General features: G+C 32.7%; 5 protein-coding genes across 8 annotated transcripts; 1 reads left to right on the top strand and 4 right to left on the bottom strand.

Moving 5' to 3' along the window:
* Positions 1-5,986: 5,986 nt before the first annotated feature.
* On the top strand, positions 5,987-93,801 carry LOC146531055 (xanthine dehydrogenase-like). 2 transcript variants are annotated; one of them, XM_085199717.1, is made up of 18 exons: positions 5,987-6,119; positions 22,326-22,346; positions 82,377-82,534; positions 83,074-83,234; positions 83,834-84,207; positions 84,456-84,676; positions 85,013-85,115; positions 85,576-85,703; positions 85,888-86,175; positions 86,998-87,159; positions 87,613-87,741; positions 87,901-88,388; positions 90,437-90,620; positions 91,081-91,276; positions 91,500-92,266; positions 92,492-92,684; positions 93,184-93,297; positions 93,666-93,801. In XM_085199717.1, the coding sequence occupies exons 3-18, from the start codon at positions 82,454-82,456 to the stop codon at positions 93,734-93,736; spliced, it is 3,660 nt and encodes a 1,219-aa protein (XP_085055843.1). In that variant the 5' UTR covers positions 5,987-6,119; positions 22,326-22,346; positions 82,377-82,453; the 3' UTR covers positions 93,737-93,801. The 2 variants fall into 2 exon arrangements, with proteins under 2 accessions (XP_085055843.1, XP_085055842.1); XM_085199716.1 differs by lacking the exons at positions 5,987-6,119; positions 22,326-22,346 and adding an exon at positions 81,324-81,434.
* Positions 12,249-20,306, bottom strand: LOC146531056 (uncharacterized). Of its 2 annotated transcripts, none has more exons than XM_085199210.1 (4): positions 20,173-20,306; positions 17,608-17,788; positions 13,013-13,120; positions 12,249-12,654 (listed from the first exon to the last, which is right to left on the bottom strand). In XM_085199210.1, the coding sequence occupies exons 1-4, from the start codon at positions 20,287-20,289 to the stop codon at positions 12,476-12,478; spliced, it is 585 nt and encodes a 194-aa protein (XP_085055336.1). In that variant the 5' UTR covers positions 20,290-20,306; the 3' UTR covers positions 12,249-12,475. The 2 variants fall into 2 exon arrangements, with proteins under 2 accessions (XP_085055336.1, XP_085055335.1); XM_085199209.1 differs by having other exon boundaries at positions 13,013-13,123.
* LOC146531057 (uncharacterized) lies at positions 43,471-54,208 on the bottom strand. Of its 2 annotated transcripts, XM_085199721.1 has the most exons (17): positions 54,074-54,208; positions 53,355-53,512; positions 53,093-53,253; positions 52,483-52,859; positions 52,154-52,374; positions 51,652-51,754; positions 51,103-51,230; positions 50,482-50,769; positions 48,226-48,387; positions 47,628-47,756; positions 47,044-47,537; positions 46,378-46,561; positions 45,771-45,966; positions 44,883-45,649; positions 44,538-44,730; positions 44,079-44,192; positions 43,471-43,689 (listed from the first exon to the last, which is right to left on the bottom strand). In XM_085199721.1, the coding sequence occupies exons 1-17, from the start codon at positions 54,114-54,116 to the stop codon at positions 43,619-43,621; spliced, it is 3,789 nt and encodes a 1,262-aa protein (XP_085055847.1). In that variant the 5' UTR covers positions 54,117-54,208; the 3' UTR covers positions 43,471-43,618. The 2 variants fall into 2 exon arrangements, with proteins under 2 accessions (XP_085055847.1, XP_085055846.1); XM_085199720.1 differs by lacking the exons at positions 48,226-48,387; positions 53,355-53,512; positions 54,074-54,208 and having other exon boundaries at positions 53,093-53,266.
* LOC146531058 (uncharacterized) lies at positions 60,338-69,925 on the bottom strand. Its single transcript, XM_085199714.1, has 17 exons — positions 69,801-69,925; positions 69,119-69,276; positions 67,877-68,037; positions 67,266-67,642; positions 66,937-67,157; positions 66,637-66,739; positions 66,058-66,185; positions 65,328-65,615; positions 64,658-64,819; positions 64,451-64,579; positions 63,850-64,343; positions 63,543-63,726; positions 62,615-62,810; positions 61,672-62,438; positions 61,277-61,469; positions 60,971-61,084; positions 60,338-60,697 (listed from the first exon to the last, which is right to left on the bottom strand). The coding sequence occupies exons 1-17, from the start codon at positions 69,841-69,843 to the stop codon at positions 60,627-60,629; spliced, it is 3,789 nt and encodes a 1,262-aa protein (XP_085055840.1). The 5' UTR covers positions 69,844-69,925; the 3' UTR covers positions 60,338-60,626.
* A 4,082-nt stretch (positions 93,802-97,883) lies between the features above and the next one.
* Positions 97,884-115,493, bottom strand: LOC146531059 (aldehyde oxidase 1-like). Its single transcript, XM_085199715.1, has 17 exons — positions 115,396-115,493; positions 112,071-112,228; positions 111,320-111,480; positions 110,167-110,543; positions 109,719-109,939; positions 108,860-108,962; positions 106,655-106,782; positions 106,077-106,364; positions 105,135-105,296; positions 104,731-104,859; positions 103,981-104,465; positions 102,673-102,856; positions 101,834-102,029; positions 100,551-101,317; positions 99,709-99,901; positions 98,992-99,105; positions 97,884-98,475 (listed from the first exon to the last, which is right to left on the bottom strand). The coding sequence occupies exons 1-17, from the start codon at positions 115,436-115,438 to the stop codon at positions 98,405-98,407; spliced, it is 3,780 nt and encodes a 1,259-aa protein (XP_085055841.1). The 5' UTR covers positions 115,439-115,493; the 3' UTR covers positions 97,884-98,404.
* Between the last annotated feature and the right edge of the window lie 6,403 nt (positions 115,494-121,896).

The raw sequence follows: 121,896 nt of genomic DNA on the forward strand, positions 1-121,896 counted from the left end.
ACCAATCCACATTAAATTGGCAACAGTAACGAGTGTTTTAATAAATGTAACCGCGCTCCCGATAATTACATTCGTCGACCCGATATAAAATTAATCAAAAAATATCCAATTGTGGATACTGATTTTATTTATTATGCATAATTTTGCAATACAAATAAATGTGAATATTTTTTTTTGTATTGCAAAAAATTTATTATAATTCTCTATTCTCGCTATTTGAAATGAATTATAAAGAAGGTGTTCATTCCCACCCTTTCTGAGCGAGAATGAGCGCCTTCTTTATACTTACTCAATTGTGGCACAGGACCACAACTGAAAACGTGCCAGATAGTGGGTTTGATTCCAACTCGGTATAATGAAGTATCCAATATTTTCATTTCCTCGTTCTGGTAACTAGATAAAGGGTGTTTTTCAGATTAACACTATATCCTGCACGTAGCATGGTAGGCAGAGGAGCCTTGGGAGTCTAGAATTAAGACACTTCGTGAGTTTTGCCTGAGGCATTGCCGCCAGAATAAGGCGGAAAAGTGGGAAACGGAGTGCGTTAACACTAGGTTCCCTCTGTGCGGGATGTGTGCCCTGTGTGCGGGATACAGCGTGAAGTTGACAATCTGACAATTTTTGTTTGAATATTTATCGTTGCACAATAATTATAATTTGATTTATGTTTATTTATAAATATTGTAAGTAAAAAATTAAAAGTAAAATTTTAAGCCGACAATACTCTCTCTGTATTCAAAGCCAAACGTGTAAATAAGCTTCAACAATTTGAACAGAAAGCGGAAAGCTGCGTCGAGCTTAGCCTTATCTAGCGACAACACTCTACACCGTTAAATTTAAACAAGAAAATTAGCTGAGAAAGTCTTTATGTTTCTTCGAAGAAAATGGCGAGTGCACCTACAGTAGTTTTTTTGGACATTCAAATAAGTTTTTTTTGAAAACCCGTCAGATTATAACCTTTTTTTAAAATTGTGGGAATTATACTCGTATATATAATTTGAAAAACTTATTTATTTTATCATCTAGTGTAGTAGGCAAAGCAGCCTCGTGTTATGACTCTCCTTACTCCACGCACCGCCTAATTCAAAAATATTTTTTTATAGCAGTTCTTACAACTGCAAAACGGCAAAAGTAAAAGCTTAATATGGAAAATTTCTAAATTCTATTCAAATTATGATTGAAAATTACTTTGGATTTGTTATATGAAAACATGAAGATTCCGTTTATTCCTCATAAGGTACGGATTCCTAAAATCCTCTTTGAGTTGGATAATCTATTTATAGAGGAAGGCCTGTTGGTTATAGACTGTAACGTCACAAATATAAATTTAAATAAATATTTCATTTCCCCGAGTGGGGATCGAACTCAAAACCAGTCGCGTTTACAATCACACACTTGTATCCTACGCCACGATTGGAATTAGTGTTGTATAAAATATATAACAATTAATCCATTATCTACAATTCTATTGAATGACGTGAACGCCTAAATCATAGACCTTGATAGAAAGATAGAACTAATAGGTTAATAGCAAATCAGTGTACCAGTACTCTGTTTAGCTATGGTCTGGTCATGTCTTGAAAAGTGTAACAGATTTGAATAATTTAATTAATAAAATAAAATTGAAGTTTTAAGTAAAATGTTATTATAAGAAAGGAATTCTGTAAGGTCAAGCAGAAGGGAACTAGTTTTTTAAACATTGCGTGGTAACTATTGGAGATTAATGCCATCTTTATCTTCGAAAGCGGAAAAGTGTAGGGGCCGAGCCGAGCACACACTCTACAGTGAAGATGCTGAAAATAAATATTAAGTTATAATGAAAATATTAGACTTATTTGTGTGTATATACAAAGTCACATCGAATCTTGTCTAGGATTCGTAGAAACTTTCTTTCATGCGTCACATCTGAATGGAATGATGCCATTCCATTCAGATGTGCACCAGGTATGCACCTGCAGCAGTTTTTCCAGCTCGATAGTAAATGGGTACTTTCAAAAAGCAAGTCTATTTCAATCTCTAAAAAATAAGAAAAATATAATAAATAAGCAAAAAAATCCTCTTAATGTAGTTATGCAGACAACCCAGAGAGTGTTCTAGAGTAGAGTGCATGAATGTGAAATATTATTCAAATTTTATTTAAAATTCCTCGACCAGCTCATTTACATCAGCTTATTTCTTGGAACTAGTTTCCCTTCTAAGCTGGGGCGTTTTTCTCTTGAAACTTTCGCGACTATTTCAACACTTTTATACTGTAGTATAAACGTTACGCTAGTCTTTTAGCGTTGAGAACTTTTAAATTAATACTTTAGAGGCTTGACAATTGAATAAATGATTTTATAAAAGTCTTTTTCATTGATGCCAGTCGTGGCACAGGGGCACAAAGTGTGACTGTAAAACCGACTGGTTGTGGGTTCGATTTCTACTCGAGAAGATGAAATATTTATTTAAATTTATACTTCCATTTCTTCGCTCTGGATCGAGGTGAAGCGTTGAGTTTTCCCACTCAACACGCAATGCCTCCAGAATTCGGCTGGAAGTGGAGAACAAATTGTCTTAACACTACGTTCCCTCTGCTGTGTGCGGGATACAGTGTCAAGCTGATTTATTTATTTCTTATACAATTTTAAAATACAGGATTTTCTGTTCTGTTCTGTTCTTTTTATTATGGCGTTCCGAGCGTGCCAGTTGAGCACAAAATCACTTCGCCAAATACAAGATCTTACTGCAAGCGCGACGGTTGTCATAACTTTAGGTTCCCTCTACCTTTTCTGCCATATTTGATTTGTGGGACACGGATACAATGAAATTGAGAGCAAGCAAGCGGTGTACCGTATATAATATTTATGTATGAATATTTAATGTTACTATGACGTAGTTGATATACAAGTATATTATATCACTATACTATATTATATGTACGGCCGTAGTGGCATAGGGGCACAAGCGTGAGTCTGTAAACGCTACGGTTATGGGTTCGATTTTCATTCAGGGCTATTAAAAGGTCTCATTTCATTCATGACATTTTGAGCTAAAAGTATAACTTAAATTAGCTCCACGCTATATCTCTATTTATTTAAATTTATATTTTCATTTTTCGCTCTGGTGTCGAAGTAAAGCGCGGCGTTGAGTTCTACCACTCAACGCGCAACACCTCCAGAATTCAACTTAAATTGGGGACAGGAGTGTCTTAACACAAGTTTCTCTCTGTATACCCTGCTGTGTGCGGGATACAGCGTGAAGCAGATTTAATTTTAATGTTTTTTTTTATTATTCTTATAAAACCATAATAAGTAATAACATTGTCCTAATATTAGTAAGCATTTAATTTCCATTGTTCATCTCGTCTTTTTACCTTATATTTATTTTCTTCTCACGCCCTTATGTACTTCAGTTCCGCCCTCCACAGCACTTGAAAGTTGGGCAAAGTTTATACTTACTATTAAAGCATAACGTTATCAGAATCTTCAAGAAAATAACGAAATGTCTTCATCTGAATGATTGAGATCTGAAAACTACGAAAAATGATTATTGTTTCTTTATTATTATGTCGCAGGTTTGATTCTTGTGTGCAGTATTAAAACGAGGGTGAACTTAATTAACATCAGTGTAGATATTTTTGTAAAAAAAAAATAAACAATCGTCCTCCCTTTTATAGTAAAGCGGAAGGGGCCTAAAAATAGCGTATCTTGGCCGAATCTTAATTGCTTGGGTAGAATTAATTGTTTAATTTTTATACAAGAAATGCCTTTGTTTTCGTACCAATATTTTGTTTATTCGACCTCGAAGTGAACGCTTAGTAAAGCTCATTAAAAAGCTCGTTCTATTTTTGACATTAAAAACAATATATATATGTAAAGAGAATTTACTCTCTTTAAAAATAGTGTTCCCTTTTTATGACACCCGTCAGATGTCTATAATTAATTAACAGCCACGTCAAAGGAATAAAAAAAGTAATATAAGCAATATAGATTAATAACTATAAACCAAAGCAGATTGGATAAAAATAATATATAAAAGAGAGTGAGGAATAATTAACTTTAATTGTCGTTCTCTTATTTACAGGTTATTTGCTACATTTGTACATAATATTGTAATTCTGCTTTTAATAATATTTATTGTAATATAAACTCTAATTTACAGAAAAACAAATTTAGTTAATTTAATCCAATACCAAACACTGATATAAATCACCTTATATATATGTTTTTTATAATTTATCAATATTATAGAATATTCCTATATAAGTATATAGTCATACAATATATTTCAGCAAATTGGGACCCATAGCATGGACTCCAGTGTGATAAGTGAGTGTTGCCATTAGCGCGCGTTGAGTTCGCGGTGTCGGCGCTTCTGAATGGAGATTGCATCGTCCATTGCGGTGCCTTGCACTGTTTAGTAATGTGACATCTTATGTCGATATAATATACTTTTAAGACATTTAAACTGAGGATCAAGGAGGATTTAATGTGGAAACCATCGTGGCGCAGCGGTAAGCATCTAATGGTTTGCGCGACGCCGTTGAGTTCACTCATCACGCAATGTCTGAAAAATGGGGCACGGAGTGTCTTAATTCCAGATTCCCTTTGCCTATCCTACTATATATAAGATACAGCGTAATGCTAAATTAGATTCACGTACGTAGAGATACGCAGATGTAGGCAGAGGGAACCTGGGAACCTAATGTTCAGAAACTCTTTTCCCCATTATCCGCTGAAAGATAAGATTTAATGCTTAATTAATAAATTCTTATTATTTATTTTAGCTAAATATCGATTCAGCAAGTTCACATCACGCACAATAAATACTCGTCAGGCGCATCGTATTCACAATATGTAGGGCACTCCGTGTTATACATCTGGTTATCTATCTTGCTAGTTTCAATATGCAATTAGAATGTCAAGGAAACTATTAAATTTTGACAAGTTAAGTTAAATCTGTACATTTTGAAATCAGCTTCACGTTGTGTCTCGCACACAGCGGGGTAGGCAGAGGGAACCTAATTAAGACACTCTGTTCCCCACTTTCCGCCAAATTTTTGAGGAATCGCGTGGTGAGAAGCGGAACTGAACGCCGGGCTTTTGGCTTGGTGACAGAGCGAAGAAATGAAAATATTAATAAATCATAATTCATTCTCTCGAGTGAGGATCGAACCTACAACCGACGCCTTACAGTCTCACCCTTGTGCTCCTGCGCCACGATGGCCTCAAATCTGTACATTTGATTTGTGGATTAAAAGTAATTTAATAAATTTAAAGCCCGGTTTCCATTAGGAAAGAGAAATGAAAGGATTAGGCTTAGTCGGGACTTCTTGTAAATAGAATAGGTTCAGATTTCCACCAACAGAGAGTCTCGTATTTTGTAATTACTTCGCCCCGCTCCCTGGAGCTGAACGATTTCATTTCAACTGTTTTTGTTCTCTCTGTCTTTTCCACCATTCCACCACTATTTATTGGTGAAAATACAAATGTGTAGTGTACCTACTCTTTCGAGTTTAACGTAGTTTGTAACGGGCCCGCTCCCCTTTCGCTGGTGATCGGGCTTAAAACTGAAATACGTAGATATCTCAAAATGTTTTAACCGATTTAGTTAAAACTTCGACTTTTCCTTACATTGGAATATTTTTGTATTTGGTCATCGAACAGATAAACATTTTTTAAAGTCGGTTAAAAAATATTATACCAAATAATATGATAATGGTGACTGATTTATTATATTCTGATGAGAGATGTATCTACATGTAGGCAGACTATGGTTATAGATTTAAATAAAAATAAAGGAAATATTTAAATTTAGTTAATTTTCTTTTCATACATATGTGTGGGTGGTATGTTAATTATCATGGAAGAGCGTATATAAAATTTTAACATTTATAATATTAATAGGAGTACAATATATAAAAGAAACACACAAAGAATTTTTCTTAACAAACAAACTTCACTCAGGCTAAACGGTAAAAGCGTACTCTTTTATCTTTTCAGCAGCAGGAATAGCAATCTTGAGAATATTGTGGGGTAAGACGTCACGTCGAGGGCACAACGAGATACCAATTTAAGTTGCTCCTCTAAATGCCATCTACATTTTTGAGGGTTGCGGCAAATTTGACGTTGGAGCCGGGCGTAAGTTTAAAGTTTTTAAGTCTTAATATTATTTTTCAAATATGCCAAAATAGATTTATTCTAAGTATGGTTAATAAGTATTTTTAACCGAAACCGAACCCCTCGAGGAGGGTTATGTCTTTGACGGTTATGTATGTATGTCTGTTCCTTTGTTCCCTTGTACCTAATTATTAAATTAGTGAACTGATTTTGATAAATGTTACGAAACGAAATAAATCCAACGAGGATTTATTTTGATAGCGCGAGTGTTACTGGATATATTAATTTTATTTATGCACTCTGTTATATCAACACTATTTGGATTTTTTTGTATTAAAACATTACAATGAAAATAATGTATTAAGGTAAATAATCAATTTCTCGAGTTGGGATCGAACCTTATGACTCTGCGCCATAATGACCTTAAAATTATAAGTAATTATGTACCATTAAAGGCGCGCGGCGTTGAGTGCCGCCACTCAACGCGCAATGCCTCGAGAATTCGACAGAAAATGTTGAACGGAAGTGTCATAATGGCAACAGAGTGTCCTAACACTAGGTTCCCAGGTTCCACCTGCCTATGTATGTGTGAAGCAAAAAAAAATGCATTATAGTCATTGGGTCAGTCGAAGCTTAGGGGAACAGCGCCTGACGTTTGTGAGTTTGCTCCGTACTCGGAGAGTCTGGTAAGCCGACATAGTACGGCGTTGAGTACCGCTACTCATACTTTAACATAGCATTTGTAAAAGCCACCGTTGCATTTGATATTTTTAATAAGTACCGTTTTGACCTAAGATTCGCAAAGTGGTACTGCTTCAGAAACTTTATTTATAAGAGCTTCGTTTGCTTCGTCTACTTCTTTCGTCGGAAGCAAAATTGACTTTAAGTTATTTAATAAATTTAATATTTTTCCAAGAAAATATCACTATGAATTCTTGATCAAATTTCAGTATGTTAAATATTTATATTACTGGTAAGTACAAATAGTTTTTAACCGACTTCTGTAAGAAAAGGAGGTTATCAATTCGACTGTATTTTTTTTTGGGCATAATTAAACAAAGCACAGTTTCTTGTTTACCTTTAGGTGATGAATTCGAAGAACTGAGTGATTTGATACCAGATCCTCTCTGTGTTTCTATCTCTAATATGTGAAACTAAAACAAAATTGAAGTAGAATTTGATAAAGGAAATGGTAAGCAGACTGTCCCCGGGAGTGAATAGTTTTAAGGCACTATGATGACATTAAGGCACTTAAGTTTTCTAGTTTCCGCCGAATCCTAGAGTCATTGCGTGTTGAGTGGCGGAACTTAACACTGTTCTTTGCCTCCTTACCGAGGAAATAAAAATAAAATAAAATAAAAAAATAAAAAATAAAATAAAATAAAATAAAGGAAATAAAAATAAAAATAAAAGTATTTTATGTCCTGGTTCTCTTTATCAAGATTGAAATAAATAATAATGAAATAATAAGCAAAAATATAACAATAAAAAGTACTTAACAGTATGTTTTCTTCTTACAATATTGAATATCAAACACGATTAAACTGAGAGAAGTATAAATATACTAGTTTATGAGGAAACATGTCTGATTCTAATATTTGCTGCGGTGCAGGTTGTAGCGATTCCCCTTGTGGGCTACGAAGAAAGTTTTTAAATGATGAAAATTGCATTTTGTAGTATTTTTAAGGGCAAGGCAAAGGAAATATAAAGATAAGTCACTTTGCTTACTATTTTCCATAACGTTTTTTAATGACCTTGGAAACTGGGGTTTCTTGTCTGGTAGATTATAAAAAGTATGAAGACTGACTTGATAATAATGAAGACATTACTTTACGTAATGAAGACTGTAGTGTTTGGCCACTCCGTTCTCTATGGAAAAAACAAAATACTTGAAAAACAAATACACATTTGTCTTGACTGGACATTCGTTTAAGTTAGATTTGAATATACAATCAATCACTATTTAAGCAAGTTCATGCTCATTCTAAATGGGATCAAGATGGAGTACGTAAGAAAACGTTTCGTTTGCTCCAATATTTTATGCTTCACGCAGGAACCTAGTAAAGACGTGTGTCGGGAAACAGTTATGATTCCACTTGTCTTTTCTGGTCCCCACTTTCTGGCATTACGTATTGAGGGCTCAAACTCCACGCCTTTACCATACTTTTACCATAGCCAGAAAATAAAAATTAAAAACAATTTCATCAACCGAATGAGAATCGAACCCACAACCTGTCGCGTTTTACAGTTGGACCCTCGTGACCCTGTGCCACGACTGGCCTCAACTTTAATCTATAGTCGTTTTTTTTATATTTACAAAAAAAATCACAACCATATTACTATTAACGCTGGTTTAGTAGCTCTAAAGCGTAGTCTATATCGCATTGCAGCGGGTGCCGCGGTAAACACCAGCACTGATTGCAGGAAATTTTATTATCACTACTGAATATAACTTTATATTTGTTGATAAAACAATATTTATGTTACTAATATTTTTTTAGTTCACGCTGTATCCCGCATATAGTAGGGTAGACGAAGGGAACCTAGTGTTAGGTCATCTTTTTCCCTACTTTTTGCCAAATTTTCGACATTGCGTGTTTGGTCTTGTTACTAGAGCGAGAAAACATTTTTTTTTCCCCGATTTGGAATTTACTTCAATTTTTGCGTAGACTGGAAAATGAATATATTAATTAAATACAAATACGACCCGACTGAGCTTAGACACAAACCTTGTACAATTAAGAAGTAGGTAGATACTTCATTTAAGCCTATTAAAATAATATAACAAGTGACCGCCCGTAACTTTCTTTTCGGGAATTATAAGGCTCCAAGGAACGCTACCCGCCAAATGTCGGCGTTATACGCCGTATAAGTGCTATATATAGTTAATTGTCAATAGAATTGAATTTTTAATACAAAATTTCAGCGCAATCGGACACTGTAAAGGGTCAAATTGATCAATTTAGTATAACAAGGCAATTTAAATAAAGCTTGTAAAAAATCATATAAGGATATTTATGAGTATTATAATTATATGAAAAAAAAACTTCTTAATTCTGTTTATTTCATAAACAAGAAGTCATAAATAGGCAACTATAGCTTATTACCAAAGACTTCAGTCTGGCACCCCTATGGCCTAAACAAATTGTCGCCATATATTTTAAACAGAATAAATACCGTGACCGTAATTTATCAACCCTTTACTTAGCACAACCTCTCAAGCTCTTGAAATTTAATTAAGCAATAAAGATTGAAGTATATTTATATAAATAAAACATACTTACGATATATAGAATAACTTCCTTTTTTCAGCTTTACGCTGTACGCAGAGGGAGTCTAGTGTCAGACATGTCGCTCTTCACTTTTCCTCTAAGTTCAGGTCGCATTGCGTGTTGAGTGGTGGAATTCAACGCCACGAAGAAATGAGAAGTAAAAATTTAAAATAATTTCCTCAAGTGGGAATCGAATCCACCACATCATGTTTACAGTCATACGCATGTACACCTGCGTTATGACTAACCTCCAAAGAATAATTTTGTAGATGAAAATGGGTAAATTTATTCTCCATGTCTATAACCTGGTTCTCCATTCTCTACTAGTTTTAATAAAAATTACAATAATTTTACCTGACATTTGATTTAAACGAAAACTCACGTTCCATTACTCACATTTAAGTAAAACAACTATGTTAGGATGAACAGAGGGTACTCTAAAAAAGTGGACCACAACGAATAATGAATGTATATTTCACGTTATTTTAACGAGCTTTATGAAAAATGGGCGACACCAGCTGTACCTATTTATAAAGCGCAACCCTCTATATGGATGCTTGGCTAGAATTAAAAGGAAATTACTTTTGGCAAACATCCAACGTCACATGGTAATTACCATGTATTTCGTATTCGCCACGTATGCACGACGTTGCAGATTTTTCATAATATTTGTTTATCATATTAAATTATAATTACAAGCGCCTGCGTGTATTTTTAGGCAATATATGCGTAAAATGAAGTGCTATGTTTTTTTTCAGGCGCTAAACATTATTTTTATACTTATAGACTCAATTTGTTTCTTTAATTTACCATCCATTAAACTAATTTCAAGTTCTAAAATACTTAAGAACAGCAAAATTCAACTCTTCACTTGGAACAAACAGACCGGTAAATATATTTTTAAGGCATTGTGTGTCGATCGGCGAAACTCAACTCTTTGCCTCGTGGCCAGAGCAAAATATTAAATATTTCATTCCCCGAGGGGGAATCAAACCCATAACCGCCGTTTTTGCCAAATGTCAAATGTCAACAAATGTTTCTATATATACATTTGTAAGATTCTTTGATTCTTTTAAAGATACCCAGTCACAGTTTCACTATATTTGTGGCACCTAAAGTTCGGGTGTTTCTGAATTATACATGTTTCGTGCCGTTATTTTGCATGCTCAATAATTCATTTATGCTAATACCCCTTATGGCGTTGGTTTTTGAAGTGGAAAGTGTTGTAGGATAAATAGTTTAGACGATGAAAGGATTGTTCTGTATATTTCTTTAGTTTAAATTGTATTGACTTAAGTTGTTATTTTTTAGATTTACACTGTACGGGTGTGTCACATAGAGTATACAAATAGAACCTAATGTCAAGACACTCCGTTCTCCACAAAATGGTTTGCTGAATTTTGGTGAACTTAATTCGGCACTTAGTTGAACGAGAGCAGGGAAATAAAAATAATTTATTCCCTCAAGTTTAAATCAAACCCACAATCCATGATATTATTTTACACATCACTAATAAAAGGTGAAAAGTTTCAACTTTTCATTTCATTTGACTGTAAAATACTCTATTTTAATAAAAAAAACAGAGTAGCAGTTTTTTTTTTCATAGATAGGACTTTGAAATATTCTACATATGTATATCTATATTTATTTGAGGATTATTTTTTAACACAAAATTCAAATTCTATTTTAAAACACACCTTCAATAAACTTCGATTTAATTCATTTGTGAAATAAAATATAGATATAAAATATTTTAAGAAATAATAACGAAATGCGAAGAAGAAAGCCGTAAATGTGAGACTAAGAAGCAATATTTCATGGCTCCGTAATGGCGTGTAAATGTTTCCGCCATCGCAGCTGAGATGCTTTAAGCCCACTTAATGTTGAAAATAGATAACTGATTTATATAGTTTTGTGTTTATTATTATTATTTTATATATTATTTTTCGATCTGGTAACGTAAAGAGCGGTGTTGAGTTTCGCCACTCAACACTCAATGCTTCAAGAATTCGGCGGGATGTGGGAAACGGTAAGTCACTTCCGTTTCCCACATCCCGAGAGGAGAGAGGTGAGATTAGAGGACTAGTGTTTCTGAGCCTAGTGGTTCTGAGCTTCCCTCTGCCAACCCTGGTATGTACGGGATACAGCGCTTACTGCATGCCAAATTTCAACTTACTAAGGCAGTTGCGAATCAAATTTTAAAACATATGATCAAAGCTGTTACAAAAAAAAATCTTCACATTTTTCCAACATAGCAGGGTAGGAAAATAGGAAACATAATATTAAGACATTTCCTTTCCCGCATTTCGCCCAATTTTCCTGCCGCCATGTTAAATGGCTAAACAGAAGCCGAATTGCGTCTACCAGTGGGCATCGAACTTACAACCATAGCGACAGGCTTAATAGTATTATATTAGTTAAGAAATAAACTAATACATTTCCTATATATAGCGTTAAATAATATTCTCCATTAATCTTGAACACTTATAACATAATGTTTCTAAGAGAAGCGAAGAAAGCAGTAAATGTAACTAAGGAACAATATTTCATACTCGTAACCGTGCCTTTGGGAACTAACGCCCCCACTTTACTTTAGTATCAAACACTTTTCCTCTTTTCCTAAAGATTTAGTAAATATGAAAGATTATATGATAAATATAGGATAGAGATGATTGTGCCGTAGTGGCGCAGCGTTGGACTGTAAGCGCGACGGTTGTGAGTTCTATTCTCGCTCGTTTCCCATCTTTGGTAATATAAAGTACGTATACGTACATACTTACCTACGTCGTGTCTTATCACTACATTTCCTCTGGCTATTTATTCTGTGTGTGTGTTCTGTTCCTTCTGAGGGTGTGTGTATAGTAGAAAAACACAAAAATAAGTAATATAATATAACTTTTATTACATATTTACAAAATGTTGACAAAAAATTCGTTGTAAAAATATCACATAAATATGTAATTAGGAGAAGGTACAAGGTGTTATGCAATTACAAAATACATTGTCATGGGACGCTCCTAACATCAATATATCAATATCAACGGCCTATTATTATAGAGTATTAGTGAAAATGAACACAATTTTGAGAACAGAGGCAGAGGTAGCTTAGTGATGTCCATAGTATCCGAGTCCACCGTATCCGCCATGTCCGTATCCTCCGTAACCGCCAAGTCCGTATCCTCCGTATCCGCCAAGTCCGTAACCACCATATCCGGCGTAACCACCATGGCCGCTGACTAAAGGTGCGCTAACGTAACCACCATGGCCGTAACCTCCATAACCGCCTGTAAGAAGAACGTTATTAGAAAATATAAGTAGACTGTATATAAATATAGAATATAAATATAGATAAAGCTAAGTTTATCAAATTATCAATTTCTATAGTAAAAATATAGTTGGGTTTCGATATTTTTCATTTAGACAAAGTCAAAAAAGAAAATATACTTTCAAATTACTACTACTTTTTCTAATTATATATATTTTTAAAAATAACAAAATGAATATCAATCAATATCGATATGAAATAATATTTCATGAGGTAAAAAATATATAGGAAAAAATATATAAAGTAATAATAAATTGTTTTAACATAATGAGCTACACAAGTAAGACTAGTATTTATAATTTCATCATGACAATTACCAAGGCCGGAGTATCCGCCGTAGCCGCCGTATCCGCCAAGACCGCCGTATCCGCCGTAACCTCCATGGGCAGTGGTGTATGACACCTTGCTGACAGCTACTGGGGCGGCTGTTGACAGTTGTAAATAATTAAAATGTTTGCTTTTTTTTCGCTTTTTCTATTTAAACCTGCAGATAAGTTACTCCCCAGACACTAACAATTATTATATGTAATACAGCTTCTCACTATATCCCGCACACGGCAGGGTAGGCAGAGGGAACTTAGTGTTAAAACACTCTGATCCCTATTTTCTGGAGTGGCTAGCCTTCACAACTTGCCACAATTATTATAAGTCGGTCAAATTCAATTTAAGGATTTTATTCCATTGTTACAAAGTAACAAGTCGAGCTAATGAAAGTGTATTACAATATAATTATATTTAATGTACTAGAATTTGAAACATTGCTTCTCTATATATATACAGCAATGGCAAGCTAATAGTAATTTAAACTTAATAATTCTGCTAAATAATTTGTTACCTAATTTGTAAAAAAGACGATCAACACGAATAAGTTCTTAAATGTTTCAAGTAAAATTTTTCGATTATAAAAAAATCTGGTCAGTCATTCATAGCCCAATGATTCTGTTAACCGATTTAGATCGTAATCGAAACCGAACGAGCGTGTCGGATCCGAGATCGAATTCAATGTTAAGGTCACTTTTTACCAAAAAAAGTATTACTTGCGTTCACATCGCGTGACTATTGTTGTTTTGTTGGAAAAATCCTTCAGTTAATATTTTTATTTCCTATAATAATAAGTACTAAATATTAATTATAATTTTTTATTAAATTTAATTAATAATAAGTAATAATTAATATTTATTTTGCATTGTTCTTTTTTTTCCTCAAGGGGGTATCGAACTCACAATCTTTATAGTTAACATTTTCTCGTAAAAATGTATTAAAAATAAATATAACACTAACTCAAAAACCTAATATTGTTGACAATTTTTAGTCAAACCCACGCCTTGGCTATAAGGAAATTCATTATTACAATAATTATGCTTGTCCGTATGTGTGTCAAGTATTTTCATATTCCCACGTTCGCCGTATTTGTATAATGCCCTGTGACACTGACTGGCAATCGACAAGATAAACACATCAAATTATATACGTACTTGGCAATTAGTGATAGTGTTACGTCGCGTCGTGTGAATTATATTGTTTGAAGGAATGTCCCAAATAGATTAATTAGTAATTCCAGATATTTAGTTATTTTTTTCATTCACAGAGGCAAAAAGAGAGAAATAAAGTGCAAAGAGAGCCTAGAGATGTATCGTTTCGTTCTTTATTTTTAGGGTCCGTATCTGAAGGATAAAACGGTCTGTCTGTTGGTCTACCTGTAAGACTTGCACTTGGTTTTCAGCCATTTTTTTTAGTTATGTACGATTAAATGATGTATTCATACTTTAAAACACTTAACTAGAATTAAGAGATAATTAATGTTAAGCATTACTCTGAGTGTCGATCGAACCCCACTACTATTCTATGGTATCACGAATATATACAAATTCAAATTCTAAATTTTCTCAGCTCAAGTGGACTTCTCCGAGCAATTTTGAATGGTCCAATGAACATGTCGCTTCCACCCGCTCGTAAAGCAGTTCAACAGTTGCTCTTTTAGATGTAAAAAATACAATATTATTATTTAATATTTGAGGCCAGTCCTACCACAGTGGCACAAAGTGTGATTGTATTTTTGACTCTATGTTCTTTAAATTTATATTTTCTCTGTGGTGTCGAGGCAAAGCGCGGCAAGTGGCGCGAAAGTGAGGAACGGAGTGTCTTAACACTAAGTTCCCTCAGCCTACCGTGTTGTGTGCGGGATAAAGCGTGAAGCTGATTCAATATTATTATTTAACATCAAGCAACATCAAAAAATCCTTAACCCATTCTGTAAGACATTTTCAGTACTACATTCACAAGTCCATATGTAATTAAGGTCATGTAACCAACAGTTGGCCTTAATCATCGTGGTTATTTAAACATGTATACATCACCTAAGGGTTGTTTCTAAAGAGACAGGGCTGAGAGGCAAGTGTTTATTGCCTCAAGATAAATGCTGATAGACTCAAGACATTTTGTATGTAGACTAAGTGGATGAAATTAACTGGTAATGTACGTTTTGACATACTGTTGTCTGGTTTGCATGAGTGAGATGTTTTATGACGTCTTGGTTTTGTTTTTAACCGACTCTATATAAAGGAGGTTGCCAGTTTCTAAGCATGTCCTCTAATATTGCTAGTATTTTCGTCCAAAGAATTCGCAAAAAAAATACTATATCTAGAGAGAGTTGGTGTAATCCAAATAAGGGAGCACTCTAAGTTTCATCAAAATCAGTTCTAGATAAAATAATTGCATAGAGCTACCTAGGTAACTGACAGTAACTACGCGATGACGGTATTAATGTAACAATAATTTTTATATAGTGAAATATATGTCAATTTTCATACAGGGTGAGTCATATTGAACTTTCCGGTTTTGGAAGGACGTTGCACGAAGAAGGGAAGGAGTAGAAGGGTGGGGATGGTGTCATTAGACGCGCCATGACATGCAGTTTTAGTGTGAGCAATGGCTTGGTCGGGACAACATCGTGCGTTCGTAGTTGAAGAGTTTATTAAAAATGGCGGCTCCGTGATCACAACACAGCGTGCGTTCCGTTTACATTTTGCTATTGGTCGACGTGATCCCATTCCCACTGGACCAACAATCAGAAATTGGGTATCAAATTTTAGAGCAACATCATCAGCATTAAAAACAAGACCACAAGGCCGAATTAGGACGTCAACGTCAGCGGAAAACGTGGATAGAGTGCGGGCTTCATTTCAACAATCCCCTCGGCGTTCTGTTCGGAAACATGCCGCTTCACTAGGATTATCTTTCAGTAGTGTCCGCAGAATACTGCATAGAATTAACGCAGAATCATGACAACGATAACATCTGGTTCCAACAAGATGGTGCTACAGCCCATACATCCAGGCGTTCAATGGAAATCCTGCGACAAATGTTTCCCGGTCATCTCATTTCTTTGCGAGGTGACGTTGGGTGGCCGCCGAGATCACCTGATTTAACCCCCTGCGATTTCTTTCTCTGGGGTTACCTGAAGGAAAAGGTGTACACGCATCGTCCCCGAACCATCGATGAACTGAAGGCTGCAATCACGGAAGAAATCAATGCTATTCCGCTGAATATGACTCGACGAGTAATGGACAACTTCCGGGAAAGGCTTCAGCAGTGTGTGGTCAATGGAGGTAGACATTTACAGGATATCATTTTTAAAACCAACTAAATTAAAACTGCATGTTATGTGCTTTCAAACAATAAAATAATTTTTACTGCATGTCGCTTTGTTTTTAATACACACCTTATTGAAATCGGAAAGTTCAATATGACTCACCCTGTATTACTTTGTAATCAAAATGTTGTATATGATATTTTTTACTAAGATAATGGATATTAGAAGCGAACGTTCTTTACTATTAATCTCTCACAATGATTCCACGGTTTACAGCTATTTTATTGCATTGCTAATGCTGCTCTAACGTATCCTTTGTTTGTTCTAGAATTGTGCAATTTATACGACAGTTCAAAGTTTAATCGGAGAGTCTCTTATTCGATTTAGCAAGTTCAGCTCGTTCGTTATTGCTTCGAATTAACAACAAATTAAGGTTCTATTTGAAACAAGATTGGGGACAGGGTTTCGATTTTGATTAAATTTCTTATGTGAATAAAAAAGAATTGGGTTTTTGGTTTTTTTTATTAAATATTTGTAAGCGAAAGGATGTTCTATTTTGTTAGTGTATTTTTGACAGTGGTGTTTTAGCAAATTAGCAGTTTAAAGCTTTTTTCCATATGGCAAGGCAAGTAGATAACAATAGTGTAAAGATATTCCGTTTCCTATTTTACTCTCGACAATTGAAATGACTGGGGGAACTCAACGCCGCGTCTCATCTGATTAATTCCTATTTTCCCACTCTAGTATATACTAGTTTCTACTACTCATATAATAACCGACAACGATTGCGTTTACATAAAAAAAAACAAAAAAAAAACAATTTCAGTAACAAACTAAAACAAATTTCCATCTAAGTTTAACACAATATCGGAATTGGAAGTGGATTTTCAAAACGAATGTTAGACTCAATCGTAAGAACTTACTCGGGAAATTTTCTTCGAACGGTAAAATTTTCAAGAAAATCACCCGCAAACCACTGAATGCAAAATAGTAAGGAACTAGGAACGCTTCTCACGCTTCGAGACGTGAACGGAACGCCTTTGGTCAATTTAAACTTTCCCTGAACTGCAGATGGTCCATGGAAGTTTTATCAAGATTGCGTTATATCAAATTTTAATGGAGTCAAAATGCTGTTTTAAGTATTTAAAAGCTGAACTATTAACTATGGGTTTTGGGGTTTGCTGTTTCTCCTTCTTAACATAAAGTGTAGTGTTTATATGATCGAAGTCAATATTGAAATGAAACTACTAAATTAAATTGTTGTTGTCTGCTGTCCCAAATATAACCTTAAAAGTAAGTTGCATGATTGAAAATTCTTACCATATCCTCCGTATCCTCCGTAACCGCTATAGCCTCCGTAACCACCATAGCCGAGCCCATGACCACCGTAGCCGATTCCACTGTAACCAAGTCCACCATAGCCCAGTCCGGATAGACCACGCTTCTCGGTCTTCTTAGCCTCTTCAGCGCATACCGCTGCGGCGACGAGGGCGATTACGATCTGTCAAAGATATATTTTGAATTGAATTCTTGATATATTTTGTTTACATATTGATTTTCAGTTATATGACATTTGACGTTAGAAATTTTTATATATTTTATATAATTAATGAAATAATAAAACGAAAATAATCGCGTATATTTAGTAATAAACATTTTTTTTGGTTTTTGGTTTGAGATTCCGAGAAGACGACAAAAAACGTCAGGTTTCCAATAAAAATAATTTCTAAATATACTCGAACGCTATTAAGCAAAATTCAAGAAAAAAACATATTTAATTTATTTTAAAAAAATATAGTATTTTGGTAGGATTTTATATAAAAACAAAGGAAATGTAGACCAATAGCTATGGTCATGTAATTTTTTTATATAATCAACGAAGTTTTTATATTGTTTCAAAAAAAAATCACGTTTCGGAAAGTTTCCTTCTAACCGAATGTCATACCGGAGTTCATCTCTTCCTCTTTTGTAATCAGTTCATAGTAATTAAAGTGAACTTTAATTAATTTGTAAATAATTAATTAATCTTAATCAAAGTTAGGTTTTTGTTTAAATTTTCGGTTAAAACTTTTTTTTTGTATTTTTAATCATTAGTTTCATATAACTCGTTCAAATTAACGTTCTAAGACGTAATTGATGTTAAATTAAAATTTCGTAGTTACCTCGCATTTGCACTATTTATAGTTACTTTATTGAAATGTTAATAGTAAAAAAATTAAGCAAGAAAAAAGTATCAGAATCTTATTGAGGTAAAAAAGGAAATAAAGCATTTTTTGTGGACTTTGTTAGCTACGAGTTAATTTTGTAATCGACAAAAAATATACGGTTTAACTATAAATATTATTTATTCATAAAATTCAGCAATTTTTTTTTGTATATATAAAAAAAAGAAAATGGAAGTCTCTTCTTAGAAAATGTAATATTAGAGCTCTTATTTAAATAAGTAAGCTGTTTATATTGTTCTCGTTATTGAATGAACTACGAGTATATAGATTCTTTGCTAATCTTTGTAAACAAAATCCTAGCATCAGGTTAAAAAAAAAAAATAACCACAAGTCAACTACAGCCAGATCTTGCAGCTTCTTAGAATAAAGTTTAAACTCTGGCTCTTCATACTTTTAATCGCATTGGAACCCTCGCAGAGGAAACTTTGTGTAAAGACACCCTGTTTTTCACTTTTCACCCAAATTACGAGATTATGTTGATTGCCGTTACTCAACGCCGCGCTACCCGAGCAGCGATGATAATAATTTAAATATAATCATTGCCCCAAGTGGGAATCGAACTCACAACCATCACGTTTACAGTGAGATGCTGTCCCTCTTTATCTTTAAAGCTTTATTTAAATTGAAATCTGACCGCCAGTGAGTCAGTCGTGGATAATTAGTGGATGTCGTAATATCCTTCAAAGACAATGAAACAACCGCTATTGATTAGTGCTATAGGTTATTTGTACTAAATTGCATTATTTTTATAACAAAAGATACTATTATTATAGTGTTTTTTTATTGTTTGTTTATGCTATTTATTATTATTAATTAATAATGGATTTGTTTATTTTATTAAAAAATAATAATAATTTGTTTACTCTGGTTTGAGGACAAAGCGCTGCATTGAGTTAAGCAATTTAGCACGCAATTTTTGGAAAATTGGGTGCTAAATTGCGGTGCGTTACAGAGTGTATTAACTTTATGTTCTCTCTGTTTAATGTGCTATTTGCGAGATACAGATGAAGTTGAAAAATGTAATTGTAGGTATATTTCTATAGTTTTTCTTAGTCTTGGTTAAGTATGACATATTTTTAATGTAACTTTATATTCTAGGAAACACTAGGAAAAGTCTAATTTATATGTTAATAAATCTTGTATTTTTTTTTTAAAAAATTAAATAGTTTAAAAAAAATATTATGCAAAAAACTCAACATTCAATATCACAAGCATGATTAATGGAAATTAAAATGGCTATTAAATTATATTTTTTCAAGATATTAATCTCTATAATAAAATTATTAATTTCTCACATAAATTAAAATTAATTGTCATTAATTTATAATTTTTTTTGCGGTTTCTAAACTTTGGAAAAAATAATTAATATGTTTTTTTGCTTCACGCTGTAGCTAGTGCGATAGACAAAGATATCCTATTGTGAAGACTCTATGATCCATACTTTCCGCCCAAGTTTTAAATCATTATGTGTCGAGTGGAGGCGCTCAACGCCGCACTCCTTATCATTACCAGAACAAAAAAATGTATATAATTAATTACCCCCAGTGGAGATAGAACCCACAATCGTTTACAGTCAGAGCTGGTGCCACTGGCAAATTTATTTATTTTTACAATTAACTATTAATAAACTAACTATTGTATTAAAAAACAAAATCCTTACCAAGAATTTCATGTTGAGGATATCACACTGAACAAGTGACTGATGCCTGCTAGAAGTCACACCGCGTTTATATACTTGCATGCGCCCGCGCACGGTGGACGTGAATTTTTTACACATTCAAGGATAATGCGCGCGGAAACTATGAAAGGGTTGTTGTAATGTTATCATTTTTGTGTTTTCTTTGTTTCTGTGGTTTAGGCTTTCGTGGCGCAGCGGCACAAGGGTGTGCCGGTAACGCGACGGTTTTGGGTTCGATTCCCACTCGAGGTAGTGCATACTATCACTTTGAGCATATTTAAAATTGGTAAAATATTCTACTTTCTCAAATATAGGTCACTAACTATCTGTTGCATTTGTTACTTCAAATTCATGATGATGTTACATACCTTTCTTTTCTCCAATTTCCGCCGAAACTATCGAGGCATTGTGTATTAACTGACGGGACTCAACGCTGCGGTTTGCCTCGTTATCAGTTTTAAAACAATAATATTCCATTCCCCCGAATGGAAAACACGACGGTTATGAGTTCAATTCCCATTTGGGGAATTGATTCTGTTTAATTTATGTGTATTTTAGTTTGAAAGTGCGGAACGGAGTATCTTAACACTATCTCCCTCTGCCTTAGCAGGATTTGAATCTACACCAAAAATCTAAAGCCTTATTTCTACGGCGCTATAATAATATATAGATGTTACAAATAACACAACAAAGTAAACATCGCAAGCAGTTATAATTTGTAAATTATTTTCGTATTAGGTATCCTAATGATGATTTATTGGCGGAGGTAATTTAGTAAATATTAAATTATGAGTAGCGTATTGTATTCTAATTTAGTATATGCTAAGCCTGTGTAAAATACTGATTTTATTTATCAGGCTGTGTATATCAAGTAGAGGGAACCTAGTGTCAGGACACTCCGTTCACCACTTTCCGGCTAAATTTGAGACATTGTGAGAAAAAATCTTGGAAAGTGGGAAACAGAAATGTCTTAATGGGAATGGGGTGTTTTAACGTTAGGTTTTCAGATTCCCTCTGCTTACTTTTCTAAAGGAGCTGAAAGAATCATGGTTTTATTGTAAGAAATATCTTAATATTCCATGGATATACCATGCTGGTGCCGGGAGTCATCGCGTTGCAGGGTGAAGAATTTGGAACAGTGCCTGGTGCTTGAGACCCCAGTGCAGGATAAAAGTTTAAATTAGGATAACTGTAATTTATATGGAACCCTATGAAACTGAAATATCACGCTTGACCAGGTCTTTAAAAAGGATATTTCTCAAATGGAAACGATTACTGCATTCTTTTACATTGTGTCTAATAATTATATTTTTTTATTTCAATATATTTTTAATAGTAATAAATAACTTTTCTATTAAAATGAGCATATTTCTTTAAGCTTCATGCTTAAACTTGCGTCGGGAAGTTAAAGAGAATTTATTAATAAAACGACTATTCCTACAGTTGCAGCAAGGCATATTTAGAATATTTTGGCCGTCGTGCCGCAGGGGCACTCGAGGAAATGATTAATATTTATTAGTATTTCCATTTTTTCGCTTTGGTAACAATGCAAAGCGGCGTTAAGTTCCGCCGCTCAGCTTGCAATGCCTTGAAAATTGGGCGAAAATTGATGAAAAGAGACTCCGAATTCCCGAGACAGTTGATTGGTGGAACTTAACGCCGCGCCTTACCTTGTAACCAGAGCAAGGAAACGAAAATATTAAATATTTTACATCCCTGAGTGAGAATTAAACTCACAATCGTCGCGTTAACAGTCGTACTTTTGTGCTCTTGTGCTAAACGGCATCAAATCAGTTATTATTATTATTAATAATATTAATTCTAAAAGCATCGAGCACCAAAAAGCTTCTAGCACAAATTATATATTGATGAGGAAATCACATATTAACACTACACATTACGTTCTATAACAAATGTAGTTTATTTGAGATCCTATTAGCCGATTCACTTATTGTAGACATGTTTATAACACTAATATGAACTATATATTACTGAAGTAAAGGGATTCGAAGAATATAATATTATTATTATTATTCGAAATAAATGCATATTTATATACTAAAATATATGATTTTTAAGCTTATTGCCAATCTTCAATAAAAAAATATACCTACTTAAATAGATTTTTTTTTCAGATTCATGCTGTGGATAGTAGGGTGAGTAGAAAAAACCTAGTGTTAAGACACGCTGATCTTTACTTTCCACTAAAATTTCCTGGCATAGCGTGTTGACTGGTGGTACTCAACGCCGCGGTTTGAGGTCGCGCTAACCTAAGTGGCTAGAGCGAGAAAAATAAAAATAGTAAGGAATCAAACTCTCAACCTATCGCGTTTATAGTCACACGCTAGTGCACCTGCGCCACGACTAGCCTTACTTTGATTGTAGGCTTAATATCTCATATAGTGTTCCAAATCTTCTCCATATTATAAGATACAGGTTCAGGGAACCCGGTGTCAAGATATTTTGTTACCCTTACTCAACACTGTCTGTCGCCTTGGGTTATGCCGCTTGGGCAATTGGAAGTAGGTATTTTTTTTAACTTAACGCTATATCCATACATAGCGGCCTTGGCAGAGGGAATCTGGGAACTTAGTGTCAAGATACTCTGTTTCAATTAAGACACTTACTTGCATTACCCACTTTCCGCCGAATGGTCAAAGCTTCGAGTGGAGGAACTTAAAGTCGCGCTTTGACCCAACATCAGAGCGAAGAAACGAAAATATTAAATATTTAATTTTCTCGAATGAAAATCGAACCAACTGAATAAGATATTAATAAATATTAAGACGTCAATCATATTTCTTGTTGTTTTTAAAAAAATATATATTTTTTTCAAATCGTAATATATACGTGAGACAGTGAATAACCACGATAATTGTTCTATTAAAATAGCACTAAAAACTAATTGATTTTATTTAATTATATTAATTGTGCCGGAAATAACAATTATTTTTCATAGGATTAAAAGAAACACGACAAATAAAATTAAAATTATTAGAAACTTAAAAAAAATACAACACATAGCAGGGAAGTCTGGAAGCTAGTGTGGGAGTGTCTTAGACACTGGTTTCTCAAATTTCTGTCGAAATTCCGAGACATTGTGTTGAGTGACAGATCTCAACGACGCATTTTTTTGTTACCGGTTTGTTACAAGGAAATGAAAATAATTTCATCAAGCGGGAATAGAACCCAAAACCGTAACTTACTATGCGAAATATCTTTTATTTCTGCCCGACTTGTTTATTATGCATTTTTTCAGTTTCTCCTCAATTAAAAGTCTACACATTTATTTATCTTAATTATGGAAACAAGTTCAATTGTCTCGGTATTGTGTTAAAATTATTTTTATTGTGTCAGTGAGAATTTGCTTTGCCTTTTATATTTTTGGCAAAATATTGAGGCCGTCATGATGCAGGGGCACAAGAGTGTGACTGTAACGCGAAGGTTGTGGATTGGATCCCCAATAGGGGGAATGAAATATTTAATATTTTCATTTTCTTGCTCTGGAAAGCTATGGAATATCTATACACTAAGTTTTAATGTTCCCTCTGCTGGTTACGGATTTTATATGAATCTAAATCAAGTGTGTGCCAATTTTAATAGATCTATACAACTTATAGATCCCTATACAAAAAATAGTTCTGTAGTTTTAAAAATATAGATGTCCAAACATGAGTTATTCCTGTTTTATTATAATAACCGAGGACTATGAATAGAAGAAGCTACATTTTCAATCGGTTTAAAACATTTCGGATTAAACTGATAAATAAAAGAGTGTTTGGTCACTATGCTTTCTATCTATTAGGATTCACAAATTTTACTGCGTCTTTAGTTGACTGAGGTTAAATTTGTCATACAAAAACTTCAAAAAGTGATGAAGGCCGCTCCCATTACGCGTTACGCACTTTACTCACGATGTCATTCAACTTAATAATAATATAAATATTATTTTTAACCTTGTAGTCTTGTGGTCATTTGGGACCTGCCGAAGTTCTTGAAGTGATTCATTGGTTGATTGAATGGGAGCGCCGTTTCTTAACACTAGGTTCCCAGGTTCCCTAAGAGTCACAGGTGCGGTATAGAGCGTGATTTGATTCCAATTGCTTGTAATGACTAGGTTCCCTCTGTCTCTGCTATATTAAAAAATATTTTTATCGATTATTATGTGAAATATATGTTCATACATGTCCAATTATATTTTCATAGATATATTATTTATTTTTATATCTGTGACGGTATCTACCGTCGCAGGAAACTTACGCCAACACTTCCTCACAATCTCTTAATATAGTGAGTAAATACATACTCGTAGGTGTTTCTTAACAAGTTATGTATTTTAAATTTTAAACTAATTTTTATCTATTTTAGGTATTAGAACAAAGTAGCATTTAAATCTCAAATTATAATACCAATATAGATAATTATCTATACTGGCTCAGTGGCGCAGGGTCTTTAAAATATTAACTTATGGCTGCGGCTTCGCCCGCGTGGTCAAATGGCTTTGTATAATATGACATATTTTGGAATACCCGAGGTAACTCTTATACAAGTACAGTGGTCTATAATGTATAGATTAACGTAATGTTATTACACACTGTAGCTTTCCCTGTAGCCTGTTGCTTTTCTTTTATGGGAAAAGAGCCCACAAGCCCAGAGCCTGTGCCCCTGCGGCAGAGTCTAGTAGTTCCTGAGATTATTGTGCTCGCCGCACATAGCAGAGGATGCAGAGATAAACTAGTGTTAGGGCACTACGTTCCCCATTTTCTTGACTAGCTTTATATTCAGGAAAACTTAAAACTTAGCCTTAATTTTTAAAATTTAGCCTTAATTTTTAATATTTAGAAAAAAACTAAAACACTTGGGGAAATTAAATATTCAATCCTCATTTCCTCGTTCCGGTAACGAGCCAAATAGGGTGGCAGAGTTCCACTACTCAACACACAATATCTTAAGATTTCGACAGAATGTTGAGAAGGGAGTGTCTTAATGGTGAGTGTTTTAACACCAGGTTCCCCGGTTCCCTCTGCTAATGTACGGTGCCCGCTATGTGCAGGATACAGCATATAGTTAAAAAAAACACACCTCTGCTCTTTATTTCATAGTCCAGATTATTAATTAACCTTGCCTTAATTCACACTCGTAAAGCAAGCTACTTAAACACGATTACAATTATAATTTTCAAATTCACATAAATTAACTTAATTACATACAAGGCTTCAAAATTTTTGTTACAAAACGTAAATACGTAGTTGTTGGGTGATTATTATATTGTTATGAGAATATTATTAAAATTGTATCAGTTTTTTATTAACTATATAAATTGGGAGGTTATTTCATATTTTGCATTCCATACATTTTTTTAGTTTAATTCAGTAGTTCCATATATGTATGTAAATGTTATGTGAGACAGTATGAATATCTGCAAAAGAGAAGTATTTGTTAAAAAAGCGGAGCTGAACGCCGCTTTACCAGAACGGCGAAATAAATATAAGCAAAATAAAAAAAAACAATAGAATATTTTAAGAAATCTTTTTCAAGGCACCTTCCTGGTTTTGAAGATGTAGACATTCTAACGATTTTTAATCTTTTTGTAATTATACAAAGGTTAATTAAAAGGTAAGCACAATAAAATTAAACATTAATCTTTTTGATTGTGAACAGATAATACCCATTTAGCTCTAATTTGCGTTAAAATACATAATTACATATAATTACAGGTTAACCTGACTTAATTCGTAGAGTTAATATATGTATGTAGGTATACGTATTAATAGATATTGCCTTGAAATAAATGATTTTTTGGTTTTGAACAAATGTGCACAAAATGTGTAACTGATGTAATAAAATTAGCGTTCCCTACTTTTCGCCAAGTTTTGGAAGCATCATATCATCAATATCAGATTGTATTATATATCAGACACATATATGTATTCTTTTAAAAAATATATTAACACTTGTCTATTGAAACTCAGACTAGGTAAACAAATTTATTAATATCTTTTTAAATAATTAATACAAAATAAATAAAATTTGTCCTGCAAGGAAATCAAACCTACGACCTATTTAGTAGTTATTTTCCATCCAGTCCTACAAACTTACAGGCTCACTCATAAAAGATCGTGAAACACGTACATTAGACTCAAGCGAGGCGTCCAAATGGTCTGCGTGTATTTAGTTTTGTGGTGATACGCGCTACAACGGAAGGGTAACGACAGTATGTGGGTAGTTAACTGTTTAAAATATACTTACTATTAGTACTTATGTTCTTAAAATCTGAGGTGTTATTTAAGTGTACATATATATATATATATACTAGCGGCCCGCTCGCGGTTTCACCCGCGTGATCTATGTTATTATTAATTGCCTGTCTCCATGACTACGTCCTAGTGACGTCTATGCAAAATTTGAGACTCCTAGCATTTGTAGTAACGAAGTTTCATACAAACTTTCGACCTCAAAAACAATCCCTTAGAAGTCGAACATTGCAAATTCCTACGTCTTAGCAAGCACCTACGTCCTATAAATAACTGATATGCAAATTTCAGATTCCTAGCACATGTAGTTTCTGAGATTTCGTGATGAGTGAGTGACCTTTCGATTTTATATATATAGATTTTAAATGTATTTTTTTTAATAAGCCATAATATGATAAGAATTAATAAATATAAGATAGAGAGATAATTGAGACCAGTAATGGCGCAGGGGCACAACGTGTTACTGTAAACGCGACTAGCTGTGGATTCGATCGCCAGTCGACAAAATAAAAAAATATTTAAATTTATATTTCCATTTAAGGGTAGGTAGAGGGAACCTGGGAACGGAGTGTTAACATTTTCATTTTCCACTTTTCGCTGAATTTCGGAAGCATTAGCAGGTGCTGAGTGGTAGAACTCAACGCCGCGTTATCACGGCGAAGAAATGAAAATATTAAATTTTTCATTTACTTGATTGGGAATAGAACCTGCAGCGATTACTCTGCACGACGCCTGGCTCGAATAAGTACAAAAACTAAATATATTTTACAAAAACGATATATATTTGCATAATGAAAGAGAAAAGCTATTCCCATTGAAAATGGTTTAATCATATTTAAGTGCTGTCAACATCTTTTACTACTTTGGCTAATTTGCAATTCAATAGAAATAGATGGTTACCAAATTGGAATTAAAATCTTCAATTTGGGTCTTCGAGTAATGGTTTTGTAATAAAATTTTATAGTTTTACTTAGACTGTAGACTTGTTGCCGTAGTTTGAGTATTAAATTTTATTCCAAGTAAGGGTTTTTATTGGTTATTTAAAATTATTTTCTAATGTTTTTGACACTCAACAGAATTAATAAGCATCTTAAAATTTCTTATAGAAAACTGGTTGTCTGCGAAGTCGGTTTACGGATTATTTTACGTGTTAACATTTTAGAAATTTGTGTACTTTTTATAAGTTGAATTCAATAAATATTAGTAGGTAGATATTAAAAGTTAAAGTTAAAATAATTGTATAAATTGTATATTACATAATTTTTTTTTAGCCTTACGAAACTCCTTAGGAACTATTTCTGGATTGAAAACTATACACGCAGTTTACTCCTATGATTTAGAAAACTTTATGATGAGTTGCGAAACCCGTACATTCTTTAATCAGAACGTCCCGATGCAGTTTTATATCGTATATGTAAGTACATAATTCTTATATGTTTTGTAATGTTAATAAATCTCATAATATGAATATAAAATATGCAGTTTCTACCAATAAAATGTTCTTTAAAAAAAGTTTTATCTAAAGAAAAAAGGCTTATTAAAGGTTTTTCTCAAAAAATTACGAAAAGTGGTGAAAATAGTAAAATGACATTTTTTTACTGCCAAAACAAAAAAATCCTAATATTATCAATAATAATTATCGAATTTTACGCCTCCAAACTTAAACAATGTGGTGTTCTGGAGGTCCTTATTTAGTTTAATTTATTCTAGGTCTTCGTTTAAGTGGTGACTTAATGACCTAGACGATGAATGGTCTCTTATTTAATGGATACAGTGGTTGAGTTTAAGTTTAATCCTTATTACATTTTATTATATAATTTAGTTCATTTAGACTTTGAAAGTTTAAATGAACTAAATTATATAATAAAACGTAATAAGGACTACTGGAGGAGGCCTATACCCAGCCTGGGGACCTTGCCTAATATTATATTTAGAAGAGATAAGAACATTTAAATTAAGTAAATTCTTGTAAATATTTATTTTAAATTAGAATTAAGGCAATGGTCAATAAAAGGCTTTTTTATTTTGATTTTTTATTTTTTAGACTTTGGAAGAATTAAAATGTATAGTATAAGTTAATGTTAGTAAAGCTGATTAATTTGTTTGGTTGTATGCACTAATTTCACAACGTACTTTCGTTCGTTCAAGGTACGGTAAGGTACGTCTTGAACTCAACACGCAATGCTTCCAGAATTCGGTGGAAAGTGGGGAACGGAGTGCCTTCACACTAAGTTCCCTCTGCCAGGGAAGGCAGAAGAGCAGAAGAGCAGGTATGCTCTGTGCAGGATACAGCGTAAAGCTGATTGTTTTGATTAAATGATTACTTTTATATTGCCAAACCCTATACAAACATTGGTTCAAAGAATATGAGTCATAAATCAAGCCTGCCAGGATGAAAAAACCACTAAGTATCCACTATCTTCATATAAAATAAAATTATAAGTAAGAATTTATGTCTGTATATTGTATTTATAAGTTTTAAATACTTGGTTATGCTTATTTTTCTATACATAGAAAATTATTCATATAAACCCTCTTTTAAAGATAAATCGACTAGACAATAAATAATATGGCCCAGTGGTACAGATATCATAGGTTCGAATTCAATGTTATATTATCAAAAAGATAAATGAATTAATTTCACTATGCAAGATGAGAAAATAAGCAACAAATTACAACACATCACTCAACATTACCTCATCAACTCAACACAGGCTTGGTCTAGCAAGTTTTTTATTTAACGTTCAATTTTCGAGAAATTACGTGTTGAGTACCGGAACTAAACGCCGTTGTGTCTATTGCAAGACCTATTATTTCAGCTAAATATAGACTATGTTTAACAAATTACACAAGCAACGCAAGGGAAAATAGTTAGTTTATACTAAATTATACATTTGTGAATGGACAAGGTCAAAGATAACAAGTATACATTTCCAAGATTCAATGGAGCGTTTGATATCGACGTGAGAACTCACTTACTCATTCGGACAATTAACTTTTTATAATACTTTACTTTGCATATTGTATTGTATTACAATATTTTATATATATTTAATACTAGCGGACGCGCGCAGCTTCGCCCGCTTATTTGCACCTTTAGGGGTGAATCCTAATAAACCATGAAACAAGTGTTCAATGAAATATTTTTAAGTGTTTAAATTTCAAATCTTATAAAAATCGGTGGCGATTTAAAAAAAAATCCATACAAACTTTCGACCCCTTTTTCATCCCCTTAGGAGTCGAATATTGCAAATTCCCGTCTTAGCGAGCACCTACGTCCTATAAGTAACTCCTATGCAAAATTTGAGATTTCTAGCACATGTAGTTTCTGAGATTTCGTGATGAGTGAGTGACCTTTCGATTTTATATATATAGATTTATTTGGTTCTAAAAAATTTTGGAAGAAATAATATTAAACTGATTTCAAATACCTGTCGTCGAGTAGCGCAAAGACCGAGTCTAATTGTTGTGGATTCTATTGCAATGTAGGGGGATGATTGCTTAATTTTCTTACTAAATTGTGCTGTGCGTTAAATTCCGCCACTCCAGTTGTCTTGTCTGAAAATTGGATGAAGGGAGGAGTAGAATGTAATTAACCCTGATGTAGAAGTAGAAGAGAGATTCGTAGAGCTAAGGAAAAAGGCTATAATTTTTTTTTAACCTTAATTTTAATAATTTACAAGTAATTTTCATTTACTCTATATAAGCGAATGCTAATACAAGCTATTGTTATGACAAACATCCTAATATGAATAGTATTGAAACTTGATAGATCTGTCAATCTGAAGATAAGACAAGAAACTAATTAACTTGGCATGTGTTAAATGCTCAATCATATTCCTATAGTCTTTACTATGTTATATATTTATATGTAATTATAAAAGAACATAACAGAGAAGTTGAAGAGGAGGAGGAGGTTGTGGGTTCGATGCGCACTCGACGAAATGAATTATTTAATATTTTTATGTATTCCTTCAGATAAGGAGGCAAAACGCTACGTCAAGAATTTGCCTCCAGAAATAGGCGGAAAGTGGAAAACGGGGTCAAAGTGGTGGCAAAGTGTCTTAATTTGTACGGAGAGTTTAAACACTAGGTTCCCAGGATCCCTCTGCATATCATACCCTGGTATCCGCGGGATACAGCTTGAAACTATAAAATGATCCATTTCTTTATATTCTTGTGATTTATGTTAATGATCTTTTAGAGGAGGCAGAGAGAACCTAGTATCAAAGTACGAAATGAAAATTCATTCTCCCAAGTGGGGATCAAAGGATCTCGGTTCTCTAAACTCCAATTTATTTATGGAATATTTAAAACATTATAGTGAATTTAAAAAGAAAGATTTATAGATAACTTCCTATGTTTGATACATGTATTGGATTTTGAAAAGTTCTCCTAAGTCCCGGTTTGTTAAAGTTTACATGAATAAATTGTATTTGCTGGAGGTGAAGTTGCAGCCCGATAGTTTATTATAAAATTGAGAAGATTCAATGCAAAAGTTGATATTTTTGCTAGAAAATAACTTGGAATACAAAATTGTATTTGTTATTTACACATTTTTAACTTTTCAAGAGGTTGAGGAGAGGAGGTAGAGGTTTTCAAGAGGTTGCAGACGAAATCTATACTATGACACTTCTCTTTCATTATCCATTTAAGAAATAGTAGATATTTTTAGGTATAATACTATGGGAATTTTTCATAGTAAAATTACATTATGAACAAAGCGGAGCGGTTGTGGCGTAGCGGTCTTATGGTTGTTGGTTCGATTCTCACTCGGGGAAATTATTTTTATTTCCTGCCACTGATGGTCTAAGTTCTGCTACTCAACACGCAATATCTCGTAAATTGGACGAAAATTAACGAAGCAAAAAGTAATGTCTAAAAAACGTTTACTATTTATTTACTTTGATGCCATAGTGGTGTTAGAAGAATAGTATGTATGTATATTTGTATGTATATGGGCATGGAACACCCAACCGTCGTTACAGTCGCAGGCTTATTCCGCTCCGCTACAGACATCTTCAACGGCTAATTAAATTATCTGTGCTTAATTATACGATATAACATAATTTACGTGATTTTTATATGTAATTTTAATAATAAATTATTAATAATAAATATTTCCTATATAAAATGAGATAATACTAAGAATAATAACTTGGGACATGTATTGTTACGATTATTTTCCGTAGCTATAACTACGTGATCAATGCTGCTTATTCACAGATTTGACCTTCAATTTAATAAATAAACTACACGCTACACGGCTGTACAATGGAATATTATCAACAAAACTAAATTTTAATTTTTCTTCTTTGTTATGGTTATAAAATACAAAAAAACCTTATCAAATATTTATTGTAATATTCATATAGTGTTAGATAATATTTTGCTAGATTTGTCCGTGTTCCATAAAGTAGCTCCACGCATTTTCCCGCAAGGTAGGCAAGGGGCATTTAGCCTAACTTTGGTGTTGACTAGTGGAGCTCAACGCCGCTTCTATTGCCTTCTTGTCTCACGTATTCTACAGAAAATATAGAAAAATAATAATGATATATACCACTCAGTTTTCTACAATTCATTTAATATTATTAATTCAAAATGTTCTGTATTTTGTATTGTAGTACAAGAGAAGCATACTTCAAATCATTTTTTTAACTATTGTTTTATTTTTATTCGCTCTGATAAAGGGTAAGCACGGCGCGGCGTTCAGTTCCGCCTTAGCTGTGGCAATTCACGCTAACAAGCAACGACATTTCATTGGGTTCCCTCTGCGTACCCTGATATTTGCAAAAATAGATGAAAACCCGAATAAGAAATATTTATTTCAACTTAATTTACTATTATCGATGTGAGCTGGACAAGAGTGAGTCAATCGATCTTTATCACATATCTATAACAAGATTCTAAAGCTATAAGTAAATATAGTTCCGAGATAAATCTTTTAAACAATCTAGACTTACAATTGAAACTTAAATTATATTAGAATAGACATTTGACCCAGCCCACTGTACTGTGACACTAACAACCTTTCAGTAAATGCTATTCGAATGGTAGGTCTGGAAGTTTAAGGTCTCGGGCTAACCTGTGTCCAATAGATTACATACATACATAGCTTCATGCTTAACCCTAGTGGGGTAGTCAGAGAGAACGGAGTGCCAAACACTACGGTATCTAGATACCTCTTTCGCCTCGTCCACTATCATCAACGTCTTCATGCGTACTCTCCGGAGGGGTCCTCATGCTTTTTATGTGACCTTCCTATGTGACTCCAGTATCTATCTAGTGGAGCTACAAATAGTCCAATAGATTAACCAAGGTTAAGGTTTAAAATCTGTAATAATAGTGAAATACAAAAACTGTAATAGTTCAGGTCTTTGGATTCTGCTAGTCTAAATTTGTTTTATCTATATATATAAAAGGACTTGTCCTCACTGACTGTAAGACCCACGCCCAGCCGTAACCGTTGATGGTAGAAACGTGAAATTTCGACAGATGTTTACTTTCGTAATCTGGATATCCACTAAAAAGGGATTTTGAAAAATTTTAACTCTAAAGGGATGAAATAGGGGTTGAATATAGGTATACCTATACAAAAAAATATTACTCTAGATATGGATGGATACGGTTGCGTTCTCAGTAATTATAAACTACGTTCCGTTGATTTATGAGTATTGGCTATTATCGTTAAGTAGTGTGTATTACAAATTTGGTGGTTATTATATATATAGTTTAATTTTTTTTATTAACGAATTCGTATAATGTTTCTTCTAGCTCCACTTTCACCCTTTATCCTATACATAGTAGGTTATGCAAATGGAATCTAGTGCTAAAACACTCCGCTCCCCACTCTCAGTCCAATTTTCAACATAGCATGTTGGATGGCAAATCTGAACTCTGTGCTTTATCCATTTACCCCGAGGAATTGAACCCCCAATCTTCGCGCTTACAGCTCATACGCTTTGTTATTGCGCCATGAGTAATAATTGATTTGTAATCAATCAGCGTAATGTAAGACTTCCTCCAGCTAGATGGGGTAAGGATATTCGAAAATCGGCGGGCAACGGCTAGATGCGAAGAGCTGAAGATCGAGCTCAGTGACGTGCCATTGGAGAGGCTATGTCCAACAGTGGACGAGGACAGGCTGATAATGATGATGATGATGATGAATCATTTTCTATATTTTTACAAGGTAAACATAGAGAACCTTGTACTTCGTCTATTACTGTCCATTTTAGACATGCCGTTCCACTACGCCACGATGGTCTCACAACAATGATATTAATAAGTATTTGCATTGAACAAGAAAAATTCCCAAAAAATGGCAACGTCCTTGCTAGAACAATAGCTGCTGTATAACTCAACAACATCGCAACATATAAACTGTTGTGACCCACATGTTGAGTGAATCATACACAAATTAGAGGTTATATTTAGCTAATTAGTTGCTAAGGTTAGTTGGATATCTTTATCTTTCGACTGAGGTAAATTTTGTAAGTTTCTAATATTTTTCTTCTTCTTCAGCTTTACGCTGTATTTTACTCTCTCGAATAGGCAGGCAGAATCTGGTGTTAGAACACTCCGTTCCTCATTGTCTGTTCTATTTTTAGATCCTTCCGTATTGGATGGTGAAACTTAACGCCGCGTTAAATGACAATAAATAATTAATTAGGAATCGATTTTACATCCGTCGCGTGTATTTCACAAGGAAAACATGGAGAAACTTATGTGAAATAATCTATTATTGTCTATTTTAGAGATATTACATATTATGAATATAGCGGATTTTAACACCGCGATTTGTTTTACTACGCCGAATTGAAACCCCTCAAATACCGTAATCATAGCCATATATTTTCCAAGTGCTTCATTGTGGCGAAAGATCGTTCCTAAAAGAAATATAGTATAAGGTACGTAGAATAGGGGAACAAATGTGCTACTATACATGCGACAGGTCGTGGGTTCGACTCCCTCTTAAGGAAATATTTAATATGTTCATATCCTTGCTCTGGTACTTGAGAGTTAATACAAAATATGTATATAATTCAGAACATTAGTTCTTGAGATTAGTCCGATTAAACAAACAAACACTTCAGCCATTCATAAGTTGCATTTGAATAGATATATACAGTTTTCAACAGTTAATACTAATTAGTTTCATCCTTCACCTAAATAAAATAATAATTATAAATTTGGCAGCATCCATATCAGTTCCGATATTGAGTATTGCAATTATTCATCCATTTTTAAGCGTTCTTTGTGTTTGTTCGTTATGTCGACGATTTTCACGCCTTTTGCAATCTCATACGTTTTTACGGTTACCACATAACGTTTCGACTTGAGTACATTTTTTGATGAACAATAAAATTTTATGATGATAAAATAATAAGCATTAATTTTAGCTAAAGATTGACATTATTTATCATTTCTGTCTTTTTTCACAAAATGTTACATTTTGCATAAAATTTCGCAATTTTAAAATATATAATCTTCTAAAGATGAGGATGGAAATTACAATTAAACTATTATTTGTCAATAATATGATCGTAATTGTCACGCAGTTACAAGGTGTAGGTACACCAGAGGTTTTATTATTCGGTCGCCACACTCGAACACTGATTACATTAATATTAAATACAAATATATGTATACTGAAAATAGAGAAATAAATATCTAAAAAAGTAGCTTCATGCTTTTGCCGGATAGTAGGAAGACTACACTACAACTCATGCTTAACCACGAAAATACATTAAACGCCACACACCACATCAAATTAAAGATACTCTTGAGTTCAAAGTGTTTGCAACCTCAGCAGGTTTCTCACAGCATTGTTCGTATTTCACGCACGCAACGCTTGCGCAAGTACAGCTATCATTGAGACCAGTCGTCATACAGTAAACATGGTAACTGCTTGTAAACAAACTTTGTTACATATTAGTTGGGAGGATGGATGAGTATACTGTATGAGGTCAATGGCGGATGTGGGAACCAGGAAATGTTGTATTACACTGATATTTTGTAAGTGATAATTAAATTAAAGTTTTTTGAAATGGCATCTGACTGCAAACACGAGGGTTGTATTTTCTATTTCCATTTTGGGTAACTATTATATTTAATTTATTTTAATTTTCTTTAACTGGTAAAAACAAAAAATAATGAAAAAATGATGAAACATTCCATGAAGAAACGAGAACAAATGTGCTCACAGATCCACCATATGTCTACATACCATATATTTACACAAGATTTTCTCCTCACTATACATTGTTTGGTGATTATTTAAATACTTTGTTAAACTCATATTATTAAATCATTATGTCAACGCAGATTTACTGAGACAACTCACAGCGTTCAAGTCTGCTATTGAACACGTAACATTCTGTAAATTGCATAGAAAAAAGAGAAGGAGACAAAAGCTTTTTTAACAATAGATCCTCTAGACTAGGCTAAAAAAGTATTTGTACGCGTTTACACATCAAAAGAACGAAAAAGAACGAAAGGGCGAATGTTTGAGATATCTTAAGTAGCAGTACTCAAAAGCCACGCGTCGTTATTTATTATAGTCCAAAGCGAAGAATTAAATTTACTTCCCCCCTAAAGTGGAAATCGAATGGGGAATATGAATAAAATAAATGATATCCGCATTATGACATTTGTTATCACAATATATTATGTAAATGAGGTCACGTGTGCAGCTTACTTTACTATGAATATAATATTTAAAAATATTTAAGCTAAAAGAGTTTAATCTACTTGAAATTTAGACAGGTCGCTGGTATTTTTGTATATCTACCTGCACTTTTGTTTCTATTTGCTCTGAATCTGTACAGAGTGAGCTCCGAAACTAAAACACTTGCTAAAAATTATGTGAATATTTTTAAAATCTTTTCGTTATTTTTTTTAATTATTGTTGAAATGTCTTGTTGTGTTATTATTTTTATGTTATTTTATCTGTAATAGTCAATAGGCAGTCTATGGTCTATTACACATAAAAATTAATCTTTTATAATTAATATGCCATATGATTTTTACTATAAAAGGGTTGACGTTACTATAATTTTTAAGCTTCACGCTCTATCCTGCACATAGAAGGGTAGGCAGAGGGAACCTGGGAACCTAGTGTTAAGATATTCCGTTCCCAATGTAATACTTCCGTTCTCCACTTTCCGCCAATTTCTGGAGGCATTTCGAGTTGAGTTTTATTTGAACAAAGCCACTGTGACAGAACTTATTTTGACTTATTAACTTAAGTGACAGAACTTATTCACTCAGCTCACAAAATAAAACGGTGTCTCTTTATGTGCCGATTTTGGTTATAAAATTAACTGGTTAAATTTAAAAACATTTGCTTAGCTCTAACTGCATTAACAACACACTTATAAAACAACTTCAATGATATTTATATGAATAATTAACTCATAGTCCTTCAATGATTTTCCTGGTTCCCATAATAAAATTGTAAATCCTAATAAATTTTATACTAAATTCGGATTAAATGTGCGTCGCATATATTTTTTTATTGCTTCATTTATGAAGTATAATCCATACCTATATTATAAATTCGAAAGTAACTCTGTCTGTCTGTCTGTCTGTCTGTCTGTCTTTTCCGCAATCAGGGCCAAACCGCTAATTTAATTGTGATAAAATACTCATATAGAGATACTTGAGGGTCCCGGGATGAACATAGGATACTTTTTTTTTCTCATATTTGTAATATTTTCGTTATATACCAATATCTATATATATAAAAGGACTTGTCCTCACTGACTGAGGTAAGACGCACGCACAGCCGTAACCCCTGATGGTAGAAACGTGGAATTTGGACAGATGTTTACTTTCGTATTCTGGACATCCACTAAGAAGGGATTTTGAAAAATTTTAACCCTAAAGGGGTAAAATAGGGGTTGAAAGTTTGTATGGAAAAAAATTTAAATCGGCACCGATTTTTATAAAATTTGAAATTTAGATTTTTAAAAGTATTTAATTGAACACATGTTTCGTGGTTTTCTAGAATTTTTCCCCTAAGGATGCAAATAAGGGGTTGAAAGTTTGTATGGAAAAATCTTTAAAACGCCACCGATTATTATGAAATTTGAAATTTATACTCTGAAAATATTTCATTGAACACATGTTTCGTGGTTTATTAGAATTCACCCCTAATTACGCAAGCGAAGCTGCGCGCGTTCGCTAGTATTAAAATAATTAATTTGACAAGGAATTTATTCCGCCATGTTAATAACAATCGTCGCTACGCGTTGCTAAGCAACAGCTTGCAAAATTTGCTGTTTTAAGAAAACGTCACCCAAAGTGAGTTTGCTTAATGCATACATGGTGCGCGCCGATATAGATTTATACAAATCTCTTTATACGAATCATTAACAAAAATTAGATGATTTCTATAATTTGATATTCATCCTTATGAAAATAAATATAATAGTCACTTTTAGCATTTCATCTAGATGGAAACTATAATTTACTGTATAACATTCTAATAAATAATTAAGATGTGACTGATTCCAAATGACCTAGCCTTCGGGCGGCACAGTATGATTATGACCCACGCGAACGGGCGGATGACTTTGATGATTTTGTAAATTTTTATAGATTTTCGAATTACTATTATTTTTATGTAATTATTTGCTGCTTATAATTAATTTAACTCAGTTCGGTTATCTATACCGATGTTATACACTTAAAATATCGTAATTTTAATCATTTGAGATTTTATTTAATATTGTTCGCAAAAATTAATAATTATTTAATATAGAAAAATGTTTAGTACGCGCGCACAGCAAACTTTAGGTTTTTTTTTCTAATATTAAGAATTTCTTTTTTATTTTTTATTTAGTTACTTTTACTTCTTTGGTTTGTTCATTTCGGTTACTCAGATATTTTTTCTAATAATAAATCTCCACTTATTATTATTTTTTAACTTATTTTAATGATTTAGGCTTATATTTTCGCGGGCGTAGCCGCGTCCGGGCCCACTAGTGTTATATAACTACGTTACACAGTTACGTATAACCGTAGTTATACAGTTGTATAACTACGGTTATACATTAATTATTGTTTGTGGCTAATAGAGTTAAAAAAAACCTATTTTGTATAATAGTAATATGGATTCGATTCCCACTCGAAATGGAATATTAATTATTCGAATTTCCCCGAACTCCAGAATAGGTTTCCAGGTTCCCTCTTATTATGTACGAGATATAGCGCGAAACTTAATAAATATAATAATTTTATATATAGCTATATTGCTATATAGAAAACCTGAAATAAATACAGTTTGTTTTCACTCTGTGCCCTGATTCGGATTTTTGAATAATATAAAAAATTAAATAGATTAATATATTTTTCCTCATTTATTTACATTCTGCAATAGGGCACGGAATGAGTATCTTACTGCTGCAGTTCTCTTACATCAGCGCAACTTAACACCGCACGTTCCTATCAAACTAGACTAGCCTATACCAATTTCTTAACAATAAGCCTGTCTTATTATTTACTTCCATCAATATCCCGGTAATGTGAATTGCGCAACCGTTGAACTTGACGTAACGCTTCAGCGCACGCGACGCTCTGATTCATCTATTCTAGTAGGTAATGTTAGTTAGTATAAACTTATTTATACCTATATTTATTTTAGGATGCTTTTTCACAATTATTTTCATTTTATGAGAAATATTAAAATTATTATTATTGAATGAGGCCCTCGTGGCGCAGCGGCACAATGGTGTGACTGTAACGACGGTTGTGGGTTCGATCCCCACTCGAGGAAGTGAACTATTTATTTACGTTTATATTTCTATTTCTTCGTTCTGGTGTCGAGGCAAAGCGCGGCGTTGAGTTCTGCCACTCAACACGCAATGCCTCCCGAATTCGGCAGAGAGTGGGGAACCGAGTGTCTTAGCATTAGGTTCCCTCTGCCTACCCTGCTGTGTGCGGGATACAGAGTGAAGCTGATTTATTTATTTATTTTTTTACTAATAAATCACAGAAATGTGATTTTTTAGTATATCTATATAATACAAATCATAATATATATTGAAAAAGTAGGCCAAAAAAACAGCGTCAGTTATTCGACACGTGCCTCTGCGATAGTTGAGACACGAGCGAGCGGAGTTTAATCATTAATGATCATTTCCCAAATCATCACTCGCTGTTCAGTCGAGTCAGTTAAGACCCTTCTGATGGCAACGTGGCCACAAAATGAAAAATTATTTACGTTCTCAATATAACCAAACCCTAGCGCGATTCAGAGTACACATAACGCCATCTAGTCTGGAATTTGGAATTAATGATTATTTATAGTTTGATGATTATATTTATAGACTTGTAGAGGCAGGTGATGATGTTATTATATATTTGCGTTTTTTTTTTTTTTTTTATCAGCCTATCGTCGTCCGCCGCTGAACGTAGGTCTCCCTCATCAAACGTCAACCAACCCGGTCTTGGGCTTCTCGCATCCATTTATTTTAATAGAAAATAGTGTAGAAATGTTCTAGTGTTAATATGCTTATTTTGAGGTTATGAAAAGATTAATATGTCTTTGAAGGAGTAGGAAGGCCTTTCCACTTCTACTTTATGGACTATAGAAGTTACATTAAGAAATGTTTGGTTACAAATATTAGACTTTCAAAAATGATTCATCAAGAATCATATTAAGTATACTTATGTATATCGATCCCATGATAAGTATAGTAAACAATAGATCTAACATGAACACTGTAACATATAGTGTGTTTGTTTACAATATGTGTAAAATAAATGTCATAGATCTTATCTATAAAATGATTTATATATAAGATCTATAATGTTTAATAAATGAAAATAAGCTCTTAAATATTGATCGCACGTAGCTAATGCAAGGTTACGAATGCATTACATAGCTCAGTAGATCCCAACAGGCGTCACAAACAACATTAGCAACATTCATATAAAATGGCACATATGTGATATAAGCAATGTTGAAATTACATTAAACTCACTAAATAATAAATGTATATTAGTATATGAATATGAATTACTAATATAGTACTTCAAATTCCGTTAGCATCAACCAGTACCGGTCTTAGGACTAATAAGTTTTAACAATTAGAAGAGAATAACGAAAGATTTTCCCCAAAAACAAACAGTTATTAAATAACTTCGTAAACATTTTCAAATCTTATAACCAATAGACTTATTTATCATTAGATTAGTTTCATACAAAAAGCTACAATTTTTCTTATAACAAAAATAAATAAGAAGAAAGCTAAAAACAATAACTAAATCTCTGACCGGATATATATTTGATTGGATTCCGTTCTATAAGGCTTTCTATATGGTCCACGCTCGAGACAAAATTTTATTTATTATGAGACCATTCCACGATCAGATGAACTAGACATTAAATTAGAACGTAATGTATAGAATAAGTTGTTATATTTGAAGTAATATTTTGCTCGACTAGTTAAATTATACTAAGCTTACCAAATCTAGGAATTAGAGACCAGGTTCCAGTGGCTCAACGGTAAAAAAGATAGGTTGTGGGTTCAATTCCCTCTCGAGAAAGTAAAATATTTAATACATTCATTCCCTTGCTAGTCAAAGCACAGTGCATCGAATTCGGGCGGAGAGTAGAGGACACAGTGAACACTTTAGGAAATGTTCTTAGTCTGACAAAATTGTAATATAATCAAAGGGGCCCGACACCCGACATTGACTCCTAAAGACATTCTTCTATTCTAGACCTTGGATAAGTTAAAGGTGAAGTGGGTTTATTAAGCTTCATGAATGTTTGAAGCCAGTCGTGGCAGGTTGTGGGTAGAAATGAAAAATTTTATACAAAGTAACTAGGTAAAGAGCGGCGTTAAGTTCCGCAACTCAACAGGCAATGCCAACAGAATATATTGCGATTACAGTGGCACGCACGACAGCCTCAAAAATAATATATATTTATGGTACTTACATATATAGGGCGAGGATAGCACTCTCAGTAAAAGTATATTATAAAAACATATTGTATAGGAACTTTTTCATATTACATTTCTACAAAATACAAATAAATATTTTTTCCAAGAGTATCATATTATAATAACTCTTTTAATATGAAATGTAATGAAAGAAATTTATTATGTCACAGCAGAATGGTTTTCTATAGAAATCGTTCATAATAAAAATATAGTCAAGTTTCTTAATACCTATCTTTTCTATACATATAACAAAATTGTAACTGATTTCTGTCTGTACATAAAAATATGTGACAAAATCTGTTATCTATATAGTAGAACCCAAAACAATGTTTTTTTTTTGTTTATTTGTATATGTGTTTGTGCACGCTAATCTCAGAAACGGTATAAACGATTTAAATGCAGTTTTCACTATGTATTTTAGCAATGTTCCTTTAACATTTAGTGTTTGGTGTATTTGAATCAGTTTAAAATAAAAAAAAGTAAAAAATAATTAGTTTGACGCTGTATCCCTCATATAGCAAAGTAGGCAGAGGGAACTTAGTGTTAAAAGCCTCCGTTACCCACTTTATGGCGAACTTTTTGAGGCATTACGTGTTGAGTGGCAGAACTCAAAGCTAGGTTTTTGCCTTGATACCGAGCGAGGAAATAAAAATATTAAATATTTTATTCACCCGAGTGGGAATTGAACCCACAACGCCTTTAAATCTGCACGCTTGTGCCTTTGCGCCGCGACAGCCTTATTCGGCGGCTTCCTACCAGTTAAAGTAGAGAATATAATATCCATATCTTCTCTTTGTAATCTCCTCCTATCCTATAAAATGTGGCAAATGTATACGGCATTTAAATCATTTAGCATTGATTTTAATTATGTAATAATAAATAGTTAAGTTAACTGATTTAAAATAAAATACATTTCTACTAAAAATCTAAATACCCATATTATATGATCCATTACGTAATCAAAACATAAACAAACTAAAGACCCGTTTTGTAACTCATCAATGTATTACGAAAAAAATAAAATAAACGCTTTTAGAAATTTTATACAACGGTCATAGTGGGGGTGAATACAGGAAGTCAACACAAATTGGTGTGGATAACCGGAAATAGCGCGCCATAAGCGTTGTTCTGTAGGCCAGTCTTTTAATTATATTTCCTGGACTTTACCGAATAAGAGACAGTTCTTTATTATAATATTGTTAGAAATAATGACCGTAGAGGTTATATAAGGACGACTCTAATTACTGGCTGGCACTTTTTAAGGATGTCAACGGCGACCGAAAGAGGAAGATCGCGAACGTCACTCTGCCCGATGAATTCTTTAGAACCGGATATTGTTATTAGACTGCTAGATAATTCCCTTGAGTTGTTTAATAATTATTTGAAGCCTTGTTTTAATTCATTACCTTTCCCACTTTATTTAATATTTCCAATAGTTTCTTACAATATATTAAACGAAATGAATTGTGGGGCGGTAGTTATGGGTTTTTATTTTATATTTACCACAGCAAGACACACCGCAGCGTTAAGTTACGCTATTTATAAAGTATCAAATTCGGATGAAAAGTTGAGGACCCATGCGGGATAAAGCATAAATGTATGTAAGTGAAATACGTAATACATATTTTTGAATTTCTCTAAGCAAGATCTATTACAAGCTTAAAAGTTTTCCAAACGGAATATAAGACCGATGGTAAATCACTTGTTCTTCGAAGCGGGAGTACGTGCGACAGTTTTGCAATCGCCGTCCAATGCCAATAAATAAAGTAAATAGATTTATTTAATGATAGTAGCTATAAACTCTTAACCTTACATGGTACGAAGATTTTACATTTCTATATTTTTTCAGCTTCACCTGTATCCCGCATATAACAGGGTATAGGTAACCTAGTGCAAACCTAGACTTGAGGCAATGCGTGTTAAGTGGTGGAATTTACTACCACGCTTTGACTCTTTACCAGAGCGAGGTAAACAAAAATTTTAAACAATTGCATTCACTCGAAAAAAAAAACTAAAATCGTTCCACAAATTCGTATGTATATTTCATTACGTTAATAACAATAAAAATATATATAAAAACATTTTTAATACAATTAACAGAATACATTTAGTTAAATGAAAATTAGGTATTTATTCCTTCCAATGATTTGAGAAAATATAGATAAAAGCCTTTAAAATATAGCTAAGAAAAAAAGTAACAAATACTGAAAATATTTCTTAATAGAATTTGAAGTCTTCCCACCTGGATGCGCAAGATAGGCAGACTTTGTCTACGCTATAAGGCCCATCTGGAAATAATACGATATCCTGTATATAAGACGATAAGCATGTGCAGAAATACAGATATGTCAAATCTATATGGATCCTGTTTTTGCCACTCGGCTACGGATCCCTAAAAAAAAGCCTTGACTGACTGTGCGTGAATTAGTTTTAGATTCTGGAGCATTCACTAACACAATTAACTGCGGGTAGATTATTTCTCATTCTAAATATTAAGCATGTTATTTTTTATTTTGAAATAAATATTTGAGTTGACCTGATCTCGTATCAGGTAATGCTTAGAGACAAGCTAAACTAATTCGTAGTTTATATTGTATTCATAAAATATCAAAAATGTAAAAATTCAAATATACTGTTCATACGATTAAAAAATATAATTAATGAAATATGTCATCACCTATTTGAAACCACTGAGTAGGTGAAATTCCCGAGTCTATTCGAGCTGCCGTTATAGCATGTCGTAATGCAAAAGATACCGCTATGCCCATGCACGTTGCTGGTTCACCTGTCACTGTAAAAAAGAATTATAAGCGTGCTTTTATTTATTTATTCATTTATATATCCTTTATTGTACACCACAAATAGAAAGCTCTACTGTCCATTTTACAAATATTGCATGTAAAACGGCGATTTTAAAATCTTACTTTGCTGAACAAGATCGAAGAAGATGAAATTATTCAAGGATTCAGGAAATATTGGCATTTCCCCTATTAAATGAATAAAATTGCTACGGTCGCGCATATTATCGAGTTGTACAAGCACCGCAAAAAACTTATAAGTCTCTATAACCTATAGTATGTTTGATTTAAGCTTAATGTCCCAATAAAAGAAAAAAAACAATCTATAAAACACATACCTTTGGCTCCAAATATAACTTTATCACTATAAGAGCCTTTCCTGAAGTACACCCTGAAATCTTGTGGAATATCCCGGGCTTGAGGTACCCAATACTCCCAGGTGCGGTTGGTAAGAAGTTCTCCAGTAGTTGGTGCGTACACTAATCGTTCTGACGTCCAGTAACCTACCCCCATTATAAATGCGCCTTCCACCTAAGGGAGTAAACGGTACAAAGGTATACATTTTGTTATGGTGACTTTATACTGAACAGATAATGAGAGCATCATTATTTTATTTATTAAGATAATATTACGCACTTTCGCTTCAACAGTGTCACAAAACCATTATAATGATCTAACCTTACCTGTCCAACATCAATTCCTGGACTGACACTTCGTCCAGCGTCTTCGATCAAATCAATTCTTATTATTTCTGACTCTCCTGTTAAAACATCAATCTCCACTTCTGCAAGTGTCACACCGTAAACATTAAACAGTTGATCATCAACTGTATTTAAGAAACCGTGCACTTGTAAATCGATCTCCAAATAAAACGCTCGATTAATTAATTCTTGCCACGTTGGATTAACTAGACCGACTCTTGCAGGTTCTAATCGACGTAATAGCTCTTCACAGCACTTTCGAACGCCATTTGTTATATTTTGACTAGTTGTACTTGCTCCAGTTAAAAAATTATTAGGTGACAAAAAGGTGTCTTGCGCTACTATCTGAATTTTGTCTATTGGTATACCTAATAAATAGGCACACACTTGTACAGCTTTTGTATTAATTCCTTGTCCTATTTCAATACCACCGTGATTTATTGACACAGAACCATCGTTGCTGTAAACTGATAAGTTTACATTAAAATATTGTTGCGGACTCGGTCTCCATCGTAAAAAAGAAAATCTCAAGCCACGCTTCTTCCATCGGTTCTCAAAATTAAATTGATCAACTTCAATTTTGCGATCTTCATATTCCGATTTCATTTTAAGTGTGCTCAGCATGTCAAGAATATCTTTGTATCTTTCTGTATCTAAATTTGCTAATCGTACATTTAGTGGATCGGCATGTACTTCGTAAGCTATTCTTTCCATCATCATTTCAGCCATTGAAATGTGTTCTAAAGTTCCTAAAAGTTAAAATATATTTTTCTTGTTAATCACTTAAGAAACATAGCTTTAATTTAAAAAAAGAATAATAAAAATCAAGAATTTTCAAGTCTAGGAAATGCTTTAAAAACTTTATCCTACCAGGAGATCGACACCAACTATTTGATGGTGTATCCGTGACGGCATTATACGCTTTATGGTACCAAGTATCATTCCTATACGCATTAGAGTATGTATCTAGGCCTAATCTTATTAATGGTTCATCAACAACGTAACCATTGTCGCTATATAAATCTTGGTTTAAATATTGAATAACTCCTTCTCTGTTTACTCCAATCTGTGATAAAAACACAATATAATAAAAAGAATATATATTATATCATATTGAAGATGAAAAAAAGAAAATATTTAAAAAAATTGTAAGAACTGATTCAAACCCAAAAGCAAAATATTGAAAGAAATTTTATAATTACTAAAATTGAAATAAAGCGAGCTTATAGCAGGGTAGGTAAAAGCAACCTATTGTTAAGACACTATGTTTTCCACTTTCCGCCGAATTTCAAAGGTATTGCGCACTGAGCGGTGGGCCTTAAGGCCGGGCTCTTTCTTTGTTGCCATGAGTGGCGATCGAAACCACAACCATCGTGTTACTGTCACACCCTTGTACCCCTGCATCACGACTTCCTCCATTACTAAAATTATAAAGAAAAATATTACGTAAAATCTTACAGCAAATCCTTAAATTTACCTCAAAATTTGTGGAACACGGTAGTCTTTTGCCAATAGCCCTCGTCATACTCGTGAGTGGTAGTATAAAGCGACAGGGTCTATTTAGTTTATATGATACTAAGCCAGATGCCACGGCTATCTGAGATGACCTAGATATTTTGAGACCATAAGCACCTCCCAAACGACGTACATAAACTTCAATTCTGAAAAGAATTATTCTTTTCCCAATATTTTTTTAAGATAAGACATGTGAACATAATGGTCTAAGACTGAATGCGAGTAAAACAAAAATCTAGTATTTTTAAAGAAATTAAGAAAGAACGAAATACAAGATCAGCGTTAATGGTAAATTATTTAAACAACTGAATGATGTGGTATATTTGGGAAGTATGTTCAATAGAGATAGAAGATGCGAGATAGATGTCGAAATTCGTGTAGCTGCTGGCAACAGATTTAATGTAACATTGATGAGATGGCGAAACGTCAACACAGCTGCTCGTTTGCTCGTACATAATGCCAAAGAAGTGTTTGGCGCTCCGTTCTCTTTCGCTAACCCTAAAGCTTAGGTACTATTTCTATTCCTTAATAATTTATTTAATGATATCAAATATGATAACATTTTCTTTTTACATTTTTACATTTTCACTATCGAGATGTTTACTGTCAATTTATTTTAAAGCTTTACCTGTTTTGATCGAGGTTCAAGACTTTCGATAAAGATCTCTGTATTAAAGTAGTCCATTGTGTAGTTGCGTATACTTTCAACCCTTCTTCGGTGGGAACAGTGATAGCCGCTATGTTTTCCATACAAAAGTGATATTGCCCATATATTGTATTTTCTCCTTTTATTACTTTGTCAATATCAGTTCCTATTCTTGTAGGTTCAAATGATCTATACAAGCTTATCTTACTAGGATCATATTTTGCAATTTTTATGTCAAATACAGGTGGCTTTGCATTACGATAAGTGACCTTAACCAAGTTTGTGGCAAATTGTGCTTTATCATAAGAATCAGCAACAATTATACCTAACGGTTGATTGTAAAATTTAACTTCTCCATTGCAAAGTAGTTCTTCATAGCTAAAGATTATATTTAAATCACCAGTGGAGGGTACTGTAAAACTGTTCAATCCTGGAATATCAGCGGATGAATAAAATGCTATGACGCCATGTTCTTCCTGCAAAGATTTAAAATAACTAACAATTGATAAGATTGATAAACAGCGACTGATAAGATTTATGTGTAAAGTATAAAAAATCCTAGTTACCAATGCCTTGCTAGGATCTATGATTTCAATTGTACCAAGAGGAACTGTAGTGAGAACAAATGCGGCAAATACTTCATGAGGAAGTGAAGGTAAGTCTTCAGTGTATTGTGCTTCACCTGCACATTGAATCTAAGAAAAACATGCGAACTAATAAATTAAATCTCTTTTAAAGAAGAATTACCTTATTATTGATATACATATTCAACAATGAATAATAATTGAAAAACTCTTTATCATACACCCAAACGAAATTCAAGAAAATACTCTAGATAAAAAGACTATGTCAGACAATAAGCGACCTTACTTGTAGGTAAATTTGCGATTTCCTCCAGGCAACCTTATGAATTTGGATATTGCACAACAAAAAATGAATAGAGTGTTAACAAAACAAAATACACAAGAAATAAAGAAACATATACAAAGATAAAAAATACATATTTAACTATGTATACTAATACATGTCTAGAAATATGGAAAATACACTAATTATAAAAAATAATAAATAGTCACGGCTCAAAGCTGTTATGAATAATTATAATTCATATCTTCTAGTATTTCTCGTATTTTTTATTATAACTTAATTAAATTTGTCACTTACCAAGCCATCAACCTTAGGTATTGGTTGATTTAAAGGCCAAATGGAAGGGTCAGTAGTGAATACCTGGATACCATCCGAAAGTGGCCGTGCCTCATGCAACTTTACCGGGCCGGAACGGTAATGAGGATGTAATTTGTCAGGTGGACATAAAGTAATTAAGCCCTACAACATTTTAAACTATGGAATAAAAAATAACATGTAATTTTTTTTCTTTTATTTTCGCTTTAATATTAATATTATATATTATATTATATAGCAGGGTAGACAGAGGGAATCTAGTGTTAAGACACTCCGTTTGAATTCGACGTTCTGATTTTTTGAGGCATTGCCTATGGAGTGGCAAGACCCAACGCCACACTCTTGCCTTGGTACCGGAGCGAAGCTCTCCCGGGAGTAAGGATTAAACCCACAACCATCGAGTTAAAGTTATATGTTTGTGCCTCTGCGCCATATTACATACTAGTGGACCCGAGCGCGGCTACGCCTGCTTGAACTATAAGAATATTTATTAAATATATTTATGAAATTATTTTCAGTTTTCAATAGAATTAGTAAGAAAATATAAGCCTAAATAATCAAAAAGAATAATAAGTAGAGACATATTATTAGGATATCTGAGTTATTGAAATGAATCAACAAAAGTAGTAAAAATAACTAAAGGATATTCTTAATATTAGAAAAAGTGCCTAAAGTTTTCCGTGCGTGCGAACATACTCGTAGATATCGACTCTATGAAATAACTAAACATTTTTCTATATTAAATAGGTTTAAATTAATTATAAACAGCAAATAATTACATAAAAATTAACAATAGTTCGAAAATGTATGAAAATTTATAAAACCGTCAATGTCATCTGCCTGTTCGCGTCGGTCATACTATGGCGCCCGTAAGCTAGGTCATTTGGAATCAGTGACATCTCCTTAATTATTTATTAGAATGCTATACAGCAAACTATAATTTCAATCTAGATAAAATGTTAAGAGTGACTATTCATAAGGATGAATATCAAAATGACGCGGTAACGGTTGCGTAGCCACGCGACGGTTGTTATTAATATGGCAGAATAAATTGCATGTCAAATTAGAAAGTACTTTAAAATATATTAGTTTATATGTGTAATGTAATGTTATATAGCCTATAGCACTTCTGAAGAATGCAGCTTTCATACAAAACAAAAACATGGTAAATCGGACCAGTAGATCCAGAGATCTTAGCGTTCAAACAAACTCTTCCGCTTTATTATATTAGTATAGAAGTATAGATTATTTTTAAAAAATAATAAATGATATAACCACTAGGATATTCTTGTGTCAATTAAACTGACACTAAGGTATAGCGCGCATTAGTGATTTTTGTCACCGTGACTGTTGCGCGACTGTCACCGTGTACATTACACTAAATGAAGGTGCGCGCATTTGGATACGTGACAATTGGGTGACTTTTTGTCCGCGGAGGCCGGCAACACGCCGGTGACGCAACTGTCACCGCGTCCATAGATTTGTATGCCCGTGCGCGCATTAGCAACTAAATGTCACCTCCCCCTTGCGGTTTCCATACTAGTCGTCTTCCGCATAAACATGAAACAGCAGCGTGTTGCATTGCAGCACAGAATTTTTATGTCAATAATTGCGTCAAGTTCATCACCAAGGCAAAACGTGTGTTTTCATGAAGATGAAATAGACAATGACAATACTGATTGACGAAATTGAGTTGAGGCCATTGCTCTATGACAAATGAAAAGTTAAAAGCCAATATTTTCTACATTTGCTTTTTTTTCTATTTCTTAATATAAGTGCACAGACAACCATCTCTTCGAGATCCATTTTATCAAATGTAAAAAATTTCGTCACTGTCATCGCAAGTGCGCGCAGTGGCGAAAAGTATGGTGACATGTCAGTGACAAAAAGTTTATTGTCACCGTGACAAAAGTCACCAGTGCGCGCTAAGGGTTAGATCATACTGAGACTTACGATATAAAAAAGTCAAACTATATATATGAAAGTCATTAAAATGCCTGTCATTCTATAAAATGTATTAATTATATTGGTATTTCGTTTTGAGTGGCAGTACTCAACACCGCACTTTGTGTCGTTATCAGAGCGAAGAAGAAATATTGCTTTTGTAACAAGGCGCGACATTGCATGTTGAGTACCGCCACTCAACATGCAATGTTTTGAAGATTGATTGTTAAGTGGAAAACAGAGTTTCTTAACACTACTTTCCTTTTGCGTATGCTAAAATAACTTAAAGTATACCTTATAAAACAAGTTCATGGCCAATTGCCGTCTATATTGCACAGGATACTCCGGTAAATTCTCAACAACCACTGCTTCTTCGTTTAAAACTCTCAAAGCATTTTGCAAAGTTTCATTGTCGAATAAAGTTTTGCCTACTAAATATTGTTCCGTTTTGAAAGCTCTATCGAATATAGCCGAAAGGCCACCATATACTATTCTGCAATTTAGAACTGTATTGTCGTGGTTCAATTTGTAATTAAAGCCGGCATGGACTATTGCGTGTGCGTTTTGCGATCGAGGAGTGATCTGAAAAACAAAACAACAAAAACTTTCTATAAGTTGACAACAATCCGCTGTATAACATATTTATGTTATATAAAATATTTATGTATAACATATTTATGTTATATAACATATTTATGTATAACATATTTATGTTATATAACATATTTATGTTATACAGCGGATTCTCTTTCCGCTAGGAGAAATTACCCTAGTGTTAAAATACTGAGTTCATGCCTAATGTTCGAGAAATTCCGTGTTGAGTAGCGGAATCCAATGCTGCGGCTTGTCTTTAGATGTATTTTTAATGAACTTAAAAAGTGCAGAAAATAATAAAGTAAAAATAAATAAACTTACCTTAAAAGTGACTACTTTATGGTCCACATTCAAAGGCGGCAAAATGATACTAAATATAACCTTTCCTCTCATGTCCTCTATGAGAAAATCATGCATCGTCAGTATTTTGCTTGATTTATAAGAGTACACTATATAAAAAGAGAATTATTATGTTAAAGTAAAGAAGTAGATAGGGGCACAAAATGCGACTGAAAAATAGATTGGTTGTGGGTTCGATCCCCACTCGAGGAAATATATTTATTTAAATTTATATTTTCGTTTCTAAGCTCTGGTGTCGAGGCAAAGCGCGGCGTTGAGTTTTGCCACTCAACGCGCAATGTCTCTAGAATTCGGAGGAAAGTGGGGAACGGAGTGTCTTAACACTAAATTCCCTTAGCCTATTCCGCTGTGTGCGAGATACAGCGTGTAGCTATTTTATTTTTTTAAGAATTAATTATAATTTAATTATTAATAAACAACTCTTTATCTCGGCAAAAATAAAATAAAAAAAAAAATACGTAAAATAAAAAAAAAAAAATACATAAATTAAATATTTTCTAAGTAACTTACATATAACTAACTGCGCTCCAGCAGTTTCCAATAGAAGGAATATATCAGACTGAAAATCAGGATTCTGATGCTTTAACATTAAGTTCCCCGCTAAAGTTGCTACCTGAAAATATTTAATATTTATTAATTACTTTATTAACTTTATTGGATAATAAATACAAGGAAAAACATAGAAAAATATTTTTAAAGCTTCATGCTGAATTCTGCCAATTAAAGCAGCCAGGAATACTATAACAATAATGACAAAACATTTTTAATATTATTCCGCACTTAGGAAAGAAAAAATATTTATTTAGGAACTGTATAAAAATTTGAGCTTCGTATTATTGTAATTGCGATGTTTGTGGGATCTGAGTCCACTAGAGAAATTAAATAATTTCATTTACTCTCTCTGGTAAAAATACCATGTTACACAATTATGATAATTTGCCGGGAAAAGTGGGAATCATCTTCATCCTGCTACATACAGGAGACAGCATAAAGCTGAAAAATACATACTTACATTTCTGACAGGAATATGCGCCACCAAATTTAAATGTTCAACAAAAGCGTTTAGATAGTTAAAGTAATCAAGGTTTGCGAGCGTTGAAAATATATTTATAGTGTCCGTGAGTGTCGTTCCAGCACCAAGAACCAGATTTTGATCAACATAGTAACCTCTTAGTTCTGTTAGCCCCGAAATATCTATTAAAATTTTCGGATATTCTAATATTGGGATAACACCTGAAATTTATCATAACTTTCATAAACGATAATTTTGAAGCTGATTAATTTGATTTAACAAAATTACTTTTCAAATGAATGTCTGATGTATCATATAAAAAACATTACCTTTGCCTGTATTTCCATTAATCAGCCTATAAGATTCTGTGCCCATTTCTTGCCAAATATCAAATATATCAGATATCGTTACTACTCTGTACCAATTTCTATGGTCCTTTAGAAGTATATATTTCATTTTACTATGTACTTCGGTTTTGTTTACAAGACACCAATCAGAGTCATCACATTCTTCTTTGAAACATGTTTTACCAGTTTTATCACATAATTTTAAATCTTCTATATCTAGAATCTCTAAAGGATTTTGAGCATCTGAAGCAAATCTTTTAAATGCTTGCAAAATCGGTCTGTATCCGGTACATCGGCACACATTACTGCCAAATGCCTGTTCTATTTCCAGCATTGTCATTTTCTTTGATTTTAGTAAACTAAAACGCAATATTTAAATTTAATTAACTTTACCTAAAGCTTAAATACAACCTAAAATGAGTAAAAGAATTTGTGGAAGAAAATAATTAGGAGTTATTTCTTTCGATTTATATGAATTGATTATTATGTTTTATATCTTATTTATAATTCAATATTTAAATTAAATCAGATTCAAAAAATAAAGTAAAGATACATAAAAATATTATAGAGTAATAAAAAATACGAGTATAACCTATATAAAGCCATGACCCATCCCGGACTACAATATCCGCATTGAGAACCATTGTTCGCAGCAAGAGTTGTCTGTATAGGATGGTAGCCTTCCAACCGGTTGCCGATCTTTTCTATGGTTGTTATATCCCAATCCTGACATGATGTTATTGGGGTCATACACTGTGGTAACGTTAAAATATGATAGGTAAAATGTAATATTTTCACTGCAATCCTAGATAAGGATAATAAGTTATTCTTTCTTCAGCTGAACTTAAACCTACCGCATTGACACCTATTGGATTATCCTGGGCATTCCTCTTCACTGTGACGATGCAAGCACCACAACCTGCCTCCAAGCACATGTACTTGGTGCCACGAAGCTCTAGGTTACTTCGGATAAACTCCAACAAAGTAGTTGTGGAAGCTACATCATTGCCAACTGTCAAAATCATATTTAATTTGATTAAATTGAGGCTACTTATTGGATGATTAATCTGTCTACTAAGCTAGCTAGAGTTCGCTTTTAATCGGATTCAAAATTAATACGTATTTGTTTGATAAGAATAAGTATTTGGACTTTTCTTGGAGCCAAACTTATAAATTAATAATTAAATTACAGTATTGGTTTCAAGTGCACATGTGCTGCAAAGTTTTTTCTAATTTGGCGTAAGGTTCTTATCTTCGCTCCCGATTTTGCCTACTCCCTGATTTCACTCGGTCCAGACGTGCTAGTCTAACGCATCTGGACTAAGTATCAATCTTTGTTATTAAGTGTAATAAAGTACTCGTATATATATTATACAAAAACACACAAATTTTACACTACTTTTTTATATGTTGTTGTTATTTTTTTTATCTCATATAATTATATTTTTTTTTCTGTCTTCTGTTCTGTTCTTTTTTTTGAATTCCATAAACTTCTAATGTACTTATGAATCTGATACCATCATAATAAAATAATGTTCTAATAACTACTTTACTTTTTTAATTATTTACTCACCTGAATATTCAATATTGTTTATTTTAAAATTAATTATATCCATATTATTAATCAAGTAAAGTTAACTAATAACTAAACCGAAGTGAAAGAAGCACATGAGCAGTATACGGTGTATAACAAGTATACTATAACAAGTAGTTTATTGCAAATTACTTTAAACGAGTCGAATTCATTCAATCGAAATCGATAAACTAGTATAAGACGAAAAATTATAACTTTATTTCTCATAAAAATTATATATTTTTAGGATAATATTTATAAATTTTCATCAATGTTTTTAGGGTTCCGTACCTACTCAATCGTTAAAACAAGACCCCGTTACTAAAACTCCGCTGTCCGTTCGTCCGTTAGTCACCAGGCTGTCTCATTAACCCTGACAGACAATTAAAATTTTCATAGGTGATGTAGTTTTATTGCCGCTATAATAACAAATCTATACTAATATAATAAAGCGGAAGAGTTTGTTTGTTTGTTTGTTTGTTTGTTTGTTTGAACGCTAAGATCTCTGGATCTACGGGTCCGATTTTCTTTGTTTTTGTTTTGTATGAAAGCTGCATTCTTCAGAAGTGCTATAGGCCATATAACATTACATTATACATATATTCTAATATATTTTAAAGTACTTTCTAATTTGACATGCAATTTATTCTGCCATGTTAATAACAACCGTCGCGTCGCTACGCAACCGTTACCGCGACATTTTGATATCATCCTTATGAAAATAAATATAATAGTCACTCTTAACATTTCATCTAGATTGAAATTATAGTTTACTGTATAACATTCTAATAAATAATTAAGGAGATGTCACTGATTCCAAATGACCTAGCCTTCGGGCGGCACAGTATGACCTACGCGAACGGGCAGATGACGTTGACGGTTTTATAAATTTTCATACATTTTCGAACTATTGTAAATGTTTATGTAATTATTTGCTGTTTATAATTAATTTAAGCTACACTTTGGTTCTCTTCTTATTTTATTTGATATTGCTTGCTAAAATTATCCTACTTAATAGAGAGAAATGTTTAGTTATTTCGTAGAGTCGATATCTATGTACGCACGCACGGAAAACTTTAGGTACCTTTTCTAATATTAAGAATACCTATCGTTTAGTTACTTTTAATCCTTTTGTTGGTTCATTTCAATAATTCAGATATTTTTTTCTAATAATGTGTTTCTACTTATTATTCTTTTTGATTATTTAAGTTTATATTTTCTTACTAATTCTATTGAAAATTGAAAATAATTTCATGAATATATTTAATAAATATTGTTATAGTTGAAGCAGGCGTAGCCGCGTCCGGGTCCACTAGTACTAAAATAAAACAGAATAAAGTCAATTATTATAAGGATGCTTTTATACAACAAACGGGTTTCTTTTGCCGTTTTCTTAGATGATTCTTGATGTATTTCTCGCATATAGCAAAGTAAGTTAAGGTACTGTTATATAAATTAAATATGAAATGGTGTATGAAAATCGAAATACTGTCTGTTGTCCTCATTTGCACTAAATCTATTATTTACATTACATTTTGCTAACAGATTTGTTAGCTTAATGTATACAAAAAATATTTTGTTTTAAATAATTACTAAAATAATATTATAATTATTAAGATAATAATATAAATAACTGTAAGTGTGAAAAAGTACTTTGTATGTTAAAATAAATATTAAAACTTGATTCTCAAACTTAATAATTAATTAAAAGTAGATAATAAAAATAAGTTTTGATCATGCTAGTGTGTATAGTATACAATAACAAAAAACCAGGGATTTTACTATTCAAGTGGGAAATGTAACTTGTTATTTCATGAATTGCAATCAATCATAGCATCACGCGAACATTATTTAAATTTGTAGCAACCATCGCTTTTATAGTCAAACGACCACATCATCTAAGTATATATTTATTTTATTATGAAAATATAAAGCTTCTGGTCTATGAAAGATCGATATTTTAATATATCGTTATAAAATTATTTTCACTACGGTAAAAATTGGGAAAATCAAACCCGATATAAAAGGAACAAAAATGATAATAGGTAGTTACATCGATATTCTAAATCATTAATATTTATGTTATATTCCAACACTTAAGTGTTGTGTGTTTAAGTTTTTTATCATTCACGTCACGGGTTATTAATTATATGCAAGCGTGCAACATCTACTTATCAGTCAGTGTTATAATTTAGGTTTGCTGGCAAAGAGTCCAATGTAATAAAATTATTGTATTTTTTTTTCAAATAACATAATTTTTACATACGATGTTTACAGGGCAAAGAGTCTATTATAATAGAATAACTATATATTTTTTCAAATAACATAATTTCTAGATACGATGCTGGTAATGACGAACGAATTAGAGATGAAAGGCAAAAAATATAAATTTTAAAACATTTCTAATGAAAAATTAAAGGTTAATATTGATAGGGAGAGACTCTTGGTTGGCTTTAGTAAACACAGTATTGATGATCTTGAAGGAAGTTCACGTAAAAGCATGAGAACCCCCCGAAGGGAATCTATGAAGAGATTGATGACTGTGGACGTGGTGGCTATGCGACAACTCTTACAACAGTGATTCGAGGGTTCGTTTCACAACCATGGGAACACTTATATATAAATGGTTTTTGCCACCAAATATCTATTGATGCTTACTTTAAAGATATCTATTGATAACTTTAAAGTAAGCAAGAGTGAAGGTATTGATTTACACAATATGCATATGTAAATGTAAAACAAAGTACTCTATATTCAAGACCACATAAAAAAATATATTCTAAAGATACTATGGCTTTTTATTACTCGACTTTTTTTCGAAATTTTGACTGACAAACATTCTTTTTGTATAATGTATTAAATACATTGTCTGTCAATTAATAAAAACTTGGAAGACGACGGAGTGTCTTAACTTTGTGGTTTCCTTCTTCCTACCATGCTTTATGCGGGATACAGAGTAAAGCTAAAAGAAATGTTGAAAAGCTAATAAAATTAACTTACTTAATTTTATATGTATTGATACAGTCTATTTCATAAGCGTTATCAGTTTACTTACATATTAAATTATAATATTCTAACAACGTTGTTAACAGTATCTTGATAAAAATAATAGTTGTTAATTACAAACAACAAAAGTTAATGCAGTATTTTAAATACAGCAAGGTAGGCAGAGGGAACGTACTGTCAAGACACTTCGTTTCCCATTTTCCGCCTAATTTCGACACCAGAGCGAAGAAAATTGAAATATTAAATATTTCGTTTCTTCGAGTAGGAATCGAATCCACAACCGTGGATGGAGTGTTTACAGTAATGGCCATACACTACGACTGGCTTAAAGGATTTTTAATGTTTCTTATTATATTTAGGTTTACTTTTTACCTTTAAAAAAACTCGGTTATAAACGAGTTGGAATCGTCTACCGAGGCTTCCCTACCAATTTGATTTTTCCCTTTAGAAATTTCCCTACAAATTTAGTAGAACGTATCGCATTTAAATGTTTTTCGCATGACTGGGTAGGCAGAGAGAAACCAGTGCAAGTGTTACAAGTAGTAACTAACAAGAACAGTTAATTATTAAATTTAATTAGTTAATGTATAAAATATATTATTTGCTCCTAATATGTTCGTAGGCGCTTGTATAAATGTTTATAATAAAGGGTTCTTGTTAGTTAGTACATGTAATTTTACTATATTACATTCGTAGAAAAATTATATTATTGAAGTATTTTTTTCGTAATTTATAGCTTACAATTATTTATTTTATTACAATAGGTACGTTAATAATAATAGAAAAACATACGAATATATTTTTAATATATTTACAAAATATATTTTCTTGTCACGTTATATCTCGCACTAGCGACCCTATTACGGCTTCGCCCGCTTTTACTACTGGATTATTCATATAATGTATGTTTGCAAAGCACTTAAAATATATTTAAATTACTATTTTTAGATAGTTAAATGACATTAAATAATACATTCAACTCGAATTATCCAATACGTGCAAACGCATCTAAATCTTCGTTGCTATAAAGGCAGGCGGGTTTTTTTTTTCGAGCTTGTGGTTACTGCTGAAGAGGGTATTCTGTCCCTGATGAAAAGCAAGCACTACGTGGCTGCCTGTGACGAAAATGAAATAGAATGCATCGGCCGGGAATTGAACCCAGGCTGCCCGCGTGGCAGGCGAGCATTCTACCACTGAACCACCGATGCGTGTAAGGCAGGCGGGTGCGGCGGACTCGCTTGTATAAGCATAACGTCGCGAGGAGCGTTTCGCAGCAAGGAATTTTTGATATTGTAACAACTTCTAAAGTACTTATTAAAATGAAAAACAGAAAAGACAGTTTTGATCTACATGAAATGGCCAACGTAACTAATATACTTATTTATATGCTGAGAGTAAGGGATAAGTGAAACTTGACTCGATACAGTTGATGTGTGAACGGCGTGATGTGTCAATAATTAAATGCGTTTTTCTCTAAAACTATTCGCAATTTCGAAATAGTTTAAAAAGCAAATTTTATCTTCGTTTAACGTAGAAATTTAATAAAGTATTTTAAAGGATAAGGATTAATACCATTATGGAAAAATATCCCTCACAATAAAAAATATATTGAAATTACTATTTTTAGACAGAAATATGATCACTACACGTTATTCTTAAAAGATACGAATATGCCATCGCGGACTTTTTTGTAGATCTTATTAAGAGGAACAATACTCCAGTACATTTTTTTCATGTAGTATTTACCATTAAAGCAGCGCATGCGCCAAAGTGTGTCAGCGGGTAGGACTTTATACACATTTGTCGTATTTATGTTAATTTACATAAGAATTTACAAATAATAAACTATATATAAACCTTCCCTGAGAAATACTCGACCTAATGGTGAAAACCGCATTTAAATCCGTTGGGTGCTTTAGAAGAAGAAGAGTTAGAAAGTTCAGACAGACACAAAAAGCGACTTTGTTTTATAAGATACTAGCGACCCTATTGCGGCTTCGCCCGCTTTTACTACTGGATTATTCATATAACGTATGTTTGCAAAGCACTTAAGATAATGTGAAAATTAACTAAACCCTAATGCAACCCGCATTTTCGTAGTTTCAATAAGGATTTTCCAATTGTTTTACACAGCAAGGATTTTTTAGTAGGTACCGTAATTTTAAATCTGTGCTACTAATCTTTTCAAGTACTTATTAAAATATATTTAAATTACTATTTTTAGATAGTTAAATGACATTAAATAATACATTCAACTCGAATTATCCATTACGTGCAAACGCATCTAAATCTTCGTTGCTATAAAGGCATGCGTGTTTTTTTTTTTCGAGCTTGTGGTTAATGCTGAAGAGGGTATTCTGTCCCTGATGAAAAGCAAGCACTACGTGGCTGCCTGTGACGAAAATTAAATAGAATGCATCGGCCGGGAATTGAACCCGGGCTGCCCGCGTGGCAGGCGAGCATTCTAGGCAGGCGGGCGCGGCGGACTCGCTTGTATAAGCATAACGTCGCGAGGCGCGTTTCGCAGCAAGGATTTTTTGATATTGCACCAACTTCTAAAGTACTTATTAAAATGAAAAACAGAAAAGACAGTTTTGATCTACATTAAATGGCCAACGAAACTAATATACTTATTTATATGCTGAGAGTAAGGAATAAGTGAAACTTGACTCGATACAGTTGATGTGTGAACGGCGTGATGTGTCAATAATTAAATGCGGTTTTCTCTAAAACTATTCGCAATTTCGAAATAGTTTAAAAAGCAAATTTTATCTTCGTTTAACGTAGAAATTTAATAAAGTATTTTAAAGGATAAGGATTAATACCATTATGGAAAAATATCCCTCACAATAAAAAATATATTGAAATTACTATTTTTAGACAGAAATATCATCACTACACGTTATTTTTAAAAGATACGAATATGCCATCGCGGACTTTTTTGTAGATCTTATTAAGAGGAACAATACTCCAGTACATTATTTTCATGTAGTATTTACCATTAAAGCAGCGCATGCGCCAAAGTGTCTCAGCGGGTAGGACTTTATACACATTTATCGTATTTATGTTAGTTTACATAAGAATATACAAATAATAAACTATATATAAACCTTCCCTGAGAAATACTCGACCTAATGGTGAAGACCGCATCCAAATCCGTTGGGTGGTTTAGAAGAAGAAGAGTTAGAAAGTTCAGACAGACACAAAAAGCGACTTTGTTTTATAAGATATAGGATAGGAATAGGATAGGATAGGATATGTAAGGGGCAGGGAGCAGAAGGAACAGAAAAGGCAGAAGGGATCTAGTGTTAAGACTTTCCCGTATATACTTTGCGCTCAATTTTTAAGACATGCCAGTTGAGCGGCGGAATTCAACGCCGCGTATTGTTTTGTTACCAGAGCGGGGAAACGAAAATTAAATACTAATGCCTTCCATCAGGCACCAAACTCAAAACGTCGCATTTACAGCCAAATGATGTGCTTCTGGATTACAAATGCTCAAAAGTATACATACGAAAGATATAACTCAGATACTGAAAATATTATCTTAATAGAATTTGAAGTCTTCGCACCTGGTTGCGCAAGATAAGCAGACTTTATCTACGCTATACGGTCCATCTGGGAATAAATACGTTTACAATTATTAAAATATCGATGTTTTGTGTTTCATTCTTTGTCCTCCATATAATATCGTAAATAGAGGCAGATATAACAAATATATAAAGATTCCGATTTTGCCACTCGACTTTTATATTCTAAATATGAAGCATGTCAACCCAACGATTTTTAAAACTTTAAGTTAAGTATCAATGGTTTATAAAAAATATCGACATATTCCTATAATAGGTTAATGTAGTATCATTTAGAAAATTAAAAATTTTATATCATCACCTATTTGAAACCACTGAGTAGGTGAAATCCCCGAGTCTATTCGAGCTGCAGTTATAGCATGTCGTAATGCAAAAGATACCGCTATGCCCATACACGTTGCTGGTTCACCTGTCACTGTGAAAATATTAAGAAAAATCAAAAGCGCAGTTTTCGATGTTAGACAAAGAAAATAAATTAAGATTTGTTTTGTATCTTCTACCCTATTTTGCTTAACGAAACCGAAGACGACGAGACGAAGCCTAAAAGCCATCAATGTTCGATTTAAGTTTAAATGTACAAACATGAAAAACTCTATAAAACACATACCTTTGGCTCCAAATATAACTTTATCACTATAAGAGCCTTTTCTGAAGTACACCCTGAAATCTTGTGGAATATCCCGGGCTTGTGGTACCCAATACTCCCAGGTGCGGTTGGTAAGAAGTTCTCCAGTAGTTGGTGCATACACTAATCGTTCTGACGTCCAGTAACCTACACCCATTATAAATGCGCCTTCCACCTAGGGGAGTAAAGTACACATAGGTATACATTTTAATATTGAGTGGCGTGGCAACATTATGCTTATTCTGACCAAAATGAGTTAAAAATCATCTTGAAATATCGTCACAGTCACCGTAAATTAATGTAACGTAAAAAAATTACACCTACGCCTCAATCGCGTAAGAAACTAATGCCTTAATGTAAAGTCATATAAATCTTACTTGGCCAACATCAATTCCTGGACTAACGCTTCGTCCAGCGTCTTCGATCAAATCAACTCTCATAATTTCTGACTCTCCTGTTAAAACATCAATCTCTACTTCTGCAAGCGTCACACCGTAAACATTAAATATCTGATCATCAACTGTATTTAAGAAACCGTGCACTTGTAAATCGATCTCCAAATAAAACGCCCGATTAATTAATTCTTCCCACGTTGGATTAACTAGTCCGACTCTTGCAGGTTCTAATCGATGTAATAGCTCTTCACAACACTTTCGGACGCCATTTGTTATATTTTGACTAGTTGTGCTTCCTCCAGTTGCAAAATTATTTGGTGACAAAAAGGTGTTGTGTGTTACTATTTGAATTTTGTCTATTGGTATACCTAATAAGTAGGCACATACTTGAACAGCTTTTGTGTTAACTCCTTGTCCTATTTCAATACCACCATGACTTATTGACACAGAACCATCGTTGCTGTAAACTGATAAGTTAACATAATTATATTGTCGATGACTCGGTCTCCATCGTAAAAAAGAAAATCTTAAGCCACGCTTCTTCCATCGGTTCTCGAAATTAAATTGATCAACTTCAATTTTGCGATCTTCATATTCCGATTTCATTTTAAGTGTGCTCAGCATGTCAAGAATATCCTTATATTTTTCTGTATCTAAATTTACTAATCGTACATTTAGTGGATCTACATTTATTTCGTGAGCTATTCTCTCTATCATCATTTCAGCCATTGAAATGTGCTCTAATGTTCCTAAAAGTTAAAATATATAGTTTTTATTTTAAATCTTTATCATGGTAGTAAAAAAATGTCATGTAAAGCTGTGAATGAACATGGCATAAATAAAAATGGAATGGAATGGAAAATAATCTAATAAAAATTTGGATTTTTAAAAAAGATAAGGAGTTGCTTTTGAAATTTTATCATACCAGGAGATCGACACCAACTATTCGATGGAGTATCCGTAATAGCGTTATACGCTTTGTGATACCAAGTATCATTTTTATATACATTAGAATAAGAATCGAGACCTAATTCAATTAACGGCTCATTAACAACATAACCGTTGTCACTATAAAAATCCTGGTTTAAATATTGAACAATTCCTTCTTTGTTTACTCCAATCTGTGAGAAAAAATGAATAATATAAACAAATTTTCCATACATATCATATTTATAACAACTATTGAAGATTAAAAACCTAAAATATTTAAATATTTCTGTAAAAACAAAATCCAACTCAAAAACAAAATATTTAAAGAAATTGCAAAAAATTGCAGTGTCGTAATTGCACCGTTCATGTAATTCATTATAATATCTGTCAATATTCGTATCAGGATATTACGGATATAATATATGATGGAGAAGATACTTTCAGAAAGATTGAATTTTGTTTCCACCAAGAAGAACTTACAGAGGATTACTTTATTTATTTGAGAGATTATTTATTTCGTTCAAATACCAAGATAGAAGCATAAATGCTGCCAGTATAAGACACCACGGCCATCTTGCCATCATCGGTTACTGCCCTCCAAGGTATATATCATTTTAGCTGGACTTGATACATTGACCGATGAAATTAATCAAATAATAGTTGCAGAACTTCCTAATAGAGACGCAGATCCGGTATTGCTTGAAAAATATAAATTTATACCAGAGTATAATCTATTGGATAAAAAAACTAAAACTTAAAATATAAAAGGATAGATAAAAATAACTATAATAAAATAAAAAATCTTATCATCTAGAAAATACTTACACTGTACACTTATCTCAAAATATATTACTAATACGTATGTGCAAAGCAGGGGCACGCTGCTAATGTAAAAATAATTATATTTAAATCCTTCAATTTACCTCAAAATTGGTGGAACACGGAAGTCTTTTGCCAACGGCTCTCATTATACTCGTGAGTGGTAGTATAAAGCGACAGGGTCTATTTAGTTTATATGATACTAAGCCGGATGCCACGGCTATCTGAGATGACCGAGATATTTTCAGACCATATGAACCTCCCACACGACGCACAGAAACTTCAATTCTAGAAATAATTATTCCTTTCTCAATATTTTTAAGATAAGGCAAGTATTATTTCTTACTTAAAAATTTGTTTAATGTGTTAGCAAATAAGTTAATATTTTCATGATTTATTCTACAACTTTACCTATTTTGGTCGAGGTTCAAGACTTTCGATAAGGACATTTGTATTAAATTGGTCCATTGTGTAGTTGCGTATACTTCCATCCCTTCTTCGGTGGGAACAGCTATAGCAGCTATGTTTTCCATACAAAAATAATATTGCCCGTATATTGTGTTTTCACCTTTTATTACTTTGTCAATATCAGTGCCTATTCTTGTAGGCTCAATCGATCTGTACAAATTTGTCTTAGTAGGATCATTTTTTGCAATTTTAACGTCAAATACAGGTAGTTTTTCATTACTGTACGTGACCTTAACTAAGTTAGTAGCAAATTGTGCTTTATCATAAGAATCAGCTACAATTATACCTAACGGTTGATTATAAAATTTAACTTCTCCATTGCAAAGTAGCTCTTCGTTAGTAAAGAATATATTAAAATCACTAGTGGAGGGTATTGTAAAACTGTTCAATCCTGGAATATCGGCAGATGAATAAAATGCTATGACGCCATGTTCTTCCTGCAAATTATTGAAATGAATGAATGAAAATATTCTTCTTGCAAAGAATTGAATTGAAACTATAATTGATAAGATTTATTTGAAAAGTATCAAAAATATGCATTTACCAACGCCTTGCTAGGATCTATGCTTTCAATTGTACCAAGAGGAACAGTTGTGAGAACAAATGCGGCGAATACTTCATGAGGAAGCGAGGGTAAGTCTTCAGTGTATTTGGCTTCACCTGCACACTGAATCTACAAACAAACGAATAAAGAAATTAAATCTGTTTTAAAGCTGTCTCTTTATTATAACTTTATTAATATGTCACTTACCAAACCATCAACCTTAGGTATTGGTTGATTCAAAGGCCAAATGGAAGGGTCAGTAGTGAATACCTGGATACCATCAGAAAGTGGCCGTGCCTCATGCAACTTTACCGGGCCGGAACAGTAATGAGGGTGTAATTTGTCAGGTGGATATAAAGTAATTAAGCCCTACAACATTTTAAGTAATAGAATAAAAAAAAAATACATGTAAAAAAAACGAAAGTATATTTTGCTTTATGTTAAATAAATTTATTTTTACTCTTTAGTTTATTGTTTTTAAGTCCGTTTTGTTTTTTGCTAAAAAAATATTTTATATAAATTGTTATTTTTTATTGAGGATAAATTACTTGAGATAATACAGGAGAACTGCTTCTAAATATGAACGGTTGTGGGTTCTAAATTCAATTTCCATTCGGGGGAATTAATTATTTTTAATTTTTCGCTCTCGTCAAAAAGCGCGGCGTTGAGTAGCGTTGACACTTAATACCCAATATCCTGATAATTGAGTGTTAAGTGTAAAATTTATATTTATATTTCTGCGCTGTAGTGTCGAGGCAAAGCCCGGCCTTACGAGGAATCGGAATACGAGGTTCCTTCTGCCTTTCATTTATTTTCCATTTGCCTACCCTAAAGTATCTTAGCCCTTAAATAATCAAAAACTCAAAAATAAAATAACCTTATAAAATAAGTTCAGAGCCAATTGCCGTCTATACTGGACAGGATACTCCGGTAAATTCTCAACAACTACTGCTTCTTCGTTTAAAACTCTCAAAGCATTTTGCAAAGTTTCATTGTCAAATAAAGTTTTGCCTATTAAATATTGTTCTGTTTTGAAAGCTCTATTAAATATTGCTGAAAGGCCACCATATACTATTCTGCAATTGAGAACTGTATTGTTTTGGTTTAATTTGTAATTAAAGCCGGCATGGACTATTGCGTGTGCGTTTTGCGATCGAGGAGTTATCTGAAAAATAAAAAACTAAGAATTAGCGGCTTGTCTTCAAATGTATTTTTTAATAAACTTTTAAAAATGAGGCCCGTCGTGGCATAATCTACTGGTTGTAGTTTCGATCCCCACTCAAGGAAATTAGATAGTTATTCAAAAATTTATATTTTTTATTTCTTCGTTCTAATGTGGAGGCAAAGTGCGGCGTTGAATTCCGCCACTGAATACGGAATGAATTCAGGATTCGGGGGAAAATGGGTAACTAAGTGTCTTAATACGAGGTTCCTTCTGCCTACCCTGCTGCTATAGCTGATTTATATACTTAAATATGTAGTACACAAAATAATCAAATCATTTTTTTTTATGGTAATCAAATTTAATGATGATCAATTATACATATTGAAAAAGAACACTTGTTTAACTACGTACCATTTTTAAAGGGGTCAGTATGTAAACCTACCTTAAAAGTGACTACTTTATGGTCCACATTCAAAGGCGGCAAAATTATACTAAATATAATCTTCCCTCTCATGTCCTCTATGAGAAAATCATGCATCGTCAGTATTTTGCTTGATTTATAAGAGTACACTATAAAAAAGATAATTATTAAATTGAAGTAAATATTCCATTAGTATATTTAAAAAAATCTTTAGTATGTTTTCAGCAATGTAATTTTTTTATTCTTCATTACATAAAACCATATTGGAGAATTCAAAATATTTCTTCAACTTACAATTATTATTGATCCAATAATATAGTATATATTATATGGGAACCAAGTCCGTTCTGGTTTGAAAATCTATTCCCCATTTACTGCCAAATTCTAAACTTTTAGTATACATACTTATACTAAAATATTTCCTTTTTTTCAGCTTTATCCCGTATATTAAGGTAGACGGAGATAATCTAATATCACAGAGTAGAAGTTTCCCACCATTCACCAGAGATTTTAAGAAATAAGGATAAATAATAATTATAGAGTTATTAATGTTACATATTCTACAAATATTATAAATTAATTAATTTCTACGTAACTTACATATAACTAACTGTGCTCCAGCAGTTTCCAATAGAAGGAATATATCAGACTGAAAATCAGGATTTTCATGCTTTAACATTAAGTTCCCCGCTAAAGTTGCTACCTGAAAGTATTAATTAATGTATTATTTTTTTAATTGGATTGGATAATCAATACAAGGGAAAACATAGAAAAGTATTTTTACTGGTTTATGCTACATCTCGCCAATCATAGCAGATAGAGAAAATGTAATGTCAAAACACTCCGTTCTCAGTTTTTGTTTCAATTCAGTAAGTGAAGTGGAAAAAAATATATACTTACATTTCTGACCGGAATATGCGCCACCAAATTTAAATGTTCAACAAAAGCGTTTAGATAGTTAAAGTAATCAAGGTTTGCGAGCGTTGAAAATATATTTATAGTGTCCGTGAGTGTCGTTCCAGCACCAAGAACCAGATTTTGATCGATATAGTAACCTCTTAGTTCTGTTAGCCCCGAAATATCTATTAAAATTTTCGGATATTCTAATATTGGGATAACACCTGAAATTTATCATAACTTTCATAAACGATAATTTTGAAGCTGATTAATTTGATTTAACAAAATTACTTTTCAAATGAATGTCTGATGTATCATATAAAAAACATTACCTTTGCCTGTATTTCCATTAATCAGCCTATAAGATTCTGTGCCCATTTCTTGCCAAATATCAAATATATCAGATATCGTTTCTACTCTGTACCAATTTCTATGATCCTTCAAAAGGATGTATTTCATTTTGCTATTTAGTTCGGTTTTATTTACAACATACCAATCGGATTCCTCACATTTTTCTTTTAAACATGTTTTACCAGTTTTATCGCATAATTTTAAGTCTTCTATATCTGGAATCTCCAAAGAACTTGGTGCATCAGAAGCAAACTTTTTAAATGCTTGCAAAATTGGTCTGTATCCGGTACATCGACATACATTACTCCCAAATGACTGTTCTATTTCCAGCATTGTCATTGTTTTTGTTTTTAGTAAACTGAAACGCAATTAATTAAGTTAAATTACTTAGGTTTAATTTTTCTGTACAATACTCTTACTAGAGTAAATGAGACTTTTTAATTATTACAAGATTTTTTTGTACCTACTACTACTGTGGTAGAATTATGACAGAAAATAATTATGAATTATTTGCTTCCATTGAGTTGATTATTATGTTCTTTACTAAATAGATACATAAAAATTTTAAAAATGAAAATAGTGAGAAAACTACCTATACAAAGCCATGACCCATCCCGGACTACAATATCCGCATTGTGAACCATTGTTTGCAGCAAGAGTTGTCTGTATAGGATGGTAGCCTTCCAACCGGTTGCCGATTTTTTCTATGGTCGTTATATCCCAATCTTGACATGATGTTATAGGGATCATACACTGTGATGATAATTTATTATTTTAGGTAAAATTTTACAATAATTTTCAACTTGCGCCCCTATGACAAAAGCGCTCTAGCACGTTACAAGCAACAACTATAGCTTTATTTTACATTTTCTTTAGCTTCACGATTTATGTATTACTAGTGGACCCGAACGCGGCTACGCCCGCTTGAACTATACCAATATTTATTAAATATATTTATAAACTTATTATCAATTTTCAATAGAGAGATGCGTTTGATGAGATGAGATGATAGCTCATTTTGGGTGACGTTTTCTAACAACAAACTTTGCAAATCATTGCTTAGCAACTGTTGCATAGCGACGGTTGTTATTAACATGCCAGAATAAATTGCATGTCAAATTAATAAGTATTTTAATATATTGGTATATATCGAAAATATTACAAATGTGAGAAAAAAAGTATCCTATGTTCATCCCGAGACCCTCAAATATCTCTATATGAGTATTTTATCACAATTATATTAGCGAATTGGCCGTGATTGCGTAAAAGACAGACAGACAGACAGACAGACAGACAGACAGACAGACAGACAGACAGACAGAGTTACTTTCGAATTTTTAATATATACCTATATTATAAATTCGATGGATGGATAGCAGTGTAGACAGAAAGTGGCTATTAGTAAACAGTTCGTAAAATAATTCAGTTCCTATCAGGCTACCATTAAAATTTTACTAATTTAACATTCATTACTACAAAAAATATTTATTAAAATACATTTTTTTATATAACACATGTTAAGTAAAAACTTGAAAAATATTGCACAATAGCAACTGGAATAATAGTAATTGATATTATTCAACGATTTCGAGATAAATGGTCTTGAAAGACGGACAACAAAGTGATCCTATAAGAATTCCCTATTTACTTTTTGAGGCAAAGGTCCCTAGAAACTCAAGTTTCTGCTTTGATAAAAAACAAAGATTTAATACACTTACCAGTACCGTGACCGGAAGTACAATGATTTTCAATTAACGACTACCCAAATCGAAAACGTTTTCACTGCACCGGTAGATAAAGAAAACAAATCTTTTGAAATTCAACTTAAACCTACCGCATTGACACCTATTGGATTATCCTGGGCATTCCTCTTCACTGTGACGATGCAAGCACCACAACCTGCCTCCAAGCACATGTACTTGGTGCCACGAAGCTCTAGGTTACTTCGGATAAACTCCAACAAAGTAGTTGTGGAAGCCGCATCATTGCCAACTGTTAAAAATAAATTTTATAATATTTTTTAAGCTAGCTAAAAGTCATTGGATCAAAAATATGATGTATTTTTGTGATGTAAATTCTAATAATGTATTCGTCTAATGTTTACATGTGCTATTTATTTAACATTTGTTTATGTTAGTTGTATTGTTGTTGTTTTTATATTTAATTAGGCATGAGGTAGCTGAAAGTATGCAAAATATATTTTTTTAAAATATATAGTTCGGACGAAAATTGATACCCTGGACTACCAATTATTTTTGTAGTTCTGGTATATTTTTATATTAGTATTGTAATAAAACAACACACCAGAACTACAATGATAGCTAATAGTTTTACTAGACAAATTTTGACATTAAATTATTATTTTCTATTATTTTATGTTATTATATTTTAAAATATATATAATTTTTCGTTTCAATTGTATAAAGATGAACTTGAATTGCATAAATGTGTAAATAGAATTTTAGAATGTAATATTATAATAATAAAATTAAAACAGTTTCAAATTATTTACTTACCTGAATATTCAATATTGTTTATTTTAAAATTAATTTTATCCATATCATTAAGCGAGGGAAATTAATCAAAAACTAAACCGAAGTGAAAGAAGCACATTAACGATATACGGTATAATGTAACAAGTGATTTATGCCGAATTACTTTAAACGAGTCATTCTACTGTAAAGTTGTATAAGCCAAATAATTAAACTTTATGATTTATTAGTAACTTTAATTTTTTTTTCTTTTTTAGAAACCGCCAAAACGAATGTGTGGAAATAAAGAGTGATTTTCGTTAGTTCCTTAGGGGTTCTTCGACAGGCAGCGGTAATGTGGACTTTTGAAGGTATTTCAATGTTTTACCACTTACATCCAAGATTTGCTCCAGTTGGTCATAGAGTTTGCTGTTATCTCTTTGTAGCTCATCAATTGACAGGCCTTCTTGAGTTTCTTGTGTTCCATTGAGAAGGGCGAGGAGTTCTAAGCTTCTCTCGACTGTTTTGGAAGGGCTAAGGAGTTTCTCGCTCCCGTTTGTATTTGTCCTAGGTTAGTTTCTTTATTTTTTAATAGAATCAAGCTTAAAAATGTATTAAAAGTAATAGACTTTATATTATGAATAACAGCAATTAAAGTTTTTACTATTCTACTGCAAATTATTACTTCTATTCATGAATTGAAATCAATTATAGCATCACGTGAACATTACTTAAATTTGGAGCAATCGTTAATCACCTTTACAGGTAAATGAAATCGCACTGCGCGACCACGTCATCTACATGAGTATATCTATTTTATTAAAAAATATAAACTTCTATTTTCTCCAAAGATTGATTGTTTAATATTCTATTATAAAATTACTTCTTCTGCCGTAAAACACAGGATACCAAAAAATATAATAGTTACATGAATATTTAAAATAATAATAATAATAAAGCCATTTATTTCAAATCTCTCTTACAGTGTTTGCTATGTTTGTTAGTATATATATATTTTTTAAATTAATGAAATTAAATTTAAGAAGGTTAGTATTATCGTTTACTTAATTAATACTAATATTATTGTAGATTTGAACCCCTTTTTGGGTAAAGACCTCCTCCATCCTGCTCCATAGTTCTCTGTCCCTGCCTGAATTTATCCAGTCGTTTCCTACGACGTCTGCTATGTCATCAGCCCACCGTAGTAATGGTCGGCCAACATTCCTTTTTCCCACTGGTCCTTTCCATCGAGTGGTTTCAATGGTCCATCTTCTGTCTTGGTATCGTGAGATGTGTCCTGCCCATTTCCACTTAAGCGAGAGTGCGTGCCTGAGAGCATCTGTGAGCTTAGTTCTTTGACGGATATTTTCGTTCCTTATTTTATGAATTCTTCTAATTTTTAACATGCTCCTTTCCATTGCTGTTTGACTGCATTTGATTCGTTGTTTTATTTTGTTCGTACATGTCCATGTTTGATAACCATACAACAAGCAAGGTAATAGGCACGTATCAAATATTGTCCTTTTCATATGCAAGCTATAGTTCCCTTTTAAAATTTCTCTTAGTGCCCAGTATTTTTTCCAGGTTGTATTGATTTTTCTAGTTAATTCTTCTTCGTTGCTTGATGTTTTGAATGATATTTGCTTACCCAAGTAGATGTATTCGCTGACGTATTCTATATGTAATAGTAATGGATACAATCAGTCAAATTGAAAACTCTGAAGTTTTCGAACACATTAGAAAGCTGAAGGATGATAAGAGTCCTGGACCAGATGGAGTTTGCAATGAGGCCCTAAAAATAGGAGCACCTATTTTAACACGCCATTTCACTCAATTGTTCAATATGATACTAGAAAAAGAAGAAGTGCCAAAACAATGGTGTACATCAGACATAATTTTACTTTTCAAAAAAGGAAACTCCTTGGACATTGGGAACTATAGACCAATAAGTCTGCTGGCAAGCACATACAAACTATTCTCATCAATAATTCTTAGAAGGATATCCGACGATATTGATAGGCAGCAACCAAGGGAACAAGCAGGATTCAGAGCAGGTTTTAGCACGGTGGACCACATACAGACACTAGAACAGATCATAGAAAAATACAGAGAATATAATAGGTCTCTGTATGTGGTCTTTATTGACTATAGCAAAGCTTTTGACAGCATCAGCCACTGCTCAATTTGGAATGCACTACGACAATCAAATATTAACTCTAAATACATCAATATTTTGAAATATATTTATACAAATAGTACGAGCAGAGTTAAGTTAGAAACTAGAGGAGACGAAATAAACATAGAACGAGGAGTAAGACAGGGAGACCCTCTCTCCCCAAAGCTGTTTATAGTGGTGCTTGAGAATATTTTTCAAAAACTAGACTGGAAAAAGAAGGGAGTGCTCATAAATGGTCAATATCTAAACTATCTAAGGTTCGCTGATGATATTGCCGTAATCGCTGAAACTGCTAAAGACCTAGAAGAAATGATGAGATCGCTGGACGACGAAAGCTCAAAAATTGGCCTAGAAATGAATATCAATAAAACCAAGATATTAACCAATAATCGCGAACGCGCGATAGCGATATTTAAAATAATTAATATTTTTTCTCTAGTACTAATATTCGCTATACACCTACTTTTGTTATGAGTATTCCATTTTTTTATCATTTACGGCTGACTTATCACTAATCGCATGTAGGCGTGCAACATTTACTTATCACTAAGTATACTATTTTAGGTCTGCCGGCAAAGAGTCCATTCTTACAAAATTACTCCATTTCATCTTAATTAAGTAGTGAAACTAGGATATTACATAAGAATGCTGTGGATATGCGATCTCTTTGTAGGTTACGCGGGGTCAGTTTAGCTAATCAAATCTGCAATGAACAGATACATAGAATGCAGTTACTAGCGATTATGTCATGATGAGGATGATGAAAAACGTGCTCAGGTGGTTTGGGCATGTCGATGAATGAATGATGAAAGAATGAAGGAAAAGTGAGCAAAAAAATCAGCTTCACGCTGTATCCTGCACGCAGCAGGGAAGGTAGAGGGAACCTAAAGTCTCTACACTCGTTGAGATAGGAGAAGACCTAAGTTGGCCTTCGAAAACAGTGTTAATGATACTGGAGAAAGGTCGTGTAAAAATAATGAGGAGGAGAGTATACAGAACATACCAAACTGCTCGTGGCGGAGGAATATATTCTTTTCTGTAATTTGCTTAGTGATAAGCCTCCCTTGACTATCTTTCACTGTATATTGTTATTCATATTATTTAGCACTAAAACTGTCGCTATATTTAAAAAAAAAAGAATATTTTATCACTCTCTTAAATTTATCAACGCGGTCAGCACAACTTGATACGATATAAAGCTATTTTACATAATTTTATACTTAGTGCTTTTTTATTGGGGATGTATTCACTATCGATACAGTCTATTTCATACACATAATATTTTTTTTGCTAATTAATAAATTCTAACAAGTAGCAAAGTAGTTAAAAAGTGTCTTAATAAAATCAATGAATTGTTAATCCAATTCAACTCTAGGTTTCTTTTTATGTTTCTTATGTACATATTATATATATTGTAATATTCTAACAAGTTGCAACGTAAGTCGTTCTTATATTTCATGTTTATTTTCCGCTTTGTAAAAAAACATACTGTTGTAATGATACCTTGCGCGTCGTTTATATATAGACTAGCGGCCCGCTCGCGGTTTCACCCGCGTGAACTATGTTATTATTAATTTCTGTCTCCATGACTACGTCCTAGTGACGTCTATGCAAAATTTGAGACTCCTCACATTTGTAGTAACGAAGTTTCATACAAACTTTCGACCCCAAAAACAACCCCTCAGAAGTTGAATATTGCAAATTCCTGTCTTAGCGAGCACCTACGTCCTATAAGTAACTCCTATGCAAAATTTCAGATTCCTAGCACATGTAGTTTCTGAGATTTCGTGATGAGTGAGTGACCTTTTGATTTTATATATATAGATAAAGTAAAAGCAGCATCAAGTTTTAAGGGTTCCGTACCTAAAAGAGTAAAAACGGAAAAGTTATAGGATCATCATGTTGTTGTCAGTCTGTCAAGAAGATTTATCTCAGAATCGCTTAGAGGCGAAATCAAACTTTTTTTGTATTCACACATTTCGCATAACATGATAGGCAGAGGGAACCTATAAAATGGGATATATTATGGGGTCTACACACTTTACGTATTTCCGTTCCGTTTTCCATTTTCTTAATGAACAGTGGAATTGAAAATATTAAATATTTAATTTCCCCTAGTAAAAATTCAATCTATAAACGTCACGTTTGGAGTAGCACCGTTCGCCCGTTCGCTGCGCCCTGGTGCAATTTTCTTTCAAATTTTAACTAAAATTCGTAAATTTTTTTTAATGGCAATCGAATCTGTATTTAGATTTAGATTTAGAATTAGAATTAGATTTAGAATTTTTTAATTTCGTAGAAGCTCTGAAATAGTTGTATGCAATTAATAACGGAAATGGAATATATATGACTGAAAACCAGTGAGGTGTGCAACTTTACCTAAAATACATTTGTTTATTATTTCATTATTTTTTCCTTATCGTAATCAATGAAGGTACTGTATGCATACCGCAAGTGAAAGTTAGTATCATAATTATTTTACGAATTATAAATTGTCTATATATGTATAATACTAAGAAATAAATGGTTTTACTCACATATCTATGGAACTACTGGACGGATTGGAATGAAAATTTATCTGTAGATCTATGTTCACCTGATATAAAATCATAGTAGAACCATCAGCTAAATTATAATAAATAAAGTAATGACTTCTTTGTAATAATTTACATACTGAATATACTTTTATTAAATATGTGAATAAATTTTACATTTTTAAATATAAATTATTATAAAAAAGATACATTTAAAAATATAAAAAAACCACTCTTCCAAGGGCGGGACAGGGGTCCAAGCCATCGGTGGCTAGGGCTCCAGAAAGAGGAACCGCCGCATTTTTTTTTTTTTTTCGAACATGTGGATAATGCTGTTAGCCCTATTGGCTTTTACAGCGACTGGAACCGCCGCACAATACGTGCCGTCTCAAGTAACACTGCCTTCTGTATCCGGTTCTTGATCCAACGAAGAGTCCTCTTAAGGTGTTGGTCGAGGCTTTTCGCTATTAGACCGTTAACCGAAACCACTATCGGCACAATGATAGTCGCATTGACATCCCACATGGCGGTAATCTCATGGGCTAGGTCCAAATATTTAGATTGTTTTTCTTTTTCGGCCTTCACGAGATTGTCATCATGTGGGATAGTAACGTCAACAATCACTGCGCGGCGCGCCACTCGGTCTACTAATACTATATCAGGTCTATTGGCAACAATATGCCTGTCAGTAATAATAGACCGATCCCAGTAGAGCAAAGCACAGCTATTTTCAAGAACAGACATGGGATTGTACCTGTAGTAAGGCACCTCCAATTCTACAAGGCCATATTGAAGAGCAAGTTGCTGGTGTATTATCTTGGCTACTTGATTGTGTCTATGCAAATACTCACCATTAGCAAGATGAGAACAACCAGAGACAATATGTCTGAGGGACTCCCCAGGTCGATGACACGCCCGGCAGATGTCGATAGTGCCATCTTTCATAATATGTCTCTGGTAGTTCCGTGTCTTGATAACTTTGTCCATAATTGCACAGACAAAACCTTCAGTTTCTCCGAAAAGATCCCCGAACTGTAACCAAGATAATGATGAAGCAGTATTCACGTCCTGGCCCACTAGGGCTCTATGGAATCTACCATGCAGCTCCTTGCTCTTTCATACAGCCATGCGATCAGAAGTAGTAAGTACTACAGGCCGACGCCAGTTCTCTTTGCCCAAGGAAAGAGGAGTAAGGCCTTTGTCAACTGTTACCACATCCTTGTGCATATCCACGTCAATCTTGAGAAAATATTCTCTAAGACTGCATACCTCGTGGTTATGGAGGTTCTTGACATTCAAAAAGCCACGACCTCCACACTTACGCGGGATATACAGTCTCATTACAGACGAACGCGGATGGTGCATTCGGTATGTCGTCAACAATTTACTTATTTGGCGATCTACGGAGTCTAACTCAGTCTGCGTCCATCTTACAATGCCAAAAGTATAGGCTAAAAGCGGCATAACCCAACCGTTGAAAGCACGCACCTTGTTGCCACCAGATAAAAGGCTGCCAAGCACTTTTTTCAGGCGACTAAAGAAACGCTCCTTCACCAATTGCTTTATGCTCCGCTCATCAATACCCAATGCTTCAGACATTCCATGCAAATATTATCAATGCAAATATTATCATATCTTATCACACTCCCCCGCACTACATGCATGCTAGCACATTTATCGACGCCAAATTCCATTCTTATATCACTACTAAAAGTTTGAGTTACCTTTAGTAGCCGCATAAGATCAGAACGTTTTGACGCAAATAATTTCAGATCATCCATGTACAGCAAGTGAGATATGACCTTACCCCCCCGGTGAAGACGAAAGCCTAAACCTGAATCCTCTAACATAGTGCTAAGAGGATTCAGAGCTAGGCAAAACCATAAAGGACTCAGACTGTCACCCTGAAATATACCCCTCTTTATCCTTATCAGTTCAGATGTTGCAGGAATATCACACTCCCCTAGATGACGAAGGACAGTGACCCATTGTCCCATACAAGCCTCCAAAAATGATCTCAAAGTCATATCAATCTTATATAACTCCAAGACCTTCATGAGCCATGTATGTGGCACTGAATCATATGCCTTCTTATAGTCTATCCAAGCAGTAGTGAGATTTTTCCTATTCCGTCTTACCTGTTGGCTTATAGTTGTGTCAATGAGAAGAAGTTCCATTGTACCACGGCCACCAGCCTTACATCCATTCTGAGTCGGTGCCAAAATTTTGTTACGAACAATATGTCCTGTGATTTTTTTATTCAGAATAGATGTAAGGAGCTTATAGATGGTAGGTAAGCATGTTATTGGGCGATAGTTTTTAGGCTCCGTAGTACATCCGGATTTGTATGACAGGAATGTTACACCTGTTGTCGAAAATGTTGGTAACGATCCAGAGTCAAGGGCATCCTGGAATTGTGTTGCGAAAACGGAATGTGAACTGCGAAACCACTTCAGCCAGAAATTATGCAACCCTAGATGGGTTGCATAATTTCCGGGACATTTCCAATTACTAGCATAACGAATAGCACACCTCACGTCAATTTCGCTTATTTTTATTGATCTCATTGGTATAATATTTTCGCAATTTTTCGCAATATCATAAAACCATTCACCCTCAGTGTGTTCAACAGGAGCCGACCATATACTACGCCAAAAACCAGCACTAGCATCTGGATTCGGGATCTCGCAATTAACCACACTATCCCCAGAACGTTCCCATTTCCTGTATACACTCCGTTGGTTCTTTTGAAAGGCACTATTCTGATTGTATCGATCCCATCGTTCTCTATATCTTCTAATGCGTTTTGCCAATGCATAGAGTTTCTGTTTCAGAAAGTCAATACGGTTTGTGACGTTAGCCATATACTCACTGGGCTTTTAATTTACATTATTATTATTTAAACAATAATAATAATAATTTACATTATTATTATTATTGTTTAAATTTTAAAATCACTTCAATGACGAAATTCATGAAATTTGTGTTAATTTTTGAATGCACTACTAATTCGGGGTTGCAGGGTTCAAATTTGAGATAAGAATTGAAGAAAGAATCGCACTATTCGGCACTGATGATAGTGGATTCGAATTATATTCGGTGGATTGAATTATTTTCATTTTCTTGCTCTTGCGAAAAGTTAAAGCACGGTACAATTTTTTGTGGGTTTCAAGAAACCCTAGATCTAAATATTTGATATTAATTTTAGCTATTTTAAGCTGAATTTAACGAAATTTTAAGTTAAATGGTGTTTACAGACATACAGACACAGATATGCCGAAAACAAAGTGATTCTATAAGAGTTCCGTTTTTTGTTTTAATGTAACCCAAACAACAGTGTGAACGTTGCTATAGAAGCATTTTTAATCGAATTTTGTAGCACAATTTGCAGTTAAAATGCATAATTTGGTAAGTTATTACTATACGGTACTGCATATTTATAAAGAAATTAGGACACACTTTCGTTGCATATTAAATATCAATATATAATTTAATTTTTTATCGTTGCCATTACGAATTTTGTCTGGGTCAGATATTTAATTCATATTTAAGCGTATACGTTGGGTCTCTTTAAATAAAATGTAGTTCAAAATGTCCTCGAGTGCTTGGCTTGCTGAAAATTTATAAAAAATGTTTTAATGTGAATCATCAGCAGAAATCTATAAGTAACTACAGGGTTTTTATTACAATTGTCCAAAGGCTATTGTATTACAATAAGGCTAATCTGTAGGAACTAAAATGATAATCTAAGCTGCGATTAAGGAATGGAGTTTTTGGTTGGACTTGATACTAGGATTACTCGGAGCAATAATTATACTTAAATAAATTTCATTATTTTATTCTGGTAGAGATCAGATCAGTCCATTTTTTATATTCATAAAGACATACGGTAGAGCCCAGGAAATATAATTAAAAGCAAGCTGGCTTACAGAGCAAAGCTCTTGTTGTGTCATTTCCTTTTCGCCACACCAATTTGCGTCGACTTCCTGTACTCACTCGCACTATGGCCGTTGTATAAAATTTCAAATGCCTGGATATTTATAAAGTAATACATTTCTGAGTTATTAACCAAATTTTAGTTTTTCTATGTTTTGAGTTCTTAGTAAATTATGTAATATGTAGATTTTTAGTCATTCTTGGCATTTTTTATTGATTCATTCACTATTTTTATAAATTATTTCATTTAAAATTTGGAACATAATAATTTGTTACGTTTAAACTTTGTGGTCCTCTAGACTGGCCTTATTTTATTTTTCACAGTGACAGATAAATCAGCTTTGCCATAAATAAACTCAGAAAATTTGAAAATTCACTCAATAGTTCCAAATATGTGATAACGTACTTCATTAACAGCGTTTTTTTTCCATTATTATTCTAAACGATGTTATTAACTTGTCATGTCTTTTTTATCGATATTTTTTTAATGTGTTAATATTCATAGTTTTACATGACACCTAAATAGCAGTAAATACAACTAGCTGTCTCTAGACATTTTTATTTTGTACTAGACAAAGTGGGATTGGTTATTATAGTCGAAGTAAAGTACTCACTAGTGTGAAATAAAAAACTTAGGGGAATGAAATATTTTTATTTTCATGCTCTTGTTAGAAGACGATATGCGGCGTTAATATCTGCAGCTAAACATGAGATGTCTGCGTACTTAGCAATATGTGAAATACAACGTGAGGCTAAAAAAAAATTACACAACATATCAATAGCGTAATCGTGTTTGTTCCCAGATGATCCATAAAGCGTAGATAAGATGTGTCTCTCTTGCACAACTATAACATAAACATAAAAACTCTTTATTTCACACCATATTAAACATATTTAACAAAAACAAAAAATCGTACAAAAAATAAATGTGAAAGGGCGGCCTTATCACTAAAAGTGATCTCTTCCAGGCAACCTAATCTTAGAAGAATCAATTTAAAAGACAGGGCATGGCGCGATCAAACATATATATATTTATACACCTGCATAAATACTATCTCATAAACTACATACAATACACATACATAATAAAAATAAATAAATAAATAAATAAATAAATAAATAAATAGAATAAGTGCACAGATACATGACAATTACGTCGAAATATATAAAAATACTACATACTAAGATAGTAATTTTTAACTTTATATTTAAATATATTTAAAGATTTAGACTGCCTTATAGCTCGCGGTAAGGTATTCCATAGCTTCGCAGCTTGGACAGTGAATGACTCACTGTAACAACGGGTACGACACAAAGGTATTTCCAGGACATTATCACTTTGGGATCGGAGAGTTGGGGCAAGACGGGATTCAGAGCCGAGAAAGGTAAAGCGTTCTTTAAGGTAAGTTGGAGTTTCAGGATGGAAGAGGATAGAGTAGAGAAGAGTTAGAGTATGAACATTCCGACGTTCTTTGATAGGAAGCCATCCGAGCCTCGATCGATGCTCACTGATATGATTAAATTTCCTCAGTGCAAATATAAATCTTATGACAAGATTTTGTAGGCGCTCTAATTTATTGAGTAATTGCTGCGATAAATCCAGGTAGCAAGTGCAACTATATGTGAAGCAACTATATGTGAAGTCTTTAAGTTTTATCAAGTACAATAATTCTGCATAATGGTTTTTGCCTCTGTTATCGATATATTAGCATACGTTATTTTTTATTTATATCTTTTATGTAGAGAATCGATTTTTTTTATTATATACTGGCGGCCCACTCGCGGTTTCGCCCGCATACCTTAATACTTTTATTTTGCTGCATTTGCCAATAAATTGAGATTGACAATATTGTTGTCAAATTCGAGGGCTTCTCTTTACGAAACAAAATTTGACTATCTAAGATAGACTTAAAAGGCACGGGAGTGACAATGTCAGAATTCCTGACTTGAATGTTTTGGACACATGGTGTCATATTAGTGCTGGGTCCAGCCGGTTCGAAACACCGGTTTGTAACTACAGCTCTTTCTATTCCATCAGTTATCTCCCACACTGTGTACTGAGACAAGGGACCTAAAATTCTCAATCGACAAAGACAAAGAGCCAAAAGAATTGTGAAGAAGTAAGTGGCTTCGTGTTTATTGTAATGCCTTTATGCTTCATGTTGTCGGCCTAATTGCCTTAGATTATCTTCTATATTTGTAATATATTTATTTTATTTTTAATATATTTTATTAAGCACTAAAGTTATTGTAGGTAGAAAATTGTTTTTATTTTTATTCTGTACTTAGTAAATTGTAAATTGTTGTGTTTGTTCTTTTTTTTATAAGAAGAATGAGGAGTTTATGATTCCATTTTATTACTGACAAGTGACAGCTGTCAATTTACAAATATTATAATGAACATAACTTGCGTTCAGCGTTCATTTTTGATTATTATGTTTAAAAATAAAAGTTCAATGTTTTTTTTTGTTTGTTTTGGTATTTTATTTTAGATTGCTTTTTTTATTTTTATTTTTTTCACCAGGTATAGTGGTTAACTATAATTTATCATTTTTTATAAAATGGCTGGCATGTTAAGTAGTTGTATTTTTTTTATTTTATTTGTTTATATATTTTTTTATTTTAATTTCCAAAAAAAATTAACTTGCGCTGTATTCTGCACACAGCAGGGTAGGCAGAGGGAAACTAGTGTTAAGACACTCCGTTCTTCATTTTCTGCCGCATAAAGTAAAATAAATATTCCATTTGCGCGAGTGGGGATCGAACCCACAACCAGTCGCGTTTTGTGCCCTTGCGCCACAACTGGCCTCTTAATTTATTTTGTTTAAAAAAATACATTTCTTATTTAATGATTGAAACAATCATTGAAATATTTCATTTTAATTAAAAACGACTAAAGGCACAAATATTTTTGATAACACTAAAACGTTTAGCGTACACTTCATACAGTTGGTTCTCTTCAGTTACTTAACAAAGGCCGCGGTGTCAACATGGATAGAGTGAAGTTTAAGATCAACGGAAATGAATATTCCGGTATATTTTTGACAATTTTTATTTTTTATAATTATTTAGTTATTTTGGAAATAAATTTTAATAAAAAAAATAATATATTTTTTATCTAAATTAATTGTAAAGTAGTTTTAGAAAATATTCTACGCATAATATTATTTTATTTTTATATTTCTTTTTATTTGTATTTTAATAATAATTGTTTTATGTACGTCCTATAAGTAGTATGAAGCAAGTTGTAGTGCAGGGATACCAGCGCCAGGGAACTGTAAATGCTATAGGTTATGGGTTCGACTCTTACTCCAGGAAATTAAATATTTAATATTTTAATCTCATCACTCTGGTTACGAAGCAAAGCGCGGCACCACGCCGCGGTGTCTTAGTTGGAACGGAGTACCTTAACACAAGGTTCCCAGGTCCCCCTGCCTACCCTACTATATGCGGGATACAGTGTGAAATTGAAAAAGTTTTGAAAGGGAAGGAACGAATTAGTTAGTCTTAGTCATGTCAAGAAATAAAAAGTATTCAATGTCCGTTAATGAAAATCGAACTCACAACTGTCGCGGTCATAGTTAGAGGTTGACTACGTTCAAACATTTTAAAATGTTTTTGCCCTATTTTGTTAATCTGGTAGGCCGTGGGAAGACATTCTGTTCCCCACTTTCCTCCAAATTTCAAACTCAGCGCCGCTCTTTGCCACGACAACAGAGCGAAGAAATAAAAGTTTTAATGTAAGTAAATATTTTTATTCCTCGAGTGAATCGAGCTCACAACCGTCGCGTGACAGTCACACCCTTCTGCCGCTGCGGCACGACGGCTTATATACATCTACCAAAAATAATTGGTGACGAAAAGAAACTATATAATACGAATTATATGCAATAATAAAAAATAGAACGAAGCACTCATTCTTTCATCCTTGTAGATTGATCATAAAATTTCATAATTTTTTTTTTATTATTTAAGTGGGGTCAGAAGTGTCTTCCAACACAACACTGTTGGATTACATACGTCACACTATAGAACTACGTGGTACTAAATACATGTGTCTGGAGGGTGGGTGTGGGGCTTGCATTGTGAGTGCTGTGAAATCTTCTGGTGCTACCCCTGAAGGTGTTAATACGGTAAGATTTTGTTAAGCATATAGCAGGATAGGTATAGGAAACCCAGTGCTAAAATCCGTTTCCGATTTCCTCTCAATTTTGAGGATATTAAATGGTCAAATTAAAATAAAAGTTAAATATCAATAAAAGTTAATTATGTTAAATACCAAAAAAAAAACACTTCATTCACCTAAGTGTGAGTCGAACCCAGAACTCCAGTCCAAATATAAATAACATTTCATTTATTTTTATAAATCTATATTAATTTTATGTAGCTAAAAATGAGTTAAGCTTAACGCGCTAATCTCAGGAACTTATTAAAAGAATATTTTGGTATTAGGTGGTCGCCATTTGACGACGAAGTCTTCAGGCGGGGTGTATTGTGTGAAATTAATCATTTTTATAACAATAACTGGACTTGAGATCCGAGTAGCTTCGGGCACTCAGGATATCTCGTCTCTCTTAGTTAAAATATGTAAAATATGCAAAAACAATTTCGTTTATTTTAATTGTATTTTTAGAAAATTCATAGGATTTACTTTATTTTTTTTTTATTTTAGTGTCTAGTACCAATAACATCGTGTAACGATTGGGAAATAACAACGGTTGAGGAAATAGGCAATCGCTTAAAAGGTTACCATCCTATCCAGAAGGTTTTAGCTGAACATCATGGGTCGCAGTGCGGATATTGCTCCCCAGGATGGGTTATGGCCCTTTATAGGTAGGTATATCTCTTTTTGTTTTTCCTTACTGTTGTCATTCAAAATTAATGGTAAGTTATTCTGTTGGACTCTTTCTCCTGGATTGCCGTATCCCGCATGTAGCAGAGTGATGGTAACCTAGTATTTTACACACCCTACCGTACCGCCCATTTTTTTTAAAGTTTGCTTTGTAGGAGATGCCACGCTGCCATTCATTGATAGGGCGAGGACACGATAATAATTCATCGTCTCAAGTGGAAATCAAACCCACAACTATGTTTAAAATCAGACATCAGTGCCGCTGCGCCTAGAATACCTCATATATTTTTTATTGCTACCAACTTTTCTCACTATACAGTTAGAAAGAGGAAAATAGTGATAATTCATTACTTTCAAAATTTTCCTCTGATATTAAAATTATACTGATCTGGGATCTTTCATACAAACAGCTCAAGAAGATAAGCGCGGCGTTGAGTTCCACTACACAACTGGTAATGTCTCGGAAATTAAATAAAAAAGTGGAATGCACTGTCTTAACACTAAGGTCCCTCCGTCTACTCTGCTATAAACTGGATACCGAGTGAACCTGAAAAAAAAATTAACAATTGTAATATTTCAGCATACTCCAAAATAAAAAACCAACCATGCTCGAGATGGAACAATCGTTTGGTAGTAACATCTGTAGATGTACTGGATATAGACCAATATTAGATGCCCTAAAAACTTTTGCATCTGACTTTCCTGTCAGCGACATACCAGATATTGAAGAATTAAGAGTTTGTAATAAAACTAAAGAAAGCTGCTTAAAAGAAAAATGTGGGGATTCAGATTGGTGTTTCGTAACTAAAAACGAAATATTTGCAGAACCGTTGTACATTAAATTGAGTGATGATAGAGACTGGTATAAAGTACTCAACTTAGCTGATGTGTTTGCTATTTGGAATGAGAAGGGTAAAAATTCTTATATGCTGATTGGAGGTAATACTGGCAAAGGTAGGTTGTATCTTTATTGTGTTATTTTAAAAACAAATGAATGAGAATGAAATTAAATTTAAATTTATCTTCTCAATCTATTTTGAAAAGCATACAGCGTTAAGTTACGCCACACAACACGCATTTTAATATGAACAAAAAATGATATAAATTAATTGATCCAAACAATGAGAAAAAAAGTATCAACATTATTTTAATTTAAAATAACGCCAAGATATAGTTTTATAATACTAACTCAATCTTTACAGGAGTATATCCAATATTGGAATATCCCCAAGTATTAATAGATATTAATGGCATTAAAGATTTACAAGGCTATTATTTGGATCAGAATTTGGTAATTGGAGCTGGTAATACTTTGACGGAAGTTCTAAATATATTTGAAAGTCAATCCGATGAGGAATATTTCAATTATCTCAGTATTTTGAGGGATCATTTAAAACTAGTTGCTCATATACCTGTGAGAAATGTGAGTTTGTTTGTTTTATAATTGTTTTAATTGGGAACAATTAGGGCATGTGTGTTACAAGGCCACTTGATTCAAAATTTCACATGTCATGTATGTTTCAAATATTGCTGATAAAGACGTAATCAATGTTTGTAAACTATATTCTTTCCTAGCCTATAACCTATTCGAGAAAAAAGATTCACTATATACATTATCTTTTGTTAAGTCTTGGATGTGCTCGAATTTAGCCTTGTAGTTTTTTTTTTCTTTAAATATTGATATTTTTTTATAAGTAAACAGGACAAAGTAAAGAGAGTCCTTTCATAAATTATGTTATTTTCAAAATGTATATTTCAGAGAGCAACAATCGCTGGTAACTTAATGTTGAAAAATGAGCATTCCGATTTTAAGTCTGATATATTTTTACTTTTGGAAACTGTTGGCGCGGAATTAAATATTAGTAAGTACTGTTCATTTTTTTAAATCATATTGGGTTCGATTTGTGCTCAGGCAAGGCAGGCAGGCAGGCAATGAGGGTAATTCGGCACTATATTTTTCCTCTTTTCGTGCTTTGCATCAAGGAATAGGAGACTATCGTAGGTCGCTAGAAGCACGTCTGACTGAATGTAATAGAAACACTACTTATATTAAATTTAATTTATAATATATTTTCATTAATCTGATTTAAAACAAACAAATACTAATATTTTGCAGTAATAATTTTCTTTACTTACAATATTAGAATTCTGTATTTGAAAAAAAAACGGAACCCTTATTTTTCAAGCTCGTATGAATGTTTCGAGCACAGAAGAAAGTTGTATATACTTCCCCTTGAATTGAATTCAATTAAAATCATGAAATTAGTGCTGAACCCGCGGAGGGCGAGTGTAACTCAAACTTGATTATTTTTTTATTTGTAGTGACATCCTCATCAACGAAAAAAACCATAACGATGAAGAATTTTCTTAACGAAGATATGAAAGGGAAGATAATAGTTTCTATAGTATTTCCGCCCCTAAGTGATGAACATAAGTTAGTTACTTACAAAGTATGTCCCAATATTAATATAATATCATATTTATTCTTTAAAAATTATTTATCTAATTGTAATTTTTTTAAAGTTTTTAATTTTTTTTTTCAATTAGTTTTTCAATTTATATATTTTTATTTTTGTCGAAGTATTTTGTCAATTGATTCATTTATTATTTATTTATGTTTTAATAAATTTTTAGATAATGCCCAGATCGCAAAATGCCCACGCCATTGTCCACGCTGGTTTTCTATACAAATTGTCGACAAGCAATATCGTTAGTGCGTCTAGAATAGTATTTAGCGGGTTAAATAATAGTTATACTAGGGCATCAAAAACGGAACATTATTTATGCGGAAAGAATTTATTTAATAACGAAACTTTAAAAGGCGCATCAACTACCTTGGACAAGGAACTGGTAGTCACAGAAAATTTACCCAGTCCTCCTGTTGAGCACAGAAGAAAAATGGCTTTGGGTCTGTTCTATAAGGTTTGTGTTTTTTTTCTATTTTCTTTACTACGATAGTAAATAGTTAAACAAATTATTTGAATTCATAATAAATGAGTATAAACAATAATAAACTACTTGAACGCCTATTGTTACACATTCCCACACAACAAAATTATATATAACAATTTAATATTTATTTAACAATTCTTTACACTAGGCGTCACTAACCCGTTTTCATTTCCTGAGCTCTTTTCATCTAAAAATGTTTGAATATATGTATTGGCTTAGACGATTACATTTTGTTAAAGATTTTATTATAGTTTTACATTTGACTTCAGCACACTTATAACTATGTGACTGTAATAAAATGTAAGAAACAACAAACTTGCTTCAAAATTTGGTTTAATTTTGGACATTAATTTTTGTAGGGCTCACGAGCCTGCGACTATAAGCGCGTTATGAAATATTTAATATTTTATTTTTTTGCGCTCTGATACAAGACACTCAACGCAAAGGCACAGACTCCCTCTGCCTACCCTGCTACGTGCGGGATACATCGTTTAGCTGAAAACAAAAACGATTTTTTTATTAATATAAATATATCATCGTGAAACTAGGCACATATATACGTAATTAAATTGATATCATTCTGATCTGGTGACGGAGCCAGGATCTGAATATACTCTTCAAAGGTTACTAGCCATCCATTCATCATCAACAACATCAACATTCTATTTCACTTGCAGCACTTAGATAATCATGTGGAACCACACACACATTGAATATCTTTAGATATTAAATCCTCTACCTATCTGTTGAGAAAATAATTTCCTTGTGTGTACTAATATGTATTTATCCTAGGGATTACTATCTCTATGCCCATTAAATATATTGAGTGAACGATTCAAATCTGGAGCAATCAAATTAAGGGATACACGGCCGGTGTCGAAAGCTCAACAAGTGTTTGATACAGATCCTTCTAAGTGGCCTTTAAATCAACCCATACAGAAAGTAGATGCTCTGGTAAGTTTATTGGATTATTTATATTAGTTTTACTTTCATACTGTTTTTTTTAGATTTGCGTTATATTCAGTCTGCGTGTAAAGTAATTTGGTAAATGAGTAGCAAACGGGGACCACTATCCTATATAGTTTATATTCGAGATTTTCATAGTTTGTCTTATAAACAGACAGAGAAAAAGAAAATAATTTATTTCTTTGTTACGTACAATCTATTTAAACGTAATAAATATTGATCGTACGTAACTTAATTGAGGTGTCGTTTTCGTCGTTCGAGTGAAATTATTAAAACTTTAGCTATTTAAGATTATATCATAATATCATCTTTTCTATATGTATATATATAGATTATATCTTTTCTATATTAGATAGTATATAATTTTATTAATTTATAGTAACAACTAGACTATTATAAGGGAATACTAATAAGATTTATATTTTGATTCTAAATTTATAGATACAATGTGCGGGCGAAGCTAAATTCACAGAAGACTTACCTAAGCTTCCAGATGAAGTATTCGTTGCTTTTGTACTTAGTACTGTTGGAAAAGGAACTATAGATAAAATAGATCCTAGTAAAGCCTTGGTAAGATTACTATAATTATAACTAAATATTTTATTGAAAACTTTAAATTTAAATTTTAATATAAATTTGTAGCTGGTTGTGGTTCGTTATTTGATAATAATAGGTTTGTTATTAATATTGTGATAATGCTAAAAAATTGTAATTAATGTATACTTGTAGAAGTTACCAGGAGCAGTCGCTTTTTATTCAGCTAAAGATATACCTGGAAAAAATACATTTACGCCACCGCCAGTCGATCATTTTGTGACAACAGATGAAGAAGTTATAGCCGCTAGTGAAATCAAATATTATAATCAGCCTCTTGGTATTATAGTAGCTAATGATCAATACATAGCTAATAAAGCAGCTACTTTAGTCGAAGTTACGTATAAAGATGTAAAGAAGCCCATAGTAGATATAAGAATAACCAAAAATGATCCTAACAAAGCCACGTTAGTATTTTCACAAAATGCTAAAAGCAAAGGAAGTGATGTTGTTAAGGTAGTAAAAGGAGACTATACAATATTTGGACAGTATCATTTTTGTATGGAAACGTTAGTAACTGTCACTCATCCTTCTGAAGAAGGGTTAAAAGTTCACGCAGCTGCTCAGTGGATGGATGCTATACAGCAGTCTTTATCGAGAATGTTGAAAATTTCACAGAATAGGTGATTTTATTATTTGTTATTGTTTTTAGCTATTAATTTAGTTTTTACAACATAAATATTTTCAACATCTATACTATAATATAATAAAGCGGAAGAGTTTGTTTGTTTGTTTGTTTGTTTGTTTGTTTGTTTGTTTGTTTGAACGCTAAGATCTCTGGATCTACTGGTCCGATTTTCATTGTTTTTGTTTTGTATGAAAGCTGCATTCTTCAGAAGTGCTATAGGCTATATAACATTACATTACACATATATACTAATATATTTTAAAGTACATTCTAATTTGACATGCAATTTATTCTGCCATGTTAATAACAACCGTCGTTGCTACGCGACCGCTACCGCGACATTTTGATATTCATCCTTATGAAAATAAATATAATAGTCACTTTTAGCATTTTATCTAGATTGAAATTATAGTTTACTGTATAACATACTAATAAATAATTAAGGAGATGTCACTGATTCCAAATGACCTAGCCACCTAGCGGGCGGCACAGTATGACCGACGCGAACGGGCAGATGACGTTGACGGTTTTATAAATTTTCATACATTTTCGAACTTTATTTGTTGTTTATAATTAATTTAAAATACACTTTGATTCTCTTCTTATTTTATTTGATATTTCCCGCTAAAATTATCCTACTTAATAGAGAGAAATGTTTAGTTATTTCGTAGAGTCGATATCTATGTACGCACGTACGGAAAACTTTAGGTACTTTTTCTAATTTTAAGAATACCTATCCTTTAGTTACTTTTAATCCTTTTGTTAGTTCATTTCAATAACTCAGATATTTTTTTCTAATAATGTGTATCTACTTATTATTCTTTTTGATTATATGAGCTTATATTTTCTTACTAATTCTATTGAGAATTGAAAATAATTTAATGAATATATTTAATAAATATTCTTATAGTTGAAGCAGGCGTAGCCGCGTCCGGGTCCACTAGTTGTGTATAATTTGCAAGACAAATCTATACTAATATAATAAAGCGGAAGAGTTTGTTTGTTTGTTTGTTTGTTTGTTTGAACGCTAAGATCTCTGGATCTACTGGTCCGATTTACATTGTTTTTGTTTTGTATGAAAGCTGCATTCTTCAGAAGTGCTATAGGCTATATAACATTACATTACACATATAAACGAATATATTTTAAAGTACTTTCTAATTTGACATGCAATTATTCTGCCATGTTAATAACAACGCGCAACGTCGCGTCGCTACGCAACCGTAACCGCGACATTTTGATATTCATCCTTATGAAAATAAATATAAGAGTCACTTTTAGCATTTTATCTAGATTGAAATTATAGTTTACTGTATAACATTTTAATAAATAATTAAGGATGATTGTCCCTGATTCCAAATGACCTAGCCTACGGGCGGCATAGTATGAGTATGACCGACGCGAACGGGCAGATGACGTTGACGGTTTTATAAATTTTCTAACTTTATTTGCTATTTATAATTAATTTAAAATACACTTTGGTTCTCTTCTCATTTTATTTGATATTGCTGGCAAAAAATATCCTTTTAGGTAGTTTTTAGGTACGGTTTTTAGGTACTTTTTCTAATATTAAGAATATCGCTTAGTTACTTTTACTTCTTATGTTGGTCTATTTCAATTTCTCAGATATTTTTTTCTAATAATATCCCTCTACTTATTATTCTTTTTGATTAATTAAGCTTATATTTTCTTACTAATGCTATTGAAAACTGAAAATAATATATTTAATAAATAATATAATATATATTTAATAAATAATATAATTCTTATAGTTTAAGCAGGCGTAGCCGCGTCCGGGTCCACTAGTTTTATAATATATAGCATCTTCACGTTTTTTACAGTAATAAGACAAAGTTCGGTATTGAGTTATGCATATATTATTTATCATATAATGTCTCGAAAATTGGGCGTAAAATGTGGAACGAAGTGTTTTATCACTTGTTTCCATTTGTCTTTTCTCCTATTTGCTGGATAAAGCATAAAACCAAAATCTTAATACTGAACTAGATAAGGATAAAGCAAACTAATCTTATGTTTTTCTAGACTAACAGTCATTGTTCGACGTCTTGGAGGTGCGTTTGGACTTAAAATAAGCAGAATATCACAAGTAGCATCCGCCTGCGCTTTAGCGTCATACAAGTTAAATAGACCTTGTCGATTTATACAGACTCTAACAAATAACATGAGAGCTGTCGGAAAAAGGCTGCCTTGTTCGCTGAACTTTGAGGTAGTACCTATTTTATTCAGAAATATATAAGGGTATGTTATTTTTAATTAATAAATTAATAAAATGTATTATTTTTGAGAATCAAGAACAATATGAAATTATTAATATTTAAGACGGGCCTAATACTTTACGTCGTGGTTATAAGTACGATTCGTACTTCTACCTTACCCTTTTATGATTTTCTTATTTCCTCTTCTATACCTATAAAAAATGTATACTAATATTAAAACGTTTGTTTGCTTGAAAGCGCTGATCTCAGGAAATATTGAAACCAATCAAATAAAAAAAACATTTTGATGTTACGATGTTGTTTGTTGATATACGATGTACCTGCTGGATATGTTATGTGTCATACAGAACTATTAGATTTGGACATGGGTGCGACAATTAATTTAAAAGTAGTAATATTTAACAAAATTCTAATTAATATTTGTTTTTTTTTAATTTCATATTTGAACAGGCCGGTGTAAATAGCCAAGGTGCGATTCAATACATAAATCACAATCTATATTCTGATAACGGGTGTATTATAAATGAACCCCTCATAATGCTCGGCGTCGGATTATTTAACAATTGCTATAAGAAAGATTTGTTTAATTACAAAGTTTATAATGTCCTCACGGATACACCTTCCAACTCTTGGTGTAGGGCACCAGGTTAGTAGTTTTAAGTTTTTCCTTTTAAGCTTATAGAACGCATTGAAAGTGACAATTTGGTCATCTAATGTTTAAATAATATGACAATTTAATAATAATATGACAATTATCTTCATCACTACTACTTAAGCCTTAATGTGGAAGAAATTGTAAGTAAGTTGATATTCCTACCTCACAAGAAAAATGTAACTGATTTTAAAAAAATAGAAAATAAATATTTTAGGTACTTTAGAAAACATCGCTATGGCTGAAATAGTAATGGAGCGTATAGCGTGTGAATTAAATTTAGATCCGCTTCAAGTTCGCCTCGCAAATTTAGATACAGAGAACTATGGCGACATGAATGAACTTTTGGATACACTCAAAACTAGTTCAAATTATGAAGAAAGGAAGAAATCAGTTGAAGCATATAATAATCAGCATATGTGGAAAAAACGAGGCCTGCGTTTTACTTTCTTATCGTGGCCGCCTGCCGGTAACCAATATTTTAACGTAATTTTAACAGTGTATAATGACGATGGCTCTATTACTATATCTCATGGTGGAATTGAAATGGGACAAGGTGTCAATACTAGAGCTATCCAGACATGCGCGTATTTGCTAAATATACCTGTCGAAAAAGTTAGAGTTGCACCAAGTGATACAACGAAAACAGCTAACGGCTTACCATCAGGTGGCAGTATAACGAGCCAAAATGTTGTGGTTGGTGTTAAAAAATGTTGTGAAGAACTATTAAAAAGATTGGAACCAGTTAAGAAAACAATGGATAATCCGACTTGGGAACAATTAATTAAGAAAGCGTATGTAATGGAAACTAATCTACAAGTACAAACTGTTGTTAACGTGAATGATACAGTTAATTATGTTGTATTTGGCATAACATTATTAGAAGTTGAAATAGATGTTTTGACTGGAGAATGGCAAATAATTAGAGTTGATTTGATAGAGGATTGTGGGCAGAGTGTTAATCCTAAGCTGGATTTAGGTCAAGTAAGTATATATTGATTACGTACATTATAGAAGATATTAGATATAACGGAAAATTTTAAAAATAATTAAAGTGTCAAAGTTAAGGAAAAACATTTTTCCATTAAGATTTTTTTAAATCATAAAAGCAATTGATAAGTAGAAATCAATTGTCGGATAATTATATTGGAAATATTAATTTTATTTATATCACTTCTTTATCAGAATAAATGTTTTTTTTTTAAATAGATTGAAGGAGCATTCATAATGGGTACAAGTTATTTCACAACTGAACAGCTAGTGACTGATCCTAAGTCTGGAGAATTACTTACAAACCGTACTTGGGACTACTGGGTCATGCAAGCGTTGGATATTCCGCAAGATTTCAGAATAAGTTTGCGTAAACGTTCTTATAGCTCTCCTATTATACTTGGCTCAAAAGGTAATTAATATTCGGTATTTTTTTTCTATTCCTGAACAGAATTTCTTGTTCTGTTATAATATGCTCATTCTGGGCAACAAAGATATTTTTCCGCTTTTTAAAAATTTACAAGACACCCAAAGTGAAAAAAACATGTGTTAATTCTGTGCATTTTTAAAAAATGTCATAACATCATTATTGCACTAAATAAACAATATAATTATGTAAAATATTAATATTGGCACGTGATTTTAGCGAATACGATATTCTGATTGCGGATTGTTGAGAGGATATTTACATTTAGATAGAATTTTTTTAGTTCTACGATTTGAATACAAAATTCCTTAAGCTCAGTTTCATAGTACGCCTAGGTTATTATACACAGCCAATTTTCAACATTTTCAAAGTATTGTTCCAAGAACAATAAACCTATATAAATCTGAAGATAAGGCTTGAACCAACTCCGAAATACAATAATTGAATAAATAATAATTAAGTATATAATTACATATGTTTTTAGCTACGGGCGAACCAGCAACGTGTATGGGAATAGTAATATCATTTGCTTTACGACACGCCATAGCGGCGGCTCGGAAGGACTCTGGCATAGCACCTACAGAATGGCTACAAATAGGTATAGTAATAACTTAACTTATTTATATTAATTTCTCTCGAGGGGAGTTGGCACTGTGTACTGTAAATAGCAGGGTAGGCAGAGGGAACTGGGAACCTAATGTTACACTTTGTTCTAATTAACACACTTGCGTTCCCCTCTTTCCGCCTAATTCCTGAAGCATTCGTGTTGATTGGCAGAGTTCAACGCCGCGCTTTAAGCTTTAGAGCTAGAATGGAAATCGAATCCACAGTCGTCGCATTTACGCAACGACGACCTCATCTAATTATATTAATTAGATTTTTCCTTTTACGTGGGATTCCGCAACTACAGTGTCGGAATATTTTGTGATATATTTTTTTTTATGAACGATTTTTTTTAAATTTCAGATGGACCCTTCACTGTGGATACAATATGCTATGCATGTTCTTCATTAACGCAAAATTTCAAATTTTATTAATGTTTTATATATTTCTTATGGTCTTTGTTTTTAATAAACATATTTCATTTTATAAATTTTCTAAAAAACCCCAAAGAAATACCAAACCCCAAAAAAATTAGTTAAGCACAATTAATTCATTAGCTGATAAAAAAACGTCAGTATTATGTAGACGCCGTCGTGGCGCAGCGGCACAGCGTCTGCCTGTAAACGTGATGGTTGTGGATTCGACTCTCGTTCGGTGGAATGATTTGTTTTAATTGGTTTGAGTTCCACCACTCAACACCATATTTCTCGAAAATTGTGTAAATAATGGGAAACGGAGTGTCTTAGCAAACATCCTATATGTGGGATATAGCGAAAGGCTAAAAAAAAATAATATACTTTATGAATTTTTGAATACGATACTCATAGCAGCACTAACTTAATACCTTAAATTTTATCTAGTTTTCATAAGATTGTAAAATTCCATTCTAGTTGAGAATAACGTTTTAGCGTTAAGTAACAGTTAAGTAAAGTGTTACTTGGGGAAGTAGTGAAAAATAAATACTTTTACACTTAGTACGGTTAAAGGATTATTTTTGAAAAATCAACCGACAACTTACACTGTAAATGCGCTGGTCGTAGGTTCGACTCCATGCAAGAGAACAAATTATACTCATTTCTTGCTACTACTTTTTAAAATTATATTTAACATTTAAAAAAAAAATATATTCCACAATTAGGAAAGAAAAAATACTTCAGAAAAGTTGAATTTATTGTTATCGAAAACCTCGCAAGAGGCGCAGATTCAAATCCCGCTTCGTTAAATTTTTTTACGTTTCCAAAATGGTTTTCTTTATTAATTTTCCAATTATAGAGATTAGTTAGTTATATTACAGTAAGGAAAATTACGCTACCATGGAACAGTGACGGATGCTGCCCCTCCGATGCTGTACGTCTCGCTTGAAATTGCCGTCATTTTTCACAACTATTAGACCTACAAGAACTCTTTAGATATATTATCTGTATTAAATAATAATAGAAGGATATCGTGGCGTAGTGATAGTCACTTACTATAATCGCGTTAGTTCTCGGTTCGACTCTCACTCTGGTGTTGTAATAATTCGGGCGGAAATGGGTGATTGGGAGTGATTTGACATTTGACAAATATTTTATTTATACAACCAGTGTTTTTGTATTCCTGGTCAAAAACAATAAAAAAAAGTTCTAAAATTACTTTATTGCTAAAATAATAAACATAACAAACCATGTATGTATATCTAAAACTCGAAACATAGCTTACAAATTTACTTTCACATTCATTTTATCTAAATTCAAGTGAATATAAGTATTAAAATATTAATAAGTATTAAGACATAAAAAAACTAACTATAAATATATATCATCAGCATCCTATTGTATTTTCATAATGTTCAAAAGTAACCTTATTACAAATACAAATTTACTTTTTTTCATCTCCGTATCCATTATCACCTATACTTTTTGGGTTTGTTGTCTTCTGAAAGTACTGTCGACTGTTATGTACGACATTATACATGGTGCTCCGCAGTTTGTCTTCCACTAAATTTGCATTTAAAACTTTTTGCTTGCAACTTGGACACAATCTGTCAAAGAAGGAACGCTTCTTGATTTTAAAACGCCTCGCTCCTATTGTGGCCGTCGTCGCAGGATTGCTATTCAAATGGCTCTCGCCAACTTTGGTTACACTTGAAGTCTGTTTTTTTGAATTACGAAAGCTGAATTTTCTCTTCTTATTTTTATTGGACTTCGTTGTTTTCTTATGGGAAAAAAACGGGAACCTCATTCTTTTGAGGGCGCTGTAATTTGAGCAAATGATGTACTAATGCAACAATAACTTTGGAACTGATATCAGTTTATTATTCTGCCTTGATACTAGCTCTATCTAAAATACTATATTGCTACGGAAAAAAATATATTATCACTATTGGGATTTTGATCGTCTTGGCACAGTGGCTCAGCGTCCCAATCGTGGGTTCGATTCCCACGCAGGAAAAAAACATTTTCACTTCGTACTAGGAAGGGCAAATATAGTAAGTAAAAATATTGCACGGCGGAACTCTGTTCCGTCAAATTGTTGGCTATATGTCAGTGTTAAGTTACAAAAATAAAAAAAAACTATGTCAACAAAAATATTACCATTTCTTTTCGTTATGCAAATTGTATCCTACGTCATGGAGCGGCCAGTCATTTTTCGTTTTATCTAAGTTATTATATTGCGGATTGAAGTTTCCTTTGTTGCTCTCAGATAATGTGTTTGCATCGATGTATCGTGGATGCATTTTACTGTCTCTATATTTGTTTAATGCAGTTAAATCGGAATTTATATTTTGGTAATCTTGATCGGATTTTTCTAACTCATATTCGTTTATAGCAGTGTTATCTACGATGAAATCGTTTATTGCCTGTGGACTAAAATAAAAATAGATTTTTACTTTTGTGCATTCCTTTTTGCACGGGGTATGGCTAATAATAAGTTAGTATTTAAGATTGTAATTAACAATTTGAAAAATTTTTGAATTTCAATACAAAATTCGCTCACTAATTTAAAATTTCTGTATTTTTCAAAGAATAAGACTTGAATATTACAATAGTAACGAAACGTTGCTAGGTTTATTCTGCTAATATCAATGTCAATATTATACTTTCTATAGCACTTTGGAATCATAATTTGCTACAAAATATAATTTGGGATTAACACCACACCAAGAGGCGCGAGTTCAAATCCCGCTACGTTTAAGTTTTTTTTTCCTAAGTGTGAAAATATTTTAAGAATATCAATACTACGCGGAATAAGAGAACACTATAATGATTAAATAGTTGTTACCTTTTTTCCATTAAGTTTGGATATTGTTCATTCATAGAGCTTTCATCAGAACTCCGTATAAAACTGGAAACATCGATTTGTGCGAGAGGTTCGTTTTCATCGACGATTTCGTAATTTTGTCTTTTCCTTATTTTCCTTTTGGAATGTCTTATATTTTTAGTATCTAATCTAGATAATTCCTCGGACAATGATATAAATAACAATAGTAAAAATTGAGCATATTGAAATTTCATTTTGTGACATTTCGGTTTTTTTTATTATCTTTTACTTATAACAAAAAAGGATGCATTTCTTTTAAGAAATATTGCATGAAACATTAATAAGCACGAATAAAAAAAAAACAATCAGAAAAAAATATGTTTATAAGTATAAAATTTTCATATTTGGTATGCATATTTATATATATTTTACTTTTTACAATAATTACTAATTAGTGTAAATAATTTTCAAAACAAAAATCATATATAAAAAGTTCTATTTCATATTTTAAAATGTTCCGTATACTTGCCATATGGAAAAAAGCAGGAAGCTGCGCTAAAATAAAAAAAAAAGTACGAACAGATAAAACAGCGTCAGCAGTTATCAAGGACTTAAATCAACTTAAGATAGTGCTGACCAAAATCTGATAAAATTCTGCTCTAGCACACGCAGCTATTTTGGAGAAATCAATGGAGTGTTATCCACAAATCTACATAGTTTATGAGGGCCGTCAGTTCCTCCTCTTTTATGTCATTACGTTAAATAAATGGGGGAGATTCAATTTATATAGTTTTATGTTGTGATCAGTGTTAGATAGGTCGTCAAAAAATAATTGTTATTATCCTAGTTTACTAATATTAGGATAAGAGGACCGTCGTGGAGCTGGGTTACGCGCGTTTGATTGTAAACGTGACAAGCTGAGGTTTTATTCCAGCTCGAGGAAATAAAATATTTAATATGTTAAATTGGCTGTGGTGTTGAGGGAAGACGTAAAACTCGGTGATGAGTTCCACCACTCAACACGCAATGCCTCCAGGATCGGTGGTTTAAGCCACTACTTATTAGCGGACCATATAGCAGAGTAGGCAAACTGAATTTATTGTGAAGATATTCATGTACCGCCTAAAGTTTGAGATATTTCTTCAATGGCGAAGTTAAACGCCACATATTGTATTTTACGCCAAGACGACCTCGTTTCAGTAATTTCAGTTTAAAGTTACTTTAAGGTTATAGTAGTGGCATTATAAACGCATTGAAGAAATTAAAGGAGGCCTTAGCCAAAAAAATAGATAGTTTAATACTTACTTATCCTTTATCCATATTATGGTGAAAAAAAACACATTTAAAAATAAAACAAGTTTATTTACATTCATTAATTACGTATTATCTATATATATAAAAGGACTTGTCCTCACTGACTGAGGTAAGACGCACGCACAGCCGTAACTGCTGATGGTAGAAACGTGAAATTTGGACAGATGTTTACTTTCGTAATCTGGACATCCACTAAGAAGGGATTTTGGAAAATTTTAACCCTAAAGGGGTGAAATAGGGGTTGAAAGTTTATATGGAATTTTTTTTAAGTCTGGACCGATTTTTATAAAATTGTAAATTCAGACTCTTAAAATGATTTAGTTGAACACGTGTTTCACGGTTTTTTACAATTTACTCCCTAAGGGGGCCAATAAGGGGTTGAAAGTTCGTATGGAAAAATCTTTAAATCGCCATCGCTTTTTATAAAATTTGAAATTTAGACTCTTCAAAATATTTCATTGAACACATGTTTCATGGGTTATTAGAATTCACTCCTAAAAACGCAAGCGAAGCTGTGCGCGTCCGCTAGTATATACGAGTACATAAATTTAGTAAAATTTAAAGTCTTCATACTTCGTTGCACAAGACTGACGTATCTTATCTACGGAGTACGGGCCGTCTGAAATAAACAAATATTGTTTTGTTAATAAAAGTCCATATTGATATTAAGGCCGTAGTGGCACAGCTTTTGATTGCAAACACGGTTGCGTGTTCCATTCCCGCTCGGGGGGAATTATTTACTTTATTTTTCCTAGCTCTGGAAATAAGGCAAAGCTCGACGTTAGATTTCGCCAATTGTGTTGTCTACTATGTTGTATAATGGATACAGCATTAGTAAGTACATACTTTTTATGTTCGTGCATTATGTTCTCTCCGTTTCTATTTTTATCCTAATAAAATATTCATTAAAATAAATGCAAATAGCAAATTCAATAAAAAATTGTAGTGATAGAGTTTTACTAAATTTATTGATGATTGTGGAGTCTGTTTGGTCTGTGCATTGATATGTCTCTCTCTCTCTCTATATATATATATTTTATTTTGCGCGTAAAAAAATAAAATATAATTCTATTATTATCTGAATATTGTATGCATTCTATAGGAAAGAAAATAATAGTAAAAATATGGTCCCCACCTATTTGGAACCATTGTGTAGTTGCGATACCGGAATCAAGCCTCGCCGATGCTATTGCATGACGCAATGCAAATGCGACCACTATTGCCATACACGTGGCTGGTTCACCCGTTGCTGAAACATAATTCTTAAATATTTATTTTTAGCATAGTGTTAAAACACTCCGTCCCCCAAGAATCGCCCAATTTACAAGATATTGGACATTGAATGGCAAATGAAAATTAATTCATTAATCCGAGTGGAAATCGAACCCACAAAAATCGGCAAAAGTAGTGCTCTTGCGCCAGGCCAGTCCAATTACAATTATTGCCCTAAATAAATTAATTATTACCTCGCCTTCCTTTTAATTATTATTATTTATTCTGTTTTTAATTGAAATATAACAAACACTTTACTGTCACCCATTATAATATTTGTGAGTATTTTTAATATGGAACATACTAAATTCGATTATAAATAAATATATATAAAAACGTGAGATGTGGTCAGCGCGGCTGTTTGTGGGTTTGATTCCTATTCCTCGCTCTGGTAGCGAGGCAAAGCGAGACGTCGTTGAGTTGCTCCTCCAAACATCTAATGCCTTCACAAATCGGCAGAAGATGTTGACAGGAATGGAGTGTCTTACTTACTCTCTGCACTAGGCTACCAATCATCCTCTGCCTACCCTGCTATGCGCGGGATACAGCGTAAACCCAAAAAAAAAAATTAAAACAATACCTTTAGCTCCAAAAATAATTTCATTTTCAAATGTTTTCTTTCTAAAATATATTCTAAAGTCTTGAGGGATGTCTCGCGCTTGTGGCACCCAGTAGTCCCAAGTACGATTGGTTAGAAGTTCTCCTGAGCTAGGTTCGTATACCAGTCTTTCTGATGTCCAGTAACCTACTCCCATTATAAAGGCTCCTTCCACCTACAAAATAAGTTTTTTTACAACTTTTCTCATATAACAAAGGGATTTCTTTGGTAGTGTTAAGACATTGAGTTCTCCAAATCCAACTTCAAGGAGACATTTCTTATTATTTATTAGTCATATGAAGTAAGTAATAATATTTATTAATTTATTAAATTATGCTAATGTATGTCGATCTTAAACAAATAATTAAGTTAATTAAGACAAGAACTTGTCAGACATGACATGGCATATCAGATACATACATAAAGAATTTGGCACGAGTATTAAATTTATATAATAAAATTAAAGTAACGTTTATTGTATTTTAAAGTGTCAGTAGAGCAGACTTAATTAAAATATATTGAAGTTTATAAACGAAACGAAATAATTACTAAATTGTCCTAAATTTAAATTTTAATACAATGTAGAGTAAAACGTTATGGCTATCGTGGCACAACGGGACGGCTTAGATTGTAAGCACGAAGGTTGTAGATTCTCACTTGGTAAAATGATATATTGAAATTTCCCGGCCCTGGCAAAACAAAGAATAAAGTGGAGAATGAAGTGTCTTGACACTCCGTTATATCAGTATACACTGGGATGTAGGATAAAGTTTCAAAAGTTTTATACTACAAAAGTATGACAAACATTACAAAGTAATGCTCACCTGACCAACATCCAATTCAGGATTAACACTTCGTCCTACATCTTCTATCAAATCTACTCTTATGATCTCCGATTCTCCTGTCAACACATCAATTTCCACTTCCGCCAGAGTCACGCCAAATATATTATATTTTTGAAAATCAGCAGCACTCACGAAGCCGTGGACTTGCAAATCAATGTTCATTGTAAACGCTTGTTTTATCAATTCTCTCCACGTCGGATTATTCATTTGACTTCTAACCGGTTCGAGCCTCCTTAGCAATTCTTCGCAGCACCTTTGAACTCCAATGGTCACGTTTTGAGTGGTTAAACTTCCTCCGGATACAAAATTGTTCGGCGCTACGAAAGTATCATTTGGTTTTATTTGTATAATTTCGACTGGTACTTTAAGAAGGTATGCACAAATTTGTATAGCCTTAGTGTTAATTCCTTGACCCATTTCTATACCACCGTGAGTTATTGATATGGTACCGTCGTCGCTATAGACTGACATGTTCACATCTAGATAAAACCCACCAATTGGGGGCCATCTCATGAAGGAAAATCTTAAGCCCCTTTTATTCCATCGATTCTCTGCATTAAATTTATCAACTTGAATTTTTCGATTTTCATAATCCGAATTGGCTTTTAATGTTTCTAATAATTCTGATATATCATTGAAATTGGCAGTATCCAAATTTGCTAGTCGAACGTCGAGAGGGTCTAAGTTCATTTCGTAAGCTATTCTTTCTATTATTGTTTCAGCATGTGCTACGTGTTCTAATGTTCCTGAAAAATATATAATTGAATTAAAATACTACGTAAAATCTATTAAGAATATCTATCTATATAATAATAATGTGTCGATTTATTTATTTGAATTCCTTGGTTTAGTTACAACAGATCAGTGTTTGTATTAAATATTAAAATTGAAGCATTGATTTATCTTTTGTATTTTTTTAAATTTAAGAAAAGCCGGCAGCGGTTATTTGGTCATAACATAAGAAATTGAGGCCAGTCGTGGCACGGAGGCACAAGCGTCTGCCTGTAAACGCGACAGGTTGTGGTTTGTCGGCGTTGAGTTCTACCACTCAACATACATACAATCGTTACCGAATTCAGCGGAGTGTTTTAATACTAGGTCTCTCTGATTACCCTGCTACATGCAGAATATAATGTAAAGCTGAAGAGAAAAAAGAAATTATTTGTCCGTATCCAAGAGCAGCATTCAGTCGAGAAGATGGAGAACGGAATGCTCTCGAAGTACCTGAGTAGAATAGACAAGATGCATTAATTTTAACTTACCAGGAGATCTACACCAACTATTAGAAGCTGTGTCTGTTACCGCATTGTAGCCTGTGTAATTCCATGTATCATTTTTGTATACGTTAGAATATAATTCCACGCCTAGTAATAATAACGGTTCATTTGTTATATAGCCATTATCACTGTATACATCGTGACGAAGATGTTGAATCTCACCGGTTTTATTCACGCCTACCTATTGAAAGTCTATAGTTGAATAACATGATGAAATGTATTCTTATATATACAGTGTAAAGCTAAAAAAATATTAAAAGGAATATCATATAGTAACGCTAAAATGTCACTTAAATAACATAAAAAAAAGAATTACCGAAATTCCTACCCCCGTAGGAAGGAAAATCTGTTGTTTTACCTTTTTATTCATATACAAATACTAACGGCCCGCTCGCGGTTTCGCCCGCGTGAACTATGTTATTATTAATTTCTGTCTTCATGACTACGTCCTAGTGACGATTTGAGACTCCTAGCATTTGTAGTAACGAAGTTTCATACAAACTTTCGACCCCAAAAACAACCCCTTAGAAGTCGAATATTGCAAATTCACGACTTAGCGAGCACTTACGTCCTATAAGTAACTCCAATGCAAAATTTGAGATTCCTAGCACATGTAGTTTCTGAGATTTCGTGATGAGTGAGTGACCTTTCGATTTTATATATGTAGATTAAAGCTTATCTGAACTATATCTGAACACAGCTTATTACAAAAATATTTGTCCTGACTAGGGATGAAATCTACAGCTTATTATTTTGACAGTTAAAATTCATCCATCTATATCACTCAGTTTTCATTATTATTTGTATACGACCTAGATACTTACTTCATAATTAGAAGAACAAGGAGATCGTTTTCCAACAGCCCTCATATTATTAGTTAGAGATTGTATAAAGCGACAAGGTCTGTTTAATTTAAAAGCGACTAAGCTACAAGCTGCCGCTACAAGCGTTTCTCTTGATACTTTATATCCATATGCGCCGCCCAACCGGCGAACAACTACATCAATTCTAGAAATGAAAAATATAATTAGGGAAAAGATAATAATAAAAATGATTCGAGAGCTCCGTGTCATTCATGGTTTGGAGCGTGTGAATGTAAATGCAATGGTTGTGCGTGCGATTCCCAGTTAAAATAATGATATACTTATTTAATATGTTCATTCCATCTATGTATGAAAACGACATCTCAAAATCACTCTCAAGATTGATCTCAGAGTGGAGAGTGGATAAATACAGGACTCAGAACCTGTCATGTATCATTCACAACTCTTTATTAGTTCCAAATGGTGAAAAAAGGTAAACAATTGTCGAAATTAAATAGAAACTATTCCGTAGTTTCACTATTATATCACAATTTAATCCACAAGGATAATGCACATTTTAACATATTAAAATTTACTGTAAAAGCTGGAATAATTACAACAATAATCATAGCTTGATATGAATCTAATTTGGTATTAAATAAATAAATCAATTTGTACGCAAATAATACTGGTAACGGCAGCAGCAGAAGCCAATAAATTAATTAAAACAAGTAAATTATTTCAACATTTATCGTGATCAGGCAACACAATGTTTAATATTTCATGCATTAATTATTATCAAATTAAGTCACATTATTATTTAAATTATTGAGCTTATAATTTTATATATAAGGTATTATGGTTGGAAAGAATCTAGCTATGCAATATTTTTTCTCGAATGCAACTTGAAGAAATATATTTATACTAGCGGCCCGCTCGCGGTTACACTCGCGTGAACTATGTTATTATTAATTTCTGTCTCCATGACTACGTCCTAGTGACGTCTATGCAAAATTTGAGACTCCTAGCATTTGTAGTAACGAAGTTTCATACAAACTTGCGACCCCAAAAACAACCCCTTAGAAGTCGAATATTGCAAATTCTCGTCTTAGCGAGCACCTACGTCCTGTAAGTAACTGCTATGCAAAATTTGAGATTCCTAGCACTTGTAGTTTCTGAGATTTCGTGATGAGTGAGTGACCTTTCGATTTTATATATATAGATAAAGTCGTCGTGGCATAGCACAACGTCTGAGGGTAAACGCGACATTTGCTGGTTCGTACTGCTTGGAAGAATAATTTATTGGAATAAATAATTCTATACTGCTACCTATTTTGATCTAATTTCAACATCCTAGAAACAACTTGATGCACTGTATCCATGTATTGAGTAGCAGCGTATATTTTCAATCCTTCTTCAGTTGGATGAGTTACACACACTAGCGTTTCCATACAAAAATTATATTGCCCATATATGGTATTCTCTCCTTGTATAACTTTTTCTACATCAGCACCAGTTCTAGTGGCGGGTATTGCTTGGAGAACAGTCACTTTGCTGGGATCGTTTTTATTAATTTTTAGATCAACTACTGGTCTCTTCATATTACTGTAAGTAACTTTAACCAAACTAGCACCCTTTTCTGCTATTTTTTGACTTTCGGCCACAATTATTCCTACTGGTTGATTGTAATATTTAACTTCTTTATCACATAAGATTTCTTCGTTGAATGGGAAAAATATGTTAACCGGGTTAATGAAACTATTTGGTCCGGGGATATCAGATGCTTTATAAAACGCTATGACTCCAGGCTCCTTCTGCAAAAGACATCTTACATAAAGTCTGGATGATTTCAGTAGAAATTGAAAATTAGTTATTCTGTCTGGTTTCACATAAAAACAAGTAAGGACTAGTCGCAACTTGTGTCTTACCGGCTTCTTCTATTTCGTAGAAGATAAAAGCTTAAAATATTCTTCATTGATGATATCTAAGAAAATGTTAGCGGTGATTGATTTAATATCATCCCGATTTTCGAAATATATTTTTATGTTGAATAAGAAACTTTTTATATTTTACACTTACCAAAGCTTGACTAGGATCAATATTCTCAATAGTGCCCAGTGGTATCGTCGTGAGGACAAATGCAGCGAAAACCTCACGAGGGAGTGACGGTACGTCTTCTGTGTATTGAGATTCACCCGCACATTGGATCTAAAGATGATTTACCAATTTATAAAATACATGGCAAATTATCTTCTTTCTAAGAATTTAATCACTTTAATCTTGATTTGAACATGAAGAAGATAATTATTAACGTAATTTTTTTTAAGTACGAACAAAAATAAATCTCTTGATTGAAAAATAATAATAATAATTTATTTTTATTTTAGTTATTTGAGACAAAAACAAAGCCTAACAATATAGTCACATTAATAAATATTAAAATAAATAATAGTAAAATGTAAAATGTTTAACTCTTCACTTACCAACCCATCTAGTTTAGGTATAGGTTTATTTAAAGGCCAGAGAGTGGGGTTAGTCGTGAATATTTGCCTACCATCAGATACAGGACGCGTATCGTGTATTTTCACAGCTCCAGAACGATAACGAGGATGCAACCTATTTACAGGGTAAAGTGACAAAAGCCCCTGAAAAACAACCAATTTCTCATATTATATACCATTCTGTCATATTATATGTTGTGTATGTGGAAAACCACTATTATTTTCCATCTATAGTAGTCATCAATTAATTATCAACCGTAACTTTGTTTGCATAGATTGTAAGATTTATAGGGGAAAATGACGATTTTTTCCGTTTCTGTGGAAATTTCTGTGGATATTTGGCGCTCGATGAGGGGGGTCTACGTTCAGCAGTGGATGGCGATAGGCTAAGCAGAAATTTTGATATATTTTTTCATAGTACTCTCTTACACTCTCTCATCTAATTAGATTTAACTTTCTAAGTAACGTCAGTGCGCCGTGCTTTTTTCCAGTCATTTTAAAATGAGCAATGTTATTTTTTGTAAAAATAAATAATACCGAACGATTCATCCGTTAATATTTAAACACTGTATCGGAGTGCAACTTTAACATCTTTTTAAAATCATGACATTTATTTCGTACTTTAAATTACAATTTTAACAACGAATAAAATATAACGGAAGGCAATAAAATTTTAAACATTTCAAAATTTTTATTGCTACGACGATTGATATCAAAACGAAAATTGATTTTGATTGTCAATTTGATTTCACTGAATGTAATGGTTGTAAAATATAACTCTAAAATTCGGCGAAAAATTGGAAAGTGTCTTAATGGGAACGGAAGGAATCTCTTAACACTAGGTTCCCAGGTTCTCTCTACGTACCCTGCTATGTGCAGCATACAATGAAGCAGAAAAATATTATATATCTCATAATAAAATACCTTATAAAATAAGCTAATGGCAAGCTGTCTTCTATATTCAACAGGATAATCTGGTAAGTTTTCAGTCACGACCATTTCAGCGTTTAAAACTTGCAAAGCGTATTGCAAAGTTTCGTTTGTAAACAGTGCTTTTCCCACTAAATATTTTTCTGTTTTCCAAGCTCTATTAAAAGCTGTAGAGAGACCACCGTATACTATTCTACAGGCGGTAACTATGAAATTATTGTCAATTTTGTATATGAATCCAGCGTGGACGATAGCGTGTGCGTTTTGAGATCGAGGCATAATCTATTGGTTTAAAGAAATAAATAAATAAATGAATTTATTAAGTATTATATTTTTCATAAATTTATAACAAAATATTTTTCATTAAATCCGACTCGCAGCAGCATTTTGTCTATGAACGCGCCAGGCTGTGGGTTCGATTCCCGCTCAGGAAAAAGGAAATAAAATATTTAATATAGTTACTTCTTCATTCCGCCTTTCACTAGGCTATCCAAAATTGAGAGGAAAGTAGGAAATCAGTATATAATTTTAGTAACTATTATATTTATGTTATTTAACAATATATACGTTACCTTGTAAGTGACTAATTTATGTGCGTCACTCAACGGTGGTAAAATTATACTTAATAGGATCTTGGCCGTCATATCTTCTCTGAGGAAGTCTTGCATAGACAACACTTTTCTAAGTCCTGGAGCTATTACTGATAAATATAAAGAACTAATATTAATATAATTTAGAGTATGTAATCTATGTTAGGTTTGAGGCCTTCGGCGCAGCGACAAGGGTGTGACTGTAATGTGACGGTTGTGAGTTCGATCCCCACTCGAAGAAGTAAAATATATATTTACGTTCATATTTCCATTTCTTCACTCTAATGTCGAGGCAAAGCGCGGCGTTGAGTTCTGTCACTCAACACGCAAAGCCTCCGGAATTCGGCAGAAAGTGGGGAAGGGACTGTCTTAGCATTAGGTTCCCTCTGCCTACCCTGCTGTGTGCGGGATACAATGTAAAGCTGATTTTTTTTTATTTTGATTAATCATACAAAGATGACATAAATAATTTAGTTAATACGTTTCATATTATCTTCATACAGATATCGGATTTATCTTTTAGTTTAATCTTAATATATACGTACCTACTATTAAGATTAAACAGAAAGATATATCCATTCTAAATTATTATTCATTACATACAAGACATATGTAATTCGCGAAATTACATCTTTATGCAAATTATTCCACATTTTGCACGAAAAAAAATGTAGGTATAATTTTTTTTTTAATTTAGAGGTCATTGTGGCAGTGGTATATTATTGGACTGTGGGTGCGATAGTTAGATAGGTTGCATCCCCAAATGGGTGAACTAATAATTGAGTACCGGAACTCAAGACGCTGTCTCATTGTGCCTAATTTAAGTGAAAAGTGGGGAACAAAAGAACTGAGAGTTAAGACACATCTTAACACTAGGTTCTATATACTTTGCTATGGGAGATAAAACACTAAGCTGGAAATATATATAGTTATAGTCCTATGACTATTTACAAAAAAAAAGAAAAAATATACGGAATTAATTTATATACGGATTTATTGTCAATAAATAAAAAATGTTAATTAAAATGCCAACATTTATATGATATAATTTTTAGGTGCAGTCAATGTCAAACATAATTTATATAATTATAATAAATAAAAAAAATATACTGTATCAATAGCGAGTCTCAATTAACACGTAACTCATGCCAGGATATTTAGTTTTAAGATTTTAAGTATAATTTTGAACAATTCATTTTATTTTTAGCTTTTGTTCTTCTTTATATATGTTTTATAGCTGGCTGGTAGTTTAAATTGGCACCGACTTTAAAAATAAAAAAAAATATATATTATGCCTTAAAGTTATATAAATATTTATAAAAATTGATTTTGAACTTTTTGTTTATATTTATACTTATTATGTAGATATCATTTTGAAGGTATTTTTATTATTATGTTTTTCTTTCAGTAGAATCGTCAGAATAGGACGAATCCTATTCTGGATCTCAACTCTCACAACAACTCACATCTATTACATTATCTGCAATCAGCACAACCAATTGCATCATAGAGACAGTATCATTTTACTTTCTCTTCTTGCATATACGAAGAGAACGTGAATAGGTAATCTAGGGAGAGAGTCCACTCTGAGCCAAATTTTTGGGACATTACGTATTGAATAGATCTCAATGATGCATTCTTTTACCAAAGATAGCGAGAAAATGAAAATAATTCATTTTCCCGGTTGGGAATCGAACCCACAATCATTCCATTTACAGTCTGACACTGTACAACTGACGAAGGTGATTTCATTAATGTTTGTAAAAAAAGAAATTACCGCACTTTTTATTTCACATATCAATTTAAAGTTAATTAATCGTAATTACTATGACCTTTATGTAAAATAATAATTTATAATTATTTAAATAAGTTCAGTACACTTTGCATAATTGACCTACAAAATATGTAAAAAGTTTGTCGCGTTCATTCACATTCTTTAAATAACTACGTAGGTACTCGTATTATTTGTAATTTTCATGACTAAGTATGCAAGACAAGAGTATTCTATGTAGTGCTGGATACTATATCGGCTTAGGATCCAGGACCAGCCTCCATAGCTGATTCATTGACGCGAAGCGACTGATGCTGGAGCGTACAGTGAACCTTTGGAAGGGTATTCCTGAGTAGGGTGGTTTTAAACTAAATATGTCGAAATAATTTCTGTTTTTAAGAATATTAAATACTTACAAATAACAACTTGAGCTCCAACTGTTTCTAACAGAAGGAATATATCAGATTTAAATTCAGGATTTCGATTTTTGAGCATTAAATTTCCGGCCAGCGTCGCTATCTGGAAAGTATACAATTATTATTTCTTAATATGCTGTTCATATATTATTGATAGGAGAGGCAAGCAAGCAGAGAAAATTTAGTGTTAACACACTCTGTTACACATTTACGTGGACAATATGTAAATAATTAATTTAGCAATTCATCAAAATATAAAGTTAATCCTAAAGAAATGCAAAGGATATATAAAATAATGCAGAAATGGGAATCGGCCCCACAACCATCGCGTTAGCATTCAGACGCTGTGCCACTGCGCTACGATGGCCTTTATTATTTTTCTTAATTCAGTAATTAACAAAAGAGAATTATTTAATAACTAATTTAGTTTTATTAAAGTTTTTATTGCTCTATAAAGATTACAATCATATATCGTCTTGTAAAATCTTTTAATTAGTTTTAAATCACTGTAGATTTTATTTGACACAATTGAATCTTTACGACGTTGTTAAAAAGAACTAAAACACTAAAAAATGGCAGTACATTTAAATCTTTACAAATGTATTAATAATTAGTTATAAAAAAAGACTTTTTTTATGTCTGCTTTATAAAAAAAGATTTTTACATCTTTTTTCTTCTGCGTAGGACGGTGGACAGAGAGAATTAAGTGTTGACACACTCCGTTATTCAAGCACCGCAAAATTATCAAGACATAAAGTGAGAGTCGAACCCGCCACGGCTGGCCTCAAATTTTTGAGTCAAATTAAGTTTCTTAGATTTTTAGAAGTTACAAGTCGATCTTATAAAATTGTGTACTTACATTTTTAATTGGAATATGCGCTACCAATCTTAAATGTTCATTAAATGTTCTTAGATAACTGAAGTAATCATAGTTGGCGATTTTTTCGAATATGTTCATAGTATCTGTAAGAGTAGTTCCTGCCCCAAGTACCAAATTCTGGTCAATGTAGAAACCTTTTAGTTCTGTTAATCCTGAAATGTCTATAAGGATCCTTGGGTATTCGATAATTGGATAAACACCTGAAACAAAAGTGTAATAAGGAACAAATGTTATTAGAGCTGAATTCTCGACTGCTATATGTAGACTCGTATATCGAATTAAAGTTCTAGAAAAGTTTTTCGCTGTATCGCGCATATAGCAGTATAAGCAAAGGGAACCTCATAAACCTTGTGTTAAGAAACATCTGTTCCCCATGATTGAGAGTTCAGAATGATTCGATTTATATAATAATAAAGAAATTGTTTACCTTTTCCAGTGTTACCAGCAACCAAAATGTAAGACTGAACCCCCCTTTCTGCCCATATAACAAAAATATCAGAGAGTGTCTCAACTCTATACCAAATTTTATTATCTATCAAGTATAAACATTTCACTTCGTTAAAAACTTCGTCTTTGTTTACAAAACACCAATCGGCTTCTTCACATTTTGTTTTTGAACATGCTTCGCCAGTTTTATTACATATTTTCAAATCTTCGATATCAGGAAGTTCTACAGGATTTGGCGAATCTGATGCGAATTTTTTGAAAGCGTCTAATATTGGCCTATATCCTGTACACCTGCATACGTTGCTACCAAACGACTGTTCTATTTCCAGCATAGTCATAGGTTTTGTTTTCATAAGGCTGAAAATATTATTGAATGTTGAAAGGAAAATTATCGTGAACTTAATTGAATTAGTTTTATGTGACTACTCTTTTTCTCTATAATAGTCAGGAATTCATTCCCCTAGAGGGAATCGAACCCACAACCGTCATATTGACGCAAGTCGCAAGTTTGTTCCACGTCACTGCGACGTCCTTAATTTTTTTATGTTTTTTATAGGTTCAAGAAAAAGTTTCCAGAAAGTAAGAAATTGACATACAATAAAATGAATAATTAGAGATTTCGCATTATATATTTTTGTCTCGGGTACGGCGGCATTTTACTTTCTGTCTACTATGTTAATTTCTATTCATTAGCGTTAGTCGAACCCACAAGAACTAGTGCGTAAATAATTAAACATATTAATTATTGTTAAGTTAATTATGAAAATTTTATTTGGTAAGCTTTGAATATTCAATTCGTCATTGTATAATAATTAATAATGGATGTTTTTAACAATAAATGAATATTGCTAATTTTAAATCTAAATACACTCAGGGGTCCACTACAGGCAGTGGCGGTCGGGGAGGAGCTTGTCTTGGAATTGACTTGGTCTACCCCGCTTACGTGCGGGATAAGATACCTTAAACAGGAAAATATATAAAAAATAAGTAAGTATACGCAAAATTTTAATCTATTCCACATTGAATTATCATCACATCCCCTTCAGGTTTCAATTTCTTATACGTTTCCTAAAAAAAATTTTTTTCCAAGCGTAAAATGACTTTTTTAAAAATTTAAAAAAATCACAACAAACCTGTACATGGCCATGACCCACCCGGGACTACAGTATCCGCATTGAGTACCATTGTTTTCAGCAAGTGTCGTCTGTATGGGATGGTAGCCGTCTAAACGATTGCCAATCTTCTCAACGGTTGTTATATCCCAATCTTGGCATGATGTTATGGAAACCATGCACTGTAATTAAATTTGTGTTTAGTTTAGCCTCAAGTTGATGAAGTTAAATATGATCTTTGACTTTTTTATCGTCAATTCTTTCTTAAATTCTATTAAGAGTTAAGTGACACTAGGTTCTTTTTGATTTAAATAATATTTTAAATAATAAAAAAAGTTAGTATTGTTTTTGCTTGTTGGGTGACGAAACTCGCCCTTGAATTATTACAAAAACAGGATATCCGTAAAATCATTATAATTTCGTTTCTAAATTACTTCGCAGTAATTATCATTATTTAACTGTCTGTATTAATAACTGTGCCGAAGCCATCATGGCACAGCGTCTATCTATACGCGTGACGGTTGAGGATTCGATATTCATATAAATTATGCCATTCAACGCGGAATGCCAAAGAGAAATTACACTAGTAAAGCGTCTGACTGCAAACTGTCGGGATTTTGGGTTCGATTTCCATTTGGACAATTTATGATTTTTTTTACTCTGGTTACAAAACAAAGCGTGGCGTAAATAAAAGAAATAAAAGCTTGAGAAAGGCAAGTCTGCTTTTTGTACGGGATAAAGCGTGAAAGTGAACAAAAGCAAACACGCTTACCGAGTTAACACTGTGAGGGGATTGCCCAAGAGATGTAGATGCACTAACGATGCATGCTCCACAGCCGCCCTCCAAGCACATGTACTTTGTACCGCGAAGGTTTAATTTGGTTCTTATGAAGTCTAAGAGGGTTGTGTTCGAGTCCACTTCATTTCCCACTGAAAAAAAGAAATTTCTTATTTTACATGGATTTTTTGGTCATAAAATTTTAGGGGAAGAAGCTCTGAGATATGTCTTTTGGCATTCACAAAGTAGAATAAGTAACAAAAAGTATCATAAAGTAGCATAAGCAACAAAAAATTTGCTAAAAGACAATATTTATTATGTAAATTGTTGACTCTGGAATAAAGTGAACAGAGACACAAGTGTCTGATTGCAAACATGACAGGTTCTAGGTTCGATTCCCATTTGAATTTCACTTTCAAGGCAAAGGAGGGAGCGGAAGTGTCTTGATGGGAACAGAATGTTTTAACACTAGTTTCTCAGGTTTCCACTGCCTGAGTAGGCAGCTATGCCCGGCATACAGCATGAAGCAAAAGAAATGCACGCATGTATAATTTTTCTTTTATAATAGTACCAGGCGAGGTACCTACTGAATAATTCATTAAACGTCACGTCATTTATTTTTATTTGCAAAATGCTAATACCTAAATCATTTTTAATTTTACTCAAAATGAATTCGCAATATCTGTTATAAAAACCTGTTACAGATTTATTAAAAAGTAAAAGTGTAATTTAATTCAAATCTATATTTTTTTTTAATTATTTCTGTTTACATAATTATATTAAGTAATTTAAGAATTTTGATTTTATGTTTTAATTGAATATATTTTGAATTAGTAAGCGCAATTATATTAATTCAGCGTCACGCTGTAACCCATACACAGCGAGATAAGCAGATGAAACGTAGTGTTACGACACTCCGTTCTCCACTTTCCGATATTTTATATATTTAGAAAACGTATATTTAGAAAGTAGTGGAATTTAAACCCGATTCTCTTAGAAGCAATTCAAGAGGTGCGAGTTCAAATTTTGCGTCGTTCATATTTTAATAATTTTTCTAAATAAGTATTTTTCCATTCTAAGTTTGGAATAATATTAACAGTATTAAAAATAAATCATTATAATTATGGAATATTACCAATTGACTTACACAATTTTTTTGTTCGACACATATAGTAGATAAAATATCTTTGACAGTGAAAAGTGGTCTAAAGCAAATTACTTTGAAATAAAAGGTTTTTGTTACGTAACGGCGTTTCTAAATAATTACAACTATGTAGGTATATTATTTTTTTGAGTTCTAAGGCGCTAAGTTTCCATTAAGGTACTTCCGTTCTCCATACTTTCGCTGAATTTTGGACGTATTCGGTGTTGAGTGGTGGAACTCAACACCGCGAATTGCTTGTTACTAAAGAGAGGAAATTAAGATGTTAAATATTACATTTCTTCCAGTGGGGAGCGAACCCATAACTTGTCGCGCTTACAGTACGAAAATACAACTAAAAACACCACCTGTCGTTAAACTTTGATCCCAGTACTAAGATATTCTCTTCCAATAGGATTTTCGAAACATTGTGTGTTGAGTGGCGGAATTCAAATATTCATATTTTTAGAGATTACTATCTCTAAAAATATGAATATTTGAATTCCATTTGAATGGAGGTAGTATTATCAATATCCTAATTATAAATATAAGAATGTAGATGTAGATGTAGTTTAATAAAATCGTATAGCTTTAATTAGCTAGAGTCCTTATACTGTAAACAAAAGGCGTGAGTTCGTTTCGAGTTTATTTTTTTATACAGTTCTGAATATTTTTCTTTGTATAGGTATTTAATACTTTAAGTAAGTTAAAATAATCACTTATTTTGTTCTCTAAGTTAAAATATTCACTTATTTTGTTAGGCTTTGAGCTTAGATCTATTTCCAGAATGGAAAAAAATGTCACTAAGATAAAAAGTAAATGAACCCCACATATTTCTAACTATAATATAGACTAATAAAATGTACATAATCTATACAATTGGCTAACTAGGTGGATACTAGAATATAATCGGTTGATAATATAATCAATATGAAGCGGAAACCTCAATTAAAATATTAATTACAATTATTTACAAAACAGAGTTAAGCCATGCGTAAAATTTTTAACCTAATCGCAATTAAATTATAATTTAACGAACCCACAATGTTGAATTGTAATTACTAAAAGTAGGTACCTTCTTTTTCTAAATCTAATAAAAATTAAATATGATGAAGTTATTTAAAGTTATATTCAATGTCATCGACCTTAGATTGTTATTTTGTTTTTTATATATAACTTAATTTACTAATTTTACTCTTTGACCGTACCTTTTGTTATGTTTTTTTTAGCTTCATGCTCTATCCAGTACATAGCAGGGTAGAATACAGGGAACCTGGGAACCCAATGTTAGGACTATGCGCTTAAAGTCGCAGACTTGTGCCCCTGCACCACGACTGACCTAGTTTTATTTTACTTATAAATCGTTTTTTAACTTTTTTTCCAAAATTTATTAGAAATAAAAAAAAATCATAAATAACCGAAGCGAAAATCAACAGCATAAAACAATGTAAAAAAATAATTTGAAATTCCAATCATATTTTTTTTCTAAATATTTAACATGCCTGGATTCATTTAAATTTTAAGCTTCTTGGGCAGATTTAATTGGATGAAAAATAGCTAAAAATTCTAATATTTTTTTTTAAATAAATGGTTAAGCCGTAAAACATTTATGTATATATATGTCTTTTAAATCAGCTAAAATATCATATTATTGTATTGAAATGTTTTATATAAAAAAAAATTAAGACATTTTTCAGGCATCACAGAATATTTATTAAATATCCAATTTAGTAAGTATTCTGTACTTTTTTAACACTTAATGACTTTTAATATATATGAATAAAACCAACGTGGCGTGAGCGTCCCCCTTATATAAATATGAGAGACAGAGAAATAGGAAAAAAAAGAAAACATACGAAAAAAAAATAGAACAAATATCCTAGACTAAAATACAAGCAATCTGTATATATTTTATTCGATCGATTTTATAATTTTTCTATTTAAAATAATGTACAAATCATTGACCAATTATATAAATATGAGGGACAGAGAAATAGGAAAAAAAAGAAAACATACGAAAAAAAAATAGAACAAATATCCTAGACTAAAATACAAGCAATCTGTATATATTTTATTCGATCGATTTTATAATTTTTCTATTTAAAATAATGGTACAAATCATTGACCAATACTCAACTGCTGTATTATAACTAAATAAGTAATATATCGAGTACGTACCAGAATAATCAACATCGTTAACTTTAAAACACACCCGGTCCATGTCTGTGGGTGGAGTGCGGTAAGAACGGACTGAGATTCGAAATGATGATGCAATTATACAACCTGCAATAAGTGTGAGAGAGTTGTTTTAAAATATGTGTAAATGTATGATTTATTATAATATATACTAGTTTTATGCTTGTGGCTTCGCCCGCTTGGACTATACTCACATAATATGCGCGTGTCTATACATATATATCGCTTATAATAACAGTTCTTTTTGTGTCGTATAGTCCATTTGTCGAAGAAGCAAAATAACATAGCTTTAATCGTTTCGATGGCTACTAGATACTAGTTATGTCCAATTGAATTTGCGGGCAAAGCCGCAGGTAAAAAAATCTTATTGAACCGCTTTGTTTATGCTGCACAGTAGGGTAGGCAGACAGAACCTGGGAACCCAGACTTAGGACTTCGTTCTCTTTAAGAAGCTTTCATTCCCGACTGAAGAGTTTTGTATACTCATATAAATAATATCAGAATCACATCAATAAATAATTAAATTATATGCTATATTTTTATTGATATTTTATATCCTGTCTCTGAAGAAACAAAAAGCGGTATTGAGTTGCGCAATTCGTCACGATATATTTCAATATCGGGCAGAACATGGAAAATAGTGTCCTAACATTAAAATTATTAATCTAAAAAAAAAAAAATCTTTATAATATCTGGCAATATTTTTGTATAGAATTCGATTTATTACCTTGCGAATCGAGATCAAGTAGCTAATAGCTACTACATATTACAGAAATATATAAACAATTTCACGCTTTTTTTCTCCATAGTAGTGTGGGAAGAAGGTTAAGACGCTTCATTTCCAGACATTTTACGGTTTTGCGGAACTTTACGGCAGAGAAATGACAAATATTACGAATATTCCGATTCCGACTGGGCATCGAATCCATAACCATTGCTCTTCTTCGATACTGCCCCGTTATACAGTTACCTTTAAAAGAATTTATGAAAAGAAACATATTTTTAGTCACCAGACGTGAAAGTACAGCAAGAAAGTTGTAATGCATCTCGTTTATTGAGATCAAATTGAGAATTTATTTACAGTAAAAAATGAGGCTATATTGACGTAGTGCGACATCGTCTTACTGTAAGCGACGTGCGGGTTCGATTCCTACTCGAGGAAATAAGTTACTTTTACTCCCCTCCCCTCCGTTCCCTCTGATTACCATGCTATATGAAGGATGCAGTGTGAACCAAAAAACATATTAATGAAATACGAGTCTTGGCAATAAGTGCTATACTTTTTTATTTATATAAATCATGGTTCGTACGAAGAGAAAGTATAATTGCGATTATTATCTGTGAAAGCTATAAGATAAAACAAAATCATTTATAGATTATAAGGTATTTTAAAATCGCTAATTATGGTGCAGCCATGGTTTTTCTGGTTTTCCTTTTTATTTCGTCCATGCAATCTTGAAACTGTCGCGTGATCTTTTGTAACGGTAACGGCCGTGCGTGACCTAAAGGACTACTTGGACATATAAGGAATTTAAACCATAAAATAATTATAGAATTATTCTTTTTTTAACTGTAAACAGTCATTCTAATAAATAAGGAAAATATTTAGTAAGGTAAATACCCTACCTTAATATCCCGTATACAACGGGTAGGCAGAGGGAACCTATTTTTAAGACATTCCATTCCCTACTTTTTGTCGAATTTCGGGACGGCGCGGCTGCTCGCGTTTACGCTTTGCCACTGCCCCTCAATTACGATCTCAGATGACCTATATTTTTTTTATTAAGGACAAGTTTGTAAAACCAGTTTATTTTAAAGTAACTTACTACGTTTCTTATAGATGGTATACAGAATGGAAGCGAAACCAATGCACAAATGCTAGTATCTTTTGATTGCATTGACTTAGAAGCTTTATTGTTTTTATGTTTCAAGAGCCCTAGCCTTAACCTGGTTAATTGATAATAATTTCTAGCAGGTACTAGGATATCTTCCCCGAAATCGAGATACGTGATACATAAGGGTTTTATTCTTTATTCTATTCTTCCCAATAGCTCATGACAAGCTGCCCTGCGGGTTTATTATAATAATATTGTTAAATATATTATAAGTTTTAAGCGCAACAGATCTAACAAGTTCATAGTTCATGAATGTAAGACAGCTAAGCTAAGAATGAAAAGTTTTTGACAGTTCTGCAGTTCCTGTGCCGCCATAAAGCGTCTGTCGATGCTTTGAAAGGATCGTTAAAAGGCTAATAAAACTAGCGAAGCTGGTCCGTTCCGCTCTTGTATTTTACTAGTTTATTTAATAAAATGAATTATATTCGTGATATATACAATAACTAGTGGACCCGGACGCGGCTACGCCTGCTTCAACTATAAGAATATTTATTCAATATATTCATGAAATTATTTTCAATTTTCATTAGAATTAGTAAGGAAATATAGACCTAAATAATCAAAAAGAATAATAAGTAGATACATATTATGAGAAAAAATTATCTCAGTTATTGAAATGAACCAACAAAAGAATTAAAAGTAACTAAAGGATAGATATTCTTAATATTAGAAAAAGTACCTAAAGTATTCCGTGTGTGCGTACATAGATATCTCTACGAAATAACTAAATATTTCTATCTATTAAATAGGATAATTTTAGCGGGCAATATCAAATAAAATAAGAAGAGAACCAAAGTGTAGTTTAAATTAATTATAAACAGCAAATAATTACATAAAAATTAACAATAGTTCGAAAATGTATGAAAATTTTTAAAACCGTCAACGTCATCTGCCCGTTCACGTCGGTCATACTATGCCGCCCGTAGGCTAGGTCATTTGGAATCAGTGACATCTACTTAATTATTTATTAGTATGTTATACAGTAAACTATAATTTCAATCTAGATAAAATGCTAAAAGTGACTATAATATTTATTTTCATAAGGATGAATATCAAAATGTCGCGGTAACGGTTGCGTAGCGACGCGACGGTTGTTATTAACATGGCAGCATAAATTGCATGTCAAATTAGAAAGTACTTTAAAATATATTAGTTTATATGTATAATGTAATGTTATATAGCCTATAGCACTTCTGAAGAATGCAGCTTTCATACAAAACAAAAACAATGTAAATCGGACCAGTAGATCCAGAGATCTTAGCGTTCAAACAAACAAACAAACTCTTCCGCTTTATTATATTAGTATAGATTAGTTAGAATTAACTTTTTGACAGAATTTTTGTTTTTTCAGAAAGGAAGAGGTTTACTATATATAATGTTTTTATTATTTGAAAGACCGTACTTTATCACCATTGACTTCATTACTACCAAGTCACAATCTGATAATAGAACTCCATGTAAATCAAGACAAACTGTCGAATTTTATAGACTATTCTATGTTTTATACAATTTACTTTGAAAATCATACATATGCTTAATGTAGCTATCGTCTGATGACATTACTGATCTGGTGATGGGAGTGAACAAGTCCACAACTCCCTAAAGATTAGGAGTTAGGGGTTAATCTTTTAAATATTTTAGGGGCATATAGAAAGCCAGTTGTATACTACTGAATATTTCGGGTAAGCTGATCGTATTACGTATAATTCATCGACTTCTAATGATTACGTTGTGTCATAGGTACTTGCCCATATTAACTTGTATATTATGTAAATATTAATAAATGAATGAAGTAGGAGCACAAGAGTATAACTGTAACGCGACGGTTGTGGGCTCATTTCCCACTCGAGGTTAGGAATTATTATTTATTTATATTTTCATTTCTTCGCTCTGGCAACAAGATAAAAGCCTCGAGCTCCGGCACTCAATACCCAATAACTTGACAATTTCGGCGGACAGTTAGGGACGGAGTGTTTTAACACTATGTGCCTTCTGCCTACTTTGTCGTGAGCAGATTACAGCACGACGCTAATAAAAAAAAAATGTATTATATTGATACATTTCTCAGTAATTATTTGAATATTTTTACAGTTCCTTCGTCATCAAGTACATAATAAAATTAACGTCATTTATTAGAGACGGCTGTAATTACTTCGTACACCATCTTTCGAATAATTTCTACATTACATTTTAAGTTATTTTAATCGATCGAATAAATAGTTCCTACAACTACTATTAAGTTCATAAGAAACTCCAAGAGATGGCGCTAGTGGTATTAAAAATTATAAGATCGAAAGCTACGCAACGAAAAAAGCAAGGCGAGATTAAAAACATAAATAATGGAATATGGAATATAATTATAAAAAAGCTTAAATTAATAGGTACATAATAAATCTATTTTTATATAACATAGAATGTATAAAAATAATATTTCGCAAATGTTTCTTAGTAAATAGTTAAGTAAGAAAATAATAACAGGACTTGCTCTTGCTTGTCTTTATCAACAATTACTGTCTTACTTAAGAAATGCCTTTTACACTGTTAGGTATATCTTAATAATGTACTAGCGACAAGCTCAAGAGACAAGCGATAAGAACAACAAACTTATAATTCACACGATCCTGAGATTAAAAGTTGAAGTTTTGATAGGCTGACAGATGGACAACAAAGTAAAATGCTATAGGGGTTCCGATTTTATTTGTTGAGGTAAGGAACTCTAAATAATTAGTTTCTTATAAATTGTGGCAAAAACTATGCATAAATGAAAAATTGTGCTTCCCGTGTGATCTCATTTTAATTTGGTCCATTTCTGACAATGACATTCATGATAAAATCATATAAGTTTTAAATTTGTCATATTGTGCCCGACAAATGGATGAATACGAATAGCTCAATATCCCGCCAACCGATTTCGATAATTCTTTTTTGGAAAGACTTAGATTTTTTTTATTGGAAAGGATATATTTGTAGAGCAGTTTGATGAACGTTTGGTTAGATTCTGACTATGAGATCTGGTTGAAATTGAAGAAGTAGTTTTTTTGTTAAAAATTATAATTATATAATATCGTGTCGTAATCGTTCCGTACATGCGAAAACACCCCAAAAGTTATTAAGCGTCGACCTCATGCTTACCGCCTATTGATACAAGGCTTAGCTTCTTTCCGTAATTGCTCGAATAACATATTATATAAGTTGTCACTTATATACCAATGTGCTAGTAATTTTTTGTTTTTATATGAGATGAGAAAATCCTGGCTGTATTACAAATGATTCTTGGATTACAATGTAGTATAATTTTTCCGTTTTCTTTTTGTTTGTATAAAGATAATGTCAAATTTTGTATGCTTATCATTTTCGTTTCCAAAAGAGGCAGTGAGTTTTTTTTAATTCACGTTTTATTCCATATTTAGCAGAATATAAATGCAACAAATAACTTAAAAAGATAACATTTAAATTAAATCAAATCAGCTTCACGCTGTATCTCGCACGCAGCAGGGCAGGCAGAGGGAATCTAGTGTTAAGACACTCCGTCTCCCAATTTCTGTTGAATTCTGGAGGCATTGCGTGTTGAGTGGCAGAACTCAACGCCACGCTTCTTCACGACACCAGAACGAAGAAATGGAAATATAAACCAAAAATAACTTCACTAATTTCACTACCTCGAGTGAGATTGAACCCACGGCCGTCGAGTAACAGTCACACCCTTGTCCTGCTGCTCCACGACGGTCTCATAATATATTTATAGTAGAAATTTCATAAAGAACTAAAGACAAGATCACATTCATTATATATTTATTTTTGTCGTGTTATTTTATGTTTGACTGACATCGATGGCTAAAAAAAAACCCTCCGTTTATTCTTCCAGTTTTTTTTTATATGTATCGCTTCTGTATTCTAATAAAACTTTTCTTTATAATGCTCATTTAATACGTCAGCTAGAGCCGCATGTAACATTAGAATTTACTTCGTACATACAACATACATACATACATACATCGTTAAATTAACAGCGGCCTCTTAATTTTAACGGATTATGTTCTCTTTAATTAAATCACGTTGATGTTAGCAGTTTCTGTCCTGTTTTAAGTTAAAATACGCTTCGTGATTTCATGTTTAATTTTAGTTTTGATTATTAAAAGACGGCAACGGCGAGGTTATTATAGGAGACGCGGGGTTGAGCTCCGCAACTCACATTGTCTTGACAGCTTCCAGTATTGTATATAATGACAATACTTAATTCGTCACTTTTTTGCTATTAAAGCCTGTGGTAGCATCATCAGGAATTCCAAAAGAAAAACACTTGAAAGTACTTACTTTAACTTAAATTATTCCGCACAAAGCAAAAGTTCATACATATATTTTAAAGAAAATACCTCGTCTTTGTTAAAACGTGAGGAAATAAAAAATTCTCGACACCCAAATTTTTCTGAGAAACTCCTGGGATTGTACTTTTGAACTGAGCGCAAAGTAGTTACAAGTTTGAAGTAGGTAAAAATCCTTTTAAAGTATTTGGGACGGCGACCTTGAGACGAACAACTCCACTTAAGACCACCGGACTATTTATCAGGTATAACTTGTGTATTGACTT

This window comes from Heliconius melpomene, chromosome 16 (genome assembly GCF_056956725.1).
Source record: "Heliconius melpomene rosina isolate 202511_hmr_F chromosome 16, ASM5695672v1, whole genome shotgun sequence".
In the NCBI taxonomy this organism is placed as follows: Eukaryota; Metazoa; Arthropoda; class Insecta; order Lepidoptera; family Nymphalidae; genus Heliconius; species Heliconius melpomene.

Coding starts and splice junctions, on each gene's coding strand:
- LOC146531058 (XM_085199714.1), bottom strand. CDS start 69,843: ATGGATAAAATTAATTTTAAAATAAACAATATTGAATATTCAG. Junction 63,727..63,849: donor TTGAACCTCGACCAAAATAG/GTAAAGTTGTAG, acceptor AATTATTTCTAG/AATTGAAGTTTCTGTGCGTC. Junction 62,811..63,542: donor CGTGTTCCACCAATTTTGAG/GTAAATTGAAGG, acceptor TTTTTCTCACAG/ATTGGAGTAAACAAAGAAGG.
- LOC146531057 (XM_085199721.1), bottom strand. CDS start 54,116: ATGGATATAATTAATTTTAAAATAAACAATATTGAATATTCAG. Junction 45,650..45,770: donor TAGTTGGTGTCGATCTCCTG/GTAGGATAAAGT, acceptor TTTAACTTTTAG/GAACTTTAGAACACATTTCA. Junction 43,690..44,078: donor TACTCAGTGGTTTCAAATAG/GTGATGACATAT, acceptor TATTATTTCCAG/ATGGGCCTTATAGCGTAGAC.
- LOC146531059 (XM_085199715.1), bottom strand. CDS start 115,438: ATGGACCGGGTGTGTTTTAAAGTTAACGATGTTGATTATTCTG. Junction 105,297..106,076: donor CCATTAGCTTATTTTATAAG/GTATTTTATTAT, acceptor GTTGTTTTTCAG/GGGCTTTTGTCACTTTACCC. Junction 102,857..103,980: donor TTGAAATTAGATCAAAATAG/GTAGCAGTATAG, acceptor TTTCATTTCTAG/AATTGATGTAGTTGTTCGCC.
- LOC146531056 (XM_085199209.1), bottom strand. CDS start 20,289: ATGTGTAAAAAATTCACGTCCACCGTGCGCGGGCGCATGCAAGTATAT. Junction 13,124..17,607: donor CGGAGGATACGGAGGATATG/GTAAGAATTTTC, acceptor TACAACTGTCAA/CAGCCGCCCCAGTAGCTGTC. Junction 12,655..13,012: donor CGGCGGATACTCCGGCCTTG/GTAATTGTCATG, acceptor TTCTTCTTACAG/GCGGTTATGGAGGTTACGGC.
- LOC146531055 (XM_085199716.1), top strand. CDS start 81,392: ATGGATAGAGTGAAGTTTAAGATCAACGGAAATGAATATTCCG. Junction 86,176..86,997: donor CTTTGGGTCTGTTCTATAAG/GTTTGTGTTTTT, acceptor TATTTATCCTAG/GGATTACTATCTCTATGCCC. Junction 92,685..93,183: donor TATTATACTTGGCTCAAAAG/GTAATTAATATT, acceptor ATATGTTTTTAG/CTACGGGCGAACCAGCAACG.